The 121,428-nt window shown below is 40.8% G+C and overlaps 15 protein-coding genes across 26 annotated transcripts; 6 read left to right on the forward strand and 9 right to left on the reverse strand.

Annotated features, from left to right (window-relative positions):
* Positions 1 to 1,419: 1,419 nt before the first annotated feature.
* On the forward strand, positions 1,420 to 4,952 carry tmem11 (transmembrane protein 11). The gene is made up of 2 exons (XM_029508931.1): positions 1,420 to 1,484; positions 2,902 to 4,952. Exons 1-2 carry the CDS (start codon positions 1,438 to 1,440, stop codon positions 3,416 to 3,418), a joined length of 564 nt encoding a protein of 187 aa, XP_029364791.1. The 5' UTR covers positions 1,420 to 1,437; the 3' UTR covers positions 3,419 to 4,952.
* A 657-nt stretch (positions 4,953 to 5,609) lies between these two features.
* Positions 5,610 to 9,784, forward strand: dhrs7b (dehydrogenase/reductase (SDR family) member 7B). The gene is made up of 7 exons (XM_029508843.1): positions 5,610 to 5,732; positions 6,542 to 6,726; positions 6,925 to 7,043; positions 7,449 to 7,659; positions 7,868 to 7,960; positions 8,052 to 8,204; positions 8,911 to 9,784. The coding sequence occupies exons 2-7, from the start codon at positions 6,573 to 6,575 to the stop codon at positions 9,114 to 9,116; spliced, it is 936 nt and encodes a 311-aa protein (XP_029364703.1). The 5' UTR covers positions 5,610 to 5,732; positions 6,542 to 6,572; the 3' UTR covers positions 9,117 to 9,784.
* Positions 9,785 to 9,865: 81 nt separating this feature from the next.
* Positions 9,866 to 25,712, reverse strand: cramp1 (cramped chromatin regulator 1). Of its 3 annotated transcripts, XM_029509348.1 has the most exons (21): positions 25,619 to 25,637; positions 24,209 to 24,285; positions 23,450 to 23,826; positions 21,405 to 21,613; positions 21,079 to 21,232; positions 20,468 to 20,551; positions 20,250 to 20,298; positions 19,803 to 19,888; positions 19,116 to 19,239; positions 17,721 to 17,802; positions 16,537 to 17,490; positions 16,095 to 16,272; positions 15,628 to 15,800; positions 15,446 to 15,520; positions 15,257 to 15,338; positions 14,954 to 15,064; positions 14,224 to 14,375; positions 13,793 to 13,979; positions 13,334 to 13,501; positions 12,939 to 13,084; positions 9,866 to 12,006 (listed from the first exon to the last, which is right to left on the reverse strand). In XM_029509348.1, the coding sequence occupies exons 2-21, from the start codon at positions 24,256 to 24,258 to the stop codon at positions 11,893 to 11,895; spliced, it is 3,555 nt and encodes a 1,184-aa protein (XP_029365208.1). In that variant the 5' UTR covers positions 24,259 to 24,285; positions 25,619 to 25,637; the 3' UTR covers positions 9,866 to 11,892. The 3 variants fall into 3 exon arrangements, with proteins under 3 accessions (XP_029365208.1, XP_029365209.1, XP_029365207.1); XM_029509349.1 differs by lacking the exon at positions 24,209 to 24,285 and having other exon boundaries at positions 25,619 to 25,712; XM_029509347.1 differs by lacking the exon at positions 25,619 to 25,637 and having other exon boundaries at positions 24,209 to 24,357.
* A 948-nt stretch (positions 25,713 to 26,660) lies between these two features.
* On the forward strand, positions 26,661 to 31,444 carry jpt2 (Jupiter microtubule associated homolog 2). Its single transcript, XM_029508422.1, has 5 exons — positions 26,661 to 26,822; positions 27,716 to 27,867; positions 28,296 to 28,447; positions 29,577 to 29,613; positions 30,011 to 31,444. Exons 1-5 carry the CDS (start codon positions 26,767 to 26,769, stop codon positions 30,253 to 30,255), a joined length of 642 nt encoding a protein of 213 aa, XP_029364282.1. The 5' UTR covers positions 26,661 to 26,766; the 3' UTR covers positions 30,256 to 31,444.
* A 3,687-nt stretch (positions 31,445 to 35,131) lies between these two features.
* mapk8ip3 (mitogen-activated protein kinase 8 interacting protein 3) lies at positions 35,132 to 60,621 on the forward strand. Of its 2 annotated transcripts, XM_029507916.1 has the most exons (33): positions 35,132 to 35,679; positions 39,691 to 39,811; positions 40,306 to 40,376; positions 40,762 to 40,853; positions 43,026 to 43,185; positions 44,233 to 44,461; positions 44,605 to 44,707; positions 45,232 to 45,350; positions 46,213 to 46,224; positions 46,932 to 46,949; positions 48,225 to 48,282; positions 48,487 to 48,639; positions 49,393 to 49,450; positions 49,649 to 49,800; positions 49,961 to 50,017; positions 50,143 to 50,313; positions 51,078 to 51,204; positions 52,795 to 52,845; positions 53,942 to 54,031; positions 54,316 to 54,471; positions 54,621 to 54,786; positions 54,898 to 55,095; positions 55,204 to 55,387; positions 55,466 to 55,585; positions 56,157 to 56,237; positions 56,359 to 56,426; positions 56,681 to 56,829; positions 56,912 to 57,083; positions 57,187 to 57,300; positions 57,924 to 57,962; positions 58,540 to 58,704; positions 58,979 to 59,125; positions 59,988 to 60,621. In XM_029507916.1, exons 1-33 carry the CDS (start codon positions 35,374 to 35,376, stop codon positions 60,110 to 60,112), a joined length of 4,032 nt encoding a protein of 1,343 aa, XP_029363776.1. In that variant the 5' UTR covers positions 35,132 to 35,373; the 3' UTR covers positions 60,113 to 60,621. The 2 variants fall into 2 exon arrangements, with proteins under 2 accessions (XP_029363776.1, XP_029363775.1); XM_029507915.1 differs by lacking the exons at positions 46,932 to 46,949; positions 57,924 to 57,962 and having other exon boundaries at positions 43,023 to 43,173; positions 44,230 to 44,461; positions 51,045 to 51,204.
* A 697-nt stretch (positions 60,622 to 61,318) lies between these two features.
* nme3 (NME/NM23 nucleoside diphosphate kinase 3) lies at positions 61,319 to 65,480 on the reverse strand. 2 transcript variants are annotated; one of them, XM_029507896.1, is made up of 5 exons: positions 65,401 to 65,480; positions 63,923 to 64,053; positions 63,726 to 63,827; positions 63,264 to 63,376; positions 61,319 to 62,581 (listed from the first exon to the last, which is right to left on the reverse strand). In XM_029507896.1, the coding sequence occupies exons 1-5, from the start codon at positions 65,444 to 65,446 to the stop codon at positions 62,464 to 62,466; spliced, it is 510 nt and encodes a 169-aa protein (XP_029363756.1). In that variant the 5' UTR covers positions 65,447 to 65,480; the 3' UTR covers positions 61,319 to 62,463. The 2 variants fall into 2 exon arrangements, with proteins under 2 accessions (XP_029363756.1, XP_029363754.1); XM_029507894.1 differs by having other exon boundaries at positions 64,899 to 65,478.
* Positions 65,481 to 65,854: 374 nt separating this feature from the next.
* On the reverse strand, positions 65,855 to 68,201 carry mrps34 (mitochondrial ribosomal protein S34). Of its 2 annotated transcripts, XM_029508887.1 has the most exons (4): positions 68,099 to 68,201; positions 67,433 to 67,793; positions 67,233 to 67,275; positions 65,855 to 66,811 (listed from the first exon to the last, which is right to left on the reverse strand). In XM_029508887.1, the coding sequence occupies exons 2-4, from the start codon at positions 67,748 to 67,750 to the stop codon at positions 66,513 to 66,515; spliced, it is 660 nt and encodes a 219-aa protein (XP_029364747.1). In that variant the 5' UTR covers positions 67,751 to 67,793; positions 68,099 to 68,201; the 3' UTR covers positions 65,855 to 66,512. The 2 variants fall into 2 exon arrangements, with proteins under 2 accessions (XP_029364747.1, XP_029364746.1); XM_029508886.1 differs by lacking the exon at positions 68,099 to 68,201 and having other exon boundaries at positions 65,855 to 66,825; positions 67,226 to 67,275; positions 67,433 to 68,092.
* A 596-nt stretch (positions 68,202 to 68,797) lies between these two features.
* On the reverse strand, positions 68,798 to 74,289 carry spsb3a (splA/ryanodine receptor domain and SOCS box containing 3a). Of its 7 annotated transcripts, XM_029508419.1 has the most exons (8): positions 73,985 to 74,289; positions 73,435 to 73,520; positions 73,119 to 73,309; positions 72,520 to 72,700; positions 72,119 to 72,306; positions 71,859 to 71,961; positions 71,639 to 71,764; positions 68,798 to 71,303 (listed from the first exon to the last, which is right to left on the reverse strand). In XM_029508419.1, the coding sequence occupies exons 3-8, from the start codon at positions 73,242 to 73,244 to the stop codon at positions 70,912 to 70,914; spliced, it is 1,116 nt and encodes a 371-aa protein (XP_029364279.1). In that variant the 5' UTR covers positions 73,245 to 73,309; positions 73,435 to 73,520; positions 73,985 to 74,289; the 3' UTR covers positions 68,798 to 70,911. The 7 variants fall into 7 exon arrangements, with proteins under 7 accessions (XP_029364279.1, XP_029364280.1, XP_029364275.1 ...); XM_029508420.1 differs by lacking the exon at positions 73,435 to 73,520 and having other exon boundaries at positions 73,119 to 73,246; XM_029508415.1 differs by having other exon boundaries at positions 73,435 to 74,289.
* An 802-nt stretch (positions 74,290 to 75,091) lies between these two features.
* LOC115047868 (tubulin alpha-1B chain-like) lies at positions 75,092 to 79,683 on the reverse strand. The gene is made up of 4 exons (XM_029509072.1): positions 79,665 to 79,683; positions 76,799 to 77,035; positions 76,556 to 76,704; positions 75,092 to 76,069 (listed from the first exon to the last, which is right to left on the reverse strand). Exons 2-4 carry the CDS (start codon positions 76,917 to 76,919, stop codon positions 75,092 to 75,094), a joined length of 1,248 nt encoding a protein of 415 aa, XP_029364932.1. The 5' UTR covers positions 76,920 to 77,035; positions 79,665 to 79,683.
* On the reverse strand, positions 79,228 to 84,382 carry atp6v0ca (ATPase H+ transporting V0 subunit ca). The gene is made up of 3 exons (XM_029509073.1): positions 84,168 to 84,382; positions 81,524 to 81,707; positions 79,228 to 80,311 (listed from the first exon to the last, which is right to left on the reverse strand). The coding sequence occupies exons 1-3, from the start codon at positions 84,241 to 84,243 to the stop codon at positions 80,107 to 80,109; spliced, it is 465 nt and encodes a 154-aa protein (XP_029364933.1). The 5' UTR covers positions 84,244 to 84,382; the 3' UTR covers positions 79,228 to 80,106.
* A 1,997-nt stretch (positions 84,383 to 86,379) lies between these two features.
* ypel3 (yippee-like 3) lies at positions 86,380 to 90,819 on the reverse strand. The gene is made up of 5 exons (XM_029508723.1): positions 90,573 to 90,819; positions 89,564 to 89,682; positions 89,292 to 89,335; positions 88,302 to 88,410; positions 86,380 to 87,466 (listed from the first exon to the last, which is right to left on the reverse strand). Exons 2-5 carry the CDS (start codon positions 89,678 to 89,680, stop codon positions 87,377 to 87,379), a joined length of 360 nt encoding a protein of 119 aa, XP_029364583.1. The 5' UTR covers positions 89,681 to 89,682; positions 90,573 to 90,819; the 3' UTR covers positions 86,380 to 87,376.
* Positions 90,820 to 92,209: 1,390 nt separating this feature from the next.
* Positions 92,210 to 97,090, reverse strand: gdpd3a (glycerophosphodiester phosphodiesterase domain containing 3a). The gene is made up of 10 exons (XM_029508722.1): positions 96,570 to 97,090; positions 96,259 to 96,301; positions 95,957 to 96,092; positions 95,415 to 95,460; positions 95,213 to 95,331; positions 94,600 to 94,689; positions 94,217 to 94,350; positions 93,867 to 93,926; positions 93,635 to 93,686; positions 92,210 to 92,850 (listed from the first exon to the last, which is right to left on the reverse strand). Exons 1-10 carry the CDS (start codon positions 96,706 to 96,708, stop codon positions 92,722 to 92,724), a joined length of 948 nt encoding a protein of 315 aa, XP_029364582.1. The 5' UTR covers positions 96,709 to 97,090; the 3' UTR covers positions 92,210 to 92,721.
* A 4,408-nt stretch (positions 97,091 to 101,498) lies between these two features.
* Positions 101,499 to 109,787, reverse strand: mapk3 (mitogen-activated protein kinase 3). Its single transcript, XM_029507676.1, has 9 exons — positions 109,351 to 109,787; positions 107,754 to 107,936; positions 105,920 to 106,109; positions 104,132 to 104,248; positions 103,926 to 104,040; positions 103,709 to 103,840; positions 103,057 to 103,166; positions 102,523 to 102,651; positions 101,499 to 101,657 (listed from the first exon to the last, which is right to left on the reverse strand). The coding sequence occupies exons 1-8, from the start codon at positions 109,560 to 109,562 to the stop codon at positions 102,532 to 102,534; spliced, it is 1,179 nt and encodes a 392-aa protein (XP_029363536.1). The 5' UTR covers positions 109,563 to 109,787; the 3' UTR covers positions 101,499 to 101,657; positions 102,523 to 102,531.
* A 1,196-nt stretch (positions 109,788 to 110,983) lies between these two features.
* nudt9 (nudix (nucleoside diphosphate linked moiety X)-type motif 9) lies at positions 110,984 to 115,262 on the forward strand. Its single transcript, XM_029508779.1, has 8 exons — positions 110,984 to 111,132; positions 111,671 to 111,952; positions 112,072 to 112,161; positions 112,624 to 112,710; positions 112,917 to 113,028; positions 113,285 to 113,431; positions 113,512 to 113,596; positions 113,679 to 115,262. The coding sequence occupies exons 1-8, from the start codon at positions 111,017 to 111,019 to the stop codon at positions 113,822 to 113,824; spliced, it is 1,065 nt and encodes a 354-aa protein (XP_029364639.1). The 5' UTR covers positions 110,984 to 111,016; the 3' UTR covers positions 113,825 to 115,262.
* Positions 115,263 to 116,067: 805 nt separating this feature from the next.
* Positions 116,068 to 121,188, forward strand: LOC115047801 (uncharacterized). The gene is made up of 12 exons (XM_029508972.1): positions 116,068 to 116,283; positions 116,979 to 117,090; positions 117,467 to 117,560; positions 117,801 to 117,855; positions 118,023 to 118,163; positions 118,679 to 118,839; positions 119,183 to 119,281; positions 119,412 to 119,557; positions 119,719 to 119,890; positions 119,972 to 120,084; positions 120,273 to 120,357; positions 120,446 to 121,188. The coding sequence occupies exons 1-12, from the start codon at positions 116,166 to 116,168 to the stop codon at positions 120,503 to 120,505; spliced, it is 1,356 nt and encodes a 451-aa protein (XP_029364832.1). The 5' UTR covers positions 116,068 to 116,165; the 3' UTR covers positions 120,506 to 121,188.
* The last annotated feature ends 240 nt before the right edge of the window (positions 121,189 to 121,428 follow it).

Below are 121,428 nucleotides of genomic sequence, written 5' to 3' on the forward strand. Positions count from 1 at the left end.
CTCAGTTGCACTCGATGTTCATTGAAACATTTGTTGGTGGGTTTGAAAGTGCATTGGCGCCACCTAACGGCAGTGTCAAGAATATAGCATAAGCATCATGGGAATCGAGTCATCCAATGGTGTTCAATTATCAATTCACCTCAGCTACTCAGACACCCTGTGGGCCTGATCCGAAATGTGAAAAACATGAGGGAAAAAAGCTTTTGACACACGAGGGCGCAAGAGAGCTACCGAAAGCCTCTGTATGTCATAAAATGCATAGCTGGCTTCAGACACCAGGTAAGGCCCCTGGCAGGAGCCTTTGACTTTTAAATGCAGTTTTCACATTAGATTTTCTTTAAACTTGAGTTATTTGAATTAATAGATGAAGATGAAGGGATGATTAAACATTCAGAGATGTCCTCCATGCATTCACTTTTAGAATGATAATCAAATTCTGTGGTTATAGTGCTTTGTTAGGTCTTTAACATGCTTCAGTTTTTTAGAGTTTATTCTTTTGGAATACTAGTTTGTTTTTGTTTTTGTTTTTGTTTTTTGTTTTTTTACCAAAAAGTGAACTTAAAAACGTATAAACTTATAAACTGAACTTATAAAATCTGTCCTCTTTTTCTTTAGTTGTAGACTATATTCAACGACTATTGAACCATTTTCATTACTTTCCTACAAACAGATACAAACACAGGACTGACAATCCATGTTATGGGTCATGGGTTTCTAATTCTATCCTTTTTATTAAAACTAATATCACCTGACCTGGTGGGTTGATTGGGCCGTTTAATATTTTAACCATTCACATAAACTGAAGTCGTTCTTGACGGGTTACAAAATATTTGAGGTGCTCAGGGGAGTTTTAGTACCATTCAAAAAATGTTTTAAAGATATTCTTTATTGATTGGATCTGATCTCGTAGACGTCCCTTAAAGTTGGCACAATAGTTGGAAAAGGCATTTGGTTTCTGTTTATTTCGGATTCCTGAACGGGGCCATCAGAGCACTTTCACCCAAACCGCCTCGGGTTGCAGCGCGCGGACAGGCGGAGTGTGGGTGAGTCCCCACAAGTCTGAAAAACTCGAGTCCTATAGAAAACCACACAGAGGACTGTTGTGTTTACTGTACGCAGTACATTGCAAGCGACTTCAATGTGAAGGTGATTAGTGATTAGTGATTAGGATGTCTAAATAGCTCCTGTGTTTATTTGGTGTTACGCTACTTGACAACATCCTTTTGCTCGCGTTTAATCTGTTGGGAATACTGTCTGACCTCTCAAACTTCAATGTGCTATAATAAAATACGTAAAGGCAGGTACTCGTCGTAATGGCATCATGGGAACAGTAGTCCTTCTTTCACTTCAACGCGGCGCGTCCGCTTTGTAGAGAAACTTCATTACCCAGAAGGCTGAGTGTTTTACGTCAACTGCAATTACGGTTGTATCTCCAACATGGCGTCGCTGGGAAGGAGGCGCGGTGTCCCAGTAAGCAGGGAGAGGTCAGTTACTTCACATCTTGGCCATTATACAAAAATATTGTAATGTGATTCATCGTTTTTTCGATTTTGTCACTCGCCGGGCCCCAAACGTGCATGTGGTCTGGGATGTAAAGTTATATGCCAACACGAAAAGCACGAATTTTACCCCATGGTTGGCTAATGTTAGCGGGCTAACGTCCACAGCTAGCTAACGTTAGCAAGGAAACAAACCAGTAGCTCATGTGATGTTTTGGTTTTTTGACACCAGCCGAGTAAGTGTGACCAAAGTTGACTTTAACCAGGCGACGATGACAGCGCTGTTGTGGTCTTTTCCTCGGCTCACATGCCGGACAATCCTGTCTGAACTCGCAGTCTTGTCAGTTCTTTGTCGACCTGTTCTGAAAGTAAACCGGACCTCAACTTAGCTGCCCAGTCCTCCAACTTTCTACCATGCGAACAAGTCAGCTAATATTTTCTAACCTGCTCTCATCTACACCACATTTTCTTATTTGTTGATCCTAACGTGATTTTCGTTTTTAATGACCTTAAAGCCTCCCCTCCTCAGCCGATGACCCCGCTGTCTGTGAAGTCCCATTAGCCTGTTATCTTTATGGCCGTTATGGTTTGCTTGTCAGTTTGTCAACATGCACATGTAGGCCTGAGCGTCCTCACGTCTTAGTTTTAATTATCTATGTGATCCTTTTTAAGGCCTGATTTATATTTCCCACATGCAGTGTTCTCGTCAACAGACTTAGTTAATTTTGGAATTTTACAAGTAGACGCATATAAAGTAAATAATTTGTGCACTACACATATTTGAAACAGTGAATATTTAAGTTAGATGGTTATATGTGACAAAAAATTGAATGAATACGATTTGAAATGAGCTTCAAAACGTCACTAAAGTGTTTTCAAACTCCCTCTTAATGTCTCATACACCAGAGGTCATGGACATAAACTTTTTACCACTTTAACCAGACATGGTTAAATGGCAGTGATTATGCAGATTTGCTGAAAATTAATTATAAGATTGTAATCACATAGCTTTTGTATGTTGACATATTGATTAGCAGCAATTAAACATTTCTATAAAATCCTTTACTGCGACTTTTCACCTTTCCCAAAAGGTTTACTATGTATATAACATGTTTCTTTTTGTTTGATTGTCTGTTTTGTATTATTTGATAAATAGAACCAGATGTAAAATTTTCACATGTAGATGCTACAAGTAATAGTTGCAACTCTTGTGACATCGTAAAACCTGGGCGAGTTCTACTGATAAACATTATTAAAAAGATAACAAATCTGTACTTTTTGTCTTGGCTAAAATGTGTCCATAAAAGTTGGCTGGTTAGTATAGACATTTTCGGTAAATCAGACTTGCTCTTCCTTCTGATCTCACGCTCACTGTTGCAGCCCTGTGTTTCTGTTTCTGCAGGGGAGTGATGGCAGCTACAGACTGCTATATTGTGCACGAGATCTACAATGGAGAGAATGCACAGGACCAGTTTGAATATGAGCTGGAGCAGGCACTGGAGGCCCAGTATAAATACATTGTTATTGAGCCCACACGCATCGGAGATGAAACGGCCCGTTGGATTACAGTGGGCAACTGCCTGCACAAGACGGCCGTTTTGTCAGGCACCGCTTGCCTCTTGACGCCACTTTCACTACCTGCTGAATACTCACGCTATGTGGCATTGCCCGCAGGTGCCCTCAGCGTGGCCTGTGCTGCCCTCTATGGGATTTCATGGCAGTTTGACCCATGCTGCAAGTACCAGGTGGAATATGACAGCCAAAAACTCTCGCGGCTGCCCCTGCATACACTCACCTCCTCGACACCCGTTGTATTGGTACGCAGGGATGACATCCACAGAAAGAGACTCCATAATACGATAGCACTGGCTGCCCTGGCATATTGCGCCAAGAAGATCTACGAACTCTATGCTGTATGAGTGCACTCTGAAGAGGGGATAACAAACAACAGAAAAAAGGAAAAAACAAACAAAAAAACAGAACCTCTCCACCCACAGATTTAAGAAAAATGGAAAATGTGATCAGGCCAAGCAGTTAGCGGCATATGTCCAGGGTGCTGCCACTTTGAACAATGATCAGAGGGATAAAGTAATAACTAAAAGGAATTGTTTCTCTCTTACATTTCCTTACTTCGATGTGACAACAGCAGCACATTAATCTCTGTAGTACCCTTGCGATTCCTTCCTTGTGTCCTCTACCTGCATCCTTGACTCACAGCAAACTCGTACACAAGGGCATGGCAGCAGTTCCTCTGGACTGAAATGTATTACAGTTGAAACAGACATGATTTGAGTACCAAGCTTTTTTCCCCTTTTCCCTTGTAGTTTTACTGTACCCCTTTGTTGCTGATCAGTACGTCACCCTTTCATTAAACATTAGGTTATTTCAAACTAATTTTTCTGTATTTTATTTTACTTTTTTCATTAAATTGTTTCAATATAATGTCCACAGAGGAGAAAATAGCTGCAACTTATGTTGAGATTGTCTTCTTCATGTAGATTTTCTTGTTTGAAATAATGCAAGTAAGCTCTTGTGTGACAATGATGTGGCTCAGTGTCCTTGTTTGAGAAAGAATGTGTACTATTGGAAAGTCACATTTTAAATACGCTTCGAATGTATGTCACATTAAAATCAAGCCAAACATTCAATGCAAATTTAGAAAAAATAAACAATTACAAATTACAGAAAACAATAACACAGCTGAGTTTTCATCCAGTGGTTGGCAGTTGCTTTCCAAATAAGCACTTTTAAAGTTTAGGATGCAAATAGAAGCAAATACTAATGATAAGGTGAGCAAAAATAAATATGGATGAGCTGTGATATAAAAATAGATTTGCATATGACTATATAACATTTTTTTTTAATTTTATTTTTTTTTTTTTGCCAGACGTAAGAGCAAATTAAAAAACATGTATGGTGCAATAGTTCATGAAAAATTCTAAGATGAATTTCAATGAAATCACACAAGGTCCTGCAAATGCTGCTAAAAGTTAAAACGTTTTAAGGTTTGAAATTAGCTGGTTTCACTTAGTAGTTTAGTAGTAACACAGCTCCCGCAGGCAGGCTAACAAAAATGTTAGTCTTCAGTTGGAATGGGAAACATCTTTAACAGTGGTATAAAAGAATTGTTGAATCTACTAAATGTCATCCTGTTGTCCAAAAATGTACAAGGTGCTTTTTTTTTTTTTTGTTTTCTGTCCCAATTGTGCTTATGTAGGTAAAATGTACAGTTTCTTGATAAGTGTACAGCATATGAAAGCAGCACCTCAGATAATGGATACCCTGGTTTTTGACTTTATTCTGGAGAAAATTCAGTTTGCAAACTTTGCTGTGTTCTTTGTTCAAATTGACTTTACAAGCTCAGCCACAGTCAAGCTTTGCAGTGTGTTGGACCTTGAAAACCACCGGCAGGGGTATTTTGAGCCTGAGCTCGCCCGTTTTGAAGTTGAATAAAATAAAATGCATTAATGCATACAGAGTATCTCCAACCTTTCAGTGATATTGCCTCTCACTCTACACATGCTTTAAGGGATTAGCAGAACTGAAATATGGTGACACAGACACTTGAAGCAGAGGGATGATGAGGACAACCTTATAAGTCGGCTGGTTTGCAGCCAGAGAAGGCTAACTATCTGTTGGCTGACCTGCTGCTGGCATCAGTACATGAGACCTGTTGTCTGGTTATCAATCTGTGAGGAAGACTCTACCTCGTCTGATGGCACAGGTATGACCCTGTCATGCTAAAGAAGATGGCCAATTTCCATCTACTAGTTTCGTTCATGGTAAGAGTGAGCTACCTCTCTTTTGTTACCCAGATTTTGATTTCCCATCACTTGTAAGAAATCAGACATCAGATCATCTGTTTGAGGAAACTTTCACCCATACACCATTGTTTTCTGTGATGCAATCATTGGCAACTGTAGTCTTTTTTTAAACCACGCCACATCTCACTAACTATTGGGTTTACAACCAGCTTATCACAACACCAGATAGGAGCAAGATATTCTTGTTTACGCCTAAACAATAACCCCCTTTAAGATGGCAGTATAGAACTTATCGCGGAGAGAAACTGAAAATAAGCAGGTTGGGCCTAAACGACAACTCCCATAATACCTTGCGGTGAACACCCGGAAACATTCGAAGAGGCTGTCGGTTGTTCGTCCCCCCAGCTCGGAACTTCGCCGCCGTCACCGACTGTCGGTGTTGTGTCTGTGCTGCGGGTCACCAGCTCAGGTGAGCCCCAAATTCGCACCCCCTCCTCTGGCCACAGGCGGCGGGTTACGGCGCCGCGGAGAAGCTTCCGCTGGCTCACCTTAGCATTAGCTTCTCCAACCGTCTGGCAGTTCACTATTAGCTCCCCTGTGCACTGCAGGCTAATGTTAGGCGTGTAGATCACATGTTTCACATTCCAGTGGAAGATGAAATACACGTTTTCATTCACCCAACGTGCTGGTGCTGACCGAAGCATTTAACCATCATTAGCTTTTATTCCCAACATAGTTTCCAGTAAGGCAGGATGGCTGTCTCTGTTGTCCTCACTTGTATCAATGAAAGCACAAGTTTCTCTGAATTGTGCAGCTTTATGCCGCCACGCTTACTGTTTAGGGACTCTTAATTGACAGATTGTCACAATATCTTGTTTTTTGTAATATGCAAATTATTTTCTGTTCGTCATTTTCTTTGCGTGCGTTAGTTCATCTAATGCTACTTGTTTTATGCTTTGAAAAACACCAAACCATCTGTATCTTAACCTCTAACAGTCTTTTACGCAGTAATGGAAAGTATCCTAACCCTAATCCTAAAGTATAGATCACCCTGGTCTGTATAAACACCCATTCAGTCTTTTTATTCCATTTAGGATTGCAACCAGCAGTCATTGTACGTGATTTTTGAATTGATACATGTTTGACCTGTAAAATGTGACAATGAAAATGATACCAGTGTCACATAGATTGGGTGTAAACTGTACAAGATCAGTGGACTAGAAACAGTTTTGGAGTTGAGAAAAACTGAAGGCTAAATATTTGAGCTTCTGTCTGCAGGTGGTGTGTGTGAAGCAAGGAAGTGTGAGCCATGGATCGAGTCATGGGAGGAGGAATGCTGCCACTGGTTTTAGCCAGTGTGGGGGTCTTGCTGTTGTACCGGATACTCACTCACCTCAGACCAGGAGCTTCTCTGCGGGATGCTGTAGTAGTCATCACAGGGGCCAGCTCTGGACTGGGAAAAGGTTGGACCCCTCTCATTTCTAACTTAAGCTTACATATATCTGTTCTCCGCAAATAAGGTCCCTCTGATTTCTGGCAGCTCACTCCAGTTCAGTAGTCGTATGGCTGTTTACATATACTGTAGTGTTGTGTTGCTAGTGTTTTTGCGCCAAGCTGTTTAATTCTCAGCATGGATCACACGTGTGTTTTCTGTGATGCAGAATGTGCACGGGTCTTCCACGCTGCAGGTGCACGGCTTGTGCTCTGTGGTCGCGATACAGCCCGTCTGCAGCAGGTGGTGCAGGAGCTTACAGCATGTTCAACAGGCACAAAGCACCAGGTGTGTTTTTTTTTTTTATTAAAAAGTGCGCACTTCAGACTCTGACCACTGATGATGTGATGATGATGTGAGACTTCATCTCACCAAAGCTGTCCCCAATAGCACTTTTATGACAGTGTAACGTCAACCATTTAAGAATGTATTTGAAAAGAATATTTTTAGAAAATAGAAAGGAACCGTCTTTTCCAAAAATAAAATTAATTCACATTTTTTCCAAGCCTGCATTATCAAATATTTATTACAAGTCCTTTTTTTTTTTTTTTTTTGTAACTTGCCACTGATATCCATGAAAAGTGAGACATTTTTTCTTTATGTAGCATATCAACCTTTGTTAAAGGTGTGGGCATTATAGAATGATACAAGACAGATTGAGTACTGAACTGTTGTGTTTTCTTCAACCACCAGACTTACACTCCCAGAATTATTATCTTCGACCTGGCTAAGACCGACACGGTGGACAGAGCTGCAGAGGAGATCCTGAAATGTTACGGACAAGTGGATGTCCTCATCAATAATGCTGGAATCAGTTACCGTGGCAACATACTGGATACCCATCTTTCAGTTCAACGGGATGTGATGGAAACAAATTACTTTGGGCCCATTGCTCTTACTCAGGGTTAGTGAGCAGTGCAGCTTGGAGTTGAGGCTTATGAGAATTTGGTTACCAGATCTGAGTAGTGTTGATGCAGAAGGATTCGTTCAAGGCTCTTGTTGATGACACTGATAAGGAAGCGACATTTTCAGATTTCCTTGAAGAAAAGGTTTAATGGGGAATGCAGAGTATTGTTAACTGTTTGATTTGTTCTTCTCTTGTCCTTTCACAGCTCTCCTGCCCTCCATGGTCCACCACCGTAGAGGCCATATCGTAGTCATTAGCAGTGTCCAGGGAAAGATAGCCATTCCTTACAGATCAGCGTGTAAGTTGGCTGCATTTATTCATTTATTTTAAATCTGGTTTGTCAGTCTGATGGAAAATGAAGCAACACTCTTTGTCCACACTGTGGTTAGATGCAGCCTCTAAGCACGCAACCCAGGCTTACTTCGACTGCTTGCGGGCAGAACTGGGCCGCTATGGGATTCCAGTGACCGTAGTCAGTCCAGGGTACATCCAAACCAACCTGTCTGTCAACGCCATGACAGGGGACGGCTCGAAATACGGAGGTGAGGCAATGAAAGGATTCGGACTGTTCATGGTAAAGACAAGGTAATGTCAGTCAGTGGGATAATTGGGTTATTTTTGGCCTGGTAGATTGCATGAGGACGAAAGGTAGTGTGAATGTGTGAATTGAGGTCATCACATTCCTTATTAGAATGGCACTAAGTGCATCACTTCACCAAACAATATCACAATTTTTCCCACTAGACTCAGATTGTTATACAGCTCTGCACCAAAGTGAACAAATCAGAAAGCTCTAGGTGAAAGCATAACTACTTTTACTGAGGTTACGATGCTAGGCCTCTACATTTCTACAGTTGTACCATCAACAACTTGTCCAGAATGTTTTGTCTATTATTTTGATGTCTTAAAATACTGATATCATTTACGAGGTAAATTAAAACTAATACATTATGAATTATACACTGTATCAGAGTATAAGTTAAATTTATGAACATCTATGTTAATCGTAGTAGGAATTCAAAGTGATCTACATATGTATATGCATTAAAATAAGGGAAATAAAAAAATCCAAAGTAAATAAAAGTAAAAAAGTAAAAAGAAAACAAGAAGCTACAATGGCACAAATTAAACCAAAAAAAAAAAAAAAGGACAATAGAACAAACAAGAGAGGGAGCATCATCCCAGTGGCTGAACAGTGACTCCCAGGTGTCATTGATGTGTTGTTTGTTTGTGGAACACTGCTTTCAGTTTTGGATAACACCACAGCTACGGGCTGGGATCCCAGGGACGTGGCTCAGGCTGTTTTAAGGGCTGTCCGACAAAGGAGGAAAGATGTCATTTTGGCAGGACCTCTGCCTACCCTGGCCATCTACCTGCGCACATTATGGCCCACACTTTTCTTCAAACTAATGTCTTCTCGAGCTCTCAAGGAGCAGAAACTGAAAGACAAATGAGGACTGAGAGAGCAGCAGGCGTGGGACAAAGGCTGCCCGAACATTTCAATTCATGTGGATTAAAAGATGAAACTGACTTGGACCCGGACACTGAGTAGAGATGGAGCCAATGTGAAACAAACCTGTGGCCCTGCAGTTTCTGTATTCTGTAACAGCACCTATTGTTTGTTTTCAGAATTCACTTCTTTAAGTGTGAACACTTTTGACCAGGTATGGTTGACAGATAATATGCTCAAACTCTTGACATCATTCTACTACCACACTGTCAAAGAAACAACATGGGCTGCAGTATAACAGTTAATATTTGAACAACTGCAAAACTGTCTGTTGGGATTTAAAATCTCTAACTCTAACCATCTGATACAAAAAGGTATAAATGAATAAGAACTACTAATGTTAGATATGATGAAGGTATTCTGTGTTTTAGATTGTCTCCTATAAAACTAATTTGAAAGCTGCAACAAGGGCTTTGTCTCTTATTTAAGAGTTGTGCTATATGGTTATGAAAGTGCTTTTGGTACACAAAGTAAGGAAATGTTGCTTATCTGCCCAAAAACTGCCAAATTTTTTTTAAACGGGCAGTTTGATTTCCTGTTTGACCGAGGCAGTGTTGAAACAAAGTTATATATATAACCTCATTTGTGTCCACACAAGCAGTTCCTCCACTGTGTGTATATAAAAAAAAAAAAAAAAAAAAAAAAAGACTGCCCACAGTGACAACAAGCTGGTTTTATAACTATCTTTATACATAGAATAAAAACACCTTTTACAAACTGAGAATTTTAAACAACAGGTTTTTCCTTTTTAGATGTCATTGTAATATTAAGTTAAGCAGAAAAAACATATTTTCTGAAATGTTAAACAATAAATAGTCCAAATAACAATTTACATTATGTTACAAAAGTCCAGTGAATACTGGAATTGCCATTTGTACAAATAAATCCCCCCCCCCCCCCCGAAAAAAAACAAACAAACAAACAAAACACATGCCAAATTCAAAAATAAAGCCTGCTGTTTTTTCCTAAGAAGGAATCATCTTCATTGTTTCTTTTCTAATGTGAGATGATAAAGCCTTTTCAGATAAACATTATAGGAGCTTTTACATTGTAGAGTCAAAGCCCCAAGGTGCTGAAGGAGACCAACATTTTAAATCCATTTGTGGAATGACAACAGCTTCTCTACAATTTACACTCACAGTTATGACATTAAACATGTTGATGAGGCAAGATGTTTACAATACTGCATACTGATGATGCTGGTTAAGTGAAAGTCAGAGCATCTGAACACAATGAGTTTGAAATGAACATGGGGTGTCCGGGGTTCCCATGAACTGCGGATCACACAGGGAGTGATCCGAGGTCACAGGGATATTGAACACGTCAAGAAGTCAGTTATATTGACATAGTGTTCAGTATCAAGACTTCATGTTTTAAACAACTAATCTGAGTGTTTTACTAAGGATAAAAGAATAACTGCCAGACTGAAAATGTAAGCATAAGTGGAGTGTTAACTATGCCTTTAGTGTTTGGATTCATTGCTGCCGGCTCTGTTGGGTTATACAACTGGGAACTTATAGAGCTAACCAATAAATACCCAAAATTTTAGAATTGATCACATTACGGCCAAAAGCAGTTTTTTTTTTGTTTGTTTGTTTTTTTGAGTTAAAAGATTCAAATTTGTTGCAACATTTTCTTCAAATATTTGACCAAAATGTATTGTCTGGGTATATCTTATATTTAAATTAGAAGCAGCTACTAAAAAATTAAGATTTTCTTTGCAACTGGATTATGTAACAACAAAGTGACTTAAACGCCATTTCAAGCTATATTATTACCTCAACATGCATTAAAAGCAATGAACATTCAATGAAATATCTTGTGATGCACTCTGATATGATTTCAGCACAAAATTTAAAATGTAGTTGCTGCAGACCCAACAAAAAGCTGCCATTTTGCAAGGGGCTGTAAAAAAACATGAAGAACCTGATCCCAAACAGACATGGCAGACAATGTTTCTAAAATTCAACCAATAAAATCTGAACTGATAGCGATAACTAGCACACGAAATGAAGAGCAAGAGTGGAGGATTTGCTTCTATCTGTCCTGCTGGGTTGTGCTCCACTTCTGCAACTGAGGCCACTGATTAGTCTAAAGGATCTCACCAACATTCAGTCTTTTTAGCACTGCTATTACCAAAATGCTTTCGCAACAGCTGTACACCACTAACTGTGGCGTACCTGAACTGCACATCGCTGAAGATTTACACATTTTGGGGGGAGTTGATCTGAGAAAGCAGACAAAACAAAACAAAACAAACAAAAATATGCACACAAAAAAAAAAAACAAAACAAAACATACACACAAACACACCCCCCACCCCCCACGGGCACACACAGACAAACAACGAGCAGGAAGAGACGAGACAAGATCAGTGAAAATATTTTGTTCAGATATGGCATAGTATTTTCCTGTACATGAGGTTGTGTTTTGTAAACGCTTTTGTTTTCTAAAGTGTTTTAAAGGGCATTTCACCTTAAAGAACAGTGAAACCAATGCATTTTGAACTCGCTTTACACAATGGTCAAGGTTCACCGTTATTATTGCACTTTTAGAAGCAGGGAAGGGATGGCTTTTAGGGGCTGGTCTTTGTCCACATCTGGCCTTGGAAGCAACAGAGGGCCAACACACTAGACACTGAGGAGACACATGTCCTCTGGCCGTTCAACCTCTCATGTCCTCAAGATAGGAAAAGTTTGTGGGACCATGTCCTCTCTTCCTCAGGGCGGCGGGATGGAGGGCTCAGTCACGGCCAGCTCCTGAGCCAGGTCATTGAAGCGAGCGATATAGTCCACGCTGCTCTCACTCATCATACAAGCCAGCTGTGAGTCCATCTGCACACATAACCAAACCACCATTACTGGGTGCTTTTTTTCTTGGTCTGGAACAAATCAGCCGAACTAGAGGTATGAATGCACCTTAAAGACATGAAGTGATATTTTTTGCGCTGGATTGTGAGAAGGAAGAAAAGGCTAATTTTACGGGGCTTGCAAAGTTAGACTATTTTTTACTGTGTTTTTAGACCAAAAGCAGCAAGAACAACAAAAATTATATTTGGTTTCCAGTGGCTGTTGAAGTTTCCTGCTGTTAGTTTGTGGGCAAGGATGTAAATAAAACAGAGAGCAAGTTTGTTCAGAATGGGCCTCAAAGCAGCTATCCCAACTGCTATCTTTGTGAGAACCAACCACATGCAGAGTTCCATTTATTTATTTATTTTTGAAATTTTTATGTCTTTATTTTAGTTATTATTTGGTGAAGAGATCAAAAGAAAACAGGGAGGGAGGGAGAGAGAACGAGAGAGGGTAATTACATGCAGCAAAAGTCCTTAGCCAGATTTGAATCCAGGACGCTGCGTTTTCATGGCATGCGTTCTAACATGAGCCATATAACTGAACTGCATGAAGAACAAATATTCTTTTGCTTAATATGTTGTAAGTTAAAGTTTAACCGCCTCCTAATTCCACCAAATAGATTATAGGCTACACTTAAACTCAACTAGTACATCTGACATGAGGGTGGAAACCTGCTCCCATTTTCAAATGGAAAATGTTGTGTTGTCGTGCTGTTCTCTAGAGTGAAGCAACTCAATATTCTTAACTCTATAGGTTACATGGACTGCAACATTTTCAGTGTTGGTTGCATATTTGAACCTACACTGCCCCGTACGCGGCACAAAGAGTAGCAGGCTTACCAATAATGAATTACTGCCCATCATTTTGACGTTATTGTCACTGCTGTTCTGAGCATACAGGTCACGTCGACTCACCTCTGCCACATCTGGAAGGCCGCGGGACTGAAATGAATCATGGGAGTTGCAGTCCAGGAGGCTAGGACCAAGCAAAGCTGTGCCGCTGGAGGGGCCAGAGGAGGTTAGGGTGGTCCTCCTGCCCTTATCAGGAGAGACCATGCTGGCTGAAGGGAGAACGGAGACAGAGACAAGAAAATGGAAGTTTTGCATAATGAGTATTTGGAATGTTGATTTGTATCTATGAAAAGCTAATGTATTATGTATTTTGTTTGTAATATAAATATTAAAATATAAAGTAGACTATAACAATATATCACTAAGCTGCAGACCTGCAGTCTGTAGTTTTTAGATATAAATTAAGCTCTGCACTAGTATCTGTTGGTGGACAGTTTTTTAAACGGGAAAAGACTTACAGAGAAGGCATCCCAATGTGGAGTCAGATGAGTCGCTGGGGTACCACTGGGGGTCATGGCTGGGTGATGGGATCCAGCCTCGGGACGGGCTGACTGAAGGAGACGAGGTCAACAGTTTGGAGCTGTCATTGTTGCTCAGCTTGGCTGGAGAAAGCGCTGCCTCCTCACCTGCACCAAGAGAGACAAATTAGCTTACGCATACAAAACACAATGAGCCTGACAGATCAATAGCTTAGCTAGGTTGCATATAAATATATTTCTGAACTGCTACAAAACTGAACATTATCAGTGGAGATCAGAAAGCTTTTCCATTTCATTTTAGAATCTACATGTCAGTTAAATAATTTCAGTTAATTGCTAATAAACACCTCTTGTCTTGGTTGTCAAGTTCTCCTTCAGGCAATTTCTCAGTTTCCATAGATAAATACATTCTGTACTGGCTTTAAAACATGCACACACCATAGTGGGCTGAGTTGATGGCAAGCTCAATTATGGAGTCACTGATGTGTGTTTGAGGTTCTCCAGGAGCTAGAGCTTCTTCAGGGGGGCCAGGAAGAGAGATGTCCAAAAGTGAGGCTACGCTGGGTGGGGAGAGAATTGAGTCTCCACCACTGGTCACTCCAGGAGATGGTGGAGGCACACCATTCTGTGGAAAGAGCAAATTGTACACTTAGTGGGAGCTTTTGTGCCCTAAGTGCTCAGTAATACATGGATGTCTATCTGACATGTTTAATAGCTTCCTGCAAGATGGAAATAATTTCATTTTATAGTAACAAATGTTTTTAATTAAATTACTTAAATAAGTTATGACAAAAATGCCATTTTGCTCTTGATTCAAAAACTATTTTCCATCACTGGTGGAATTTTGCGTGTGTGTTTGTGTTCCTGACCTCTGGAACATTTTGCTGTAGCAGTTGAGAGTCTTGTTCCACAATAGGTGTTGTGGGGAGCAGGGTGCTGTTATCAGCAGTGGGAGGATCTAGCTCTCGACAGGGACTGCCAGGGATGATGCCTGCAGACTTGGCTGCCAGGTCAATGGCACCTAAATGAGCAACAATGAACAATTTAGAAACAAAGTATTTGTATAAACTCAAGTATGGATGAGAACAGTGCATGATTTTACATGTTGATAATTAAAATCAACAGTTTGAATTTAAAAATTGACAGCAGGGTGATGCAAAAAAAAAAAAAAAATAGCTGGAAGAATGTTTTGTCCATTTATCCCTGCACAAAAGAACACTCAAAACCATGCTGACTTCCAGAGACTAAGTATGAGTTAAGTAGTCAGTCACATTTGGATCAAATTAACACAATCCAGGAAATAGTTTATCATTAGAAAATAAAATGAATGATAACCACAAACAAATCAGCACTAATGCTGGTGGTGTCTGTTAACTTGGGGATGAAGTACTAAATGTAAATACTGTAAAAATCAACTCTTTTAGATATAGTTACTATTTAAAAGGTAAACGGCCTTAATTATGTTACGAAAAGATAAACAATTAATGTAAGAGATAGAATTGATATTCAAAGTTAAAACTTCAATATTATAGAATAAATTGTGCCTTAAATGGAATCTAACAACAACAACAAAAACAGATTAACAGAACCAATACATACTGGAGAGCTGGCTGGCCGTTGCAGAGCTGGGTGCTGTTGGGGAAACTTTGGAATTTAAGGGACGAGGGGAAGGAGCCAGGCGGGTGTGGATTGGCCGGAAAGATCCAGTTCCTAAGGAAAGTAGCAGGAAGTGAGAGAGAGATTAGCAAAGAAATTATGTTTGTACATAGAGCACATGGCACAAAGTTTATAAGGTTTATAAAGCACCATGAAAAATACATATTATTGTTCTTTCAACACTGAACATTTCCATCATCTACTGACAATATATTACACGAGCGGATGGTCATTTCTGGAGTGTACCTGTGGCAGAGGAGTTGGAGAGGATGGAGAAAGAGCAGACATGCTGAGGAGTGTCCCCTGTAGTCCGTGGCAGCAGTGTTCGCTATTGACAAGACAGAAATAACATTTTAGCTCAGTAACATCTAAGCGATGCACAATCAATGAATCAACCATACAAACCAAGATGGTAAAACACTCTGTTCCTCTCACCTGAACTACAAGAGGTTTTCGAAGTTGCCTGTTCCGAGGTTTTCTCTGCCTAGAAAGGAAAAGATCTGACTGCATCTACAACGGGAAAAAATGCATATTAACATCTGTGCATGTACTTTTGGACAATATACAAGTTTATTCGTTGTATTCTTGATGTAAAAAATTGTGCCTTTCTGTCATACACTGATAGAGTCTAGCTGCTGTCTTAAGGCAAGCTCAGCTTCCTTGTTGGGGGAAAACATTCTGTTGTGCCGGGAGCTGTTAGGGGGCAGTGTGGTGGGTACTGCGAACACGCCGCCCTCTGAGTCACTGCCAGCTGTCGATCCAAGAAGAGAGCGGGGAACGTTGCGTCCACCTGAGGAGAGGACATCAAGTAAGATTATGCAAGGACAGACATTATCTGAAAATAATGTATAAAGCTGCTGAGCAGAATCCAAGAGGGTATGGAACACAAAGTAAACTATCGTCTGACTCAGACAGGACTTGCAATTAATAATTAATTTCCATCATCAAACAAACAACCACAGCATAATTAGTATAAACACAAGTCTGCTGACATACATGGGACTGGAGTAGACAGTTATGAAGGTGAAGGTGAAGGTGACGGTGAAGGCTTTAACCTATGGGAAAAAAAAAAAAACACAAATACCTGAAATCCCAGCATTTGCCAGATGTAACCTGGCTCCTCGGATAGAGGCCTGCTGCCGGCCGCAGTTGGGGCTGCGTACAACTACTATGGGTCCCTTTCCTGGAGGTGTGACAGCCTGATTTTGCTCCTCTTGAGGAATCTTGAGTGGTGATGTGGATGTGGAGCACAGCTCAGGTGCCTGGAGGAGAGTATGCATTAATCAATCCGTTGTGCCATTACAACAGTTTAGAGATGGCATAGAAAGCACAGTTAATAACATATATAATAACATATAACAACAAATCTAACATTTATCCCTTTGTGAAGGATCTGTTGTAGATCAGTACAATCCAATTTTGTGAAGATGCAGGAATATGTAGTGCAGCACAGGAGCAGTATATCTACTTAAAAGTGCACAGAGAAATCAGCAACAACACTCTGAGAAGTAGCAGTTAATTCCTACCAAAGGTTTTGGATTGACCTCAGTGGCAACCAGTTTGAGCAGGCAGCGCAAAACACGGTTTGTCCTGTTGGACTTGGCCTGGGCAAACGTTTGTCCATTTTCTTGGCTGTTAGAAGGAACTGCAATGGGCTGCCATTCGTACTCCAACTGCAGCTTCCCTGGTTTCCCAAACATCAGGTACAACTCAGCCAGTGTAACATTCTCTGCGTCACGGGCACTCCAGCCCTCTTCTCTGATCTGCTCCACAGTCCGCTCTTTAGCGGCTGGTGCAGAGGCCTGCGACGCTCCCTCCTCTGAGCCTGTCATCTGAGTTTTGTTTGGCGGAGTCTGGTTGGCCTCTGGGGAAGAAGTGATAACGTTCTGTTCCTCTTTGCACTCTGCGCTCTCTACCCCACCACATACCTTCTCAGTGTTTTTGACCACTGCTAATCCACCACTGGCCTCTGTGCCACAACAGGTCTTTCCCCCTTCCGAAGGTCCCGCCCCAGTTCCCTCTTCTCTGGGGGCCAAAGTCTGCTGAGAAGAAGCTGGCACAGAAACACACAGGGTCCGCGTGTCCTCCACCTTTCCAGAACTGTCTGGTGAAGGTTCAGGATTAGGGGGTTCAGTTCGACGAGCATCACCCAAAACAGTCACTGCAGCACCAGCAGCACCAACAGCACCAACAGCACCTCCCCGTCCAGATTTAGTGCCAGTCCGTGGTTGAGGAGCTGTGTGGATACCCAGGATCTGAGCAGCTGGCAATTCCTTGGTGTTAGGCCGGTTCTTTCCACTTTCTAGCCAGTGTACAGTGCAAGAGGCCTTGGAGTGAACCACACGTGCCACACCAGGCAGTGTGGTCAATGTGCTGCTCTCAGCAGGGAAAAGAAAAAGCTCATCTGGCTGGGATTTGCTGGGAGAGTCTGTGCTGGACTGACTTCTCTCCAGACCCTCTCTCTCCATGAGACTCTTAAGCTGAAATGTCTGCATTAAAGACTCAAACACAACTGACAGTAACAAGTGAGTCCCCCCTGATGTTTACACCTGAGATGCTTACCTTTGAGTCACACAATAAAGATGACAACAAATACTGCAGGATGGTACTAGCAGCTGGGTATATCAGATAAGACAAGGTTTTTAAAAAAAAAATCATGTTTATCCCAAGCTTAAGTGAACACATGTACCATTTTTGTATTAAAAGATACAATTCGCTGGTCCTGGTACGCCCACTTCTGTTTCAGATACTCAATGAGGCTGGAAACCTTCCTATGGAGCTCTACCACCATCCTGGATTGGAAAACACAGAAAAAAGTTTTCTGAGAGTTGTTGGTTTAAAGGGTGCAGAATGCTTCTGGACTGACTGATTTAGAATGTATGGTCCTAATATATAGGGCAGTTCTGACGTGAATGATTCCAAATACAAGAATTATGGCTTTCAAAATTAACATGTTAATCCAGATTAATTCCTTTGCTAACATTTCTTAAAACACAATTAAAGCATCTCAAAAACCTCCCCAAAAAATATCTCTACTGCAGCACATGCAGTGTGCTAATGAAGTTTGTCCAAGCTGAGATGCCGCAGATCAGTGTCCAAGATGGCGGCTGGCAGTACAGAGCAAAGCCCAGCATTACGATGCAGGACTGTCCCTTGGAGAGGGTTCAAAACCCTGAGGTGAGTTACAATAAATTATTGGGAAGTGACACATGCGTTTTTATTTTGCATTTATTAATTTGCATTAATAAATGTAATAATCGATACTCAATTGAGTTGCGTGTGAGTACCGATATACCGATACCTCCATCACTAGGGGTCAGTTCATTCAGGGAGTCCACGAAATACTGTAACTGCTGGTTCGCAAACATCTCACCACTTAACATTGTACATAAGAAGCGGTCAGACCTCTCTGATAAACGATAATGATAAAAGATGGCTAAAAGATCAATAAGGCCACATTAATGTGGATATTTGCTTGTTGAAATAAAGAGTGGTAAATATGATGGGGTTGGGATGTTTTTTTGTTTGTTTGTTTTTTAATATTGCAATCTGGACACCACAATGGCTCTTTAGTTCAAATAAATACATGTTAAATATTTATATATTGCCTTATTTCATCAGTTTATTTGCCACCACAAATTGAAACACAATTAATAATGAATGAGTATTCATTGTGATTAATCTAAATTAATCCACAGTAGCTATGAGATTAACCTGATTAAAAATGTTAATCATTTGACAACCCTAACAAGCATATAAATAAACTTCATTGATGTGGGCCATATATAAATTTAAATAGATTTTCAGGGTAGTTTTTATCTTATAGTCTTGTGATGCTGGAGCCAAGAGGAACCAGTTTAAAGACTGACTGAAGGCACATTAATGCAAACAGGAATTAATTCGACAAACAGTGTTAGGCTACAGTGCTGTGCTGTTAAGAAATATTGCTGAAAACACTGGTGAATGTAGATGTTTGTGAATGCATCATTTTATACATCACAAAGTATCCAACTCAGATGTCAGTACATTCTAAAGGCAAGGAAACAGCTCCCGCTTCCAATACTCTGACTCCTCATAAGACATTAGTTAAAAGGGTAAGTCTGACCTGAGGCGAGGATTGTGGGCTAGACTCTGAACACGGGCCCAGGAATGGTTACTGCGTGGTTGTAGCTCCAATGCCACCTTTAGGGGAAGGCGCACAGGCTTCTGGTCTTCCTCATCACTCACTCCTGTGGGAACACAACAACAAAATGATACTGACTGAGTGACAAGGTTAGGAGATTTTAGAGAGCATGCATCCAACCAGTGGGATGCTGTGATAATATTCAGAAAATAATGAAAGAGAATGAAGAGTCTCAATAACAGTACATGAACAGTACACTAATTATCTATCATAAATGCTCAAGCTTAACGAATAGGCAGGAAATTATAAGACCAAACTGAGTGAGTACTCAGTTGTAAAACAAAGTAAAATTACAGAAAGGCCAGATGCAAACTGTGAAATTTTTTTTCCATTCTTGATTAAAAGAACAACAACAAACATAATTGATAACAACAAGTCAGACATCTCCGTCATTTCACTTCTGCTCCTCCTAATCACTTTGCTCCCACAGAGTTACCATGGAAATGCAACTAGGCCCACACTCTGCCATTGTTATTTCCAAAAAAATATCGCCCCCTCAAACCCTGTGCCTCACCATCACCGGGGTTTGTATTTTCAGCACTAATGTTTGTTTACTTGCATGTACGTTGCGTGTAATATTTGCTGGCATCTCTGCATGCACTTGCTTACCATCTGGATCACAAAGTTTCTTCAGTGCACGGCACATGGGTGCTTTGATCCGCAAGTTTCTCCCTTTTGAGCGCACAGTGGTGGCCCTGTTCAGATAAGGAGAACAGATAAATCTTCACTGTTTTTGGAGGAACACTTTTCTTCCCTCTACATCATCCAATGGAGGAAAGGAGGGATGCTAATAATTCACAAAAGCAGAGACTTTTTCAGAAATAAACAATTAACCAAGAACTAGACAATAACATTATTACAAGTTAGTAATAATGTACCTTATAATATTTGAAACATCATATTGTCATATGTCAAAAAGTCCCTCCAGGGATCAGTCAGCGAGATTTGTGGTCTATTTGGTGGTTGTAAATCTAATAAGCCCTTAAAATCTTAAAATTCAGAATGACAATTCAACGTGTTCATTTCTAAGGACCTTTTGTGAAACTATGTACTCACCCTTGCTGGATGAGTTCATTCAGTTTTGCCACGTTCTTATCATCCATTACTGACAAACACAAAGCCAGAGACCTGATTACAACACCGTCCAATAGGAGCAGCAGTCCCCAATGAAAGGGGGCATGCAGCATTAATCACATCCCATATGTCCTGATCTAATAGCATGAAAATACACACACACACGCAACTTTGAAAAGTCATGTATAGCCTTCACTTACATCCTCCAACTTTCTTGCGCAGCTCAGCATAGCAGATAAGCCCATACAGTTCTTGAGAGGACTTCTTCAGCACTCTGGAGTACACTGAAAAAGAAAAGGAAGCACACAACGCTGCTGTTAAAGAAGGCATGTGTATGCCACATTAAGATAACATGACAGCAACACAGAATTTTTGTCAGGGAAATGAGTTCAAGCTTATTTCATAACATTTGTTTTTCATTTGTCTCCCTGTCTAATATAGTGTTACATAAACATTAGTGTATAAATTATTGGGGGCAAGTAGACCAGTGAGACAGAATGACATTGTTTTATGTTGTCCAAGACACTGAGTGTTGTAAGAGGCACTGCTAAAAGCAAACCTACATGGCTGGACCTGAGTCAACATAAGCAAATTAAAATATCAAGACCAAAATATAAACCTTGTCCTTGTACTAAATAAACTAAAGCCTGCCTCATAGATAGAACAGGGTAAGTAAGACAAGATGAGATGGAGTAAAGCCACATTTGTAACTGTGAGAGAAAATGTTGGGAAAGACGCTCCTATTCTCAAAATTAACTACCCATTTAAAGGCGTGTCTATTTTTGGGTGATGAAGATTAAAAGCAGCTCACCATTGGCAAAGTCAATGTGTTTGGAGATCTTGTGCCAGGTACGGTAATAAAAGTGACGGACCTGCTCCTTGTTCTTCACCATGTTAGCTGGCTTGCCTCTCTTTTTGTACTTCATTGCTATGTTGTTCTGGATTGCCTCAAAATCCTTCCCATGCTGGGGGCAAGAGCAGCAAAACAGTGCAAGATGTCAAATTATAGCTACAACAGTATGTTCTCACATTAAGTGCCCTGTGACAGAAAACAGGAAAATGTCAATGACAAGTAAATGTTTGTTTCAGAGCATTAGTAAAACTTCTCAGAAATTATTATTTGGTATTAGTATTTACCTCATAGAGCCCCTCAAAGAAGCTGTTTTTGTCTTCTGCACTCCAAGACTCCCATTGCCGCCGGGCCCTTTTCTGGTTACCAGTTTGGTCGTCCTTCTCAGCAGACCCTTGGCCCTTAGATGCCTTGGATACTCCCCCTGTGGAGCCGGCCATAGGGCCAGACTGTCCCACTGCCCCCTGGGATTCTCTACCACTGCCGTTCTCTGCGCCTGTTTTATAAAGAATCAAGGAGACCACAAACCCATCAGGAATTAAACAGATGAAAAATTGCTTAATATATTTGAGAAAAAATGCAAAGAGAGAGCCAAATGTTTTGGTTGACCTCCTTGGATGTTTTATAATGCACAGAGAAGAAAAGACATGTAGTTCTAAGATTTGTGGTCTATGAAATGTAAAATGCATACATCTAAAGTCACCCACTGCCACGAATGTGCACAACCTGCACAGCACCCCCCCTCTGCAGTTACAGTTTGGCAATGAGGCAGGAAAAGGAATCAGTCCCTACGATCAGGTCTACAGTAGCAGGTCCAAAACCAACTCATGGTGGGCTCTAATGGCCAAGTTTACCCCAGCACACAACATGATGCCAGGATACATTAACACAAACACTGAGGCAGCTGCTGTTGTAGTGCTGTGCTATGCTGGAGCAACTGTACTTTATGCCAAAATGGGAGTTCACCTAGAAATACTAATAGCAGCTCAGGAGCTCACCGACACTGAGCTAGATGTGTCTTGTTCAAAATTGATGCGCACCAATATAGCATCATATGATTATATGTATGGCTGTTTAGATCAACTTCAATAATCTCAATTTACTGGATGGGAAAACTGATGCGTAGAACCAGATCACACTGACTCAAAAATATAATGCTTACGCTGAGTCCAATTAATATTTAAAAGCTAATTTTAAATAGAAAAAAACTGGCATACTATCACTCCAGAGCAGTGAAATGGTGCAGATTAAAAAAAAAAAAAAAAAAACACATATAAGCAACTAAGGAATATTTTAAACTAATGTACTGTTTGAAAACACAAAGTCTTAAAGGTTTCAGTGACAAGCTCTCACATAAACAAAAACCTCAGTCACTCACTGACATTGTGGAAAATTATGCTCCTGCCCCACCCCACCACACAAACTTTACTTGTCTCCCTCTGTGGTATGGAGACACCCAAGGGGGAGACATCTTATTTAATCTACTAAAACAAGCAATGGGCACATTGAATAAGACACCATTATAAGTAAACAATGTTAATTGTTTATCTTAAGTAATCTTAAGTAATCTCTAGCTTTACTTTATGTCTCAATACCACTGTGTCAGTTCATCAGTGACAGCTGCTGAAGGCTTCAGCAGGTCATTCACATTGCAAGTTACTACATCCAGATAATTTGGATAAAATCTATTTAAATTTAAGCAAATGGAAAAGAAATAATGTGTATCTGAGGTTTTCCATGGATGCAACACTAAAGTGTCATAAGTTGCTTCTTCTATCACTGTTGTCTGTTTAGTCTATAGACAAAATTAATAACGTTTTTCATGAGACATATTGAGGATTTTTTTGGTTGGGTGGATTACTGTAACAACCATAAAGGAATGGAGTGAAATCACATGCTCTTTTTTATACTCCATAAAAACAAAAACAACAATAATAATAATAATAATAATGATGATGATGATAATAATAATAACTCAGTTGACAATGACAGTCACAAAAGTCCCTGCCTTTAAAGCTGTAAAACCACATTTCCAAGACCTAAAAATAGTGATGTGGCACGCTAATTGAAGTGTAACTTCTGGTCTATGACTCTTCTTTTAAAACTAATACTTTAATGTTTTGTTTTTGTTTTTTTAACTGGAGATAGAGAACCCAGATATTTAGCCAGACTACAGCCCAGCCAGTGGCCCAGAGGGACTACACAGAAACAGCATCACTCAGCCACCCAAGATTAACAAACTGTTAACATCGTAAAAGAGCAACAACTGAGAGCAGACCCGCCGCAAATCACAGCTAATCACACACTTTTCCGTGCTGGTCATCTGCCGTACCTTTCGATTTTGCCCCGCCATGTCCATTGATGGTTGAGCCGATTGAATCCTTCCGGATCCGTTTACTCGGAGGTCGAACGCTTGATCGGAGAAAATGATGCTGGTCGTGACACGGAGGGGAAGGCTCCGCTGAGGTCTGGGGCTGCTGGGTCGAACCTGCCCCGGTTCGGTTCGGCGGAGAGGCTGGAAGGACCGCGGCCGAACCGGGGCTGAGAGCCGCGGCTGATGGATTAAGAATTTCCACTCCGTCGTCTCCCTTTGTACTGCGCTCCTCGCTCGCCTGCTCTCCGCTCTCCTCCTCGTCGCAACCTTCGGGCTTTCTGGACGGATTCCTCCTCCCATCGACACCGATCCCCTCCCTGGAGCCCGGTGTCATGCTGCCAAAGCGCATTCAGGGAAATTTTGTCACATTAGTAACAAAGCGGTGTGCGAAATTAACTTCTAAAGACGACGTTCACTGTCTCTCAACATGGCCGCCGCTGTTTGTTTCAAATCCCCTCTCCAGTCCCGACAAAACAACACCAAATATATGCAATTAACGCCTAGAAATAAATTATTTTTCGCAACAAAAATAGTTGAGCAAGTGACGGCAGTATTTTACCAAGTGTCTTTCGGCTCTAATGGGCGATATTTTAGGTTGAATTTAAACTAAATTCAAATGAGAGCGCTTTTCAGTTTAGCGCCCTGCAGAAACGACAACGAAAACCCTTCGCTGCATTCGACCTCTAAATAAAGTGTTAATTTCAAATATAAATTTACCCATTTTCGTACTCTTCGGTAGTGGGCGACGTCTTCTTTCTCTTCACCATGGATCCGACCGGTTAGAATGGCAATTCCTGATCAAATTGAGCATAATAAAACCGACACCGAGCCCTCCGCTTTCTGCCCTCTCCTTGCTCCAGCTTCGACTGAGCTGAACTCTCTGCGCAGTTCAACTGTTTCTATCAGCAACAACATTACTCAATGCTTCTTTGCAAAAAGAAATTAAACTACCAAACCAATGACATTTAAAGCATATTTACTGCATGCAAAGTGGAGGGATTTACTATGACATATGTCAGTTCAGATCGTTTGAATTGATAAGTATAGACAGTTTTATTAACCCGTGTGCAAGTGGACTTTGCTTGTCACTACGTCACCGTCGCCGACAGAAATAATGTCTGCAAAACGAGTTATTTTATACACATCCTGCAATTGTGGGGCTTTGTGAAAATACTATAGTTGCTGACATTATTATCGACTTGTAGTAATAATTAATCACATGTTAAAATCAGGTCCAGGCTTAAAGTGCCAGGAGCATATCATGGCATGGGTTATTACATGCGTTTCGGAGGGGCTTTGTGTCTGTTATAGCGTGTAAACAAAACAGAATTTATAACCATACGTTTGTTCCATTGTTGTTCATTAATTTGTCAGTTTTTGAATGACCAGGTAGGTTTGGAAGCTCAGTGGGATGACAGCAAGAGAGAGCCAAACAAAGAAAGATTAATTAGACGTGATTAAATCCGGTCTGAAAATGATGGGTAACATCCCTCATTACACCTTTAAATCTTAAATATGTGCCATCTAATTGCTCTTATTCACACAAATCAGTCCTTAAAAGGTAAATGATCTAACAACAGTATGAACCTGAAACTGCAACACAGGAAAGATTACGTTTACTTTCGCTCATTTGGGTCTTACTACCTCTTGCTATTTCGAAATTATTGATCAGATTCAAATTTAGCTCACATTCAATGCCAAAACATAATTTCAGTGTCGGTTGAGATTAATCTAAAAACTTATGGCATCATGCTGGAATATATTCTGCAGAGTCACATTACCTATCACATCCCCAATGTTATAGTGCTAGCAGCCCAGTGCTTTTACTTTTCCAATCACTTTCCTAAACCAGAAAGTTTACGTTGCTTCCGAAGAGCGACGTGATAGACGTTTAAGATATGTGTACAAACTGTGGTCGTTACTTTTATAGCAATAATGTATAATATTTATACTAGATACATACACAACGTGGTACCTAGCATGGCTGGTGTCGGTGGCTACCTAACGCCAAGGCTACTGCAAACAACCCATTACGTTACAAAAACTAATTATAACATGATGGCTGTTATTCTGTGGAGTCTCGCAAAGTTTTCCAGATAGATCATATTATACAAGTTTAAGAATTACCTGATGTAGAAGCTTGTTGGTGGTATTCCCAAACAACATGTAGATTAGCATCGCTAGCTGACTTTAGCCTCACTTTTTGTTACATGACAGTTCCTGCACTTCCAGTGTCCACGCGCTCTGTTACGCCCACTACAACTCGAAAACAAAGCATCTGATTGGCAGGACGTACAGGGGGGTGGCAGTTAATATTTGATTGACAAAGGTTTCCACCAATAGCTAGTGAAATAGACCCAGCGAAGAACCAATTGCCATTCTTTTCCTGTCATGCCGTCTAAGTTTCCCATATTTTGTGTTTTTAAAATACGAAGCCAGTTTGACGCCTTCATTGTCCGACATTTTTGCTCAGCAATCCTGCGCTGTTTCAATGAAATTGGAGAAGAGCTACGACACTTTTTGGCGCCGCAGAAATAAGTTCCACCCACAAAGTGATGGACATTTCTACCATCAAATCAATGGTCAGTGGAGGGAGGATGCGCTTGAATTTTTCGTGGCTTCCTCCAAAAATCACCCGACTGAGCGGAATCAGAATTTGATACATGTAAGAGAGAGCAAAATGCTAATTATAATTATCGCTACAGCTTGAAATCGCGCGTCATCGCAGTCAATGGCCTTTCAATAAATAGAAACTACGCTTTATTTTGGCTGACATTTTCAAACTCACACTACGTCCCTCTTGTTCCGGCCAGTCGCGTTGATAAAAACAAGCGCCATATCGCCAGACCACTTCATGGTGGTGGTTGGTTAATCTACCCTTGATGGAACAGTCGGGTGGAGTTTCTGCATTTTCTTTAAAAAACAAGCGCAAAGGGATATCTTTCCCTCGATTGGAGAGCATGTCAGCTGTGGTACAAAAAAAGGCAAAACGTTAATGTCTTCACAGCCGGTGTGAGCAGCGAACACCCTTTTCTTCGATGTAGCGGATCACACACTCCTGTTTTACGGAGGACTGTGGTGTACCATGAAACGAACGCACCGTATCACTCGGCAGCCTGGCGGCCGACCAATCATTTTCCCCTGTGTCACTGCGGGGTGGACTGAAATTCTTCACTACGGCTGGGCACGCGCAAGCAGCAGGAACTCGCCGATCGTCCAGTTGGCAAACTGACGAAGTTGTCTTCGGAAACTTGAAGGCTGAAAACAAAACCACTATGACTTCGACGAACATGTTTCAGGGGTTGGACACTGGCTCCAAACCGAGTTCAAGGTGAAGAATGTGGCACTTGCGGTCGTGTACTTGGGTTATTTGTTGAGGATATGGCCAGCAGCGCTTTATTTAGACCGTGATCAGCCGCACCGTCAGCTAGTATCTCAGTGTGGGTTAGTGTTATTTCAAAGGAGCCCTTCGTAGGTTTTTTTTAACCACTATTTTTTTTTTTTACCAGTTAATGCTTTGTAACATATATCCCATTGATGTCATAAAGTACCGAGATATCCGTGTGAGGTCGCTTAACTCGAGTTGTCTTCCGTTAGCAAACTTCAGAGTCAAGAGTTAGCCTGTAAGCTAACCGAGCAGGCGTTGTCTGCTGCGCCTGCGGAAGTGTGAAGCCTCTTCAGACTGCTCCTCTTTGTGCTCGCCACCAACGGCGTAGTGACCGCTGTGCTCTGTGTGGCTCAAAGGCGCCATGCCTCGGGTCAGCTCCTCCACATAGGTTCTGTTCGCGAATGCTGTGGTTTCTATTTACGCGAGAAAATCCAGAGCTGTAGGAGTTTGCAGACGCATGGCGCCATTCCCGGGTACACAATCAAATGACCTGTTATTTAGCTGCTTTGGCTTAAGCTGCTCATGACCAGGTTACCTGTTGTTGTTGTTGTTGTTGTTGTTTTTTCTTGTCCTCTTTTTTTTTTTTGGCTGTGCTCATTTATATCAACTAGCACACAACACCGTCCATGACGCAGACCTTCTGGAGAAAGCAGTGTACGCTCGCATTTGAATAGTTAATCTAAATTAAATGGCACCATCTACATAAGTTCTTATCATTCAGCAATAGTTTTATTAAGTCAATCGGGAAAAAAGCCTGTATTTTCCAGGTTATAATTGCACGTTGCATTTGATCTCAAACCTGCCAGGGTTGCCTTATATATTTCTGTCTTTTGCAGGGTTTTGCAGCCTCCTGGAGGTGGCTCCAGTAACCTGTTTGGTGGCTATGAAGATGATGCTGCATCATCAAGAAGGCCTAATAAGATGGCCTCTAAAGTTTTTGCTCCACCAGAGGAGCCCCAGAATGTGCCTCGACGCTCCAATCCTCCAGGTCAGAGCAGTCTGGCAGGGCTAATGGATGTACTGAGACAGGCCACTTTAACTATCTATCAATGTCCAGGGTGTGAAAATTGTTACCATCATGTGACTATGTATTAAGATGTGTCTGCAGGTTGTCACAGACATTAACAGTAATTATAATGAATTCTATTCCACTCAATTCTACTCTATATGATGCTACTACTTGCTTCATAAGCATGGTGTAATGCTGACAGTTCATTAAAAGCTCAATGTCAAACTATTTTAATCCTGTTTAAGTAATCCAAATGACAGTCTGCCACGAGGTCATAACCCAGCAGGAGATCAAATGAGTAGTGCAGTTCACTGATCCCCAAAACAGAATGTGAAAAAGATGAGTGTGTCATTATTTCACTTGTACTGCTGCAAAAACGTAAAACCTGTCTGTAATACTTGATGCAGGTGGAAAGAGTAGTGGAATATTTGGGGAATCTGAAACTGCTGCTCAGCCACAGAGACCCATACCACCAGGTGGATCAACCAGCAACATATTTGGGTCTGTAGAAAGTGCACCTGTGCAAATCCCAAGCAGGAGCCACCCAAATAAGCCAAAGGTAGGCCCATTTGTCTAGGTTTTGTCAAAAATTGTATTTGTTTGTTTCAGACCTGCCTCTTGAGAGTAAACCCTTCATCTAGTGAGTTCTAAGGAACGTTTCATCCTAAATTGTACAATGTTTATGGTCTACCCATGTCTTTGTCAGGATCCAAAAGCCTGAAAGTTCAACGAATTATTATTACTAGTGTGTGAGTGTGAGTGTTAACTAGTATGTGATACAGTTGTGTATCTATCAACCAACCTCCCAACCATGGGAGGTTGGTTGGTTTGCAGGCAGTCTTGTCAAATGTATAAACAGCCTGCAAACGTAATGAAGAGTCTATCATGGTTGAGCAAAGGTAGTGTTTCTAAGATTTTGAAAAACGACTCTGTGGCGGCATATTTCTGTGCTTGGGTTCAAAGAAAAATACCTTATGGTGGCAGGATGGAGAAATGTACTGACATCAACAGTATTTATGCAAATTTTCCTGGCACATAAATTAAAGGTGGCTAAACAATGTATGTTTTTTTTTGTTGTTGTTGTTTTTTTTTTAACATCTGCTGTGTTATACCGTATTATTTGGACTGGATTAAAGTTATGGTTAGTTTCTGTTAATTATATGTTGAAGGATGCAAATAATATTTTACTCTTTGCGCACACAGTGTAAAACCCCATGCTAGAATGTAATGGGTTTTCTGTTTTAGAAAACTCTAAATTGAATCTGGATTAATGAGAGAGCCATTCACCACACAGGAAATTGTGTCTCCTGTGAATGGTTTCATCCTTGGCGCAGCAGATACTGCTCATCCATTATGCAGGATGTATTTACTGTAAACATGAAGCTTCATTGTTTTCATTTGCCATAGTTTATAAAGGTGAAAATCTTGTTGGAATTAAAATCCTACTTGTAAAACCTGGACAAAGCCAGATGACCTGATTCTACAAATAAAAGAACCCCTGATACCCTGAGGACCCCTGGCCATGGCAATTTGCTCTGCTTTGCTAAATTAAAGCAGCTGCTTTATCTTTAAAATAAAAGCGCAAGACAGTCTGTTAATTTTTTTTTTTCTTTGGGAGTCATGAATTATCTTTATTCTTTTTTTTTTTTTTTAATTTTATTTACTTGTTTTGTTTTGTTTTTTTACAGGACAATCTAAGCGTCGGACCTGAATCTGAATCACCAGGTGAGCTTGTTGAAAAGAACATGCCTATGTTGTCTTTTTGGTAGCTATGTGTATACACTGGGTCATCATTGGCACTTAACATTCAAAGTACCTCTGTCAAAGGATGAATTTTCTTCAGTTTCACAGCCTTTGTCATATGGTTGATAAAACCTGTTATTTGCTTTTTCTTATTTTTTCAACTTGAGCGTTTTATTAATAGCAACAGTATTTAAAGGGCCAGTCATTGGCTTCATTTAAAGATAAATACAATATTCAGAATGCGTATAAGAATAATTTATATGTTCTCATAAGTCCCTATTGAAGAATAAAATTAGTCATGAATTATTGGGTCGGGTATTGAGTCCAATCCAGCCCCTACTTTAGTATTTCTTTTAAAATGAGTTTTTCTGTTCTCAAGCACCTGAAGTCAAGGTCAGCCAACCTGAAGTGAAGGAAGAACCTGCCCCCCCACCTCCCATGCCAGCTAAGGAAGAACCTGCTGTTGTTTCAGCCACACCAGAGCCTCAGCCCACTCCCCCTCCTCCCTCACCTCCTGACGACACTTTACTGAAAAACCATGAGCCTCACCTGGGACCCAGGCCTCGCTCTCACAACAGGGTCCTCAACCCACCCGGAGGAAAATCTAGCGTGGTATTCTACTGATCAGCTGAGCACACCACTCCTCCCTTTTTGTGTCCTTATCCTCCTTGTCTGCTCCCCTGTTAACCTTCTCTCATTCCAACACACCTCTCCTCACGGTTATTTCACCTGTACATGTAAACACAGACCAGGAATTTTGTTCTTCACACCTGTTTTCCTCTACTTCTTGCACTTTCAATCCTGATTCTGGCTCCTTGCTATTAGTCCAAGTCTTCATATTATAAATTGAAACCTGCAATCATACAATCACTTGCCAGTCAATCAACAGGCTACCTATTACTCAGTCACTCTGGCTGTGACTCAACCTCAATATTGCAATCACGTTTCCTCTGTTTGCTTGTCTGAGCATGTGTAATTCACTTGGTTTATGAAACCATCATTTGTCATTTTGAAACCATTTTTTGCAACTCAAAGATTTAGACATTGAAAGAAGCTTTAAATGATCTGGTGTGACTAAAATCTTATATTAAGCATATTTTCAAAGCAGACTAAAATTTGTTTTAAGCCTTAATCTTTTTCCAGATAGGAGGAGCTAAATGAATCTTTTCACCACTGTAACATATGAAACATTTCAGGAAGTCCCAGTAGTGCCATCTCTTTATGCGCTGACAGATCTTGGATGACAACATAAAACCTTTGACAGTTATTCCAAATAATACATGTTAGACTCTAACCAATTACTTCATAATCAGAAGCCATATGTCATAAGCTTTATGCCTTGTTCCTCATGTGTCCAAATTAATGATCTGATCAGCACAAACTTTGTTTAGGGAGAGATGCCTAGATTGATGTGATAACAAAAATTTATGATTTGTTTACTCCCAAATGCTTCTGCTTCCTTAAAGAAATTCCACTTTGATTTTATGCGAATGTATTGTGCAGGTACTTTCTGCTTTGTCCTCATTGCTTGCTTTATCTGAGAACATGCCTTCTAGTTTTTTCTTTGCTTGGGGTAGGCCTCTGTTTATGTTTTAAATTAAAACGGCTGAAGACAAGTGAACTCTGGACAAGCGTGTGGCCTACCTGAGTCCAGGTGGGCTCATTGATAATCACCTTTTCACTCACTTCATGACGCACATTCAAAGTATTCTGGTGCCAGCCTGTCCCCAGTGTGTTGATGTGCCTGGCAGGCAATGAGTGCAGCAGAGAAAAAAATCCTGTGTATTGCAATAAAACTGTTGTTTTGCATTTATACTGGGTTTATATTGTTTACTTCATTAAATATAACACCTTTTTTCAAAATAATTCAGATGCGATAGTAAAAAGGATATATATATATATATATAAATAAATAAATAAATAAATAAAACATGGGTGACACTAAAGTTAAACTAGAGGAGATAAGTACATGTTGAATTCACTTCTCCAGAATAGAAATATATTACATATCTTGTCAGATGTTTGTCTGGATTACAGTAGATATGGGATTCAGTCTATTTGTGTGCCCCAGATTTATAGTTAAATCTTGAATTGTTGACACTGATGCTTTTGTTCAGATTTGCCTTTTGTCAACTTTGTGTGTGAGCTGCTTGTTCTAAGACAAAATGGCCACTTTATGCTTTGGAAGTAAATGTAGGTTTTAGCTTTGCAGCTACAAACTTGAATCCATGGTACCATTTGCCTTTTCTGCTTTAAATAGCCATCTAAAAAAAAAAAAAAGTGGAGAAAATGTTTCTTTGGACTATGCACTGTACACAAGATATTGAAATGTCATCTAACTAGGTCATCTAATACTGCAAATGTAAGCAGTGATAAGCTTTTTATAACTTCAAAATAATCTATTGAAGCATTCATTTCTTAAAGTGAAAGCTGAGGACGGAACTGGTTGTGTGCAGTCTGTAAACTCATTAGCTTATGTACATGGTTGCCATTAAGTGAGCTCTGGCCTATTTAATATGGAGTGTGCAGTATGGGGTCAGGGGTCAGTGTGTTGTACTTATCTCAGTTATACTTCCCTATACTGTACATATTTAAGTATTTGTTGCAACCTTCTCAAAGCTGTCCTCTTACTGCGTAGTGTGTGATGTTTTGTTTCCTGGGTAATAATGAATATAAAAATAATGTATTTAAATAAGAACCTAACAAATATTAAAGGGGGAAAAAAGGGCACCAGGAAATTATTAGGTTTTCATATTTTACATGCTAAGATGACCAGCAACTCATACTAGCATAGCTTTATTTATCTTTGTGTGAGTTTTAGTCTGGTTTGCCCACATTGTGGTGTAACACCTCGCCGCAGGCCTAAATCTCCACCTTCTTGTCGGTTTCCAAGGACCACCCACCTTCCTCTGATGAAAACTGATGAATGGTGTGAAACGTAAATATGAGCAGCATTTCAGTGCCATCTATTGAATGAAACAAGAAGAACACCTGAAACTGTGCTGGTGAAGCCATGCCAGCCGGACATAGCCCAGTGAGGGTGAGGTTAAACTTTCGTCTTTTCTGAATGTAATCTGAAGTTGGTTGAGTGGTTGTGCAGAAGGTGTGCAGGCCTGATTTGATATGTGCACTGTATATTAGCACTGATGTTCTCTTGTGTTGTGACAACTTGAGGCATACCATGTGGTTGTATCTTGACTTTGTCACAGGTGTGTATGTGAACCCAGACGCTGTGTGACCAACTGCTTTGAATTCTGTTCATCTACTACAAGCCTGAAAAGATAACACAAAGCTGACATTTGCATTCACTTATGTCAGCTCACCTCATGCTCCAGCGAGAGGCTTTTAAAGACTAATTATCCCCTTTCTTTATTTTGTTTATGTTACAACGTTAGTCTTATAAAAAATACTGAAAGCTGATATATTTATACAGCGACTACTTCATTTTTGTGAATGAGTTTACGTTGTTTTGTTAGTGTCAGTGAAGGAAGGGAACATAAAACCATCTGCAAAAGCAAATCTTCATCTATCCATCCTTTTGCAGTACAACTGCGGCCTGAAGGTGAACTCTTCACCTCTGTATCTGATCAGATCTTCAAAGAATATACCTACAGTCATGTTTTAGAATTTCAAGATCGTAAGAATTGATTGAGTTAACATCAACTAAGATAGTTTTATAATATATTGTTCATCCTCCTTTTGTTATTCCTACATTTCAAGATGAAACTATTCCACTGACAGGAGAAATGATTCTCTCATAGATGCCATTTGTGCCAGTATTATTATCGACAGCATAACCAAACTATGTGATTACTTCTCTGAAAAACTCAAGTCTCAGCCAAGTTTCCTTTTTGGTGGATCATTTAATCTGTATTGTGTTTTGTTTTGTTTTTTTTTTTCATCTCCAGTTTAAAGCAGATGTAGAGTCCTTTGATTGAAAATACATCTATTGAAAGGTAAGATACTTTTTTGTCTCTTGGATCTACAAAATATGACCTACTTTCTCTTGAAATGGGCAGGAGTTGATTTTTTTTATATATAATATAAAATATCTATCAATAAGGACTTGTCACGTAAAAGCGATTTTTGTTTTTTCGACCATACGAAGTGTCTGATTTCATTTTTGGAGAGTGCATTGTCATTATTATTAGATTGTACAGTCAAGTCCTGCTGCAGACTTTGGTCAAGCATCAGTTAAAGGATAAATAACATTTTCCGATTTGGACTTTCAAATTAAAAGCGGCTACCCTAATGGCCCAAAACGCAGGGAGCTGGCTTCCCTAAGAAAATGATTGTTCATGGATTTTTTTGGTCTTTTTCTCTCAATGCAGCGGGATCAACTGTAGTAAGAAATTCAATTTTATGTACATCAAGTGAGTTTATATTCACCAGTGTGTCAAGATAATGAGGTTGAGTTTCATTGTTTTATGTAAAGTAAGATCATTTTCATGTGGGGGTCGTTTTTGTTTCGTTCATTTTAGTAATTATTATTTGGAAATTTATTTGATTATTTATTCCTGTATAATGTCCAGTGGTTCTGATGTGGGATGTGTTGATATTTTCCTACTGACCTTTTTTTTTTTTTTTTTATGAAATCATGAAACTGTTCATACGAGAACATATTTTGAGCATCAAATAAAATTCTGAAACTTTAGGGATTAGATATAATATATAATATAATGATTTTTCACAAAATACCCACAGTAGGAATAGTTGCATGTCATGCTTATGTGGTTGAATAATTTTTTTTCACCAGAAGAAACAAAGATATATTTTTCACTGGCCTTCAGTGTTTAGCTGAAAGTTGAAGGCCACTCTCCCATTTTTGCCAGATACAATTTTAAAAGGGCTATAATTGAAAATGAGGCCGTTTTAGTTTGGCATTAAGAAAAAGCCCGAGCCTGCGGATTCATTTAGCCTTATCGCCACTTCTGCAGTTTTATTGTGAAATCTCTGAGCGAACCTCTGCTGTCTGGCTTCACGCGCTGATGAGCTCGCTCGCTGCAGACGCTGTGACGTCACCCAGAGTCGGTCAGCTGGCTCCTCCATCTGAGCAGCAGCGACAGCCTCTCCCATTGGGAGACATCACCATCACCGCCCGATCCCGGTCAGCGGCATCGGCGGCCGGCTGGAAGCGGACACAGCACGGAGGAGACGCTCTCCCAGCGGCGGATCGGAGATATTTTATTCATCTATTTATTTTCAGTAATGGCACTAATGGCAGCATCGGCTGGGATCCGGGGCTGCGGCTGCTGAGCGGCAGGTGCAATATCATCGACGAAGGCGTTTGGCTCCCCGGCATGGGCTCAGCGAGGGCCGATCCACAGGCTGGCCCTCTGCACATCCACCGCTCCCGGGATCAGATGATCCGTGCGGGGGGGAAGAAGTAGCAGGGCCGCGACTGGAGGCGATCCAGCGGGCTGGTGGAGGAGGAGGAGGAGGAGGGGTGGGGGGCTCTTTACATCAAAATATAACGAGCTCAAGGTTACGTACATACAACAACAGCAGCCTTTAAACCAGCGAATCTGTGCGCCTGCAAAATGGCTTAAGCGCTTTTTTTTACATTTATTTATTTCATTCTGTTTGAGGAGAGACTGATTGAATGCACATTCTCTTTTCGCCGAGTGGATCCAAACCCTGACAGTCTCGCCTTAAAGGCCTGAGAAAACACACACACACACACACACACACACACACTTTGAGCGCAGCCTCCTCATCTGGGAAACAGACGCCGGCTCCAAGATGATGGAGCTGCAGATAGACGAGGTGGTCTACCAGGACGACTACGGCTCCGGATCCGTCATGTCGGAGCGGGTGTCGGGCCTGGCCAACTCCATCTACCGGGAGTTCGAGCGGCTGATCCGCAGCTACGACGAGGAGGTGGTGAAGGAGCTGATGCCGCTGGTGGTGAACGTCCTGGAGAACCTGGACGCGGTGCTGACGGAGAACCAGGAGCACGAAGTGGAGGTGGAGCTGCTGAAGGAGGACAACGAGCAGCTCATCACACAGTACGAGCGGGAGAAGGCGCTGAGGAAGCAGGCGGAGGAGGTGAGTACCCGCCGGCTCTGTCCGGGCCTCCACCCGCATGATCACATCCAGCTTCCTGCTGCCTCCTCCGCCGTCTGAGCGGAGAAGCTTCAGCAGACATGTGACTCATCTTTCGGCCTAAAGAGTTTATATTTAGCGTCAATGCATTGAAATGAGTGGCTGTGTCCTCCAGCCTGGAGTCAAGCTGCTGAAACAACAACCGTCTCCCCAAAATAACACTCAGGAAATATGTGTCAGAGGTTTTATAGTAAAACTCTGACATATATTCTGTGAATGATTGTACCACCAACATTTGTTCAAATATCCAACATTTAAACAGGCGCAAAGTAGTTTGCCCTGCAAAATGCAGCTGTTTCATAAAATAAACAGTGATCAGTGAGTTGAGCTGGAAGGATGAGGTCAACATCGAATTACTATCACAGGCTCACAATATGAATATTAATATTCATTAACATAAAGACAACGTTTCTTTACCTGCAGTTGAGTAAATACTTCTGGGTTTACTCATATTATTACATACTTGTGATTTGTAAAGTAATTAGTAAAACATTATATTTACCTATAATAAATACTGACACTGTTTAATAAAAACTGACGCAAAACATATTAGAATTAAAGCCTGGCACCTTTTTCTAAAGTTAGGACAAGTGCTGCTACTGTGGTTGGCTAATTCCACTGCGATGTTATGGGTATTTCTACATTTACAGGTGTTTCTGTCACACTTACTTCTCATACTAATGCTCCCACATCTGTCCTTACCACAACTGCAACATAGAAATTAGCTTAAATTGCAGTGCTCTGTCTTTAGATGAAGCCTCACATGTGAGTTCCTACACATGCAGTGTGCCAACACAGAGCAAGAGCATAATATCTAAATGATATGGTGATAAAGTGGCAGTCAGCCAAGTTCCGTAAGCATGAATTGTCAACTACGCACAACATTTACACTTGAAAACACAGCAATACCAAGGACACAAAACAACAACAACAAACAGGTCCATTAATATGGACCTATTACGTTACCAGCTGAACTCCACCTCCGGCAAATCCTTTTCCCCCTCTGTCTTTCTTTGCCTGGTGTCACAGCAGCGGTGGGATCCAGCGGGATCATAAAGCAACTTTAATCCTGCTCCCTTCCAAAGAGGCCTCAGCATATCACTGGCAGCTCTGGTAGTATCAGCTTAGCTCAGCTTTTAGCCTGTTTCATCATCTTATCCCCCCTGTTGTGTTTTCTCCCTATGTCGGTTATCTAATTTGTTTTCACGTTAAGCCGTTAATTGGGAGAGGACTTGCTGGTTCACATTAATATTCAGTGTTAGCATGTTTAAGCTTTTTTTTTTTATTATTATTTACACAGTAGAAAAAAACTATCCTTTATCATAATATGATAAGGATGCTGAAAATATAACCCCTGATACACAACAGATAGTTTTAAATGGAAGATACCAACAGGTATTTTTTTCCCCTGTTTATGGTTATTTACAGGGGGTATGATGATAAAAGCATATAGCAACCTGACAGTACATCCCTTCTCGCCTTTCTTTGTATTTTTCAGTCTAAGTGAAGGGGAAAAGTTGATTGTATTTATTTTGGGAAGTTTTTCAGGTACACAGATTCCAGAGTAGTTTGCAATAAAGCTCCTTGCTGAGTAGTTTTATAAGGCGCAAACAGTTTCAGCTTCCAGTGAAATCAAAGTTATAAATAGTCCCATAATTAGTCATTTTAAGCCTATATACATGTTTTTTCAACTATTTCAGACTCTTTAATGCACTTACATTCTTTCATTCCTTGTTTCTGTTTTTGATTATTTCTTGGTTATGTTTGCAGCTGGCAAGATAAATTTATTCACACCTTTGTTCAAATTAGGTGACTAATATGGATGCAACAAATAAACAGAGCGAGAGAGAGAGAGAGAGGTTTTTCTATGAGACTGAGAGGGTTACAATGGGGGATGGGATGACGTGCAAGGGGTGGGGAGTCATAGGAAATCAATAGCACACAGAGAACGCTGAGGGAGCCTGGCACTATAACCTGATTTGTGCTTATGAGGCGCAGAGGCAGCATAACAGAGGCAAGCGGGAGAGAAACAAGACTGATGTTTTTATGAGTGAGCAAATGCACAGGGCAGATCAGACAGAGGCAGAGGCTAATGAGAAGGGTGAGGGAGAATCTCAGAGCTAGAGGAAAACAATAACACGCCCTCTCTAAAGACATCCTGAGCGATAATCAAAAACGTGTCCTAGATCACAATGTTATTAGGCCTCAGCTACTGGTCAAGAAAGCCAACAGCTCCCTCTCTGCTCATGTAGACTCAGCAACCTGTGCAGTGTTACAATTATTAATGCCTGGTTAACAAATTTCACTATTTTATTAATCATCATTATTATTATATCATTATCATTATAATTGCAGCAGTTTTCTTCCTTATTCCGCAGTGATGACGCCTTTTGTTTTGTCTCAGTAACTGTGCTGCTTTAGCACTTTCACACTTCTGTGCGTCTTCTTCTTCCTCTGCTTTATCTGTAATCGCCGTCTCTGTTCATCTGGTTTGTTTTTGTCAGTGAACAGGAAAACAGCTTCAGGGAAAGCTTCAGTCCACACTGCTCTCACAGCCTACTCACTCAACAGGGTCACAAAGCATTTTCCTAAAATCAATATTGAAACATATCCAAACTGACCATGTTTCCTGCAAAGTTTTACACTTATATTTGTCTTCCTGCCTTATTTTAATGCTGTTCACACACGGTTCACATGGTTCACGGTATTTCCAGGTTATACATATTGTAAGTGTGTGAATATTACAGCCAAACCTACTTGTCAGGAAAGCATATTAGCACCACTCAATCATCACGAGCTTACTTTATCAATTATTCATACCGCACAGAATAACACAATTTCCCTGCTAATATATCTGTGTACTGTGTCATTAAAGCTGTGGAATGTTTTGTTTACAAAAATGAATGCCCTCTCTGAGAATGCACAGTAAGGCTTTTTACCCACCACTGTACACTTCCTGAGGACTACGTGCTCGTGGCCAATAGTCCTGAGATTGTAGGGGTGAGGTGTCGGATGCATGCATTTGGGATTTGATGAGAGTATATTTGAAGGGCATCACTACAAAATGTACTCCCAGTCGGTGGTAGCAGGGTGAGGAAAATTATTCGGCGACGCTGTGGTCTGATACTGTACAACATAACGGGTGATTTGTTTTTAGATCATATATTTTCAGTCGTAAAAGAAAAAACTGTCATCAAAGTCATAAAAGAGAAAACAGAGCAAACTGTCCTGCAGACATGAATAGTGAAGTTTATGAATCATAGAAACGACTGTGTGTATTGTCTGGCCGTTTATTTGATGCATAAACATGGTTTTCAGGGATTCCACTAAAAGTGAAGCTGCAAAATCAACACAATATATAGGCTGTTTATTCTGAATATTAACTTTCAGCCACATTGTGGGGTTTTTTTCTGAAAACAGTACTTTTGTTGAATCTTTGAGCAAAGAGAGTCCCATTTCTGTTGTATTTCAGCTGCAGTTGGTCCTCAGATCTATACATTTCTCTGCCCAAATCCTCTCCAGATATTATGTCAAGCATGGCCTCAGGGATTGTTCCCCTACATAGTTGTTCAGTTGTTCAAATGTCCACACTAGCTGTTGTATTCGCAGAAGTCATCGCGTTGTAGTATTTTTATTTGTGTGTGCAGCATATTAGTGGTTCCACGGTCTTGCTGCAGAGGATTAGAGTATTAAGAGTTTTCGGACTTGCTGAAAAAAAGGTTGTCATTGTGAACAGCTTTAGAAAAAAATGTGAAAGGGAAGTGGGCAGCCTTCTCTGTCTGACCTGGCTGCTCTGTTACAGGAGTAAAGTTTACACTGTCACACAGGCATTTCACAGAGCTGCGTGTGTGTTTCACCTCATTAGTTCCTATATTTCCATTCATTTCTAAATCAGGCATCAGGGTTGATTGTATACAACATGTTTGTAATTTGTGATCATATGTCGTCCATCAGAAATTCATTGAATTTGAAGATGCACTGGAAGCTGAGAAGAAGGACCTCCAGATCCAGGTGGAGTTTCTGGAGTTACAAGGGAAACAATTGGAGCTCAAGACAAAGAACTACTCTGACCAGAGTGAGTGGACAGATTGAGACACTGCACAGTAAAACACATCTGGCTGTTGAGACCAGACTTGAGTGATCAGGGTTTCATCCTAAAAACGGTAAATTTATCATCATTTTATCATCATTTTTTTTTTTTTTTTAGGTTTACCAGTTATCTCCAACGAATAAATTCATAGTCCTTCAAAAAGTTTTTACTTAAAAAAAGGTTAATATCAAAGCTCAAGAATAAATTTCCATTGTAGTTCGGTGGGGAAATTAGGAAGGGAAGTAAAGATACTGTTGGATTTTTAGTCTATTGGTACAATTGAACTAAAATCCTGTTTTCATTTTTCTTTTACTTACCTATTAATACAAACATGCAGTGTTTGGCTAATATGTCTTATTCATTCTCTACCCTCGACGTGGGATGTTTTTCTGCAAAGGTTTCACAGTAGATTTAGACCCAAATAACGCCTCGACTCTCCAAATTGCTGTGTAATGTAAAATGTTGTCTGGCTGTTTCAGTCACTCGGTTGGAGGAGCGAGAATCGGACATGAAGAAAGAGTATAATGCTCTGCACCAGCGCCACACTGAGGTGAGAACAAACACTCAGGCCGCCAGCTTTATACTCACATTTCATAAAGGTCACACAAGTCATGCATGCCTGTTATAATCATATTAATGGCATTAAAATTCTATTTTCAATTTGTAATTTTTGTGTATGTTTTGTAGTAACTAAAATGTCACAGATCTGTCCTTTGTGCTCCCAGAATCTGATTGTCCCTAAGGCTCACAAAATGTTTTTGAGTAATCTAAAATCTAGTAAATTGTAGATTTTATAATTAAATAACTGTAATCCTCTCAACTGTGATGTGTTTACTCACCAATCCCTGACGTCTTAGATCTTGTCCAGGACCATCACTCTCCTCCTTCTCCTCTTCTCTTACATCTTTTCTCTCTGTTGTTGTCAATGATCACAGATGATTCAGACGTATGTTGAGCACATCGAGCGGTCCAAATTGCAGCAGACGGGCAGCAACAGCCAATCAGAAGGCCCCGGCTGTGGAAGGACGTGAGTGATTTTATTTGTGTGTTGGTGGGGCTGTTTAAAGTTTATGTATATCTTTGTTTGGATTTCAGTTATTGTCACCCATTATCTTTGTCGCCGATGTTTCAAGTTTTGTTCTGACTGTTTTAGGGCTTTTCATGTGTCAACATGCTCATTGTGCGACTCTAGCCTTTGTTTGTCAAGAGCTGTAATGCACAGCTGGTACATCCCACTGACGGAGGGGAGGGAAAATGCTAAAAGAAAAGTAGCATCATGAGCCCTGTGGGAAACAACTCGAAAAAATTATTTTGGGTGTTTTTTTTGCCAGCTCACAGTGTTTGGCCAATCTGTGAGGCCTGAATATTTATGAACATGTAGCAAGAAGAGTGGGACATCTGGTGCCGCTGATGTAGCTGAATCACAGATTAATGCAACATGTCCACACTACACAAAGTATGCTCAATCTTAATTTAGCTACAATGTCAAATGAAAACTCTCCTCATCCTCCAAATCTTTATCAACCACTTGAGCGAGGCTTTTGCTTGGGGATGGGGGTTTCATTAAAACCCTGCTAAGTTGACATAATGTATCACGTATTGAAAGAAGAAGTCCTGCTGTGAAGCCTGTATTGGTAAAATCCCTATTATCTGAATGACTTCCAATGAGACAAAGACGAGAACAATCTTCAGCAGAGTTGTCGTTCAAACTCTTCTCGACTTGTAAAGGTGTGCGTGTGTGTTTGTGTGGTTTCATGTGTCTCTGCATGTTCCTGTCTCCTGTCTTTCTCTAATCACTGTCTGTCTGTCTGTCTGTCTCGCTGGCTTGCTCTCTGTGCTGCTGTTTGTGCAGTCAACGCCACACATGGAGGAAAAGGTAAATCCAACATGGTCCCACAAATGTCCTACCTCCTCCCTACCTGAACCGACCTGCTTGGACTTAAAGTCAGTCAGAGTTGCAGACGCCTCCTTTTCCTTTCTACCATGCGTCGCCCCCCTTGTTTGAAGTAATTCCTGATGTAGATAGTGATGCTTGGTACAGCTTTTTATGATCACAAGGACATCGGTTATGTTGCATTCTCATAACAATTTACGAGGAATGTTTTAACAGTCAATGCAACAATGTTTTCTGCATTTCTCCCTCTACCCTCTCCTCTCTCTCACTCATGTGCTTTTGTCTGCTCATCAGTTTGCCTGTCAGCCTTGTCCCGCTTTTATATTTCTAAGGAAGATGTTACCATTACACTTAGAAGAAGTAATTACATGGACATGCAAAAAAAAAGCAAAAGCATGTCTCATATTTTGAGTGTCAGATGTATGTAGATGTGGATTTAGTAACTGGACAGTTTTATTCAGGCATCATTTAACCAAAAGCCACATGTAAGTGTTAACTATACAAGGAAATCTTACCTGTATAGCTTATTTAAGGAATTTAAATTAGATCCTATAGTTCTGGGATTCATGCTATGTATATCTACCTGCATAGTAAATAGATCATGAGGTGAATGTGCTTGGCCTGCTGCTTTGGACTGCATGCCCTGCGAGCCCATTTTGCATCTCATTGCTATTCTAAGTTAGCCCCAGAAAATGCCAGTGCTTGTCTTGCTTTATACATTTCCATATTACTTATTATTTAAGTATCAGGAGGTGGGTTTGATTGTGGGAGTCGGCTGTTAAAAACACATGCTTTATCCTCTCTTTTACCTACAACTGTTTCCTGTCTCGTTACTGTGCACTGACCACATAGGCCATTAAGTGCTCTTGGACAGGACTCTAAATAGCTGTGTATTTTTACCAAAATTAATCAACTTATATCATGTAGTGTTAATACATGAGGCTTAGAAATGCTGGCTGTAGCTTTTGCAGCGTCTGAGTAGAGCCAGGTTAAACTCAGATAAAGGGAGAAGGGATACAGCTTTAACTGGAAGGCATCAGTCATCTCTAACTTGCAACAATAAAGTGAATAAAACACTTTTACTCTCTGTACGTAATGATGGATGCAGTAGTTTTAAATGACAGTGTAAGTGATTTGTTTCACGCTGTGACAGTCCATCAGCTTATTCAAGTGGTTTCTTTCTTTACTAGTAATCTGTCCTGCTGCAGGACGGACTCCAGCCCTGGAGAAAATGAATATGTAGTAGCTATAATTGATGAGTAACTAACATTAGTCTCCACCTCTCTGTGCCTTTTCTGCCAGCAGCAAAGCAGAGCGCCCACCATCGTTGAGCCTGTACCCCAGCGGTGACGTCATGGTACGTGGGGGTCTCGGGGGGGCTAGGATGATGCCCGGGAAAGACATCTGGCAGGTCAGCGAGCTCAGCCAGTCTACCTTCAGCTCCGCCTACCAGGTGGGAGAGACAGCGGCCATGTCGTCCTCCACGACCACAGCCTCAGCCTGGGCAGTGGAAGGGGGATGGGCCAGCCTTAGTGCTGCCCCGCCCTGCTAGCCACACCCACATGGACCACCTCCCCTCCCACGCCTGCTTGTGTCTCTCTGGAGGAAACTATTTTATTCACATTAGTTGGAAATCTACCCTTCAAAGCCAGATTTCATAGGTGTATGTGTTGACTCAAGCAAGCAGGGGAGTGATTGTGATTCTGTTACTGTGATTGTGAAGCTTCTGCCCTTTGTCCTCATGTTTTAATTTATAGTCGCACATTAAGTTTGAGCCTGTTTCCAAGTGGTCCTAGTTTGTTTTGCGGTTTTTTGTTGTTGGTTTTTTTTTTTTTGCTCTCTTAATGAGCTTTGATAGCATATTGTGCTCTACACCAACCTGCCATTACATTGTGCCCACCTGATATTGTGTAGATTCCAGGCCAGTGGTCATAATATTGTGGCTGATCGGTGTATACGTATGTAGAAAAAAAAAAAGTCAACATTGTCTTTTAAATCCTTTTGGTGAGCTTTCATTCTCATTGAGCTTCATGGAATCAGAAGTAAATGTTTTAGGCAAATGAAACAATAAATCTCTCATCCATGAAATCGGTTTAAAGTCATAAATATATGAGAACTACATGTTGACTTAAAAGCAGAAAAAATCTGCAGATTTATTTGTATTGAATGGTCTCACGCATTCTGTCAAATTGTTTCCGATATCACAACAAATCAAACTAAATTTAGCATTACAGTTTACGAGTGCAAATAACAAAACTTTCCAATGTAAAAATGATGATAGAGTTTGTGCTTAGTATCTCTTAAACATTAACTAAAGGCAGCTGTAACGCAAACATGGGACTGAACACAAAAACTGAGATAAGCAGTAAATAACTACCGTGAACACCAAGAGCTGGAAATAACAGTCAGGCAGGAGTTATAGTTTCCCGCCTTCACCCATATGATGCTCATATAATGATGTTTGTTTCTTGCCCCTATGTGTCCGTCTCATACACTGCTGTGCACCAAGGAGGATGGATCAGAGTCTGACTCAGTGGCAGCCACACCAAGCAGCACAGGAAGCAAGTCCAACACACCCACCTCTTCCGTCCCCTCTGCCACCGTCACGCCCATCAACGACGGCTTCCTCCCACACTCCAAATTTGAGGCGACGCGTTCTGGGAATCATAGAAAAAGTGCCAAGCGGCTCAGCCGGAATATGGAGGTGCAAGTTTCCCAGGAAACTAGGAATGTCAGCATCGGTGAGGGGATGTTGGAAAATGCACTCCTATTGAAAGATTTTACATCTGAGATGATGACTCCCAATTGTTGCTCAAAACAAAAACATCATCCAGGTTTTTGTGGTTTACTACACAGTTAAAATGTAATTCTGGTGTTTTTCCAGGTATGGGCAGCAGCGACGAGTGGTCTGAGTTTCAGGAGATCATTGATTCTACCCCAGAGCTGGACATGTGTGTAGACCCCCGTGTATATGGAGGAGGAAACAGGTACCTCTTCACTGTGGCTGTGTCGCATGCACAGCGCAGGTCAACAATGTTTAGAGAAAACCCTGTATCGTTGAGACTAAGGAAAAAAAAAAAAAAAAAAAAAAAAAGCAAACTGGATTCAACAACCATAACAGTGTTTTGGCACATTTGAGGTTTTTATTTACAACAAAACCTCCAGTGGCCATTTGTTGATCATATCACTGTGTTTATTCTGCACAGAGTAGATAATCTGTCATGGAAAACATTTTGTTTGCCATTACTCTTGACAAAATGGATAGTGTTTTAGTGTGTATGTTTAAAAGCAGACCTGGGATCAGTCAGGAGTCAAACATTGTCCATCTTAATTGCTTTACCAAATAAAATGAGGCTTGTGACTGTTTCTCAGAACAAATTTGAAGTGCAAGTTGCTTAATATCTCAAATATGTTGCTCCTGCATTTACAGTGCTGCCTTAATTATAATAAATGAATTACATACAGCAAAAATAGACACCACTCTTACATTATGACTGTATGTTTATTGCAGCCCCTCTCAGGGTATTGTCAACGAGGCCTTTGGCATCAACACCGATTCTCTCTATCACGAGATCAAAGACGCCAAGTCAGACATCATTGGAGACGTAGATGCAGGCGCCGAGCTGCTAGGTATGAACTGGACTGCTGCTGTTTCTGTAGGATCTTTGGTAAATATCCACATCTGAGAGCTGTTTGCTGGTCACAGATTGTTGAAATTCTTTTTATTTTATGTAATGGTAAGTATTTTTATTTCAAAGGAAATGCTTGAAAATAAAATGGAGCCTTGACCTGAGGTGAACTTTGTACTGGTGAATGTGCAGCCTGAGATTTGAACCATTAGTCAAAATGCCAAAATGAAAATAAATGTAAACATAAACATAAACCCAAACATAGGGGAATGAGGGCAGATGCATGTATGTACTGCACAAAGCCAGCATTTGTTTTCGCTGTGGGTCACTGCAGGGCAGCAGCTCCATGTGATGCACTGACTGACCTTTTACCTTGCATGGCTGAAGCTGGAATACACTCCATGCCAGCAGCTCATCTCTGCGTCACTGCACAGTCATCCTGAAAATACAATTCCCAAACCCCAAAGGCCTTTCATGCAATGATACTTTTACGATTTATTTGTCTTTCGGGTTCATTTATTTTTCCATCCTCCTTTTTATGGGGCAGAGGGATATTTAACAAAAGCTATTACAAGTGTACAAGATTTTAATTTAAATTCAGTAAAAAAAAAATATATATAACATATATCAAACATTCAAACATATCAAATTCTCAATTTTAGGAACATACATTTTGTTTAATTCTAAGAAAATTTGCTTATCTTATTTTCTGCTAATTTGGGTTCTTTGGTTTTTGTTTTACCTACCCCTGAATTCTTATGTAGCCAAAATAGGAACGGAGGTCTGACCCGTCTTCTTGTCCATCTGTTAACCTCTCACCCTTTTTTTTTCCCCTTATGTGCTTCTGCTGGTGGCACCCATAGGCGAGTTCTCAGGTGTGTATCTAAACATGCATTGGTTGGTATCTTTTTCTTTTTCCTCACTCGACTCCTGTCTGGACTCAACATCCAAGAGAAGGCAATAATCACAAAGTGACGTTGCTTTCGTGTCAAGTATTGAAACATAATAATTGATTTATAACTTGACCAAGAAGCTTGGTGATACAGTGGATGGCCACATTCGTCCATACTCATGCAAATGTTCTTGTTCCTTAGAAGTCACAGTGAAGTTGCTGTAATCTTTAGTGTTTACCACATGCTATGTCAGTGTGCATACCTTAAATTTTCCACACATTATATTACAAGTCCTTCCTCTCTCATTAAATAAACCCTGCTCTCCTCTTATAGTACATTTCATTGGTTTACAAACAGCACTCTGCTGTGTCCCGCCCAGGAGCATGTGCTAGTAGGAAGTACATCATTTCATTGATATTATGCTCTCAAAAATTCAGTTTCACTTTCAAATATATCTGATATTTGAATAAATCACACGTAGTGAAACAGAAACACGCCCCCTTCTTCACCTCTATTTCACGTCCTTAAGCACTGCTGCTATTCCTCAAATCCAGATTTATAAATGCTTATAAGCACCCTCTCTCGTCTCTCTTCCCTTTCTGTCTCTTCTTCTTCAACATCTACTCTAATCTGTTGTTTCTCATCTTTCCTTCTATTCCTCCTCCTCCTTTCTCTTCTTTTGCCTCCAGTCCGTGATGATTTCTTCGGTAAGGCGCCCCCCTTGCCTGTGCGCATGGTCACATTTGCTTTTTATGTCATCCCTGGCCTCAAGCTTTCACATCCCTTCTGGTGGCTTCTTTGTGTCTTATTTTTTTGCAGCTTTAAATTTATATTTTGCACCACCGTTGCACCTCTGTTAGACATTTTAACTAAAGATTCCCAATCAAGTTTTCCTATGAAGGGCATTGTATAAAATGTTTTTTTTTTGCTGCTGATGGCACAGAATATAACATTAAAATGAAAATGCCCTTTAGCTTGGGAAAAAAGGGAATAGTCTCATGGTTTAGAGGCATCGTAGACTCTGAAACATGACAAAAATACTGCGCGTGCTTGTCTTGGAGGAAAACAAGGCTGTGTGGTGAACACCAGCTCAATAGAAAAGATTGACTGCACTAGTTGGACCTTTAAAAACTGTATGTACACATCAAAAACAATGTATCTTCAGAATACTCTACTGAAAACAGTCAAGGATTGACCTCTGGATATTCATTTTAGCTGATAGTTGGCTATCGTTAGTTTGTTAATCTGCCAGTTAAACTCATGCACTTCTTTTTTTCTACCTCTCCAATCAGATCATGTCTGGCAGCCTCAACACAAGTTTTTTAACTCAGCTTTTCCCAATGATCTACCACCAGTCCTCTGTCATTTCAGACTCTTTATGTCTAAGAACCTCTTTGCTTTTTTGACATATTCTCATATCTAAACTTTTTTTTTTTTTTTTTTTTTTTTTTTTGGAAAATTCAGCTTGAAGTTTGTATGCTGCTCAGCTTATGTTGCACAATGCTAGCTGCTTCCATGTAAAATGTTCAGTTAATTACAGGCAAAAATTTAGGTAACCAAGACTTGACGACAAGATGAACAGGCAGAGTGTCTAACACTGTAGTGGTTGAGGGATCAACCCTGAATTATTCGTGTATGTGCATTTGTGGAAATGCATTATTTTCCTCGAATGACGCATGCCAAATTTTGAGGTGAATAAATGTTCAGAAAAATTTCCTAAGCATTTTTCCAGTGATGCTGTAGCAGATTCTGTCTCTCATTGAAAAAATATTATTAACATTTTCATCTGTCATTAAACTCATTTAGCTTTCTTGGCAATATGACTTTAATCAATTGTCACATTGACTTTCTGAATGCCAATGCTGCCACAGAAACTCTGGAAAATGTATTTTGCTTGTAGGTGATGGGATTGATTGATTGACTGATCAATTTATGCTTATGTGTTACGTTATGAGTAACAAAAATGTGACTGACTGTTTCAGGGATGGGTAAGGAGGTGGAGAACCTACTGACGGAGAACAAACAACTCCTAGAGACCAAGTAAGAGACAAAGAGAAGGATGAGTGTGTGTCAGTGTTAGTCTTAATCCTGATAACACACCTCTTGCCTTTCCTCCAAAATATTTCTGTACAGCCTGTTCTCACACAAAGGACTGTGTGGAAACGACATCCCAACGAGTAGTTTTCCTGGAGCTGTTTTTTTTTTTTTTCTCACTTCCTCCATTTTCTTCGCTTACCTTGACAGAAATGCTCTCAACATTGTGAAAAATGACCTTATTGCCAAAGTGGACGAGTTGTCAGGCGAGCAAGAAGTGCTCAGGGAGGAGCTGGAAGCTGTCAGGCAGTCCAAGAACAAGGTGGATGCCAAAGTCAAAGAGATGGAAGAAGAACTCAAGAGGTGAAGAAAACAAACATTTAGTCAGATAAAAATATGTCCCTGTAAATATGTTGTTTTCAGCAACAAAAAGATTACGGTCAATAATTTTTATCTCTCAATATAAAGGTATCAGCGCTTTGCCACTAACGAATACCTTAGTGATCCTGCATGACTACCCAATGAATTCAGCACAGCAACAGATGCAGCGACAAAGCTAAGCTATTTTATTTATAGAGCTCACACGAGCTAAAATTTTCTCCATCATTCAGTTCTGACACAGCTATACTGAGGAAAAACAGGATTCAGTGACAGGAGTCCAGTTCTTTTGCAAATCCAGAGTACCCAAAGCTTTTTTGAGCTGCAATGACAAAAGACTCACCCAAGAAGAACAGGAACAAAGCCAAAGCATCATTTTCTCTATACAAAAACCAGCCAGCACAAATGCAGGACATTAAACAGTTAATGAAACACAGCTTTAAAATACTAAACAAAAAAAGTGAAACATTTTCAAACCTTCAATAAATCAGCTCATGTAAAATGGGCAAAACTCACTTTAAAAACTGTAATTCAGGCGGTAAGGAAAGGAGGTAAAACAACACTGCGTGAGCTCGGAATCCGGTTTTCTATTCTTCTGGATTATGTGTGGACAATAAACATGCATAACAATAACAATAATAATAATAATAATAGCACACGTCCTTAAATTACTCCTGCTGTGTATGTTAAATCTCACTCCCAGTTTCCTCACATGTAACTGGTACTTTTGCGTTGCAGGTTAAGGGCAGAGGCTCTCTTTGCATCTCGTGACTCCAAGGATGAAGGAGGTGATGATGTGAGTAAAATGATGGATAGATATTGGATAAAAAAAAAAAAAAAAAAAACAAGTATGTGTGCACAACATTATCATTCATTAACATTCATCAACATTACTGTGATGAACAGTTTCCTGCTGTTAGTGCCTGTAAATGCGTACTTTCAGAATGTGCGTTATTTTAAAGAAATAGCTGCAACTGTGTTCTCTTGTTCCCAGTTTTCATCGCCTATGCAGGATGGTGACATGACAATGACACAGCGGCGGCGGTTCACTCGGGTGGAGATGGCACGTGTGCTGATGGAGAGGAATCAGTACAAAGAAAGACTGATGGAGCTGCAGGAGGCCGTACGGTGGACAGAAATGATCAGGTAGAAAACAAAGGCACTGCTTTAGACGAGACATGAAGTGGCCACAGGGAAGAGTGTCTACCAGGCTGAAACTTTAGATTTTTTTTTTTTTACAAATCGCGTGAACATGTACTGAACTACATAAGAAAATCATTCAAATCATTCGCCTCTTTCTCCATAGGGCATCCCGGGAGAGTCCTCCCATCCAGGAGAAAAAGAAGTCCACAATCTGGCAGTTGTGAGATTCTGGTTTTATCTAATTTATTTATAGAAGCAAAGAGAAGAAAAACACGTGAATTATGTGGTCCAACTAAACAGTCAGATATTAAGCGCCTCCTCTATGTTTCTGTCCCTCTCCACCAGCTTTGCACGCCTGTTCAGCTCATCGTCCAGCCCGCCGCCTGTCAAGCGGTCGTACCACAGCGTCAACATCCACTACAAGTCTCCCTCACCAGCTGGCTTCTCTCAGCGACGCAGCCACACCATGTGTCAGATCTCCACCTCCAACCGCACGCTGGAGTTTTTCCCTGAAGAGTGAGCAGCAAACATCTACACATCTTCACTAAACTCATCCTAACACTGACCCAAAGCTCGCCTGATTCACTCCCCACTCCGCTTTGGTCTGAACAGCTGGTCGCTTGCTTGCTTCTGGCAGCTTTAGAAAGCAGAAAGCCTCCAGCAGGTTTTCCAGCAGTAGACATACAGATGTGTGCTTAGATGGACGTGCTGGTTGCTCGTGCCTTAACGGTCCATTCAGACAAATCTCTTCCTGAACAAATGAGCAAAATATTCAGTAAACATGTCAATGCACGTGAATGTGGTGTCATTCTCTCCTACATTTATTAGACTGAATGGATTTCTGTGCATTGAGAAGTTCCTTATAGCTGATAATAGTGACTGACATGATTACACACTAATGTTACCCTCATGTTTGGGAAGCAGTGTTTGATTAAATGGCACAGATTCAAAAGGAAAGTTAATTTGACACATAAATACAACACAACACTCACACTGGACTCGTGTGTACAGCAGAAACAGTAAATTTCATTTCTTTCTCGCACAAATGAAAAGTAGCCAAGTACAAATCCTCTGATGTGACACACCTGCTTGGCTGGCACCAGAATAAAGCTCAGTTTAACCAATGCTGTTGCTGTATTTTCCTCCTCTCCTCTTCATCCTCTCGTCTCTTTCTGCCACTTTGCTTCTGGCTGGCCAGATTGCTAACGCTTTGCTTTTCTCTTCCCTCCCCTCCTTGTTGCTTTCAGACTGGCCAGTAACGGTGTTGCGTCTCTCCTCAGTGACTCGGCTCTTTTGGCCCGCCGAGAGCAGCGGCGGGAGCAGTACCGCCAGGTTCGCGAGCACATGCGGCGCGATGACGGCATCATGCAGGCCTGTGGCTGGAGTGTGCCATCTCGCCTCAAACAGGTACACATACACACAGTGACCAACAATCCCACCTGGTCAGAAACCCCCTCTGGACGTCCTCATACTGTCCACAACAAAGGCCCCCAGAGAATAACACACCTGTAGTTTGACTCACTGATCTGAGTCACTGGCAGTCAGGGAGGGGAAGTTTATGGCATCAAATCAGCTCAAATATGAGCCAATAAACCACCTTTTCAAGTCTCTGAAAAGTAGATAGTGACATTTTAAAATTGAGATGAGATGTCTAAATAAAAATGCGTGTGGCTGCATAAAAACATGTCTACATATCTGAATAGAAACATTGTGTGATGCTCAGCACTCATCCTTTATACTGACTGTAAAGTTGAACTTTCAACTGCTCAGAAACGGTTCGCAAGTCATGTGCACAAATGCTGTCCCTGAAGTTTGAGCCAAAATCTCTTTCACACATCTAGAAACTTGATACTTGACATTTGCAAACTGGTGTTGTATATACAGCCAAATTATTTCTGAACCTCATTTGGTAACCAAAAACTCTTACTGACACTTACTGCATGTTGGGTTTAAGGTGAATTCATACAATGTGAAAGTGGAGAGGATTACACATCAGCTCTGTCAAGTAACAGCTGATCATCCTCTGTGAACTATTTCTATTTCTAAACTGCAACAAGACAGACAAGAGATTTTTATTTGCCAAATTTCCACAGGCGTCATGAAGGTACTGAGATGACAACTGACTGTGAGTCAGCTCTCCTCTCTGCTGCGGATTAATGCTGCCTCCTGCTTTTGTTCGGCCAAGAATAATGAACTTAGTGGCTCATTTCTGCACTACTCTGTAGTGATGAAATTAAAGGAACATATCACAAAAGGCCACACAGATATGTGCATCTTTCAATTTTAACCGTGACAATATTTAAACAGTTTTTTGTTTCCAAACAGAAATTCATTGATTAGCAGCTAACAAGGATAGCATGAAAAAAGAGCTGTTGATTTTTGTACCGTAATGAATGAACAGATAAAAGTTGTTCAGAAGACTTGATTTCTGTTTGGCTGAAAGATGCAAGAATAATTCTGTGTTGTTTGCTTTGACAGCAGATTGGATATATATTTATTTCTCATGTTTTAAAAGCTCACAAATTCCTTAAAACAATCCCCAAATATATTGTTGCATTTATTTTTTAGGGCTCTGTAATGTCCTGACATGAGTCTACTCTCACAGGAGGAAATAGTCTATTTTGTTCAGAAATACTATCTACTGTGATTTTGTGCTCCAGTGAGCCATTTAATAGATTTTTATAGCTCACTGATGCTGACAATGATGATGAAAAAGTCTGTTTTACAGCATAATAGAATAAGATATGTATATCTGCCCAGACATAATGTTTTAGTTGGAAAAGGTCAATGCTGCTTCTGGTCTTTTATGGCACGTAGTCACTAATAGCACAATATTACCCACGTTAATGTTGTTAAGAACCATCAGTCTTTACCACTTTGGTGTCAAACATAATAACATGACTAAATAGACTTTGAGAGACTCTGGGGCTGGCAGCTGAACGGACGGAGGGCAGAGGGTATTGGTAGGCAGGTGGCTCTAACTCTGGTCTCCCACAGACTGGTGGTCAGACGGACAGCGCTCAGGACAGCCCGCTGAAGAGACAACAGGCAAGTGAGACCGACAGAGTGCCAGCATGCACATTTACAGTCCTTCTCCTTTTAATCTTCCTCCTAAAACCCTAACCCCTAGATGTCAGCGGTTAATTCATACCTAGATAGAATACATATCCAGATCAATTATGGCAACATTTTGTGTCCGCTGCAAACGACATGTTAGGAGCTCTATGTGCAGACTTTTATATCAACTACAAGTTCACCATGAGTGGACTCTAAAAATGCATGAAAACTGATGGGAGCTTGTTCATTTTAGGCATGATATGAGTCAGCATCCCCATGTGTCATACAACACAGACATACACAAATAAAAAGACACACAGGCACTCAACAACTACATCTGTCAAATAAACTCCTGCCTCTGTGGAGTCGATTACAACTGGTTTCCTCTCTCACTCTGATGATTTTTTTTTTTTTTTTTCAACCTTTTAACCTTTAACCTCTGTCTGTCTCAACCTGCCCTACATTCACATTGTCAACTCTTACTAAGTCCTGTTTTAACTTTGGTGCCGCTCCTAAAGGAAAAATCCACTCTAAAACACTTCACAAAGGACTGTAATTTGTTGGGTGAAAATTGGTCCTGTCACGTATGTGTCGCTCTCAGCTCATTGGCCAACATCAGATGGAATATCTCAAGCAAAAAGCTGTAAACTTCTTTTAATTGGATATGTAAATACACCTCAGCATTCTTTACTACTTTTGCAGTCAAATGTATTTTTCTTATTTCTGTTGACATTACAATGCATCAGGATTTTCAGAGAAGCTACAATCAGGTTTAACTGCAAAAAGTCACATTTTTATGGCCCAGTCAAACAGTAATGCACTGGAGCAATAAAAGCTTTGGAGAAAACCTCTACACAGGGCTGTGCTTCAGTAAGTGACTTTGGGAGCACAACACAGATCAGTGACATAAGTGGAGTTTTCCTTTCTTGCCTGCAGTATATGTACTGTACATATATACGGTACATACCCAAGACTGAATGTTCTTCGTTTTCATCAGTGTCCAGTAACATTGGAGATATGCTGATGGAACCAGATAATAAATCATCACTTCACTTGTCTCCTGACCAATTATTACCTCTGCTTTTAGACCACCAATGAAAAAGAGGACAACCGGATGAAGAATGTTCCCGTCCCAGTGTACTGTCGGCCTCTCGTAGAAAAGGACCCCAACAGGAAGGTGAGACTGAAAGAGGAAAATACTCACTCCTCTGTAGTATTCGATGTGTTTGTGGCGTTAATTGTTTGGAGCCTGGACAACAACGTGCACAGAAGCAAAACGAGCAAATGAGTTGATCAGTCATCGCTTTGGGGGATAGTTGGAATAAGCTGAAGGTTGGTTGAAGGAGACTCCAGGCAGTGGACAACATCTTAGACTAGATTTGAATGAGGCATCGTCCAAAGACATGAACCAAAGAGACAGGGCTGCCAACTTTTGTTGAAATTTTTTGTGCGTGCTTGCAGTTGTGGTGTGCAGCAGGAGTGGATCTGACAGGATGGAGGGCCTGCAGCCAGGAGTCAGTACCAGCCAAAGCGCTGCCAGGCAGCAGCGATCCCCTACATGCTGAGGAGGACGGCGCTGAGAAGAGGAGCAGCCACAACTCCCCAGAGAAGAGGAAGGTAGACTGATGATTTTACTGTCATCACTGATGCAGTTTCCAACTTCTTAAGTATTTGGCTCATGAAACTACGGATGAGCCATGTTTGTCCATTTTTAGTTAGCTGTCATTGTGGTCTGATGAATACGGTCTTTCCTCTTCTTTTCCCAGTCAAAGGAGCTCCAAGAAACAGACGCCATGAGCAGTCGAGTGTGGATACTCACCAGCACCCACTCTGCCAGCAAGGTGGTTATCATCGACGCCAACCAGCCAGGCTCACTGGTTGACCAGTTCAACGTCTGCAATGCCCATGTGCTCTGCATCTCCAGCGTGCCAGGTAAGACAGGAAGCGCGCCTGAGATCACCATTTTGACATGTGGTTAGTTTTTTTTGTGCTTCTAGTTGTTTAATTCTTGTTGGCTTTTTTTTGTTGTGTGGTCGAGTTCAGCTGCCAGCGAGAGTGACTATCCAGCAGGAGAGATCGTGCTGGATCCAGGAGATGGTAGCGCAGGAGGAGGCGAGGACACTGGTGGCGTGGAGGGTATGTTGGCTGGTATCACTCTCGTCGGCTGTGCCACCAACTGTAGCGTTGCCCGTAGCAACTGCTCCTCACGCACTGATACCCCTATAATGGACAAAGGTCAAGGTCAGCAGATCATAGGCACTCCTGCAGCTATTTCTATTTACTGCTGTCATAGACAGGCGAGAACTGGGCCATACGTCTGATTCTGATTGCATTGTCGTCTTGCTTTAGCCCCTGCTGCTCCCCCTATGAATGCAAAGATTCACCCAGCACAGTCAGCCGAAGAAGCTACAGAAGCCACTGAGGTTTCTGAGCCAACAGCCAATCACACAGAAATGGGATCTGGACCTCCAGGACCTTTTACTGAGCACGTCTTCACCGATCCCCAGCCCCGTCAAGCAGACTCCTCTGACAGGTGAGAAGTGCCTATACGACTACTTCATGTAAGGAATTATTATTACTCAAAAACACCATTTATCATCTCCCTTCACAGAAATGCAGGCCAGTCCAAAGAGGAAACCTCTCAGCCTCCAGAGTCAGAGGATGGAAGCGAAGAGGCCAAAAACTACACAAGCATGGCCCCCACCATGTGGCTTGGAGCACAAAATGGCTGGTGAGCATCTCAACTGAAGGGCTCACTCTTCAGGACACGAGTTGTCCTTAAACAAGATTGGTTTTTGAACTGCCAATCTGAAGCCACCAATGTGTAAATTGGCCATCATCATATTGGTCTTTCTAAAGCGTATTTGGAGAAGGTGGAGCCAAAGAGGAGTGAGGAGCGGGTTTGATCTGCACTGTACTTTCTCTGGCAGGTCGCTGTGTGTGGTGCAGTCTGTCAATCACATGGTAGCCGCACTCTAATGCATATTCTACTGTAAGCTCTGTTTTCCTCTGAAAAGAATCCTTGATTTAAAAAGAAATACCGTTGTGTTGTATTTAAGGAGACTTGAAAGTATAAATTGAGATAATAAACTTTAAGAAAACATTAAGAAAAAAATTAAGAAAACTTTTACTGAGCTAATGAATCATAGGAGCGATTTCCTGTTTCTCTGAAGAAAAGTCCAATCACACGCTGGAAAAATCGCAGATACACCCCAAACGGCCGCTTGTGTCTTCCGCCTACGTACACACATTAATGTCACGTAAGCTCTGCAGGCAGTAACGTGGCTCTGTGTTCCTTCAAGGCTCTATGTCCACTCAGCTGTTGGCAACTGGAAGAAGTGCCTCCACTCCATCAAGCTGAAAGACTCCGTGCTCAGTCTAGTGTAAGTGTGGTTGACAGATCATTCCTCTGTAACTGCTGGCCATGTACTGAATTCAGGATCAGGAATGAATTTGATGGTTTTTCTGCCGTGCCAACCATCTTTGTTTTTTCTCTAATTACAGGCATGTAAAAGGCCGTGTGCTAGTTGCCCTTGCCGACGGGACCCTCGCCATTTTCCATCGATCAGAGGGTATGCAGCATTTTAAATATCTCAACGGGGCTCCTACACACCAACATTTTAGTCAGGTCGACAGTTAGTCAGCCACCTCTATCTCTGTTATCCAAAACATGTTTTCACAGGCGAAAAGTGTTTCTAGGTTTGTGACATACATTCAATTCTTTAGGGTTGTGCCACAGCTTAATTTATCAGCAGAGCAAATCTTTTCATATGTTTTGTTTAGACAGAAATGCAAGAACGATCTGTGTGTGTGTTTCTGTCCACAGACGGCCAGTGGGATTTGTCCAACTACCACTTAATGGACCTCGGTCGGCCTCATCACTCCATTCGCTGCATGGCTGTCGTCCACGATAAGGTGTGGTGCGGATACAAGAACAAGATCCACGTCATCCAGCCCAAAAGCATGCAGATTGAGGTGAGCTATGAATACGTGGTTAGCAATCAACTTATGTTGTCCTACAGTGCAACAATTTAATGTGTGTTTTTCCTCACTGTAGAAGTCCTTTGATGCTCACCCTCGAAGGGAGAGCCAGGTACGGCAGCTGGCGTGGATAGGTGATGGAGTGTGGGTGTCAATCCGGCTCGACTCAACCCTGCGTCTCTATCATGCTCATACACACCAGCATCTCCAGGATGTGGACATTGAGCCTTATGTCAGCAAGATGCTGGGTGAGATTTTGTTCAAGGGGAACTCCTTTTCCTGAAGGAGAGGCTTGATGCAACTATTCTAATTAAATGTTTTTTGTACTCACTGTGGTTGTGATTTTAATAGGTACTGGCAAGCTGGGATTCTCTTTCGTGCGAATTACAGCACTATTGATTGGTGGAAATCGGCTTTGGGTCGGAACTGGAAACGGTGTGATCATCTCCATCCCTCTGACAGAAAGTGAGTTTGACTTTTACAGCTTAAAACAAGCTCAACACAAAACTAGTTCATCAGCCCTGCTGTAAATACATAATCCAGCACCAGTGTATTAGCAGGAATGGGATATGAGTATCTGACACATTTAGGGCAGTGACACCTGAGCCGTTTTGTCTTTAAATTCTCTCGGGACAGTGTTACCTCTTCCAAGGAGGCTACTTTGTGTGTCTCTCTAACTGAGTTACAGTCAGTGGAAAATTACATCTTTCAACCCTTTGGCATAATTAATTTAACATCGGTAACAGGACAAGTTAAAGACAGGAAAGCTAAACCTTTGCCATTCTTTTAATCTCCAAACAGTTTACAGATTCATATATTTCTCATATGCTTCACAGACTAACTTCATGATCATTTCTAAGTTTTATCAAATCTGAAAGCTCAGCCTGATCTAACCGGTCAAATTCTTCTTTAGCTCCCTCCCCTCTGACCCTTCCCCAAGAAGCCCTCGTCTTTTTTCTGCCGTCTGTTTTCCTTCCTTACCCTTTGAAGGTTTCACCGCTTTCACACAGTCTTGGTTGTAACTATTATTACTGTCCTCTTTATCCTCTTCTCTCCTCCTCCTCTTCTACATCCTCCGCCTCCTGTAGCGGTGGTCCTTCACCGGGGACAGCTCCTGGGTTTGAGGGGTAAGTGGGAGCGCTCCCGGCCTCCTGCTGCTGTGATCTTTACGTTCCCATCTTCACCTGGTCAAACCTTCGTATTCCCTGAAACAAAACCATGTGTGCAGATGTTTTCTGCAGCAGCCACGTCTCTAAAAGCTTGTGCAGTGAAGACACATACTGTACTCAGCACTGAGCTAGTCCGCCCTGTATCTGTCAAAATGTAGTTGATGGTCACCAAAACAATTCTGTGTGAGATGATTTTATGTAGATTTTTTTATGTAAAGGCACAATTCATATCAGAATTGTGCCTTTACATATTGGTTGCTTTGCATGCTGTTTATCGTTGTAAGTTAATGACAGAGAGGAGGGGAGATATTTTTGTGTAGCAGATCCATTGCATGCAAGCAGTGTGCGTCAGCTGCCGCAAATGTTTTGTTTTGTTTTTTTTTTTTAAACTTCCTCTCAAAACATTTTATTTTTAGTTCATTGATGGGTATTTTTGCATTTTTGTCATCTTTTTTTGTGTGTCATGCCACTTATGTTTTCCTACTAAACATTTCTTGCTGGTCAATCTCTCACTGTTGAACTTCCTCTTCTTCAGCCAATAAAGTGTCTCCCACCTCCTCTGGCGGTGTGATCCATGTGTACAGCGACGACGGTTCAGAGAAGAGCAGTGGCAGCTTCATCCCCTACTGTTCAATGGCTCAGGCTCAACTATGTTTTCACGGACACAGAGATGCTGTGAAATTCTTCGTTTCTGTACCCGGTGGGCCAAAAGTCTTTCTGTCTGCTGACAACAATAGATGATCATGTTCTGTGTTTTGAATCAGGATCCAGTATATTCTAAAAGAAAACCACGAGTCGATCTGTAAAACTTTTCACAGTCATGCATCTCAAGATTCAAGAAAAATTCATACATTTTATTTATTTATTTATTTATTATAGAGTACTTGCATTAGGTTGCACATGTAAAACTGACCAAACTCCTGAATATATATTCATGGCTTTCACCCAAATGTTTTTTCTTGTGTGTGCTTCAGGCAATGTGCTGGCCACCCTGAACGGCAGTGTGCTGGACAGTCCATCAGAGGGACAGGGCTCCACAGCACCCCCAGAGACAGAAGCCCAGAGCGTCCACAACGTCCTGGTGCTCAGTGGAGGGGAGGGATACATAGACTTCCGCATAGGTGAGCCTGCACACCTAAGCATTAACCTTGCACCGCAGACACCTATCAGTTTTAAGTGTGTGACGTGAGCACATCAGACGAAATGAATAATGTATAATGTAATAATGAATACTGTAAACAAAGGTTGCAAACATCAAATCATCTCCTTCCTCATCCACTCGCTGCTCTGTGTATGATGAATATGCAGTAGTTTACTAGATAGGGACCAGACACTTTCTAATTATTAGCACTGATAGTAGATACTTTCAGCTGTAAGTAGAGCAGTGCATTGTGGGATAGTTACCAAAGCACCCACAGCTTTCTTCGCTCCACTCTGTGTTGTGTGCTGGATACATTTAAACCAGGCCTACTAAAATAAGGCCTTATGGGTCGAAGCCAGTCCAACAATCAGGTCAAACCAACCTGCAATCAATTATTTACATACAAAAAGTAAAAGTGGAAATACGAGTGATCTCTGGGAACAGCTAGTGACATTCCAAAGGACCTCTCATTTATTTCTATCATTAACATCTCTAATGATAATGTGTTCAAAGCAAAACTGTTGAAGTTTGCTTACTTAAAATTTATGAGAGAATGCAAAATAACAACAAGCACTCGTTATAATTATTCAATATAAGGAGAATTGCTTCATATAATGAGCTAAGCTCTCAAGAAATGTGGCTCTGTGGGCAACATAGTTTAATAATCTTTGGTAAACTTCGCAGAAGGCAGATATTGATGGGAGTCCGTCCAGAGTCAGGTTTGGTTTTAAATATATTTTCTAGTTTTAAGTATTAACGTTTTGTATGGTGTGACTAGTTTGTTTTTTTGTTTTGTTTTGTTTTTTTTTTAAATATGGTTTGTTGTGTACTTTTCTCCTCAGGGGATGGAGAGGACGAAGAGACAGAGGAAGGGGAGAGCGGTGGGGCCTCCGAGATGAAACCTGCTTTGCGCAAAGCTGAACGGAGCCACATCATCGTCTGGCAGGTGTCTTACGTGCCTGAGTGACACCTGAATCTGTGTTAATGCCCCACCTACCACCTTAAAGAATCCTCTTCCTCATGCCCCCTAAAGCTTCCACCCACAGAAACCTTGTAATTATCCCTGGTTAAGTAAAAAAAAGTTTGCCCTTGGCTCCAAAATGACCCTCCAAGCTGTGTCTCGTCCCTTATAACTACTATATCCCCTCCTGCCCCGTTACCCTGTAACTTTAATGCCTTGTAAGTACCTCCTCTGATCTATTAATCTGCCTGCCATCCTGTCTATCCCACCCGGGGCATTGTAACTATTTTCATGAGCCTTGTAACCCAGCCTCATAACTACCTCCCTCCTCTGTATCAATCTTATATTCACCCTGTAAGCACACTGTATCTCTTCCTATATTTACCTCAATTATCCTGCATCTGCCCCACAGTTACTCCTCCTCTTCGTTTGTCTCTGTGAAACCTCCACTTTGACTTAAAGCGAACCCCCGGGCCCCAACATGCAGCCCTAACAGTTGCACAAAAAAAAAAAAAGTGAGTGACACCACTGACTTGCGTTTGCCACCAGAAATCAGCCAATCAGTAATCCCTAACTGTTTACGGCATGATACGAACCCCCAATCTTCTGAGATGTTTAGATATTGGAGGACCATGGATGCAGACTGTTTTGGCTTTAGGGTTTCAACAAATGGTCAAAGTCTGAAAATGTTGATGGCATGGAAGAATAAGTCAACATGGAAAAGTAAAATTTTAAATCCAATTTGAAAGTCAGGCTGGGATATATTTCTCAGCTTGCCTCCATTTAAAAATACCCTGATTTAGGACATCTTGCATCACTGTAGTTTCTGACCTCAGAGAGGGGAAATATCCGGTGTACCTGCAGCAGCAATCACTTTAGTGAGGTCGGTTAAATTGTGTGAGTGAAATTGAGGGTTGAGTCGAATGTATCGATGGTTCAGTCTGAAACCCTTTGACTGACCGTCAATGTGACGGTTTGGTGTAAAGCAGGTCCACAGTGGCGTGTTGTCAGTATGTGTACAGGCATCATTGTAAATCTCCAGACACACTGAAGCCCATTCTCTTTGTTCAGTATGGAAATTCATGCATTGATCTCTGTGTGGATTAAATATTAAACATATTTGTGTGCTGAAAAACATTCATTTGACGTGTGAGACATGTCCTTCACTTTGCAAGACGCCGATACATAAAGTGGCATATGAAGGATTTCAAGATCAGATTTATTGCTTATGACAATTCTGATACAATGCACTCTGTCTCATTACAGGTGTTTGAGCATGGAGGTGAGGAGTTTTTATAAAACAAGATACTGCTTCATTCAAGACTGACATGAAATTACAAAACCAAATTTTAAAGGAGAAAATATATATATATATTTAAAAAAAAACATTACATCCACAACTGCAATCAAGACAGTTACAGTTTCAAGTGATGTGGTCAGTTTTTACTCACTCAGAATTTGAAGTTAAAAGGTAAAACTGAAAATCATGAATGTGCAAAATGGCAATAATAGTGTTAGTGTTTATTTGTTGCCTTCATGTTTGAGAGTTTTCATCGCAAGGACAATTACAGAAGAAATTTTACCTTAAAATTAGCAAGAGCTCATTGCCAACAGTAAATCAAAACTAGAATCCCAAACCACGTTATATGTCTCTCCCTGAAACAGTCAAGAGGCAGCTCAGTTTCTTTCTTTGTCCTGTGTTATGGCTTTTCATTATAACCAGAAGTATTTTTACTGAATATTATGATGCCAATATTTCGTCCTATTTCAGTTAAATCATCAGGCCACGGTTGGCACCAACATGGAGACAAAAATATGTCACACAAATTTCAACTTGAAGAAAAATACAAAACAAACTGAGCTGGTAACAATTGAACTGGCATTTGATGTTTTGTGTAACTCCGCCAGTGAACTTGCATCATGTTTTAATATGGGGGGAAAAAAATTGCAAAAAGTTTCCTGTGCATTTGAATGAAACCTAATGAATTCTGACTTTTTATTGCTTCAAATCCAAGCTTATTGCTTAAAACTGTAAACATGAGCTAGTGTTCTCAGCTAAATTAACATTACAATGAAAACAAACACTGTCAAGTTATTGCCCGTTTAGTGCATTTTCGTTTCATAAAATCTTTTTTGTCTCTGGCATCCTAATATTTCACATAGATACAATCTCACATGTATGAAAAAAGCAGCAACGAGAGATCCGACAAGGCAGCAATGGTACGGCATCTCATGTGGCTACAAGCTACTAAAGCCAAAGTATTCCTCTGAGATATGATGTGATGCATCTTGTAATGACAATGACATGAAAAAAAGCTTAGCTACAGGACATCATACAGACCAGAAGATTTAGACCACTAGTTGTAGATCCAGTGGCTGCTGCTGTTCTCCCAACACTGCAGCTCATTCTGACAAAACCACAGGGAGATTTCCTTCTGTGCGCTTGCCACAGAGTCGCTGCCGTGGATCACATTCCTGTAACACAGAAACAAACTGGGCATGTAAAACTTCATAATTGTTGAACTATGACTCAAAATGACTCAAATTTGGTCAAGTCCAAATGAATCTTGGCACCAAATTTGAAGAAATTCCCTCAAACTTAAACCCCAAAATCTTATTTTTCAAGGTTAATGCAACTTTGAAACTTGATTGGTCAGTTGGTGCACTCCCAATTGTCCAATTTGCCAACAGGCCCTTCAAAAATGTTTTTTGTCATGCAGTTTAAGAAGCAGTGTGATCAACTTGCAGAAAAACAACAAAAGTTCAGCTCCACTGCATGTTTTGTAGCTTGAAGTGAGCCCTTTGTGTCAATATAGGTAGGTTGTCCTTTTCCACTGTGCCTATCATGTTGCATTATTATTATTCTACAGAAGCCTAGAACAGACAAACCAAACACTGGCGCTAGAGATCACTAGATGACACTAAATCCTACATACATTTAGCTTTTGTACACATTTCTGTACAGTGGAAGGGAAGTTTAGGCATAAGACAGGACCCTGCAGTAATTTTAATCTCCTGAGCAAATCAAACAGTATGTTATTACTATTTTTTTTAATGCCCTCTTCCAACTTAACTGTACATATTGTCAAGGATGTAAAAAGTAAAATGTGTCAGTGGCTGTTAAAGGCACAAAAATATAACTGCCAGGTCGTCTTACCTGCCTACTTCCACGCAGTAATCTCCCCGGATGGTTCCTGGCAGCGAGTCTGCAGGGTTGGTCTCTCCCAACATCTTACGTGCAGTCTTAACCACATCCAAGCCCTGCCACACCTGAAACACACCGAATGAACACAGCCGTCGCACAATAGGCAAGATCACAAAAGGAGACGTGAGACCACATCTTCACAACTCAAACCTGCCTGAATGTGTTACATTTCCAGAAATTTCACATTAATGAATGGTGCCTCATAACTGAGACAAGCTGGGGAGAACAACTACAGAAGAAGACGTGACACATGACATCAGTACACACTTCCTTTTGTTGCAGGGCTGCAAACTCATGACGACAACCCTTAAGTTGTCAAGAATCATCCAAATGAAGAACAATCGCATTGACCAGGATAAACCTGATCAACCAAAGAAAGCCTTTCATATCCTGTGGTATGCCAAAGAGTCTTACCATAGCAACGACTGGTCCTGAGCTCATGTAGGTTACCAATCTGCTGAAAAAAGGTTTACTCCTCAAGTCCCAGTAATGCTCCCTGAGAAGGTCCTCAGATGCCTGATATACAAACAGAAAAACTATTTAAAAGGTAACCATACACTAGCTGAGGTCATTCACTTCTTGGGGAAATTGAAGATCTATATGCCGCATACCTGCAAAAGTTTGAGGCCCACCAGCTTAAACCCCTTCTTCTCAAAGCGACGCACAATTTCTCCCACCAGTTTCCGCTGCACACCATCAGGTTTCACAGCAATGAAGGTGCGCTCGTTCAGCCCAGTCCATCCTAAAACCAGAGATATGTCAGAAACAGAGGTAAAACCAACAAAATGAGTCCACCTGCATGTCAGCCGTCACACCACTATTGAATGTTGGTTCAACTTGGAACAAAATCATTTGCTTATCGCTGGTGTCAAGGATGCTGAATCTGGTTTTTCACTCAAGTCACATGTTCGGATTTTGGCTGAATTTTATACGACTTGAATGAGCATGAATTGAATATTTCATCCTGCATTTGAGAACTCTGAAAAATGACAGTGAAATGGATTCTGAAATATTTCACAAGTTGAATTCACATTCACATTTCAGAGCGGAAATCTGTGTTAGAAAGACACAAGCATTACAAACTGAATATATTAGTGCTGCCACACACAGGCTAGCTTGTGTGCAGGTTTGTGCCAGCAGTGAAGAAGACCATTAGTGCCACTGGTACAGGAGAAAGGGAGCAAGGGAGGAGGACAAAGGGAAGTGTTGAAAAGAACCTACCGCCGGCACAAATGTGTGTGGTTAATGCCAACACTGACATTAGTGACAACAGTTTACTTTTGTGTTTATTGGGGTACAATCTGTGTTTAAAAAGCAGACGGTGTTACGGTTTTCTCTGCAGCCTGAGGATGCACACATAAAACCCCTACAGTGCACACACCGCTCTGAACTGCAGGGAATTTGTTAGTTTTATCAGCCCCAATTTGATTTTCAAACGGTACTTCCACTTCACTCCAAAAAACACACGGTGTGCATGAGTTCAACTGGGAAAACGCCCTGGAACTTGCACTTTTCACGACACTTTCTGCCGCGAAGCTCAGTCCCAGTTGGCCGCAGCTAAATGACAGGTTGTCCGCGGTGTCTCACCGGATTCTCCGATTCGAGCGTGTTTAAGCACCAGATCGTCAAGTTTATGAAGATCTTGGCTTGACCTTTTTCTCGGGCCCATGTCGGAGCTCCTCCTGCAGCCTGACACCGCTCACTGGCTATTAATAGGACTCGGTGCCCACGGCGCTGCTGGATTAGTGGTTAGCTCCGGCGTCACACACACTTCAGCTGATGTTTGCTGCACGGCGTGCTAACAGGCATTTTTACCACCATGTTAAACTACAACGCACAGCAGATGTTGTTAGTCTCATTGCTGTCTACAGTGTTTCTGTGAAACATAACATTAGTTTAAAAAAAGAACCCATGAAAGTTTGTGAAGGTTTCATGCCTCCATTGTTGCTCCCTCTGTAGCCGCTAGCCGACACTTCTGACGGAGAGCGCGCGGCTCCCGCTGCCGCCCTGCGGACACATTATCCGGGGTGAGACTCACAGTGAGGGCCGCCGGGTGGAGATGAGCTGGGGAACACATAAGATCACCAACCTGACTGAAAGATGTGAGCGAATATGGACAGAAACAGGCAGATCATGGTCACCGGCGGACGGAGCAGCAGCAGCACGCGGTCCGGGAAGGAGCGGGATGACGTAAAGACGTCGACACTCACGTTACCTTGGAGGCAGGAAACGGACACGCGGGCGTTGCCGGTCAATCAGACACAATACGGTAATTTACAAGTCAAATTGAAGTGGGTATCATACATTTATTAAATATGTATAATATCATTGTAGCAGTACTCAGTCATTCATGACCAGTACTCATTCTGTTTCTGCAGCTGTTCACAGGTTCTCTCAGCCATTTGTATCCTGTCAATATTGAAAACTCCATCTATTTTGCTGTCAGCTCTTATTTCAGATTGATGAAGCCTCAATATATATATATATATATATATATATATATATATATATATATATATATATTAAATCACAATCAACCCATCGACCAACTTTATCAGTGACCCCCCCAATGACCTCATCTTCACACACTGCCAGCATCCAAACCAGTCTGATAACTCAGCCATTCTCAGACTCCTTTGGGGTATTTTCCTATGTACACTTGTTTTATATTCTTCTCTTTCCATAATAAATCAAATGAAGTAACTTAATTATACTTTAACTGCCCCCCCGAGTATGTATATCTCACCTGACTGAACCAACACAGCATTGTGTGGCCTATATTAGTGATTATCTGTGCTATACGATGGGTTAATGTTGCATCTTGCTGTGACAATGCATTATTAACTTAATTTGCTCATAAGGTCAAATATGTACATGCTGCCTTTTCTGTTCTACCTGAATTACATGTCTAGTTCAGCTGTTCACTCAATTATTCTCAATGCTGCAACGCTGAGGTAGTCCATAAGGCATGCACAAAAAAAATTAATGAGCAACTCACTTGAGTAGTCTCATTTTACATCAAATTTAATACTTAGCTCATTAAACAGATACATATTACACACAAAGAGGCCAACTAGAGATGAAAATAGCAGAGATTCATTCGAGTCCAGAACCTATCAGGATAAGAGAAGATGACTTGTTCTGTCAACGCTGACTTGTCCAAAATGTCCAAGATTAGTGAACCACTTTCACAGCAGAGTATCACACCGCTGTTGCTTCCTTGCTCTGCTTCTCTTGTTCCTGCCTGCTGAAGTAGTCCTTGTTGAGCCTGACGTCCCTCTTTAAAGGTAACATGGGCTCTTCTGTCAGTAACTTGCCAGTTGCTTTCTGGTGCTGGGCAAACAGCATGGCACGAAGCAGGGGGGGGTAGTACACATAGCGTACAGGCGGCTCAGGGAGTGGCTCAAAGTCCCTGAACTCCTGCTCCATGTGCTTAGGAATCAGGCGCCAGTCATGGTACATCACCTTGTCCACCTCCTTGACCTCACTCTCTTGTTTTCCTGCCAAGCCAAAAAGAAAAACAAGAGAATAATTATCATTTGTAATTAAAAATGTAGAAACGTGATTTCTGTCTAGAGAAACTTGAGCTGTACTGTCATAATTCAGAAATCATTCACAGACAGTTCTTCAGTGGTAACTATGTTGTAGCCTACATATACACATTAATAATACACATCTACATATATTATTGGCCATAAATAACATTCTCCAGATTACCAGAGAAATAGACACTATTGAATTTTTTACTAGCGTTAAAGTCTTTTCAGATTTCTCTTTATTACTTAATGTGATGTAAACGTAATATACTACGAAAGCCATGTTGCACTGGAACTGACTGAGTCTGAACCCTGACTCTTGTCTTACATCAATGAAATGTCGTCTCAGGGTTAATACACTCACTAATAAGAGGTCCAGTCATACCTTTGTAGGTGAGGATCCCCCATGCTTTGCCATGATCCATGTTCTAGATGCCACAAAAACAAGATGTAGTTGGTTCCAGAATACATCATATCAGTCTTTATTTGGTATGAGACAGTCGTCACATTCATTTCTCCACTTATCGATCATGGCAACAGCAGACTTGCACACTGTCACAGTTTACAGATGTGCCATGCTCTCACCTCAGCTGTGTAGTCGACCTTGACCTTGGTGATCTGCCAGTAGCTGGGCTCAGTATGATCCTCTATCCAGGACTTGCGGGTGAAGAGGCGGCCCACACCGAACATCCTCATGCCAGCCAGCAGGGAGAAGAGGCGGCTCTCCCTGCGGACATCCTCCCAGGCAAGAACCGGCAGCTTCTTCCCCGTGAGTGGCCGCGTCATGGTGTCATAGTCCAGGGCGTACTTCTGGGATTCCCGTGGCCGGGACTTGAGCTCCCGGTACGCTCGGATCTTCCGGGCCATCTCTGCTATGTGACGGATTTGTTTTTTCTTCACCATGACTGTGGGATGTTACAGCAGCTCCTCCAAACCCCGGTCCGTCCTGCAACAGCAGGAGATTCATATACTCACAGCTGGACCTGAAGTGGCTCCGGTGCCTGATAGTTACAGAGGAAGCCCTGACAGCCTGTCAGTCACTTTACTGGCCCTCAATAATAGAGCTAACGGAGCTAACAGAGCTAACAGAACTAACCGAGCTAACCGAGCTAACAGAGCTAACAGAACTAACAGAGCTAACCTCAGCTATCTATTAGCTGGTAAAATAACATCATTTCCAAACGGCAGCTGGTAAAGTTTCCCCGAGCCATTGATAATGTTTACGAATAACAATAATTTGTTTTATAATACCTGATACGGAGAACTGGTTGTGCTTGACCTCAGCAAGCAAGCGAGGCACACAAACCTTGTCCGGCACCCTAAACGTTCCGTGAGTTCTGCAGACCAACTTCCGTTCCGTCTGTTAACTTCGTTTAATCTATCAACAAAATAAACGGATAAATAATGAAACGATAATTAGTAATACTTGAAGAGTCCGATTAAAATATCTAAATGTATTTTAAACATGCATCAAATATCTTTTTACAATTTTTTATGACCGAAGGTATCTTATTACTTTGAAATCGTGGTCAAACATGAACCTTTTCACGTGTTAGAATTAAAATTGAATGGTTTTCAGAACAATACATGCAAGAATCATTAAAGATGCCCCAAAGATGAGGATTACTGCTGACCTCTCAAACATCCTTCCTTCTAACATCTCTCCAGAACATTTCGAACAAGAGTTGTGTTTTAGTTTTTGTATGTTTACTTTTTTTTTTTAACTTATGAATTATCACACCTATAAAGCAAAGCGGTTGAATACCCTGTCCTGTTTTCATTTTAAAAGCTCATGCCCTACCCAATGTCACATGAATTGCACTCCAGTTTATGTATTTTTTTTTTCCTCATATGTTAATATTGAAAATGGAAGCATTTAATAGAGCAATGTAGTAACCTACATCTATAGCCTACAACTATACTATTACAGATACAGCAAATCCTGGAGGTTACAAAGTAGTGGCAGTAATTCAGCATTCATTTTATTTTCAGCTGAAAATCATGCTGATCAGTTGTACAGAAAAAGGCCAGTAAAGGCCTTCACAGACAGTATTATTAATGTTATGTAATATAGAAGAAACACTTAGAATTTTTCTCTTTACAGTATAACAGTAAGAAAAAGTGCATGGATGCATCATTATGAAGACAAATGCAGTGAAAGAAGTTTAAAAAAACATCTGCTGGACTAAAACTAACCTCTTTGTGGTTTCATCGCTGACTCTACAAAGAGGGAGTACTAATGAGTTATTACACAACTGGACTGAATGAAGAGTCATGTCACTGCTCATTACTGATGAACATGGTCCTCTAGTACCATCACCACTGTTGTACCAGTGTGTCCATAACAGCACCCCACTCATTCCTTATGAAAACCATTATCACACAAAATGCTTGCATTGCATAGTACCTTAAATCTTTGTGTACTTTCACCAAGACCTTGAGGGGTGAACATAATCAGACACTGGTGACTGAGACAGCAGTTGGCAACTGTGTAGCTTCAACACCTGGGTTAAACTATAGGAAAACTACTTATATTGTTATAGTTTGGTACAAAAAAATTTGAAACAAGGAATTATATATCTGACTGGAAACATTGTTCCTCTCCTTAGTCATTCATGACCAATGTGTGTGTAGATTGATCTTTTAACATCACTCAGCCCCTGTGTACTACAATGGTGACTGTAAAAGGTATATATTTTTTGACAGGTTTTCCCAGACTTATTAAAACATCTACAGAAATGTTGCAGACTCTACACTGTCCAACGTTTTAAGCCATGTTTAAAAGCTATATACACTGTTAGAAACACGTTAACATTCATACAGATAGCTGAGAGCAGCCTATTCTGTAGCACCAGTGCAAGAGGTTTATAAGCCATATTGGAACCAAAACGTTGTTGTTGAAACTTGCACTCATTAAAATCCAAGGTAATGAAATTTAAGCTGACCACAGCATGTTCTCTATTGGGGAGGTTAGTGCCTTTCTACAGCCACATTTTAGGCAGAGGGGGGCTAAGCCATGAGAAAAGCCAAACAATGCAATTGCATAAACGTAAAAATACCCCAAAATTTTAAGATAAAACTGCTCATATTCTTCTTAGTCACTCAATAATGTTTAAAAAAAATTAAAAAGGTAACAGTGATGAAAGGTTGCTTGAAAGGTGCAAGAGTTTGAAATACATATTTATCTCCTGATAGAGTTTGAGAAGCTACACTGAACATTGCATTTTTTTTTACATCTTTTAGAAATAAAGAAATATTAGTGCCTACAAATAACTACCATGATTTCAACAAGATTTTGATGTTGCCATGACAGTAACAAATACAGCAACACTAGAAACATTTTTCCATAATCTGATGAACAATCAGATGTGCATGAGTTAAAAACAGAGGGAAATTATTTAATTATTCAAGGGCTTAAAGATGCAAAGTGCACTCAGTTTAATTTCCTCTACATCCAACATTTCTTTGTTGTCTTTTCTTTTCTGGGGGGGTGGGGGGTTTACCTTTTAGCTGTTGAGCTGTGTGGTAAGAAAAACGGAATACCAACTGAGTCTCGCTTTGGAAACCTGATAATTGCAGATGTCAGTAAAACAGATTACTCTGATAAACCATGGATAGCATTTAGGCTGAGAACAAACATTATTTGAAACAGAAAATACAGTCTATCATCACATGAAACCTCTTTTTCCAAATATACCAAGATGACCATTAAAATTTGGCCACGCTTTACTTCAGTGTTTCACTGTACAGTTTATGAATAATAACACTGTATCTTTCAACTCATTACTGAAGCTGGTTTTGGGTACAGAGCGAATGATGAGAATGAAGACGCATGAATGGCATGAGAGAAGATCACAGTAATAAAATGTGCAGGCAAACTTACTGCCATCACAGTTTTCTACCTACATACCACTCTCTGCTCAACTGACCCTGGTTCTTCTCTTCACTACTGTGTAACACTGATGTTGAGGAAAGCTCAATGCAGGTAAGTAACACTAGATTAAATGCCTTAGGGCAATAACCTCTGCCAGTGTTGAAGAGGAGGTAGGATTCAAGCTGTCCAGTCATGTCCAGCGGCATCTTTTTCTCTGACAGGCCTCAGGGTCAGACGTGCAACCTTCCGAGTCACTCTCAGAAGAGGATGGTCCAGCCAAGGGAGGGACAGGCAATGGTGAAGGGTGCTCGGGCCCATCTACACTTTCTTCTGTGGTGCCACTGTTGAGACTGAGCACCCAACCCAGTTTGTTGTGGAGCAACTGACGAAGTCCTGGCGGCAGTGGCAACACGTCCAGGGTGTCTATACAGTCTGGCAGCAGCTGGCGAAGGCGAGCACAGCAAAGGTACAACAAGGAAGTGGGCGCAGAGCAGGATCTAATCACCTTCATGCTGCTCTTTGCCGCTGTGGAGCACGCCATTGGATAAAATCTCTTATTTTGAAGCTCTGTGGCAGCAACACCTAGATCGAGAAAGGAGACACAAGTTTTCATTATCATGCATAATATCTTGTATTAACACTACAGAGCAAAGGATTCCCACTAAATACATGTGCACACATCTATTATGCCTTTAAGTCCTACAGTTCTTCTTACGGGTGATGTATAAGATGAATAGAAACACGCTCTAAATTATTTGCTATGTATGTCAGTGTGCTTCATGCATGCAGCCACGAGGTTATGACTTCCAATTGTCCATTACTCAAATGCAATTATTAAAAGTTTGTAAATTTGAATGAAGTGCCAAGGAAACCACTAGCTCTGTGACGACTAGAAGAATATTCTTGCTGATACAAACCTATACACTTTCGATTCTTGAAGAAAGTCAGTGTGCCATGCCAGGTGTCCAAATGGACTCCAATGATGGACCCCTGTCCGAACCGAGAAGAAAAGTTCATCTTGTCTCCTTTATGATGCAACAAGCCTGAAAACAGAAAACAACAATAAATTATGTCTAACCTACATGATAATCAGTTGGAGCAACCGTTGCTAAATGGTAGCATGTTGTGTTGTCTTACCAGTGTAGGAAAGACCCCAGCTGTCTGCATCTTTTCCTAACAGGCTGCAGAATGTGTGTCTGTATTTGTCTAGATTGACATCAGAAGTACCAATACCAACCATCTATAGAAAAAAAAAGAGTCATTTCAAAAACAAATAAGCTTGGCTGAAACAGTATGCATTTGCTGTACTTCGGATTTTTGGTTTTCTGTGGGACTACTTAACAACAGGTGAAGTACTTATATATAAGGATGTAATGAATAGATCTATAGATCTTCACCATGTCTGTTCCATACACTGGGGATGTCATCTTGATTTCCCAGAAGTGCTGCCCTTCAGCCAATTCTTTGGAGCCACGGATTGCTGCTGTACCACAACTGTATTCGGAGTGGAAGTTCACTTTACGGTTGTCACAGCTCAGTAACGTTGCTGTTGAGCGGCTGTTGGTATCCCACGCCCAGTCAAATTCTAAAACATTACAAGTCATTCATTTATGGGAATAGTGAAAGCGAGGTACATTAATTGACTTCCCCTAATGTGAATGAACTAATTCATTTATAAAGGAATTATTTATAAGAAATTATTTTCTGAACAAATCATACATGTTAGTACAACCTTACATCATAAATAGTAAAATTGGTTTTGGCTTGGAAGCCTGGAAATACTGCAGCTCTCTTGTACCTTGGTCATCCTCTCCACAGTGGCAGTCTTTGACTTGGTGAAAACCTCGTAGACGAGGGTTGTAACTGGTCTCAGCCTGAGAATCACAGCCACAGTAGGACTCTCCAGTGACAGGCACTGCGCTGGGGACAGGAGGGACCATCACTGCTGAAAAGTCCGCCTCAGAATCTGAATCACTGTACTTGAGAGCAGCAATACAGAGAGACATCAGCACTGGTTTAACGACCACACAGCGCTGATTCTGAGACTTGTTGTGATGAAAGTAAAAGGCAGACATTATAGCACATTTCTGTCTGTAGCAAAACAATTAGTTCTGATTCAAAGTAGGTAAACAACTTAGGCTTTCGCCTCAAGCCTGAGACATGAGCATCAACACACACATAGTATCAACAGCAGCAACCGGGAAACTGAAAGCTCTTAATAAGGCAGAAAACCTTAAGGTGAATTTTGCCAACCCACATGTGGCAGCACACAGTCACACTGGTACACTGTTGCCTACAGTCCAAGCAAGTGGCATCATATGAGACCAAAAAAAAAAAAAAAAAAACTATGACACAAACTCTGACACTTCTCTTCAGCTGCTGTGTGTGTGCTCTTACCTCTAATCGATCATAGCTCCATTCCTCACTTTCAGAGGCCAACACAAGGCCCCGAGCATCAGCATCCTGTCTTATTCCCCCCCAGACATATCTCCAAGCACGACTGTTCCTGCTCCGTCTGGACATGGCTGATAGAAGAAGCTCCAAGTCAGATCAAGCTTACTGCAGATGGAATAACAGCATCGGCTCAGCTGCTGAAAGAGAAATGACATGTCCTGACATCCACAGATATTGAAGATCTAAGACTTCCCAGATAAGGTTTAAACTGTTCAAGCAATTATGTTTATTCATTTATTTTTTAAGAAAAAATTCTTACGTCGATAAAATCCGAATATTCTAAGATGATTCTATCTTGAAGTCTTGAGCTTCAGCGTTGTTTCATCTGATTTTGGGGAATCTTGACTGATCGCAATGATTTATTAAGCAATGTCATTTACAACATACCACCAATAACACTTGCACACACACAACTGCTTGGCCTGCGTGTTGTCACTGGTCTGCTTCAGCTCCGTAGGTCAATGCAATCGATAAAATCCATTTTAGCCTTTGTCGTGCTGATGTTGATATGCTAACTAGAGCCAGTTAGCCGCCTAGCCCAGCTAACAAGAGCAGCTACAGCTATTAACACGTTAGCCAGCTGCTACAACAAGGTCAGCTGCATCACAACTAAAGTCAGAGTGTTTCTACATGTCGATACACCAGAGCATGTCACTGTTTAAGAGCTAGGTAAGGAGAGAAAGGGTCCCAGCGGACGCAGTAACTCGGCTGCTGATGCAGATTCAGACCTATCGCAGAGTAGCTAGTTAGCTTTGGTTAGCAGCGCGCCTGCTAACCAGCCTCAGATTAAAGGACCGCATTAACTCTACCTGTCAGCCGTTCGCGCGAAATGCCCGCTAACACCGCAGGTCAGGTCCGCAGCTCCCAGAAGCCTCCGATCGCCACACGAGCGATGCGAGACAGTTGAATGAGCCGCTGGTGGAGCTTGGGTTTCCCCTGACCTACTTTAATGTGACCGTAAACAAAAACAGCCCGGCTCCTCTGTGGGAGCTCACCGCTCAGAGCTCCCGAGCTGGAAGTTCATCTGATCCATCACAGCCCACTGAGGTGCTGACCGATGTTGTGAAACACGAAGATACACAAATACTGCACTTCATTATGCACATGTCAGACCATCTCTGACAATGTCAGCTGTTTTCTTAAAATCATCCTTTTCCACCTGGGGCCCTGTCAAGTCTACACTTATATTTTGGTTTTCAGTTCCTCTCTAAGGTCTTAAGCCCTGGAAGTAACATTTTACAAAAAGATCAAAGATTTTTTTATGATTAAAAAAACATTAGAAAGCGTGTTAATTGTTCTGCATATAAAAAATACAGTTCTGACAAAAATGCAATTCACGTTAGAGTAGGAATGTTGACATTAAAACTAAGACACCCTACATTTTAATTTTTACCCTGAAATAACTATCTATTATGAGCTAAACAATATAGTGCAGCACATTGAAAGCAGTCGTGTTTTAATGCTGCATCTGATGAGTGTGAACTGTGGGCATCATGTATATTCTGCAAGATGTTAATTTTATGTAAGTGTTTATTGTTCAGCAAATTCTCAATCTCAAATCTGAGATTTTCAGCATTCAGTAAAATTTCAAAGACAAATAAGTGAAATAATTTCTTGTTTTTGTTCATCATCAAAAATAATAAGAACAAATAAACAGATAAAACTTCATATACCACAGGAATGTGACATGAACATTTGGAACATGACAGTATTTTTTACTATGAACATACTGTCTGTTTGATCGTCAAGGTAAAATTCCTTTTCAATCAACTTTCTTCAGGGGATTAAAACCACAAAAGTGTCCACAAAATAAACTCAGGACTATTTTCTATTACAGCCATAACCTAGCCCAACTATAGTCTTAAAGCAAAAACACTGAAATATATTTAATGCAAAAAAACTGGCACCTTTTTAAACTAATACTCCCCCTCGTCCTCCCCCTCACCTTCAACAGACTCATGTCCCACCTCCTCATAATCCTTCTCAAGAGCTGCCATGTCCTCTCTGGCCTCAGAGAACTCGCCCTCCTCCATACCTTCACCTACATACCAGTGGACAAAGGCACGCTTAGCATACATCAAATCAAACTTGTGGTCCAGCCGAGCCCAGGCCTCTGCAATAGCTGTGGTGTTGCTCAGCATGCACAGAGCCCTTTGCACCTTGGCCAGGTCTCCACCGGGAACTACAGTGGGTGGCTGGTAATTGATGCCAACCTTGAAACCAGTTGGGCACCAGTCCACAAACTGAATAGTGCGCTTGGTCTTAATGCTTGCAATGGCAGCATTGACATCTTTGGGAACCACATCACCACGGTACAAAAGGCAGCAGGCCATGTATTTGCCATGGCGAGGGTCACATTTAACCATCTGATTGGATGGCTCAAAGCAGGCATTGGTAATTTCTGCAACTGTTAGCTGCTCGTGGTATGCCTTCTCAGCTGAAATAACAGGGGCATAGGTAGCCAGAGGGAAATGGATACGGGGATACGGCACCAAGTTAGTCTGAAACTCTGTGAGATCAACATTAAGGGCACCATCAAAACGCAGGGAAGCAGTAATGGAGGATACAATCTGACTCATGAGTCTGTTCAGGTTGGTGTAAGTAGGACGCTCAATGTCCAGGTTCCTGCGACAGATATCATAGATGGCCTCATTATCCACCATAAAAGCACAGTCAGAGTGCTCTAGGGTGGAGTGTGTGGTCAGGATGGAGTTGTAAGGCTCCACCACAGCAGTGGACACCTGGGGAGCTGGGTAGATGGAAAATTCCAGCTTGGACTTCTTGCCATAGTCGACAGACAAACGCTCCATCAGCAAGGAGGTGAAACCAGAGCCAGTACCACCTCCAAAGCTGTGGAAAACCAGGAATCCCTGAAGACCAGTGCACTGGTCAGCCTGAGGACAGATATAAATACAAAAAATTCAGCACTATTTCTATATTTAGATATGTGGTTCGTAACCTTTTTGAGTTGATGGATTCATTTTTATTTAGGACATACTGATAGAGAATTATTTGAATGTTCTCCACAAACAAACATAAGACCAGACAGTCAAAAAGTCAAAATCAAATATAAAATTAATAAATAAAATGGTAGTTGCCATGGATAATGACTTGGTGTCCTCCAGTGGTGGAAAGGTGAACTGCAAAAGTTTTAATGTATTGATGTACAATGGGGCTGGACAATAAATGGAGGTACATCAGCTAAATCATTATATGTCTAAGTGTAATATCCAACTCACAGGAACTATATAAAAGACTGGGTCCTACTGGGTCCACACCCAAAACAAATCATACTTTAATTTTTTTTTCAGCAATAACATGCAAATATCACCAAACTGGTCTCAGTAGGAAAGAAGTCATCCTGCTCTTCTGTCACTTACCAGTTTACGGATCCTGTCTAGCACCAGGTCAATTATCTCTTTGCCGATGGTGTAGTGTCCACGGGCATAGTTGTTGGCAGCATCCTCTTTACCATTGATCAGCTGCTCAGGGTGAAACAACTGCCGGTAGGTCCCAGTGCGTACCTCATCTGAAGAGAAATAAATATGAAATGATTGAAAGCTTTACTAACCAAACTGAAACTATATGTTATTTATATATTCTATATGTATTCATGGGTTTACCAATAACAGTGGGCTCCAGATCCACTAAAACAGCCCTGGGAACATGCTTTCCAGCTCCAGTCTCACTGAAAAATGTGTTGAAGGAATCATCCCCTCCTCCAATGGTCTTGTTACTGAGCATTTGACCATCAGGTTGGATCCCATGCTCCAGACAGTAAAGCTCCCAACAAGCATTGCCAATCTGGACACCAGCCTGACCCACGTGGATGGAGATACACTCACGCTGGAGGAATTCAAAGGCATTTCAATTTCGTTGTACATGTTACAGTGACAATGACAAAGATCTATTCTATTCAGTCTTTAACATTTCTCTAGCTCATGGTAATTAGATGCTCTATCTTTCTCAGCACATCTTGGAGAAGGATAATGCATAATGACAAAATTCATTGCATGGGTTAGTAAAACCTTTTTTTTACCGTTAGCATAACCAGTTATTTTGCCGTTACTGACTGTTAGTAAGACCCCCCCCTTTTTTTTTTTACCGTTAGCAGAAACAGTTATTTTGCCGTTACTGACTGTTAGTAAGACCCCCCCTTTTTTTACCGTTAGCAGAAACAGTTATTTTGCCGTTACTGACTGTTAGCAAGACCCCCCCTTTTTTTACCGTTAGCAGAAACAGTTATTTTGCCGTTACTGACTGTTAGTAAGACCCCCCCTTTTTTTACCGTTAGCAGAAACAGTTATTTTGCCGTTACTGACCGTTAGTAAGACCTTTTTTTTTTTTTTTTACCGTTAGCAGAAACAGTTATTTTGCCGTTATTGACCGTTAGTAAGACCTTTTTTTTTACCGTTAGCAGAAACAGTTATTTCATCGTTATTAAAAGCTGCCTTCTGACCGTTAGTAAAACTAGCTTGTTACTCTGACCAACAAAAAGTCCCGCCCAAGTCTGTGACCATTATCAAAATCATAGCTATTGCTAAATCAATTTGTGATTTATTAGCTAACCCTAAAGCGGGCTAATAAATCTGGTAAAACCATAAAAAATCTGTGTGAAAAACAGACGAACATTAGCCCATTCTCACCATAATTTGTCGAGCTCGTGGAGCAGGAAGAAACGGTCTGACTTCGATCTTCTTCTTCACCGTGACGGTCACTGCGGCGTTTTTTTCTCTCCTTATAGCGGGAAAATATTGGTTGGATCTGATTGGTCGAGGGCGATACGAACTCTGTTCCTATTGGTCAATAAACCTTCCTTCCAATCAATATGGCATCAGGTTAGTTTACTTTTGACCATAACTATATTTTTCTCCGAAGGATAACATTTTTTTTAATTGCCATTTATCCAAGCAATATATTACTAATTATAATAAACATGCACTTACAAGCTTTTGTTTATTTGAACAATGATTTGATAGTGTAGAAATGATCAGTGAAGGAACTACTGTCTTATTCATATTATTTTATTCCTCTTATTTGCTCTTTGGATTCCCATGTTAATATATTCATTACCTTTTTGAGGCAGTTTTAACTGTCCACACCATTGTTTGCCTCACATAACTTTGTGTCTGTGTAGACTTATATGTACCCGAGGTACATTGATATGAAAACATTTGTGAGTCATTTAGTAATACTTTGATCTGTTTTTCATATTCATATTGAAATGCTATGTTGAAAAAAATCATACAATCCTTTTCATATGCATAAAAACCGGTGACTCAACGTTAGGAAAAGAAGATGGACTCTGAATAACACATGTAAAAGTGTTACTGGAATTGTGCATACCTGAATTGGCAGCAGCTAGAGGACAAGAAAGGGGAAATTTGGGATTCTCTGAGGCTAATTTGAAGTTTGAATCTGAACATTTCATTGAATAAATCAATTCTCTTTTTAGAGAGTGTTTTGTTTGGATTACTGTGCAAATGGTGTTGCTTGATACCATTGGCTCTGTAGTTTTATGATAAATGTGCCATATCTGAATAAATTACTTTATTGTGTATGGTGTTTATGACATCATGAAAACACCAACACCTTCAATCAGGAAATACAGAGAAAATGGTTAGGGTTTAAATTAAAACATGTATTACTAATTTTACTGAATCCTTCAATACTTGATCTCATCAGAAATCTTAGTAAAGTCCTTTCTTCATTAAAAGGAATCCAGTTTAGTGATCTGTAACAAAACCTTAGCATCAGCCTTAGCAACCAGGATTGTATAACTGTTGGTTAATGCCATGATGCTTCACTACTGTGTGTAAGAAAAATATGGGGCCATTGTCTTTAATTTATCTTTTATATTTAATTTACACATTTCAAACATTTTTATTCAAGATCAGATGTAGCAGATCATGGGCGATTTATCTAATTTGTGTCGGACTTAAAAGACTGGACAACAATGTTTTGGAGGAGGTTGAGTTTTATTTGGAAATCTGACAGGCATGGCTGAACAGTGAGCTCTCACCTTAAAACAAACAAAAAAAAAAAACAAACAAAAAAAAAATAATAATAATTCAAGACAGCAGCACTACAGGTAAACGGTACTAGTGTTTGAGAATGTCATATTAAACATAAATCCACTTGCAGGCATTGTGCACTCAGTTCGTTCACACACACACACGCACACGCACACGCACACACACACACACCTTTAATAATCACACTACATCCAGAGGAATTCCAAGCACTTTGAACAATTACCAACAGTGCATTTAATCTAACTATACACAGATAATTTATATATATTTTTACGTATATAGGGTAATCAATAAACAGTACTCCATTTAGACAGTTTCATCAAGTCAAAATCTTCATAGCTTTTCCATAAATAGTGAAAAAAAAAAGTCTCAACAGGTTCTCAACACTGTGATTCAAAAATGGTCCCCAAAAAAAACCATGAAAAAATAAAATGTTAATGTGCACAATTTTTCAGCAGTCTCAAAACAGAGTGACAATCAAAAACACCAACATAAAACAAAACTCAAAAGAGGGAATGGGCAAAAGGGTAAACGTTGATACTCACACTCACAGCACAGACTGGTTACTACATTTACAGGAGGTGGAGGGACTCTGGATTACTGTACAGGTTAAGATCAGACAACAAATCAGGCAGACTGTCCACACATTATCCCACAACAACCAATACATCTTCATGCCTGTTCTGTACGCACAGGACCTGACAACTGGATGGCTTTAAACAATATGGATAGAACTTATCTACTGAGGACACAGGTGTCAAAGTCAACCACCACCATGTTTCTGTTTCCATCCCATCTTGTCAGACCCACAGGATGTAATGGAAGTAAGTGAAAATCTCCTATTTGTTCTTGCTGCTTTGATGTGGAATGAATGAGATGGTGTTTGATGCAGACACTTATTTTGTAGATAGAATGAGGGCCACGATGAGGCCATATAGCCCGAGCACCTCAGCAAAGATCAGGATCAGGATCATGCCCACAAAAAGCCTTGGCTGCTGAGCTGTTCCTCGCACCCCAGCATCGCCCACAATACCAATTGCAAACCCTGCTGCCAGACCACTGAGACCCACACTCAGACCGGCACCAAGATGCAGGAAACTCCTGTTAGGGTGAGAAAACAGAACTGTCACAATATTAAATAAACAATAAACAGTACATCAACATCCAACCAAGTTCTGTGAAGTTATCTGGAAAATTTCTCCATTGAATTTGGATTTAATGCATTTGGATCAGTGGAAATTCACAATACAGGCATTAAAATCAGGCTAATCTGTGTCAACACACCTTAATTCAGTACATAAAAAGCACATTCAGTCTTGTTTTTGGACTAATACATATTCTGCTTATACAGATTACACCCATATCTTCTCCAACCTAAGTGCACCTGGTAAGAGATTTACAAAGCTGCCATCAGGGACCTTAAGGATCATACTGAGGTAAATCTTTAGCTTGTAAACTGCTCTGGAAATTCAACGATAAAACAACATAATATATAAATATATTTATTTCATTTTTCCATTCTTTAAACATCATAAAATATTTGGTTATATTGTGAGTTAGGTAAAGTTTGTTTACATTTTGAAAGAAATAAATTGAACTGCAGCTATCATAATAGGAACTTGAGGCTACTTGCAATATAGAAAAAATATGTATGTAGTCATAACAATATTCAGCTACATCAAATACTCCCCCCAATAGCTTATATGGAAATATTTAGGTTGTACAATACCTAGATATTACGTTTTGGCCCAAGCAAGTGTAGGTGGAGCCTAGGTACAGTCTATCATCACTTTATTTTCTGAAGGACACACAAACTTGCTACTGCCATAACATGAGCACTGAAAATCCAATTGTATTAAAAACACCAACATGAGCACTTTAAAGCAATATTGTACATATTATCAATGAACACCATCTGTTGGGCTAGCAGCTAAGATGCATAACAATTTTTTTCTCCTTCATTCCAGAAAGCAAGAAATGGTTTACTGGTTGCCCAGCATGAGCCTGATGAGGGAAATGTAACCTAAAGAAAGAAGTCCCATGGTTCAAGACCCAGATGTTTCACCTCAGAGTTGGTGGCAGTTAAAAGACAGTAAGCATTGGAGTTCTATTAATATCTGAATGAAGATTATTTGACTATCGTATGTCTTTTAGTAACTTGATGCCTTTATGACTATCTCTGAGCTTGACTTGTACATTAATACTAAAATTGCTACTCAATTAAAAAGCACATAACCAATGTTTTATAGCAGACATTCATAAATGTGTTCTCAGTTGTCAATGTATGAACACAAATAAAAAGGTTCTTCTTACTTGTAAAGGTTGACTCTCTCAGAGATGTTGTTTGCTATCAGCACAGCCACCACCAGCCCGTAGATGGCGATGATACCCGCCATGACCACAGGGATGATGGACTTCATGATGAGCTCCGGTCGCATCACAGACATGGCTGCAATTCCTGTACCGCTTTTTGCTGTTCCATACGCTGCTCCTAATGCTGAGGAAAGAAGAGAGACTGGTTGAAATTGTAGAACTGTTCCTCCAGTTGTCCCGCTTCCTAGAAGAGACTTCAAAATTATAAATGTAAAGCTTAAAAATGTTCACAAACCAAGGGCTGACAGTGTGCAACTACTTTTAGGCTCATCCACACATCTTGCTATCGTGTATAAAACTACCCTCTTCCATTGATCTCTAATCACTGAAAATACAAAATATTCTGTGTTGTGTTCAGGACAGAATAGGTTTGTTATATTGTTCTCAGCTCACAGATCTCACAATCATGCGATTCATCTCATTGCAGTCCACATCATGAGTTTTAGTTCATGCTCAGTAATGATTCCTCAATGCCTATCACTTACAGAAAGGAATCTTCACTTTCATGTAATGGTTGACCATCCAAGTTCCTTGTAATAAGAAATTTCCTGTGTTTAGCAATATTCTTTGTTAGTTGGTGGACACAGATACACACAGGCCAATTACTGATGATTACACATGACCTTGATGGCAACAGGAGGTGAGGCACTCAACAGAGGACCTGCTTACAATTAAAATCCACTGGAGAGTATGAATAAATTCTTCACACAGCCTTCAGCACTTTTCACTTGCTGTGGGAGTACTAACACATTTGAAGGTTACACAAGTAGTCATTAAAAAGCATTGTGTCAATACATTATGCGCCAACTTTACACAGCATGCTTTCTACTCACAGTACTCGAATCCCATTGTGCTTGTGTAACGAGTATGATCAGACAGCAATAGTTCTGCCTAGTGTTCCACAGTTTTTCACAGCTGTCAGATATTAGATGCTTGATTAAGCTGTCTTTAATGTTTAATAATTCATCCTTTCTTCACCTTCTTTCCCTAAACATTTGGTCAAGCGTTCCACTCTGTTCATAATCAATATTTTTTTAATTCAAATCTGTGGAAATATTACATTAAAGAGCCTACACACAACCTACACATCAAGTGGCAGGAAATTGGAAACTCCAGGTATCCGTGTCAAAAACCGGTTAAATTGTTTTCCAGTTCTTTTTAATTTGTATCAGCCATACAAACTTTGCTTTGAATATCATATAACCCCTACAAAACTATACATCTAATGTCATCTATTCAGGTAGTGTTATACAACACTTGTGTTCAAGTGTATAGCAAAAACAACAGAAGTGAAATGTCCCAAAATTATTTTGAAAAGCAGAAAAGATGCTTATCCCTTTTGAGAAGAATCTAGATTATACTTTACAGCCGTTTTGTTGTTGCCTTTACATTAAATATGAAACGTAACACATTAAGCAGACCAAGTTTGTGTAGGACAGTATAGTCCAATGTTTAGTTGAAGTTGTTGTGTATAAATATACATGACAGTCAATTCTGGCATGCAAAGCAAGATACTTAAAGGCTGAAGAGTAAGGACATCTTCAGTCATACATTAATAGTAAACCTCATTTCCATTTAATTAAGGGCACTGATTGAGTTGGGTGTCAGCCAGAAGGTAGCATTAAACACAGATCCTTCGCAAGGGTTATTCTAAAATTTTAGTCACATTTATTCACGTGCAACAGGCCACCGAGTCAATTTTAGTCCAAAATAATCCAGATGTCATATTAAACTATGACGCCTGGATTATCAAAAAGAGAAATATTGTCACATCAGTGACCTTCTGATCTGATAACATGTCTTGCTTGGTCATGTGAGACAGAAAGGTGAATATGTGCATCTCTTGATTTCAGCTATGAGCTCAGTATCTCTCCTACCATATGGTAGAAAATAATTACCTGATGTCACCATCACCATCATCAGTCACCTCTAAATTAAAGGGAAAGTCTGTGTCTGCAGGGAAGGGCATCCTTTGACTTCCCAAGTACATCTTTCAATATAAATTCTGTAGTCAACTATAATACCGAGTCTGTGCCACGCTGGGTGTATCCCGCCTCCTGGCCCTGAATGAAAGGCACGGACTGACGCTTTAATGTGACAGACCGATGATGGTCCTTCAGTGATGCAGCTCGGTTAATCCGATGGAAAAACGCGGGTTGGGCTGAATCTAATTAAGAATCATATTTATCTTACATCATACGTGCATGCGGATGTTTGATGTGGTCCTATCTAGAATAAATTGCAGACAGCTTGGAGAGAGCAGCTGCCAACACAGCGAGAGTCTGCGTCACTAGCAGACGATGTTACAGCCTGTGACATTAGCTGGGTCGGGCAGGAGACGGTGAGCTGGGAGGGATGCTGACGGCCCAGCGGCCTGTCGTCGGCGGACACCTTCCCCTCCCCTCCCGCATCCTGTGCAGGTGTGCTGGAGACAGATGTGACCGACCCAGCGTTAACGCAAACACCGCTTCTCCCAGTTTGGCGTCTCCGTCGTCAGACCTTCAACGCCAGACCGACCTCGGCGACGGTCAGAGCAGAAAAGACCGAAACAGAAGAGGCCACAAGAAAAAGATGGGCTAGTTACCGCTGAACACCATGGCCGCAGAGGCTCCCATCACGGCGAAGAAGGGCGAGTACTCGGGGCTCTCCTCGGAGGACATGCTCGCTCGCTCTTCTCTCGGGCTGATATAGCTACAGGGCGGACTGTCTTCGTTTTAGGGTCCCAGCTCCGGCTAGGTTAAAACACAGAGAGGGGGCAACAACGTAGCTGCCAACCAGAGCGCCGGTGGAGAGGAGGAAAATGGCGAAACGGAAAAAGTCACATGACTAAGCAATTGGGAAGAATCCATTCGTGCGAGTGTGGGGGTGCGCGACACAAACGGGCCGACCGCATTTATTCCTTGTTGTCTACTGAGCATTAAAATTTCTTGTAAAACTTGCGCTCATTTCCTAAACCTATTTACAGCGACTTTATGTGACGAAGGTTATAAAATTAGACGCGGAGTTTGTTGAGCGTGTGCATTGTGGTATGTTCTGCTGCAAGTGTACCGACTGCAGTTAAGACGCTGCTGGTCAGCACGCACTGGCGTATGAGTTATTAGGTGTCAAATACGTTGTAAAATGCTGCACTAACATAATATTCCCAGTGGAGTTAAACAAAAATAAAGCTGACATGATTGAGTGGCCATGAGAACCATCGCGGAGCCGTCTTTGTCAAGGTGACACTGTGAAAAGGGGATGAATGTTGGTGATGACAGCTAAAGGGATATTTCACCTCCCCTCAGAATATTTATCTCATTACTGTGGCAGATTTAGTCTACAAATTCTGTACCTCATCCTTTATCATCCACATACAATGAGTCCCCGTATATGTCACAGCAGCCTTCTGTGAGTTTTTAAGGCTAACACAGTTTAACAGACGCATAATTTCATTTCTCTCCATCTTGAGACAGTTTTAGATTTTAACTGTAGCCTGTTGTACAAGACTAACCAGCTGAATTTTTTTTTATTGCATTTCTATTCATTTACTAACTGCTTATTTTATTTCAACAGAAAGAGTAGTGCTTCATGTCTCCAACTCATTTAAAATGTGATTTTTCTGTTGAAGTCCAGCATCGCAGGAGAAAAAGACATAGTGTACATTTGGCATCAGTAATGACCAAAGATTAATAGGCATGACTGCAGCACAACACAACACTGTTGCCACTTTGCACGATGAGGTAGGGCATACCGTATGCCTCAAATTTCTTGTAAATAAATAAAACATTTTGAGTTTTATCAACAGCTACATGTCTCAGGTAAGCGTCCGTGGACAAGGGGATTCAATTTTAATCTATTCAGAGTAATTCTCCTGCTGAAGTACAGCAACAACTTGACATGGAAACCTAAGTGTTGTTGTCCCCTGCTAACTCCTGGCTCCAACGCTTACACACAGCCTACACATTCCCTTAAGCTTTTATATTTGGTATACTGGGTGACACTTCAACCCTACTTGGTAACATATTTCAAACAGTCCAGCAGAGTTTCCGTTTGCTGGAATATGAATTTGTTTAGTCTGTCTTGTATGAAGTATTTCTCATTAAGGCCTTTCATTAAATGAAGGAAAACTGAAAGAGCAGACAACCAGAAATGAACTGCATACACATGACTATCAGCAGTCTCTCCACCACATGCCTTTAAAAAAAGAACTGAGTTCTGGTCAGAGCTCACTCATGTGACCTGTTCCTGCTTCGAAAATGATCACCATTTCTTTACATTCAACATTTACATACACTCTGCACACAAATCGGAATATTACAGTTGTATAATTAACCTTAAATGGGAAATTTCATGACATTTTCAAAGATATTCTCATTATCTGTGTTATTATGATGTTATCTTTACTTTTTATGATTTTGAATCCAAAGAGTAAATACACTAATTAATTAACTAGAAACAGAAACATTGATGAACCATTTTCATTGGCAAACCCCATAATAATTATTTGGAACACTGCTACTATACTGCTACCACCATCTGCTGGTTGATTTGTTCAGCAGTCTGCAGTTCTCAGTGCTCTGTTAATATGATTTTATTCTGTGGGTTCATTAAAATCAAAGTTTAAATGATGCTGAAAGTCAGGGACATAGATAATTACTACTTCTCATGTGGACATGAGACTTTTAGAGGGTTTCTGTGCCCAAAAGAATCACCACTTTTCCCAGGTCTCCAAATAAAGAAGGAAGTGTGTTTGCGAATTCAGTTCAGAATAGCATGCACAGAAACATCAGAAACAAATGAAAACTCAAATATTCACATTACTGAGATTATATTTTATGGAAAGATCAGGTTAAAATAACACACTTTAATGAAAGAAGCAGACATTAAAAATCACCATAAATATGCTACATAATCCTATCACACTTTGCGCTAACATGATTGAGGAAACGTATCAGTAAGGGCAGCTCAGTATTCAGCTATACACAAAACACAAAGGGTAGATTTCATTGTAATGAAGTGAATACGTCCCAACTGTGTAGTGGAAACTCTAGATGTGAACCTAATTCACCATCCAACTTAAGGCACCCCAACACGCACGCACACGCATACACACACGCATGTTTGAACACTAAAAGATTTAAGAATTTTAAGAGTTTCAGTAACATTTTGTGGGTGTTAGCATTACTAATTCAACACACCTGTTGCCTTTGGCACAAAATTAACATGTGCTACTGATCTTACTATAAAAAAAATAACAAAAACAAAAACAATAATTTCAATGATAAAAAAAAGCCCTCCCACTGCTCTAAGCATTCCCATTCCCTTGCATCACGATCTATGGGTTGAACAAGCCTAAGCACTTTACACAGTCTGGGCCAGATGTCTAAACTCAGAGGGAAAACCCAAATACCTTCATCTGATGTGTAAGATTATTTGACTTGCACTGGTCTCGCCCGCAGAGTGAGGCCATTTCATGGTCACTAATAAGGGTTTCATCGCTTGAACATGCACATGTGCCTATGTGATTACATCTGCCAGTATTGCACACACAAACCTTGCGCTCATTCGTTCATGTCCCAGCACAACTAGCAATTAGAATAGCAATCACAGCAAGTGTGTTGTTGTGGCTGCTGGAAAAAACAAGGAACAGAAAAAGATAAAGGCATCACATGCTACTCTTGGCAAAGCCATATGAAGTGAAAGTGTGGCACAGTGATGGCTCAAATGTGGGATGAGGAAGCTACACTGGAACCCTTTTAAGTTGTGGGGATGCAACTTTTGAAAAAGTCATGAAGAAAGATGAAGATTTCCTTCTCAATCCCAGCCGTTGTCCTTTATCATGTGGGACAGCTCAATGATGTACTTCCCCTCCTTGTACTTCTGACTCAATTCAAAGGCTTGTTCCTGCAGCAGGAAGGTGCAACAAATGAAATAATAAAATGGTTATGATTGGATTAAAATTTAGCTCAAATGGTTATGGATTGCTCCATACTAGTTTAGTATAAAAGTATATGTAGACTATGTCATTTATTCAGCTCTGAACAATATTACGATATGATACAATATATGATATGATATGATAATATATTACAATATGTTACATTTAAGGAGGTTGAATCCCAAATGTATTTATTTATTTATTTTCTGTGTTAAGGTTCATGATTTTTTTTCCAAAATACAGAAAGATTATTTGGAAAACAGCGTCCTTTACATTTCTTTCTTCTTTCTTACAATGCTTAAGACTGATATCATTTATGTCACAGAAATAAAAAAGAAAGAAACAAAAAAACTTTAGCTGTCTCCATTAACATAGTAAAATGTGTTAAGCTCTATTTATACTTCAGCATTATGGAGTTATGGTGTAGATCTGGAGCCTACACCATGGTGGTTGTAGCCACACTGTGGATAGTGTATAACTGTGAAAATCTGATTAAATATCTGGGCAGGGTCCACGTGGGGATTAGAGGAACTGAGAGTGTCCAATTTTGGATGTCAGGCATCTAGCAAAGCCATTTCTACTGCAAATGTTCTGCTCACTAGGATCACCATGACATGGAATGATTGAAAATAAACAAGGGGAGAACTCATATATGCTAACTGAAATTAAAGCCACATGGGTGCCATCAATGGGTGAAATATAATGCTGAGCTTTGAATGAAAAGCTACACAAATGAGCTTTATGCATTTATTGTGGGGCCTATGTTAACTTTTTTTGTTAAGTATGTCAGTGCACCCTTACATATTTCCAGCCCAGTGTGGTGTGACAGTTTTCACAGTATATGTCGGCCACTGCATGAAGTCCTGTGAGCAGCAGCCTCTCCTCTGCAGGACCACAGCCAACGTTCACCCTGAAAACAAACAAAGTCTTGTCAAAGCCCAGTATAATTTCATCAGTCTGGTGCCACATTAATGTTTTTGATAAACTGTAACAATAAACTGTGTGAAATCTTCTTGGTGGAGGATGTAAATTTTCTGACTGATAAGTCTCGATTAAGTCATTGTGTTATTGTCACATAATATCCACTCTTGGCCTACTTACCCAGTGGGAGTGTAACTAGAGTGAACTCACCCCCAACTTCAAGGTCCACTTTGCAGTAAATCAAATTATCTGTCAACAGTGTGTAAACACTGTGGAGTTACTGAGGGAACCTACTGGAAAATTGTTGATTCCCTGTACTGTTTATGCTACACCTAACACTTAAAATATCCCATCTCTAATCTGAAAAGATGAGATATAATGTTTAAATTGCAGTTAACATAAATGGCATAGTGTTTAGCACTATTGCCTCACAATGAGAAGGTCACAGATTCGGTTCCCAGCCTGGGGCCATTGTGTGGAGTTTACATGTTCTCCCTTTGCCTGCGTGGGTTTCCTCCCACCGTCCAAAGACATCATGTTTGGGTTAACTGGTGACACTAAATTGTCTGCAGGTCTGAGTGTGAGTGGTTGTTGCTCTCTGTGTGTTGGCCCTGTGATGGACTGGCGACCTGTCCAGGGTGTACCTCGCCCTCAACTAATGTGAGCTGGAATTGGCTCCAGTAGCCTTCACAACCCAGAAACAGATAAGTGGTTGAAGATGAATGAATGAATGAATAATAGCAAGAATACATAACTAAACTCACTTTCTGCATAGGTTGACTAAATCACAGAATAAGAACAATATAGGATGCCCACTTTTGATCATTTAATGTGCAAACATGTTGTAATATTTAAATATCAAGTACTCACACAGAATTGAAGAGGTAAGCTCGACCCTGACTGCCTTGGAAAGACTAGAAGACATAGAGGAAAATTTTAATAAAAGAAAAAAATCCTACATGTACCTCTCTGGCATATAGATCAAAAATGCAATATGATGTTATTTGTAATATTTACAGCTTCACAATATAGTTCAAATATGTAATGTAAGTTTGAGATATAATTTTAGGTAAACGTTGGTTCAGGATTTTCTACTTTCTTTGTGGAGTGTACAGACCAATCGAAATTATCATTATACTCACCTTGGAGATAAGATCGTCATGGTTGGCCAGATGGGCGCGGCAGTGCACACAGCTGTAACGGCGGTGGCAGGAGTCCAGGTAAGCCTGGAAAGTCTTGGCCTTCGTAAGTTTCACCATGTCTGCGGAGGAGGAGGGAAGGAAGCAGCAGGATGGTGGTTTGTTGTTGTGCATGTGTAAGTGATGCAGGCATACGAGTCCTGTTTGCTTTCCATTTTTTCTTTTGATCAGGTTCAGACGGACAAACAGGTTTCACAACAAGTCAGAACATATCTGATGCTAGCAGTAGGACAGTCCCATACTTTATCCTGAAATGATCTGATCTGATTTCATTAAAATAATGCTGGAAAAAAGGCAAAGGGAAGCTCAGGCAGCTTCTAAGGTGAAAAAGTTGATTATAAATCATATTAATTGAAGCCCAGGTTATGGCTTTCACTTTTAGCATTACAGTTTGGATTCTACTCAGTATCAGGGTTGTTATCTTGTGAGCTTGATGCTGAACAGTAGCCCTCACTCCTCATATTTGTTGATTTAATCATATTTTCCTTTTTCTTGAGAGAACTGTGCTTCCACACAAAGTCAGATCTGGAAACGATGTCTCAATTACCACCTTTTGCAAGAAACCTAGATGAGTTACTGCCACTTTGCAGATCTTATATCGTTATAACTAAGCAGCACATGTTGAGAGTAAAGCTTCAGATGAGTTAGGGCACATTGATTTAGCAGATTGTTTCCTTGTTGATCACAGTTTGCACAAAGCATAGTCGCTCCGTCAGGTACGATCAGTCACCCAAATCTAAGCCCTGGGAAACGTTTCTGCACTGTCCCGCCCCGGTGGCCGTTTGTCAAGGGCTACATGATGACAACATGACTGTTGTATGTGTCAGATACAGAGGGGGGCTAAGACCTAGCGTAAGAGTTAGCTCGGAGGCTAAATCCACAGCCACAACACAGCAGCTATCAGCAGCTCAGAGGCGCATTGCAGGGTATTCCCCGGTGTGTGTCGACTCACCTGGTCCTACCGAAGCTCTTCACAGTCTAACCAGGGGACCAACGCTACTGACAGCCGAAAACCATGCGAGTGCAGCCGGTAAATGCTGGCAGGGGAGCTCCGTCCAGCCGTCCAGCCGTCCAGCACGCGTTGGCTGCTCGGACAATGAACACAACACCGACAGGCTCTGCTCGTTGCGCCGTTTTTTTTTTTGGTGTGTGTGGGGGGGGGGGGGGGGGGGGTTTGTTTTTTTTTCTTATTTTTTGTAACCAGCTCTCAAAGCTGCGGCCTCTTCGTTAACACAGGAGCAGGAATCCGACAGTCGCTGGCAGGCTGACAGGACGAGAGCAAAAAAAAAAAAAATGCGGTTTGTTTATGAAAACACGCAGAAAGGAAGTCTGAAGGCTGCAAAACAAATCCCCGTCCACCAATCGGAGCCGAGGAGTGACGTCGAGAATGTGGGTCAACCAATCGGCTCGGACCTCACGCGGGCCCTTTATGGCCATCGGAAAGATTGTTGATCGAGCTTGATGTGGACTGAGAGGGACTGACCACACTGACCTAAAAACTGTGGGGACATGTGAAGAAATACTTTTATTAAGTTTAATAAAACTATTTTACACATTTCCATCGTCAAGGCCACTTTTACCTGACTACGTTATTTTTGTAAGCAATTTGTTATTAATTGATCAGAAGGCCAACAAGTAAATCTTTTGCTATAGTCGTTAAATAGTGAAATTTAACGACTATAGTTCAATTTCTGTTTCCATTTTTCCCCCCAGATTATAACAAGCTATCTGAAGATGTCAAAATGAGCCACGCACATGGCAAAATGTAACAGATTGATCGTTTATTTATTTAGTTGTACAATTTGTAGTTTTATTGCAGTCTTATGACATTACTCTTTTCACTCATCTGAAGGCTTTGTTTAAGATAAATGTGAAAAATTTTGAAATGTGCAAATTTTACGATAAAATATAATGTTTTAGTTAATTGAACATGTTTTTGGTTGAGCTTATTAGTTGCGGACTTTGGCTGGTAATTATGATTGGGATTAGAGCCAAAAGTGGATGTCCATAATTGGTTAGCTTTACTGAAAAGTCTTCCTCTTGGTAGCAACTGTAGCTCTGGTGGATGATGTTTTAGTTTTTAAAGTACTTTAAAAGGAATGCTGTTTTAAAGTACTTGTGAGGTTTTAAAGTCCAACAATATGAACCCCATAAACCCCCTTTGAAGCTTACAAATATTTATCAATGCATGGCCACTTCATAAATTAGCTCTCTGCTTTTCATCTGCACTGATCTACATTTATTTCTTGAACTCACTTGGAGCGATGACAGAAAAAAACTGCTTTAGTTTCACTAACTGGCTGATTGATAGTACATGGACTTTGACTTTGGCCTGGTAAAACAAGGGCACGGGTGTGCTTAGCTGCACATGTGAACTGTCAGTATGTATTTGCATATACAGGCTCACATTTTAACACAAATACATAACACTGCCTCAATGAAATGGTGACAACATCAGACTCGCCGACTGTCCCTAGATTGTATTTGTCGTAACAGTAATTGCATTGCTAGTTTATTGTAGCGTCTGAAATCATGTTTGTTATGCTTTCAATTTAATAAAACTAAAAAGAAAAAATTAACAGCTTAGCTCAGAATTGTCAGAAAGCTTTTATTTCTTAAGTCTGAAAAACAAATCAAAAAATGTTAGAAAATTACACATTCACAAAGTCATGTTTACTGTCTCATCATGAGAGATAGGACGTCAGGTGATTCAGTCCAGCTGGTTAAATATTGTCTCTACCTGCCTGATTTGCTGCAAAGAAAATCAATGGCTCTTTCTTTTAACACTGGGCTACATCTGAAAGACTAGGGGTGGAGGCCACAGATACAAACTGATTTCAGATCACATCACAAACAAATAATTCAGTCAAGGTGTAAGATTAACGAGTTGAAAGTTGGTTTTCTTCCAGGATGGAGTTCCTGAATAGAGTTAAACAATCAACAGCTCTTTGACTAATCATGTTATCAGTGAGGAAATTAGTCTCACTTGTTTTATTCACTTCTCATTTATGGTCTTTTCTTTTTTCTACTATTGTTTTACACAATAATCATTCAGCGGAAAAGTGCCATGTCTGAGTTTCAAGATTGGATTGATTTGAAGGTCACTCCTGGCTTCTGTTTCTGCAGAAGTAGCTTGACAGAACAGATGGATAGTCAGTCATCACCCCTGTGGCTCCCACTTCCAACGCAGCCTTTATATCCTCATCTTCATTGCACACAAACAAATGAACCTGCAATTCCAGATATATTAGTAAACCAAAGTGATTTGTTTTAAGCCTGGATCACAGGCGACTAATAACTGAAAGACAAAATTGTCATTTGTTTCACTACCTTGATACTTCATGAACCTTTTGCTAATGTACAGTAGGGAATGGGAATTGCACATGAATGTGATGGTGAACTGATGACATATTTCAGACCTCAGCTATAAAAGCACGATACTACTCAAATCCTGAATAAATCAATATATATCATTATAAATAATTAATCAAATTTGATGCCATGATATATAATAATATATGTTACCAGTACCACAAAAGAGGCATTGCAGTACACTTGAAACAGCCAATTAACTGTACTTAACTTATACACTGTGGAGGGAATTGATGCAATTATTTACGACTCTCTATTTATTATTTATCATTTCAGGCTAAGGGTTACTTTATTGCTCCCATTTTTACAGCTGACACTTAACTACTTTCTGTTGGAGCATGGAGCTAAATCCCTCCTCTGTTTTTATGATAGCTGAAGATCTTGTCTTTGCCCCTGCACGAGAACTACAGAGTTAAAACACAGTGAGGCCTTCAGCAGGTAACAAATCTATAAGATATGTATGACTTCAGTTGTTTTCATGCTCAAACGTTTCAATATTTCCTCATAGCCCGATGATGAGTGATATCATCCCAGCAAATACTCACATTGCTCACAAAAACTGTTAGTTCCTAGATATTTTATGGTGTGTTTTGGAGTTTCTCTGCACTGCTGTAATGTGCTGTGAAAACTGTGTGTTCACACCTGGATTCCACGTGCTGCCAGGTGTTTGAAAAGGCTCTTCCTCATTGTTATTCTGGAAAGAATAGATGAACATTCAGCTGACATACATACTGCAGTAAAACATAAAGAAGCAGATCAATCATCTCATTGTAAAATTGCCTCATTTTACTTCAACATTGTTGTGATTCTGCCCAGAAACTTTCAGATGTTGTGTAAGTGAGGCTGGAGTGGTCCTGTTAAATCATTCACTCACTTTTCTAACAAAAAGATGACGAGCCTGTTCCTCAGGATGCGTTTCTTCGGAATGAATGTCCTTCAAAAACCACACAAAAAAAAAGAAAAAAGAGAGAGATTGTAAACATCTATACTCTAACATATTTACACCTCAGGCCAGAGAGGAACAGCTATAAAACACAGACACAACACTGAGTACAGATGTAGAAACAACTATGCTGTAGCCAAGGAATGAGTAGAATGTCTCCTCCTTTTCATGAACAGACATGCACATTTTCACACCACAGACCTTATAATGCGTATGACACAAGCATGACCAAACACACGCGCTGGCTCAATACGCAATGACACACCAGTGTACAGCCACACCTGTTGAAAATGCATAGAAGGTAGAACTGAAGTAAACTCTCTCCCAGTGGCACAAAGGGCAACAGGCCGCTGTAGAAGAGCAGCAGCAGCACTACGCCTCTGCTCATAGTGAAACTGTACGGCATGGAGCTGTTCTGTAAGGAGGCAGACACACAGAGTTCTGAGGACCAACCCTGACAGTGACACAGTTATCATGAGCGTAAGGAGTGATGCTGAATCAGCGCTGGGAAAAATAAATAAATGAATAAATAGAAAGACATCCAGAGGAGGGAGCATGAAGAGATGTTTGTCAAGCCGTCCCATTTTATATATGACTAGGCTGATTTGAAAGTGTAGCAAATCACTGTACAAGCAACTTTGTCTCCCCTAAGTGGGTTATGTACCGTTCTTTGGCATTTCTTCATGATGCTGTTTTCCACACAGGCCCAGACAGTGGTCTGCTCCCTGTTGTAACATTTCACCAGATCAGACACCTACGCACAAATAAGAGGGTGTCACAGATTAAGTATCCTTAATGTGTCAGTCACCAAAGCTACAAAAGGTGCAAACTGCTTCAAACAGGTAAAGAAAGGGCATTTTCAACTCATCATCAGTGATGATCATAATCTTATTAGGTCAATTGCTGAGCATCACAAAATGCAGAAACCACAATACGGGACATCCTCAGCCTGTGCTTTCTATTATGGCTGCTATTATGGAGCCTGTAAAAAAAGACTTAAGCCTTGAGACTGTAACATGGCATGATAAACTGCTCAAAATCCCACGCCCATGTTGCTGTTGTCATGATTGGATACATTTTTTTTTGCTCAACAAGTTTTTATCTAATGTGTCAAATGCACAAAAAAAATAAAAATAAAAATTGTATCACACTTTATATGATAGCAGGTGATCCAGGGGAGAAGAACTGACACTGAGGAGTTACTATTTATAACCTCCTTGGTTAGAGACTGTACTGTAGTTACTTATTTATTTTCACTCTTTTAATGTGTAGTCTACCTTTTCTATCAGCCTGTGGTTGTTCTCTTTGATTTCTATGCTGATAGGAATCTCTGGGAACTTCTTGAACACATCCTCCAGTGTAGCAAACTTCCTGTCAGTGCCACTGCTGTATCGACCTGAGGAATGGAAGGGGTGAAAACGAAAGTCCAAACAAACGCTGTTTGACCTACTTCTTCACAGAATAAGAGAAGAACCTCACCTACATAAAATGTCACTTCCAGTCTCTCCTTATATGAAGGCAGATCCTGAAAGAGTTGGAAAACAGACATGTGGGGGTCATTGAAATTTGATTATAAAGGTGCTGATTATGATGATCTCGGTATCTTCTTCTTATTCATCAGCTGCAACATAGCTGGTTGTACCTTCAAACGCTTATTCGAAGAAAAGTCCTGAGTAAAATTTTGAGAATATGAAAGTTTTAAATGTCTCTCATCCCAATCTGAGATAAGACACAGTCGCAGTTTTTGCAAAGCACACTGAAGTTAAAAATCCTGCTGCATATCATGAGCCTCCAAAACATCTCTAGCCAAATTTAAAGTGAAAGTTTTGGTTTGCATGGAGCTACTTTGCATGTTGTAATTATAATGCATCATATGGGAGAATATGTGTGGTGGATGTACAACAACAAAAAAAAAAAACTAACTAGAAAACGACCATCTGGAAAACAGTTTGGCCTGAGCTGCTGTCTCAGCGACCTTTGCCCTGACCAACAGCGACATCTGCCCCGCCGCCCCACCACACCTGGAGATTGAGTGAGGAGATGGTGACGTTGTGTCCGGTCTGTCTCATCAGATTCTCATCATGTGACACCACCACATGTCCGTCACGTGTCAAGTGGCAGTCCAGCTCCAGCATCTGTGTGCCCTGCTCCACTGCACTGCAGGCACACACACAGGTGAGAGAGAAACAAAAAGAGATACGTTTGTACTATCCCTTCATGAAGAGAGGCTGGAAACCCCATGCCATATTAGACAGCTTACATGACTGGATAATCACCTCATCGGATAGAAAATATGTAATGTGTCTGTGAACCCGGTACTCACTGTGTGAATGCCTCCATGGTGCCTTCGATCCTCTCACCACATCCTAGAAACATTGTAACATCAACAATATATCTAACTTCTCAAGTAATTATTAGATATTAAAGATGCACAAGATCTTTTTTTTTTTTTTTTTTTTTTGAGTATTTTATTTCTAGCTCAAAACACCAGGGCAAGAAAGGTAATCTGAAAGATTGTATTTAGAGTTTGTAAATGATATTTTGGTTAAATATTTTTTCACCTTTGTCTCCAACAATAATTAGTACAAATATCAGACACTACATTAAGGAAACCTCCCCTGGTCACCCTCTTACCTCCTCTATGTGAGATGTGAGTACAGTAAAAGGCTGTGCGTTTCTTCTTATGGAGAATATGTGGGTTCTTCAGCAGGTACAACGAGGTGAGGGTGTAACCTCCCAATGCAGGCAGGAGGAAATACAAAATACTGCTCATCCTGCCCACCAAACACTTCCAATGAGACCCTGATAGAATGTCACCTTATATGCTAAATCAAAAACTGCGAGCAAACTAAACTGGCAGGAAAATGTGTCCAAGTCCTGAATGGTGATCTCCAACAACTGCCTGTGTTCTTCCTCTGAAGGTCCAAGAGCTCGACTGAAGACAACTGCTTCTCACAGTCTTCTTCGCAAGAGAAGAGAAAAACTAGACAGACTGGTATGACTGAATGGAAGTTTCATTTCAGAATAAGTTAAGTCTTGCTCTAATTTTTTTTACACCTGAAACTCCTGGAGCTGTGAAAAAAAACCCCCCCGCATAAAACATGGACTCATAGCTAAGAGTTCACCGCTCTACGCTCTCTGTCTGGCCTCTCCCCTTGCTGTGGCAGGACTATTTCACTCTTTTTGAACTGCTTTTGTTCAGTAGAAATGAACAGCTTTGTGTGTGTGTGTGTGTGTGTGTGTGCATGCGTGTCATACCTGGACACTGCATTTTTCAAATTCTTTTTTTTCTTGCACCATTGTAGAAGAAGAAGAAGAGCTGGATTTATTAACAATAAGCAAGTCTGGTGCAAACAAGGAGAAACCCTTTCTTCTTTGCCAATTTAGGCATAAACAAAATCAGGCTTTAATAAAAAGAACATATACGTATCAAAGTCCTCTCTGGGAGTGTACATGGTTTCTTAAGATGGGTGTGTTTGACAAAGGGGCAGCATGTGGAGATATGTAAACTCAAACTTTGACCCACAAGATCAAAAATATAAAAACAGCTACATCTCTGTAGGCGTACATACTCACTACACATTCAACACAAAGTCAGCAGAGTGTACGGCTGTATTGTTTAACTTCAGTCACAAAGTTGGCATGTGACATTGATACAACAGACCGAGCCCACTCAGGTGCTACAATAAAGCTGGTTTCCACCAGAAGGGAGAAATCTATTCACTGCAGAGCAACGTGACTTTCTAGCCGTTTCTCACATTGCCATGTTTGTCCTGTTCACCTGTGAAGGATGTTTATAAGCAGGACATTGTGAAAACCAGATCAGATGCATTTTAAACTTTAAATGAGCCTTGTTTCCACTGTAACAATTGGTGACAAAAAAGACCCGGACACACTCAGGGGTTTTTGCTTGGTCAGGTAAACCAATTCAGCAGCTCTTAGCTGTACTGACATTTAATGTTTTTACATTCTTGGTGTCAAAATGTCCCTGTAACTGTTTTTTAAATAAATAAATCCGAGCAGGTTTGGAGACCATATTCCATATCAGATCAAGACACCCAAACTGAAAGAGTCACAAATGTGCAATTTAGACCTTGCAGCCATTTTCGTCACTCACGTTTGTACTCAACATAATTTTGTCAAAATTATTGAACTTGAACTGTATTTTAATATATGACCAGGCTGTGGGTCCAGAGGGACAAGGTGAACTTTGTGAAACTGCGTGGAAACTACTGTTAACTAACTAACTAACTAATGTGAAAAACATCCACCGGCAACAGTATCAGGAAACTTTATTTAATTATAGGTATATAATTCTGTTTCTTTATTAATTGTTTAATTCATAATACCCATAGAATATACAGACTATAACCCTCATTAACTCATATCTCTTTGACAGTCTACTTGTGTTTTCTTTAAAATAATTCCTTCTAAAGATTTGGGAGGGGGAAAAAAAATAATAAAAAAGAAACAAACAACCAAAAAAAAAAAAAAAAAACCAAAAAAAAAAAAAACAAATACCAACAAATCCCCCCCTAGATTTCAGATTGAAAACACTGCCAATAATAATTCACACATAAGAGAAATACCAGAAAAAAAAAAAACACAAATAAAAACATCCTAATAATAAAAAAAAGATACAACTTTAACTCCCTTTTATGTAAAAAAAAAAAAAGAAAAAAAAAAAGATATACAACTCAGCGATATAACAATAGCAATAATAAGAACAGCCATTTAAAAACAATATCTGGAAAGATACCTCAGACAGACAGGCCTGTAGACTTGTCAACACTGTATGTGAATGCATGGGGTGTGTTTAAGTGCAACATTTCACAAACACACTCCTCAGCAAGAGAAGAAGTGAGTGCGTGTGTGTGTCAGGAGGAACGCACAATGGGACCCTTTTGGTTCATTCCCACGGTTCCCCAGAGAGATGTTTGGTCTGGTGGCAGGTCAGCGGGGGGTGGGGGGGTGGGGGGCTGTTCGCATGTTGGTCAAAAAGAAGAACTCTCACAGCAGCAGAGGGCCAAACTGTGAGGAAATAATACACACTTCAAAAGCACACACACACAAACAACAAAAACAGTCTTGGCTTCATGTTACTGATGAGCAGATACACAATCACTTTTACAGAGACATAAATTACTGCAGACAATGAGCCTCAAACACAAGCAGCAGGTAAAACTTAAAGCTGGAGAAGCAGGATAGGAGACAGAGGCAAAGAATAAACAAAATAAAAAGCTTGAGGGCAACAGAGTGTGGTGGGAAAGACAAAGTGCTGACGTGCTGATTGATTGGAGCGAGATTTCCTGCTTATTTGACCGTATATGATCGGTGAATCGGGGGGAGACGATGGGTTTTGAAGTGGAAAGCGACATCAAAGTCAGTGTAAGTAAGAGTAAGAAGGTCTTCACCAGTCCCAGTTGATGAGCAGAAAAGGTCGAGTGTCTATAAAAAAAATGGAACGGGGGGGAGAGGAGGAAGTGGAGGCAGCCCTTCTGAGTAAAGCGTGGTGAGTTTGGAGGGTGACCGGAACAATGCACATCACCACATGCACCAAGGAGCCTCACACCGACCCCCGAGTGCTGGCTATGGCTTCTGAGATAACAGCCAATGGTGAAAAACAAACCTATGATTTTTGCATGTGTTGGTCCAATTTGGGAGGGCGGGGGGGGGGGCGGCTTCCCTTACTGGCCCCAGTGCAAGAAGCAAAAATTAGAGCAGACCCGAGTTGGACCCATGCCTGGTGGGTGGTCACAGAGGAGAGAGCGGACACTGACACAAACAATAAACACGTACACGAGGAGTAACCATCTAAGAAACGGCACTAAATCACCCACTTTCAAGAAACACATGACCAGTATGTTCAGAGGTGGCTAGGAAAACACACACAAACAAACACAGGCAGGGGGGGGGGGGCGCAAGAGCAGAAAAAGAAAACTGGGTATACAGTATACTGTGCAACCATGAAGGGCTGATGGTCGCCTGGCTGTGTGCTGAGCAGAGTACAGCTCTCCTCTGGGACAGTCCTAGGCTTCACCCTTTTATAGGCTTACAGTTTTGTCAGTCGTGCAAAGGCTGCCACCGTTCTTGTAAAAGTTCACAACAAAACTAGAGTACACCAGTGACAAAAAATCCACAAATTCAAGCCAGTTACATTCAACACATACATGCATCAACAGGTTTTTTCCCACGGCAAGCGCGTCGGCATGTTGTAACAGAGAAAGCACAGGTGTTACTCAAAACATCAGTAAGAGGGGCATTCCATTCAGATGAGTGAAAATCAGGGTCCTGTTACCGTGCGTGTGTGGAGATCATGATTTACTGTGACTTTGGGTTTCATCTGTGCTTTCCCTGTCTTGACAAGTCAGAACACCCTCCATGGAAAAGGTGTGTACGCTGCTGACAACCGGCATCCGTTTGAAGGAATGAGTGTTAATCCAGATTTGACAGCCTGCTTTCACTACTGACTGCAAGTGCTTGTCCTGGCTCAACAAGCAGCAGACAGGAACACAGCCCAAAAACAGCACTAAGCAACGGAAAGGCCGATGCCATCCATACCTGCATTTTCACAGAACAGGTGTCTGCTACAAAAAATAGATTTGTCCAGTCAGCTGCTATGTGTGTGATACAGGAATGTCATTTAACAAAGGAATGTATTACTATTTGAAAATGGGGCTGAATGATGAATTAATTTATTGTATGCTGCTTGCTTCTATTTGTACCAAAAACATAGCGCCTCCTGTTTCGCTCCGTTCATTTTATCTGCCCCTGTTACAAGTGGTAGGTCAACGTGGTTAAGTAAAAATCTGATATTTCTTAGTTGCTACCCAGCCAAGGTCCTTGCATCTCTCTGCCACTTTGGTAAGTTTCAGGAATGCATGCATTCATATGAACATCATAATGCGTTTTTGTAACACACACAGACACACACACACACACACACACAACGCAAAAAAAAAGAAAAAGAAAGCAACATACAAATCTAGAAACCTGCCAACATGCCAGTAAAAACACTGTATATTTGCCTCAAAATCAGGTTTTCAAAAATGACTTGCAAATATAAATCCCAAAACATACAAATACGACAGAACTGATCCAAAAACACTCAAACAACAGTATACAAACGAAAAATAGCGACAAGCGCACTTAAAACGAGAGAAAAAAAAAAACCAAAGCTTTTATATTTTTTGTATATACAGACACACACCCGATTAGCATCCAATTTCTTTTAGCCCTCGATTTTTCCAGGATGTAAATTACATGGCGCAAGACAAGAGCATTATGGTGTTGGTTAATACAGTAGTATGTGTTTATATGAGAGGGAGCAACAGACAGATCAGCGACAGGAGCAGGAGAGATGAAGAAAGGAATCTGAAGAGGACAGGAGAGAAGAGGGACTGTGGATAAGCGTAGATGGGACTGGGGGAGTTGGGACATTTGACTGCAGACTAATGTGTGGGAAAAGGGGGGAGAGTCCAACATGGGTAAAACTGAAACAGTATGAGTACGGACCCTACCACCCTCCCAACCACAGAAATCAAAATTAAACTTAGCTCTCTCTTGCAGTAGAAATGGATAGATAAGCAGTTAAATGTTCATATTTCTTGTTTTTTTTTTTCTTTTTGTTGGTTTCTAGAAGATTCCATTCTCTTTTCGTTTTAGCATGTCTGTTGGAGTCTTCTTGTTTTAGCCTCTGCATGGCTTTTTCACTCCTTAGGGCTAGAAAACAGATGCAAAATTTGAGTTAGCGAGTTGTCACATTTTGTGACAATATCATTCTAAAGACAACTGATATCAAGTGAAGGTAGCTTTTCAATTTGTTTGTGTTCTGTTTATGAATGATTGGATCGTGAGTTGAGCCTAAAATTTACATGTTTAGTCAAAAGTGCAAGAACAACATAGCCAGAAGTAAATATTTTAACTGACCCTGTAAACTCTAACAGAGGTAAACATTTGGGTCAAAACTATGGCAACTAGGCATTTTAACCTGACACAGTCGTTTTCACTTTCAAGCAAATGGTTTAGCAAGACTGACATCACCACCTCCCCATAGTAACAGAAACAGTACCTAAGGTCAAAACTAGGGAAACAAGTCCAACGTTAAGTCTTAACCTTAAGTTTGTATCCTCAGTTTTCCTTTCGATGCTGTGAACGTTATTTAGTACTGCAACAAATGTGTTGAATCTAATTTTCAGTTACATGGAAAATTATATTAACAGGCTCTTGAGGGAGTATTTAAAAGCCAACAGGAGCAGAATAAAGCCATAATCACATCACACGATCCTAGACATGTACACATTTTCTATCTATAGCTGTGTGACAGCAAACGGCTTCACTGGCTGTGACTCCCTTTCTGAACACACGGACGGATGGCAGGAGCTCCACTGACATCCAGTGGTGTCAGATCAAACTACTGATTTCAGAGCTCTTCTCCCAGTTCAAAAACAAAGCAGGGACATTTTCTGCACATACTGATAGCTGATTGGATTGGTTTCCTTCAACTAGCTCATCCTTTTAACAGAAGAACTTCAACTTCGGTTCTGCTTGATGTGGAAGTGTGTGATTGAGCTTCATTTTTATGTACCTGTGTGTCTCAGGAACCCTGGTAAGTTTCCTGGAAACGGGCCGTTTCCTCGAAGATCAGTTCCTTCAGCTTCTCCTTGGGAAGATCATCCAGCTCCATAGAGAAAGTGAAGGGCTCCTCTGCTACTGGCTACACACAAACACAGAGTTATCAATTTTAAGAAAATGACAGCAGCAATGACCTGGAGATAGTGTCTATTATATGGCTGAACAATTGATCCAAATTGCAATATGGACAATTTATTTGATGTGGGTAAAATGGGTCTACTTTAAAGTTTGGCTTTAAGGCTACTGCCGTTCAGTGGGAATGCCTGCACAATGCAGTACAATGCCCAAACGTCAGCAGTATAAAACAAAATACGACCAGATGTAAGTACAATACATAAAACTGGGTAAACAAATCATTTCAAAACCTTACCAACAAATTTTTTTCCCAACATATAGTCAGTGATTACAGTCATTCACCACTCTCATGCCGATGAGTGGATGTCTTTTTGAGTGTGTTCAAAAAGACAACCTCAATCTATATTTGTACCTCATCTGTGGGATCGTAGTACTGCTCCAGGTAAGGATGGGCCAGCGCCTCCTCAACGCTGATGCGTTTGATGGGGTTAAAGGTCAACATGCGACCCAGCAGGTCCAGAGCTGCAATGAGTCAAACTTTTAATTTAGGGATTTTAGACAAAATGAAAACCATTAAAATCAATATTTCCATTTTTTTAAATTTCTCTGTATATAATGTAAATTATGTATACATCTCATAAATGACCATAATATTCACACCATGATAATGTTGCAATCCAAAATACAGTGCCACTCCATTGGCTAATGGATTTCTGAACTGTGTTTACTTCAATGAGCCCAAATAATAGCTTTGTACATAGCATTTCACAAAGATAATTGTACAAAATTATTCAGTTGAAAAATAATAATGTCATTGTAAATGTTTGGTTTTATCACTAACGCAATTTCAACTGTTACAGACTCATTTGGCATGTAAATCAATTTTCACAAACAATATTAGGTCAACTGCTTCAACTACACAGTGTCATCTGTCAGGTTCAATACAGTGGTGCTACATAGCATCTTCAGCCGGCAGCTTCTTCCGCAGGTTGGTTGGTTTTGCTAATATTTTTAATGAACATGTATTTATGTTCTCACATTAAGAATAAGTGACATCACTGTACCTTTGGAGTCTGCCTTGTAAAAGAGCTTCTCCCAGGGGATCTTGGGTTTTTCAGGCAGAGACTGCAGGTAATTCCTCGCCTTCATGTTGATGATGCAGTTCAGATCCTCTTGAGATGGAGAGCCAAGGACGCCTGCACAAATAAGTGAGAAAAGTACACCTTTAAATATGGCTACTCATAGTGTGAACATCTTGTCGAAATTAAAACTGTGTCTCACCCAGTATGTGGTTGAGTTGATCCAAGTAGTGTTTCCCAGGAAAAATAGGCTTGTTGGACAACATCTCAGCCAGGATACAGCCCACTGACCAGATGTCAATGGACTTAGAGTAGCCCTGAGACACAAACACACACACAGACACAGTCAATAAACTGAGAAACTCTCCAGTCATGTACAAAACCCACAGTATTCATTTGTGCACCTACCTTTGAGTTGAGCATGATTTCTGGAGCCCTGTACCAACGTGTAGCCACATACTCAGTCAAGAAACCTGTGTGGTCGTGCTCTGGGTCGGCTATCCGTGCCAGGCCAAAGTCACAGATCTTAAGGAAGGGTCAGATGTCAGAAACGTCAGTCTGCAAGCTGGACACTGCACAGTCATTGACCTTTAGAAACTGAACAGCTGACTGTTCTGTGAAAGATTTGGTAAGGCTTTAAATTCTCTGATTTTTTACATTTTCTTCTCATAAGCTTTGGGTTGTTTTAAGACATTCTACTATGGGCTTTTGTTTCATCACATGCCAATGTGCAGAAAATCTTGAGCCATGCAGTAATCCATCTGAGTAACACTGGATACAATGTGAAATCAGGGCTTAATTTGGGGTTTTAGTATTACACTACACACACTAAATTGATTGAGGCATTAAGTAACAATAGGGGCACAAAGCCACATATGTAGTTGTGTAATGTGTAGCTGCAGGTAAATGGATTATTTTATTTTTTGTCCTGGAGTGGAAAGTAACAGAAAAGTGTTACAATATTTTCTGCCTTTGTTCTTCACTCCTCCCACCGGATCAACTAATCCAGGGATTGATGGTTTGCCGAGTGCCACAAGTGTACTCTGAGGCTGAACAACGCACAAAAAATACATGGGGAACTCAGATGGCATATTTAAGGGAAATGCAATTAAAAAATAAAATAAAAAAGGGTGTGATGTTGATGGCCACAGTTATCTTTCCTATCATTTTGGGGCTGCTATAAATCAAAACTGACCAGCCTTGACTCCAAGGATAACATCAGGTGATTTTTTCAAATCATCTAATCTTATATAAAAAAAAAAAACAAACAAAAAAAAAAAAAAAAACACAACAACAAAATCAAAAACTTCTCTACTATAAGGGCCTTCATCAGTAAACAACGAGGCTTCCAAAAAGGCATGTCTTTGATATTTCAGAGGTGGATTATATATTTTACAAAGATCTGTCAGCTGCTTGTGCTCTGAAGCCTAACTGGACAATCAAAGTTATTCATTCACATTTGTGAAATCCTCATTGATAATCTCTCCTGTATGCAGCAGTATTTTATGTCCTGCCACTAAGGATTGAAAAACAAAACAAATAAATAAACAAAAACTAAACAAAAAATTGTGGCATCAAGCAAGGAAAATGTCTCCTTTTTTTGTTAGCAATCCAACCGTCAACTAGTATTAAGTATTTGCAAAAACTGAATCTAAATCAGTATTTCTACTTTCAAGATAGATTCTTAAAAAAACTGAGGTAGGTGGAATACTTAAAGGGATGAAAAACAAACAAACTAAAGGTTGCTCAAGTCTGAAAGCCAACGCTGTCAAATAGCATCAACTTTGGTTTTTTGGTGGGGTAAGAAAAGCCTGGGGTCAATCTGTCGCCCAAGTCCTGGGATTCTTTCAAGTTTAAATCAACATGATTAAAAAAAAAAAAAAAAACCCAAACAAACATCTGAGGTCTTTTTGAACTGAACAGAGGCATTAAATTTTAGGATGTGAGATTCATGTGAGATAAACAAAATATACTCCATTTCCCTCTCTGAGGAATTTAACTGTACCCAATACGACCATAACTTCAAATCACAAGGAATATTTAAAACATTTATATAAGTATTACTGAGTAATAGTAATGTGAACTTTACACAAAGTGTGTGTGTGTGTGAAAATCCCCAGAACCCCCAAAACAACAAAATCAGTGCTTTTTCATTTGCAGGGATTAAAGCCTGTGTGTGTGTGTGTGTGTGCCCACCTTGAGGTCACAGGTGGTGTTGATGAGCAGGTTGGAGGGTTTGAGATCACGGTGCAACACGTTGGCTGAGTGAATGTACTTGAGGCCTCTCAGGATTTGGTAGAGGAAGTAGCAGACATGGTCGTTGCTCAGTCTCTGGCTCTTCAGCAGCTTGTACAGATCGGTTTCCATCAGAGTCTGCACAATGTAGCTGGAAGGATGTAAGGTCAAGGAGGAACAAAAATTATAATATCACTGCATTTTTGTTTTATTCCAAGTGCAATGGGAGACAGTCCAGTGGGGGGAGAAACAGAGGGGATGATGTGCAGCATGCTGTGTGTCACTCATACCTGGGTCGACACTCAGGACTAAGCTTGAATAAAAATCCAGAACAATCCTTATTTGACTGCTTAGACCAGCTTTTGGATGCAATGACTCTGTCCTGTTTTCAAAACTCATTGTGTAGACAAAATGAAACTAAGTAAGAGGGTTTTCCATCATTATGTTCCCTGCACACAGTTATAAGGGCCAGAGGAGTTGAATCATCTACTTTAATGCCCTTTTGAGGACGTTGCAGCAGTATAAAATGGGTACCACTCAGCTATGCAGGTGGGATGGCTCTGGGGACAGCAATGTCCGTCAAATAGTTTATAGCGTTGGTCCAGACAATATTTCAACAGCTATTTGAATACCCTGCCATGAAATTCATTGTCAACATTCATAACCTTCTCATTTAGGAATAACTCCGGAGTCACAATATCAGTTTGTATAATACTTTGATTTATGACCAAACAACTGCAAAATTAATGACATTCCCATCAGTGCCTAACTGCGGTGTCAGAGTGGCAAGCTTGCCCACAGACTCTCAGCCATGCTGATATAAGAGGTCCTAATGTTGTCTCTGACCCTGGCTTTTGTAACATCAGCCTTAAATCAGAAGTCATCACGAGTCGGCAACTAGGCAAGGCAAATAAGAAAATCAGACACAAAGAAATACAAGTACATCACACATCTCCTTTCCGTTTTACAGAGGACAAAGGAGCTTTTCAGAGCATAACTGCCAGGGCAGCAGGCGGTCACAGCGAGTCACTGACTGGCCATGCCCATGGTCCACTGCTAGCTGCAGATGGTCATTTGTACTGACCTGAATTAATTGGCTGAATAAACAGCTGCAGAATCAAAACTACAAAATTCTTAAAATCGACAAATTTAGAGCACAATAGGTGATGCTGCTCAGGTTTATCAGGGTAACTTTCAACTTTCTGTGCCTATAAATCATCGCAGGTCCCTTGCATGTTAAAATATATGAACATATCTAATTTACATTGAATGTTGTTTGCATCACCAGTGCACTTTGAAACCAATATATGGCAGAACCTGCCGTTATTGTGTTATAGAAAGGAATTTTCTATAACACCAGCCACTCCAGATTATTTTTATTTCTTGTGTAGCCTTAAGTCAACAGAGCAGGCAAAACACCTTTATCTTCCCTTTTAACTATTGAACTGTTGGTCTAACCGATCTTGCAATAACTCCTACACACTGCCTCAACCATTTTTAGTTGGGTGCAGTCAGGGCAGAGTTCTCAAAGCAGAGCACTTCAAATGAAATGCACTTTAAACTGGTTTATTTGTTTGTGTCTTTTAAGAATATGTGAGGATTTGATATAAACTACTGATTTCGTTTCCAAATTGATCAGAAAAAAGGGATGAAATGTTTTGAGCAGATTAGACTAAGGATGCTTGTTTTTTTTTTTTTAACATCAATTTAATCTTATATTAAACTAAGTTTAGGAAATACATGACATATGCTTAACCAGCATGCAGAAAAATCAGATGACACCGTGAAAGGATACACATCCCTCATGTTGTCGATGTGCCGTGCCCTGAGAATGTCGTTGATGCCAATGATATTCTCGTGGTGGAAACGCAGCAAGATCTTGATTTCCCTCAGTGTGCGCTGGCAGTATGTCTGGTGTTCAAAGGGGCTGATTTTCTTGATGGCAACACGCTGGTTCGTCATGTTATCCAGGGCAGAGCTGGACAGGGTGGAAAGCACAAAACAGGTTTCATATTACACACTGCATAGTTCACACACAATTCCTGTATCATAGGCTGGTGCTGAGCTCGAAAAAGGGCGTTGTCAGATTCCCCCTGCCAAGATGCACATGTGACACACATCTTTTTTGCTGTGAGATGTGAGGCACTGTAGGTGTAGGCCTGTGTGTAGGTGTAGAGTGGATGGAGAACATGCAGTTCTGAGTGCAGCAGTGAATGGTATGTTTCTGGGTCTGTTGCATTTACACTTACTCCAAGCCTGCAGGGCCAAACCTGTCGGTCCCTTAACTGATCGCATAATACTCTTTGTGGGGGGAAAAAAACATTCAAGCTGAATTTTTTACACAGTCAGTCAGCCACAACGGGAACAACAGTTACATCACATCTTTCCTAATGGCACAAGCACTTTCTCTTCTTGCACAATATACTGCATGAACTTGGCAAGTTTCAGTCCCTTTCAGTGGCCGAACTGTGGCCTGAGCAATCCCGGTTGTTATTTTGGAAAAAAAAAGAGCCGCAAAGAGCTTACAGTTTAGAAGCTGGTCTAACGTCATACGTTTGGTGGGTCATACTGTACCAACCAGTGGGTGCCGGTAGTGTTTACAAACACCAAATGCTGCAACAGTGCAGTCACGTGACAGTGGTGACAAACAAACACAGCACCGTGCTCGCACAGTCCTGTTTGGAGATGAGAGTGATCCACACGGCTTGCCCTGCTGGAGTGGATGTGTGGGCCCAGCTCTCATGCTACCATCCACTTTGCACTGGGGCGCAGGGCTGTCACCTCTGATCGCCTTCACAGCTCCGCCTCGGTAGCGGGGACTTGGCACTGTCACCGAGAGCAACAGGATTGCTTAACATGTCCACAACAAGGGTGTAGGCTACATACAGCGATAACACGAGGAAAGGCCTCGCTCCCTACAGCTGACAAATCCCCACTTGCATCCTCTGCAGCAGCTTTTGCGGCAGGCGGAGCCACCAAGAAGTGCAGCTGAGGCTATTGCGTTTGGAGGCAGACACCGGACGGAAAAAACACATATGACTGGTTGTTAATGTGCGGTGTAATGCAGCCTGCAAAAGATCAGATAGCAACCTACGTCCTGCGCAATCACTCCCAATCTTGTTTCCTGTAGCGCTGATAGCCACGCCTGTAGCTCGACAGCTAGCCTGCTAAACACCAGCCGAGCTTCTTGACGCTCAACAATATCTCAACGTTGAGCGGCTGTTAGCAGTATAAACTTAATGGCCCCCCTGTTGTGCTTGAGTGCAGTGTTTTGTGCACACAGCAGTTCATGTGAGCTGGCTGACAGCATTAGCTAACAAACAGCTTACTTTAGCTAGCACGTTTGATTCAGATAGTACGGCAGCCCAGCGGAGACGACAAGCGCTACTCACCACACCATTCCGTACGCCCCCTCCCCGATATAGGACAGGTTCGTGTAGCGGGGGCCCACATCAAAAATCTGGCCTTTCACGGACTCGGACCCGGGCTTGGGTCCGGCTGCTCCGGGCGTTCCATCATGCGCAACAGTGCCAGCCGCCCCGGCAGCAGCAGCGCTGTTGGAGCTTGCGGCCCCGACCGCTGCGGTGCTGCTCGAATCCGCCATTCTTCCTCTCCAATCGGCTCCGTCTGAGTGATTCGCCGAGGGGCCGCCGTCGCTCCAGGCACCGCCTAATGTCCGTCCGGGGCTTCAACCGAACGGATTGTTTGTCTGAACCGAGTACCGACCGGGCCCTCGAGACTATCGGACTGTAAATGGATTTCGTGCGCGAGAGCGGATTTGGTCTGAGCACTGAACGTAAATGCGCGTGCCAAACTACGGTAATGCAGGTGCGTTAGATAAAATCTTAGGGTGACTTGGTATGGGTGGAGTCATACAAGCTGGCTACAGTACAAGTCACAGACACCGCCTCTCCGGATCCATTGTTACAGTGAAACGAGCGCAACCTGCAAAATAAACATGCAGCAGTTAGAGTGGGCGTGCCCAAGTATGTTTCACGACGCCTGTTGTGGCAAGACGAATAGAGTTCACGATCAGATTTGCTTTTTTGGTTGGTGTTTTTTGTGATAATCCATCCCGAATAACACAAAGATGACGCGTGTACATTTTGACAGCTCAAGGCCCAAAGATGAGGTCTCTGTAGATGGACTGTGCATCTTTATATTTTACACATAGTGACTGACTGAAGTGCTGCAGTACCTAATGAGAAGCCAGTTTTGATGTGTCTAAAGGTTTCATACATTCAATCAATTGAAAAGAAAATGTGTTATTATTTGCCTTGCGCACATCAATAAACCCAAAACACAACGAAGGACTCCTGTGCCAACTGAAGCACACACTACCAAAGGCATTCAATGACCAACGCTGTATGCTGATATTTTCATACATTAATGCCAAATTGAGCATATTCGTCGTCTTCAACCGCTCATCCGTTTCCGGGTCACGGGGTGCTGGAGCCAATCCCAGCCCACACTGGGCGAGGGCGGGGTACATCCTGGAGAGGTCGCCAGTCCAAAATGAACCAATGTAAAATGGAAATAAAGGATCATTTATCAAATATAATTCATTAAACGTCACACAAGAGAGTTCACTCCTCTTCATCATCTATCAGAGCCATGTATTAAAAAAAACAAACACTCGAGGCCCATTCTGTGCCTCACCTTTTCCTTTTACATTCACACAGTCTAATAAACATGTCCTTACCCGTTTACCCTTACATATTTTAAGAGGCATATGTTTGCATTTCTCTCCTTCAAACTATTAAGCAACAGAAATGCTAATAATTTCCCCAAAGTAGGATTTTCGGATAAAAAATGAAGAAGCAATGTGTGAATCGACAAAAATAGGATTTAAAACCATGTTTGTAAATTTCGGTTTATCATTTCAACACCAGGCCCAATCGCTTTTGTGCTAATGTGCTAAAGAGGTACTCGAACGTCGTCACCATGGAAACCATTGCGACTGCTGTTTCCGCACCCCTACGTTGACGTCAACGCGCAGGACAGTGCATTTCCTGGTTACGGTGCGGACTGCTGCATGTTGTGGCTGAACTGATATTGATGAGTTTGTCTCAGGGAATGGTTCACTTCTTACTGCGACGAGACTGGATCCACCGAGTTCGGCTGGCGCTCACTCTGCTTGGCCTCCCGTACACCATCTGCACCTCTGGAGTGAGGTATGGACTCTAACCTTAGTCCTGAAGATATGTCTGAAGCTATGGACATTTGTTGATAGGACTGATTGGGCTTTTAGCAAACATTGCAATGGAAAGTAGACTTCCTGATTTGCCTAAGCAGTTAAGTCAGTATTGCAGTAGTCATAACCATCCACTGTGTTTGATGCAACCAATCCACCCATTAAAATATACAACGTATAGCAACAATGTGGCAATGCACTGATGTCCAGAAAGGCTGTTGAAAGTCAAACGTAACATTCTATTCATTATATATGTATATATATATATATATATATATTATCAATTATTATCAATTGTTTGACATCTATTATCAAGATGTCAAACAAATTTAAACAAATACGAATTCAAGCTTGCCACATTAGACTATTATTAATCTAGGCAACAGATGGGCACAGTGTTGTGTTACAATAACTTAACATTCTTTAATGATCTGAATGGATGTCCCATGATATTGTAGCTGCAGTGAAGGCAGAGCTAACGTACTGGATTTCAAAGTCTCTCATTTCTTCCCCTGCAGGTCTTCTGTCTCCTGTTCATTGTCTCATCCCTTCAGAAGCAGGCAAACCACCAGACCAATCCCAGCTAGTTGTAACTTCTACATGACCAGTGTTACAATGCCATCCTCAGCTGCACCTCATGTGAAGTCAAGGTGTCCTCAGTATCCAGGGTCCAGCATCAATCGTTTCCCCGTCCCTGACGACAAGGTCGACTGGGGTAAGAACTGGCCACAGTATAAACCAGTAAGCTACACAGACCCTTTGGTGCTAAAGAAGCCTGTATGGGCGGATCCTGATATTGGGTGAGCAACATTTACCTAACTTACAATGCATCATATATATTTGATAAAATACTGCATGTAGAGTTTGTTATGTAGTAGTTCATTCATTGAAGTTTTGGTGACGTTTGTTTATTTTACAGCTCTTTTTCACCACGTTTCAACACAGTGGATGGTACTGTGGATAGGACAGGCTTTGATAGCAGCTACAAAGTGGATAAGGGACAGCCACTGTAAGTTATTGAGAACCAAGAGAAATGGTTTTTACTTATGGTTTACATCTGTATTCTGTGATTTTCAAGCTTTGAGGAGTACCAAACAAACTATATGAAAATGACATTATCACGACATTGTATAGGCTACTATATCCATTTATGTAGTTTTAAAAGACATCTAGTTCATAATTTTCTTAATGTTACTTTTCCATTCACTAGTAGTTGCATAGAGCTGCTGTCTTAGAAGTATTATCAATCCTTTTACGTTCCTGAATTATTCAATCAAATGTTAATGTCTACGGCATTACTTAATGAAGCCATAAGACTAATATAGAAACATGTCATGATGCAGGCCCTTTACTGTTCTGCTGAAGAGTTTTGAATTTGTATAGGTGTATTGTATAAAGCTATTTTGACCAAAATAGCATCTTAAAACTGTTAAGAAATTAATCAGCAGCTTCACTGTTTTCACTTGTGTAGAAATCCTCATGGACGCACAGGTGTGACTGGTAGAGGTCTGCTGGGACGATGGGGACCCAATCACGCAGCAGATCCGATTGTCACCAGGTGACGACTTCTTTATTTTACACATAAAAGTACTTGCTAACCGGGTTTATTTTTCAACTTCATTAAAGAATGACTCAAATGTGAGCATACAATATTATAACAATTTTTTGTTATGTAAGAAAGATCAAGTTGCTCACCTTGCTAAAGAACAGGGAGCTTTTCACTTTTATTTTGATAAATGCCTGATGTACACCACTGTCTGGCAGATGGAAAGTTGATGCCAAAGGAGCGAAGATACTTCACCCAGTCTCCAAACGGCCTATCCTGCAATTTGTGTCCATCAAGAGGAAAGACTGCGGGGAGTGGGCCATTCCTGGGGTTGGTGGCAGTAAAATTTTAAATATTATTGATTTTATCTGTGGTTTTGTACTCCACGTTCTACGAAACCTATTCTCTCATACAGCATCATTTAACCTTCCTTTTTACGATGCTGACTGTGATTTGCTCAGAGCTATTCAAGGAGTATGAAAATGAAATTGCAATCAGGACACAGAGGGATAGCAGTTTTGAGTATGTCAGATATCAGAGTCCTATGACTTGTTTGTTCATGTGTATGCGCATGCATGTGTTGTAGGGGATGGTAGATCCAGGGGAACAGCTCTCTGTCACACTGCAGCGAGAGTTCTCAGAAGAAGCGCTGAACTCCCTGTCAATGTCACCATCTGAGAGAACAAAAATTCATGAGCGCATCACCAAACTCTTCAAGTCACCGGGCTTTCAGGTCAGCAGTTGAAAAAGACGCTTCTGCTTACTGTCAGCTTTTAGTAGATAGGTGCTTCCTCACACCTTTGTATCCCTCAGGTCTATAAAGGCTATGTAGATGATCCTAGAAATACTGACAATGCTTGGATGGAGACAATTGCTGTCAACTTCCACGATGAATCAGGTATCAAAGAAATGATTGTTGGTTTTTTTTCTCCATTTTCACATTTTTGTGGGACAATGAGATGTCTTTGTTCTTACTGTAGGCAACAGTGTGAGTGAGCTGCCGCTGCAAGCTGGTGATGATGCAGGGCATGTCCAGTGGGTTGATGTGGACTCGTCTTTTGCCCTCTATGCAAGCCATTCCCACTTCCTGGAGCTGGTGGCTAAAGAGAGGAATGCTCACTGGTAACTGAGGATGATAAACTATTCTAATATGAGAATGAAGGCAGCCTTAAGGGAATCATTGCTATGTGTTAGCTTAAAGCACCAGTGTATTCAGGATGCATGACCCCAACTTCATGTATTTCACTAATTTAAACATTATAATCGCAGTGACAGTAGTTAAAGCCTCATGTCAGGAGTGTGATGGTCATATGTAATTAAAATATACAACGTATAGCAACAATGTGGCAATGCACTTTAACAGTAATACAGTACACTTAAAATTAATGTAATGTGCAGGTTGAAATCTTGGTTTATAAGGATATGGAAATTTTAAAAAAGTTATGAAAACAAACCTTTCAAACAGTCTCTCGCTCTTACATTTGAACATTTTAAGGAAAAATTGAGACGTACAAGAAAAAAGTAAATGCTGCTCACTGGCTCACTTCATCAAAAGACGTGTCTGAGCACATTATTTCTATTGGCAGAAATTATGCAAATGCATTCAATGTTAACAAGGATCTCATGGATCCAATGAGAATGTGTAAGAACAAAAACAATGAGCTGCTGAAGATAACACTTACCAGGTTAGTGTAAGTGTGATAATCTGAATGAGAAATTGAGGACTTTGATCTGTACATATGAATAAGAAGCATCTCATAACCCAACAGTGCACTAACACTTAGCACAAACAGGCTGTAGCTTAGAAGACAGAAATGTTTTCTAGTGGTAACAGACAGAAGCAAAGACCTTTTCAAATTCAAAAGCCTGGCCTGTCCAGATGTTCAAATCAGTATAAGTCATCTCACTAATGGGCACATTTTGCAATGGAACATGACGTGAGAACTACACATGAAATGGTTTGTATCTGGAAAACATTTTTGTTTTCAGACTAAAAAAACAGATTTCACGAAATGTGACACAATGGGAAAGTAAAAATGTCACTGTAATTGCATCAATAAAACTCGTACAAAAAAAGTCACTGAAACATGGAGCCTCAAATCCTATTAACTCCTGTTTTTTACTGTCATCACTGATCCTGCCTCAACATTTGTCTGCAAGACTTATTGAAAGGTATGATTGCAGAGTTTCTGAGTGAGGAGGTTCAACCCTTGCAGTGTTGCATAGTAAAATCTATAAAATTCCTCATTCAGCTCCCAGTGGATTCAGACCATTCGCTAGCTTCTCTAAGCCATTTAAAACCAAAGCACTTATAGCATTTACATTGTGGCGAAGTCTAATCTAATCTTTGGTTTTAAAGTTTTGTTACTTTCAATTTTTTCTGCCTATTGTGATTTAAGCCTGTATTTAAGGAACAGTAACAAAAAATAAATGATATGATGCGCAAGCTTTATGAGATCCTAGTGATCAAATATACTCTATTAAAATTGTTTAAATTATGATGTTTATTGTTGTCATAACTTCTTTGACTGTCTGGATGTGCTATAATGTGAAAATAAACCCAAACTTGCACTGAACACTAAACTGTGTTTTGAGTAGTAAATCATTATAAATCCTTGAGTTGACTTTTGGACTTTTTTCTTCACAAATGCAGGCACATAGGCACAAAGGAATCATTCTATACTGCTTCTAGTGCCCATTGTATAATACATAGTCTCATCTGTAACCATGTATGAAATTGAGAACTATGTTTTTCTGAATGATCTTGAACCAGACTGCAGATCTATAATTACATATGGATATAGTCATTTTGTTGATTAGAAATGTGTTGCTCAACAAACAAGTTTAAAGACAAATGCAAAGAATGTCAAAGTATAATCAGTCAGAAACAATTGTGTTTTCAGGTCAGACTAAATACAGCCTTACAGTAACTACTGCAGTTTCCTGACACAGCCATGTCTATGTTAAAAATGTTAGGGTGTAGACTCTGCCTTTCTACATATTTACTGCAGATGTAATTGCACAGGAGCCGAAAGTCTGCTTGGAAATGTAAAAATATGACATCCTCTCCACAGAGGCTGCCTGTTTGTATTTTCTGTAGAAATCTATAATTTTTGTGTTGGCTGTGCTTATTTACACGCCATCCTCCATCCACCCTCCAATCTTAGCTCTCAGTCTTTGATGGCGATGACTACCTGTTTCTGTAAGCTGTTATTTTCCTCATATTAACGGCCATGTGCATGTGTACGGCTGCAGAAAAATGCCATTGGACAGGAACATGGTCACGTGTAACCCCATGTGCCGCCTTTTGGCTCCCACTGGTGAACTACATTACCCAAACGCCTTTGCGCCTAAAGCCGCTGAAGCTGACGACGTGGCCGGGGCTATTCAAACGAGGAAACCGGCTTTGTCAAACACTCTTGGAGTATAACTGGATGCTTCGGCCCTGATACCACCGCCGTCTAACAATGTCTGGAAAAATTAAGAGCCGAAGCGCCGCTAACGCTGACTCGATATCCGGCGGGGTGTCCTGTGATGAGCGCATCTTGCGGGATTGTCACCAGCTGTACACGGACCCTGACAGCGGTGAGTTGGTTGACAAACAACCCGACGGACACAAAACCTCTGTGGAGATGGCTCCAGCGGTGACCTGGGTGAAGATGAAGTTGATCCAGTAAAGCCGGTGGTTAGTCAGTGAAGTCAGTGTGCGGCCATCCCCGGAGCTATAGGGGGCTAACGGTTAGCTAGCTAACAGGCACAGCAGGGTGGAGGTCGTTAATGTTGACGTCCACTAATGTGATTATGAAGTTATTAGTTAATGATCACAGCGGGATGAGACAGCGGGATGTTACTATACTTCCAGTTTTAGCTCAGCCAAGCCTGTGCCACTTTGCCTCAGGCAGTTCACTCCCAAGAAATCAATGAAGGACACACACTTTGTCCCTCCAGCTCCCAAACCCTTCACTATTATTACAATAAAATAATCCTGTCTCACTAATCCTGCAGGTGCAACAGGATGACTGAACAGGCACATCATTCAATTATCTAGCTCCTCCTCTGATGTAATCCAAATTGTAGATACCAGCTTTGTTTGCCACATGACATATCACATCTCACATGCCTATGTGTGTCTATGTATTTGTACACCTATTTTGTGTGATGAGGCAGTAGTTGGTCAGATTTGTTGCAATGGTGGCTTTTAGCTGATTTTTGGTAATTGAGGGGGGGAAAAAACAGCAAATGAAATGTTTAAACCTACTCATGCTCTCTATTCTGTTCAGGGCTAATCACAGTGGCTGAATCTGTCGATGTGAAGTTGTTGGCTCCCAGGAAAAAGATCACCGTGCTGCTGATGGGTAACCACTCTGCAGGGAAAAGCTCCTTCATCAACTGGTAAATACATCTTTAATAGAGTTTACCGACAGCAAATCTGTCAAGATCAAACTGCTCAATTACAAACTTAACACATACTGCACAATAAAAAGCCGTGCAATTCTGATATCACATTTAAAAGACATAACTGGACTACCAAGGACTTCATCTGTGTCCTAAGCATAAAGCTTGATACCTCCTTGACATAATTTTCTGTGTTTAAGCTGACAAAGATGATCCATAATGCAGCAACATCCGACTGTGAATACTTGTATTAGCCAATACATTGTTTGTAGGCCACTATATAGATTGTGTTGAATAACATAATTCAGATTAAATTTCGTTGGACAGTTGAAACAAATGTTTCATATCTCTTGGACTGGTTCTTCTTTGTCAGGTATGTGGAAGAGCACATCCAGCGCACTGGAGTGGCTATTGAGACCCAAGGCTTCAGCTTTGTTACAAGTGGGCGTAAGAGAGAATCTCTTACAGTAAGTGCAACACTACCATGGTAAAAAAGGTGCAAATTTGTTTCAGTAGAAAAAAAGTCAAGGAAAGGTCACTTCAGAAACCAATTTCTCAAGCCCAAGATGAGGCATGTTCAGTAGAAGGTGTACTGACATGTTTTCACACACATTTCTATGAGACTGATTTATTTAATGGACATAAGCAGGATCTTGTCTGGTGATTTCAGTTCTTCTGATAGAAGAATCTTGCTTTTTTTGCCATAGGGAAATGCCACCCTTCATCTTTATCCACATTTCAAACCTCTGCAAGAATTCAAAGGTAAGATTTTTAGCTGCTACCCAGTTTCCAGTTGGTTTATTGATCTTCTATACATGAGAATACAGATAAACAGAGATTGTTGATGTGACATTTTAAACAAGTATGCAAGTGGTTTATGCTGGACATTTATAAAAGCAAAATATTTTCCAATATCCTTTGATTTCTAGGTGTTTCAGAGTACTTGAGCACAGAGATCTGCACATCACGACAAAAACGATTCAGCCTGGTGACATTTGTGGATTCGCCAGGCTTAGTGGATGGCGATATGAAGTATCCCTTTGATGTGGATGAGGTTATCCTGTGGCTTGGTGTGTTGCCAGTAACTGACTTTTGCTGTTGTACTATAGTTGTGAAGGGGTTGCCCGAGGCTTAGCGACACCATTTCTTTTTTTAATGGCATTCTTTGAATAGTGCAATGTGGTGTTTTATTGAAGCACTGGCTTCACACAGCTTTAGGTCATGTTTTGGCCAAAACTTAACCTGGCTTTTGCAGTTCACAAGTATGTTTAATTCTCCAAATGACCCAAGGGTAAACTAATGGGTTTTTAAAAGTACTAGAGAATAATTTCCACCTGCTGTCTTTTTTTTCCCCCTCTCTTTATCGTATTTATGTGAAATTATATGGTCATGCAAGTGTTACACAGTGTTGCAAGGGTTTACAGACCTGTTGAAATTTTACAGTGAAGTTGTGGAAAATATTCACTCTTGATTTACTCTTTGTACTGTCATTCCCCTGCAGTTCAGTCTAGTAAGAATCCATTACAATATTGGTCAGGTTCACCCTGTTGTTGAAAATAATGGTCATCCCCACTGTCACCCTCAGGTGATCTCTGTGACCTAATTCTGGTCTTCTTTGACCCCATGGGTCAAGCTCTATGCAAGCGCACCCTCAACATTGTGGAGAGTCTGAATGAAAAACATGGCGATCGGCTGCATTTTTACTTAAGCAAGGCTGATGAGGCCGGAGGAGAGTCGGACAGACAGGTATGCACAACAGCTCGGGTTAAAACTGCATAGTGCGAACATTACTTGGTATCGTCAAGTAAGGAGTTTCTTACAAGAGTTTCTGACCCATCTCTGCTTCCATGGACTTATTACCTACACAAAATTCATCCTCTTCATTTTAAAGTGTGTGGGTAGCTGAAACCTGCTCTTAAGTGTCTTTTTCACTGCAGGCCTATTTCAAGTATGTAGGAGTGCAGAGAACATGAGCAAATGGGCACTCATCTCCATAAAATCTAGTTCTGACGCAAAAGACTCAATAATACACAGAGCATGAAATGACATCCCCATTCTCCCATGACACCTTTATCCTTTGTTTCTCCAGAGAGTAATGATGCAGATTGTCCAGGAGCTCTGCAAACGACCAGGTCTCAACAAATGTGGCTTTGACATGCCCACCATCTACATTCCCAGTCAAAACAAGGTAAGAGCTGCACTTTCATTGAGCTTCAGCTAGTTAGAATTTTTTTTTTCCTTTTCACCTAACTTTCTCTTTGCACGCAGCTTTGTTACAAACACTGAGATATACTTACAGACTATGTTTCTCTCATCAGTCAAGCCGTTGTGTCAACCAGATTGAGGAGGTGTGTCGCACCATTGAGAAAACTATTAACCAAACAGTACAGAATACCCTCAACTCTCTGGAGAAGGACTGCGAGCTCATTAGTGAGGCCATCACTGACACACTTATTAATGACAGGTAACACACAAACAGTCTACTTTACACTGTAATATCATCACATACTGTATAAGAGTGGATCTGTGCAGAGATTTCCATTACGAACCAGAGATTTGTATGACACGCAGTGTCATCTGTCAGTGTTGCCTACGCAGAGTAACATTGTGCCTTTGCTCTCACAGACAGACCAGTGCAGACAACCGACGGGCACGCTGTAAGAGCTGCTTTCTGACTCTGCTAGGCTTCAGTGTCCCGATGGCTCTGATGGCTTTACTGGTGCTGGGCTCTCTGTCCAAGGAGCTGCTAGAAATGGCTCTAGGCAATGAGGGCAAAGAGGCACTTGGACTGTACCTGGTGAGTGTTCAAGCAAGTACACAATCCAAAAGAATCTTTGAGGTTCTAAAATCTAATGTCAGCCACTGTCATAATCCACAGACTCCCATCGTGAGAATATTTGACTCCCTCTCTGTGGAGCAGCAGCTCTACGGCTGTGGTGGACTGGTCCTGCTCTCCTTCCTCCTGCTCCTCATTGCACGTTTCTCCTTCAGGTAGGGGAGCTAGATCTCAGCACCCTCACAGCCTCTGCAATAACACAAAACCTGTTTCTGTATTGTAACTTGTTTGAAGGGAAATTAAAATTTTTGCTATCTTTTATTACACAACCAAAGCACATACAGCATGGTAATGAGAATTCTGAACCAAATTACTGGAGTCATTTTCTCTTACCATTTTTCAGAACGCGGCCGACTCTGTCAGGCAAACAGAAAAGGCAGCTACAGGAGAAGCTGGAATACGTTCAGGAGGTGGTGAAGACCAAGAAGGTATTGTGAATGGGAATTGCTATGAAATTTTGTTGACATTACATAAGCTCTAATGAGGTGTGTTTAATTTACTATCCCTTCATTCTAGAAAAAGCTCTATGAAGAGTACCTTCGCCAGAGTGTCAGTGACCAGGATATGGATTTGTAAAGTCAAATGACACACACCAGCCCTACAGTGACCTAGGACCAAATGAAAGTAAAGTTATTCCTACACACATGCTAGCTCTTGTGTCACTCTGACCACTTGATTCCATGCCTTTTTTTTTTTTTTTTTACTTTAAAAATGTAAATTACAGTTATAAACAAATGTTACCTGTGAAAAACAGTTGAACTACACTACTTCCAGATGAGGGGGTTTAGTTGTTTTTTGGTAACTTATTTGTTACGAGCATTTATAAACATGTCTTCTGTGCCTCTGCTTTAACAAAGGACTTCAGACTCATACCACTTTGAGATATTTAAAAGAAGTGCAAACTATTTATGTTACTTTATCAGAGAAACTGTATTTTGGTTAGTGAACATATAGCACTGGTTTATGCAAGTCACTTTGTATGTGTCACTGTTTTGGAAACTTTTCACCAGCATTTTATACAGTATTTTGTCAGCTTTGTATCATGAAATTTCAGCATTGCTATTAATAAGAATATTAACATCATGAGTGTCAATTTATAAAATGTAGAGTAATAAATTATCTACACAATTCTATGGAAGTGAAATGAAGATTACGTGCTAGCAAACATTATTTCAGTGTTCTAGTCAGCATTTTGTACTTATTCCTGTTATACATTGTGGCTGTTTTAATTCAAACTGATTAATAAAAACTATATGTAACAAAGAGAGAATGGGGCTTTTCTTAACATCTTGTGGGGGCAGAAAATTGAAAAAGGACATTAATCTTTAGCTTTGATTTAATGACTTTGTTTTTGCCTAAATTATTAATAATTTTTATATCAGCATTTGGATGACTGAGTCAATTACAACTCTTCATAAAAAGAGATTTGCTGATTTATCATCTTCTTTGGGAAGAAATCTCCCGAATTCCTACGCACGACACATAAGGATAATATAGTA

The sequence above is a fragment of the Echeneis naucrates genome, chromosome 8 (genome assembly GCF_900963305.1).
Source record: "Echeneis naucrates chromosome 8, fEcheNa1.1, whole genome shotgun sequence".
Taxonomy (NCBI): Eukaryota; Metazoa; Chordata; class Actinopteri; order Carangiformes; family Echeneidae; genus Echeneis; species Echeneis naucrates.

Excerpts from the sequence above, each read along its gene's own strand:
- tmem11 (XM_029508931.1), top strand. The coding sequence starts at position 1,438 with ATGGCGTCGCTGGGAAGGAGGCGCGGTGTCCCAGTAAGCAGGGAGAG. Across the intron at positions 1,485-2,901 it reads GTCCCAGTAAGCAGGGAGAG|GGGAGTGATGGCAGCTACAG; the intron begins GTCAGTTACTTC and ends CTGTTTCTGCAG.
- dhrs7b (XM_029508843.1), top strand. The coding sequence starts at position 6,573 with ATGGATCGAGTCATGGGAGGAGGAATGCTGCCACTGGTTTTAGCCAGT. Across the intron at positions 6,727-6,924 it reads CAGCTCTGGACTGGGAAAAG|AATGTGCACGGGTCTTCCAC; the intron begins GTTGGACCCCTC and ends TCTGTGATGCAG. Across the intron at positions 8,205-8,910 it reads GGACGGCTCGAAATACGGAG|TTTTGGATAACACCACAGCT; the intron begins GTGAGGCAATGA and ends CACTGCTTTCAG.
- cramp1 (XM_029509348.1), bottom strand. The coding sequence starts at position 24,258 with ATGGTGAAGAGAAAGAAGACGTCGCCCACTACCGAAGAGTACGAAAAT. Across the intron at positions 15,339-15,445 it reads GAAAACCTCTTGTAGTTCAG|CGAACACTGCTGCCACGGAC; the intron begins GTGAGAGGAACA and ends TCTTGTCAATAG. Across the intron at positions 15,065-15,256 it reads CTCCAACTCCTCTGCCACAG|GAACTGGATCTTTCCGGCCA; the intron begins GTACACTCCAGA and ends TACTTTCCTTAG.
- jpt2 (XM_029508422.1), top strand. The coding sequence starts at position 26,767 with ATGACTTCGACGAACATGTTTCAGGGGTTGGACACTGGCTCCAAACCG. Across the intron at positions 26,823-27,715 it reads GGCTCCAAACCGAGTTCAAG|GGTTTTGCAGCCTCCTGGAG; the intron begins GTGAAGAATGTG and ends TGTCTTTTGCAG. Across the intron at positions 27,868-28,295 it reads TCGACGCTCCAATCCTCCAG|GTGGAAAGAGTAGTGGAATA; the intron begins GTCAGAGCAGTC and ends TACTTGATGCAG.
- mapk8ip3 (XM_029507916.1), top strand. The coding sequence starts at position 35,374 with ATGATGGAGCTGCAGATAGACGAGGTGGTCTACCAGGACGACTACGGC. Across the intron at positions 55,096-55,203 it reads TATAATGGACAAAGGTCAAG|CCCCTGCTGCTCCCCCTATG; the intron begins GTCAGCAGATCA and ends GTCTTGCTTTAG. Across the intron at positions 59,126-59,987 it reads ATACATAGACTTCCGCATAG|GGGATGGAGAGGACGAAGAG; the intron begins GTGAGCCTGCAC and ends TTTTCTCCTCAG.
- nme3 (XM_029507894.1), bottom strand. The coding sequence starts at position 64,980 with ATGGGCCCGAGAAAAAGGTCAAGCCAAGATCTTCATAAACTTGACGAT. Across the intron at positions 63,828-63,922 it reads TGGGCCTCAAACTTTTGCAG|GCATCTGAGGACCTTCTCAG; the intron begins GTATGCGGCATA and ends TTTGTATATCAG. Across the intron at positions 63,377-63,725 it reads CAGGACCAGTCGTTGCTATG|GTGTGGCAGGGCTTGGATGT; the intron begins GTAAGACTCTTT and ends GGTGTGTTTCAG.
- mrps34 (XM_029508886.1), bottom strand. The coding sequence starts at position 67,750 with ATGGTGAAGAAAAAACAAATCCGTCACATAGCAGAGATGGCCCGGAAG. Across the intron at positions 67,276-67,432 it reads AGGTCGACTACACAGCTGAG|AACATGGATCATGGCAAAGC; the intron begins GTGAGAGCATGG and ends TGTGGCATCTAG. Across the intron at positions 66,826-67,225 it reads CTCACCTACAAAGGTATGAC|TTTTGGCTTGGCAGGAAAAC; the intron begins TGGACCTCTTAT and ends TCTTGTTTTTCT.
- spsb3a (XM_029508420.1), bottom strand. The coding sequence starts at position 73,244 with ATGTCCAGACGGAGCAGGAACAGTCGTGCTTGGAGATATGTCTGGGGG. Across the intron at positions 72,307-72,519 it reads CTGTGGAGAGGATGACCAAG|AATTTGACTGGGCGTGGGAT; the intron begins GTACAAGAGAGC and ends GTAATGTTTTAG. Across the intron at positions 71,304-71,638 it reads CAAGAATCGAAAGTGTATAG|GTGTTGCTGCCACAGAGCTT; the intron begins GTTTGTATCAGC and ends TTCTCGATCTAG.
- LOC115047868 (XM_029509072.1), bottom strand. The coding sequence starts at position 76,919 with ATGCTCAGTAACAAGACCATTGGAGGAGGGGATGATTCCTTCAACACA. Across the intron at positions 76,705-76,798 it reads TCTGGAGCCCACTGTTATTG|ATGAGGTACGCACTGGGACC; the intron begins GTAAACCCATGA and ends ATTTCTCTTCAG. Across the intron at positions 76,070-76,555 it reads TAGACAGGATCCGTAAACTG|GCTGACCAGTGCACTGGTCT; the intron begins GTAAGTGACAGA and ends ATCTGTCCTCAG.
- atp6v0ca (XM_029509073.1), bottom strand. The coding sequence starts at position 84,243 with ATGTCCTCCGAGGAGAGCCCCGAGTACTCGCCCTTCTTCGCCGTGATG. Across the intron at positions 81,708-84,167 it reads TGCGGCCATGGTGTTCAGCG|CATTAGGAGCAGCGTATGGA; the intron begins GTAACTAGCCCA and ends TTCTTTCCTCAG. Across the intron at positions 80,312-81,523 it reads GAGAGAGTCAACCTTTACAA|GAGTTTCCTGCATCTTGGTG; the intron begins GTAAGAAGAACC and ends TCACCCTAACAG.
- ypel3 (XM_029508723.1), bottom strand. The coding sequence starts at position 89,680 with ATGGTGAAACTTACGAAGGCCAAGACTTTCCAGGCTTACCTGGACTCC. Across the intron at positions 88,411-89,291 it reads GCTTACCTCTTCAATTCTGT|GGTGAACGTTGGCTGTGGTC; the intron begins GTGAGTACTTGA and ends GTTTGTTTTCAG. Across the intron at positions 87,467-88,301 it reads CCACACTGGGCTGGAAATAT|GAACAAGCCTTTGAATTGAG; the intron begins GTAAGGGTGCAC and ends TTCCTGCTGCAG.
- gdpd3a (XM_029508722.1), bottom strand. The coding sequence starts at position 96,708 with ATGAGCAGTATTTTGTATTTCCTCCTGCCTGCATTGGGAGGTTACACC. Across the intron at positions 94,351-94,599 it reads TGAAGAAATGCCAAAGAACG|AACAGCTCCATGCCGTACAG; the intron begins GTACATAACCCA and ends GCCTCCTTACAG. Across the intron at positions 92,851-93,634 it reads TGGCAGCACGTGGAATCCAG|GTTCATTTGTTTGTGTGCAA; the intron begins GTGTGAACACAC and ends CTGGAATTGCAG.
- mapk3 (XM_029507676.1), bottom strand. The coding sequence starts at position 109,562 with ATGGCGGATTCGAGCAGCACCGCAGCGGTCGGGGCCGCAAGCTCCAAC. Across the intron at positions 103,841-103,925 it reads TCAACTCAACCACATACTGG|GCGTCCTTGGCTCTCCATCT; the intron begins GTGAGACACAGT and ends TTATTTGTGCAG. Across the intron at positions 103,167-103,708 it reads TTACAAGGCAGACTCCAAAG|CTCTGGACCTGCTGGGTCGC; the intron begins GTACAGTGATGT and ends GACTCATTGCAG.
- nudt9 (XM_029508779.1), top strand. The coding sequence starts at position 111,017 with ATGAGTTTGTCTCAGGGAATGGTTCACTTCTTACTGCGACGAGACTGG. Across the intron at positions 111,953-112,071 it reads TGGGCGGATCCTGATATTGG|CTCTTTTTCACCACGTTTCA; the intron begins GTGAGCAACATT and ends TTTATTTTACAG. Across the intron at positions 112,711-112,916 it reads GCAGATCCGATTGTCACCAG|ATGGAAAGTTGATGCCAAAG; the intron begins GTGACGACTTCT and ends ACTGTCTGGCAG.
- LOC115047801 (XM_029508972.1), top strand. The coding sequence starts at position 116,166 with ATGTCTGGAAAAATTAAGAGCCGAAGCGCCGCTAACGCTGACTCGATA. Across the intron at positions 117,856-118,022 it reads ACCTCTGCAAGAATTCAAAG|GTGTTTCAGAGTACTTGAGC; the intron begins GTAAGATTTTTA and ends TTTGATTTCTAG. Across the intron at positions 118,840-119,182 it reads GAGGAGAGTCGGACAGACAG|AGAGTAATGATGCAGATTGT; the intron begins GTATGCACAACA and ends TTGTTTCTCCAG.